General features: G+C 41.7%; 1 protein-coding gene and 2 long non-coding RNA genes across 7 annotated transcripts; 2 read left to right on the forward strand and 1 right to left on the reverse strand.

Moving 5' to 3' along the window:
* Positions 1–11,343: 11,343 nt before the first annotated feature.
* LOC111090501 lies at positions 11,344–99,109 on the reverse strand. Its single transcript, XR_005372116.1, has 3 exons — positions 98,518–99,109; positions 53,387–53,483; positions 11,344–13,931 (listed from the first exon to the last, which is right to left on the reverse strand). It is a non-coding gene; the product is annotated as an uncharacterized LOC111090501 (long non-coding RNA).
* On the forward strand, positions 15,365–40,262 carry LOC111090500. Of its 3 annotated transcripts, XR_005372114.1 has the most exons (6): positions 15,365–15,501; positions 18,073–18,179; positions 18,302–18,538; positions 22,366–22,438; positions 28,579–28,721; positions 29,704–30,939. It is a non-coding gene; the product is annotated as an uncharacterized LOC111090500 (long non-coding RNA). The 3 variants fall into 3 exon arrangements; XR_005372113.1 differs by lacking the exons at positions 28,579–28,721; positions 29,704–30,939 and adding an exon at positions 39,002–40,262; XR_005372115.1 differs by lacking the exons at positions 28,579–28,721; positions 29,704–30,939 and adding an exon at positions 24,360–27,469.
* A 17,796-nt stretch (positions 99,110–116,905) lies between the features above and the next one.
* On the forward strand, positions 116,906–125,106 carry LRATD1 (LRAT domain containing 1). 3 transcript variants are annotated; one of them, XM_038560811.1, is made up of 2 exons: positions 116,906–117,146; positions 118,035–125,106. In XM_038560811.1, exon 2 carries the CDS (start codon positions 118,071–118,073, stop codon positions 118,977–118,979), a length of 909 nt encoding a protein of 302 aa, XP_038416739.1. In that variant the 5' UTR covers positions 116,906–117,146; positions 118,035–118,070; the 3' UTR covers positions 118,980–125,106. The 3 variants fall into 3 exon arrangements, with proteins under 3 accessions (XP_038416739.1, XP_038416738.1, XP_038416740.1); XM_038560810.1 differs by having other exon boundaries at positions 116,908–117,076; XM_038560812.1 differs by lacking the exon at positions 116,906–117,146 and adding an exon at positions 117,304–117,568.
* The last annotated feature ends 19,073 nt before the right edge of the window (positions 125,107–144,179 follow it).

A 144,179-nucleotide genomic window follows, 5' to 3' on the forward strand; every position in this document is an offset into this window, starting at 1 on the left:
CAAAAATAACCGGATAAATATAAAAAGTAGAAGATAATTCTTCTTGGAAATTAAAAATGGAATCCTACATCTTAAAGTGTAAAAATCTCCAATTAATAGAGTAGTCATGTCTAAATACTGAATTTCTGAATTACGTAATTGAACAGAAGTACTCCTCAATAAAGCCAAAAATAAATGATGAGAGAAACAAAACGACACAAAAGAAAAATTTAGGAATTTAAATAGTCATCTAAAAGGAGAAGGAAATACAGGCAGGGAAAAATTAAATGAATTGCCAAAAGAGTCAAGTGATCAGATTGAAAAATTCTCACTGGTGTCAAGTGGGAAAAATAAAAATATAATTACAGTTAGGCATATGCTAGTTAGGCATATGATTTTTTTGAAACCTAAAGGATAAGTTAAAAAAAATAATCCCAAAAGTATCTGGAAAAAACTACAACGTACATAGCAAATAAAGAGTCTCATACTGACATCAGCTTTTTTATTTGCAAAATGCATCCTGAAAGACAATGCAGTAATATTTCAAACTTCTGAGAAAAAAAATGTTTTCAATCTGAAATTCTAAACCCGGAAAATCTATTATATCATCCCTATACCTACCATTTCCTACAAGTAGAAAAGCAAAATTAAATCAGTAAATTCAGACGTAATTATTACATAATTCTTACATGACTTTAAAATAGCAGGGGTGGGTGCAGGGGCAGCCCCCATGGTGCAGCAGTTTAGGGCCGCCTACAGCCCAGGGTGAGATCCTGGAGACCCCAGGATCTAGTCCCACGTCAGGCTCCCTGCATGGAGCCTGCTTCTCCCTCTGCCTCTCTCTCTCTGTCTGTCTCTCATGAATAAATAAATAAAAATCTTTAAAAAAAATTAAAAATAGCAGGGGGAATGCGGTGACTCGGTGACAGACCCTGAGGGGGGCACTTGACGGGATGAGCACTGGGTGTTATGCATATGTTGGCAAATCGAACTCCAATAAAAAAAAAATACCAAAAAAATTCCTAATAAAAGAATTACAATTTGGAAATATTACTGTAAAGTGTCCCTCTAAAATACCAGTAATATTTGGAAGGCAGCTTTTAATAGTTAACATTCTACATCTGATGATGTTCTAAGCAACTGGAATTCATTTAAATCTTAGAACAAAAAAAGAAAAAAACAAAACAAAAAAACAAAAAAACAAAAAACAAAAAAAATAAATCTTAGAACAACCATCTGAGATAAGCATCTTATCCTCCATGTCTTATAGAAGAGAAAAGGAGGGCACAGGGATCCTAGGTAACTTGTCCAGGGTCCTACAGCTCACAAGTGTTGGACTCACAATTCAAATTCAAGACAGTCACCAGACTCCCTGCTCTTCACCATTGTCCTATACATTGCTTAGATTTAGTGGTTAATTCACAAGATGTATGTAAAATTCTAAATCGAAACCTGTTAAGAATTCAAGGGGAATCAATGAAGAATCGATTAGGTCTCTCAAATTACCTGACATAAAAATAGGAACAAAGAATATATGATTAGTCCAGTAAGTATAATGAAAGGCAAACAAGCAGACAAAATAATCAAATATAAAAGTAATAAAACAGCAAAGTAATTTTCAGCATCAGTGATTATAATAAATATAAATGGCTACATTTACTTATAAAAAGTTCAAGATTTTCATTCAGAGAAAATTAAAATTCAGTTTTATGTAAGCTACAGATGACTTACCTAAAAATGCAAAAGAAAATTTGAAAATGGACAAATATACACAAAGTACACACAATACACAATCTCCAAATCTAAGTGTATTCATTGATAAATTTTACCAAGTACTTAAAAAAAGGTACTATCAAAATATTTCACAGAATCTTCCAGAAAGTTGAAAACAACTCATTCACAGTTATTTACAAACTTTGTTTATCCTTGATTAAAGCCTATGACCCTAAAAAAATAGAAAACTATAGCCCAAGCTCTTCTACAACTATAGGTGCAAAACTTCCACACTATTAAGTAAACAAAATTCTACTGGATTATGCAATAATAACAATGCACCACAGCTCATATAATAAAGATGCAAGGTTGGTATAAAACTAGAAAATCAATGTAATGTACCATATAAACAAAAGACAAAATCATATGAGTACCCAAGTGCTACAGAAATGCATTCAATAAAATCTAATGGCCATAATGAGAAAAATCGTTAATAAACTGAATATAAGGGATTGCCCTTATTCTGATAAAGAGTATCTCAAAAAAAGAAAGTGTAGCAAACATTAGACTTAGTGGTAAAACACTGATTTTTTTTCCCCAGGGATTGGTAGAGAAACAGTCATAATGTCAGTAATCATTTCTATTCAACATAGAATATATGGTACAATAAATCAAGAAAGGGAAGTATAATCTATAAGAACTTGAAAGGAAAAGAAAAATGTGGCAATAGATATTCACAAATTATATGACTGCATTACTGAAAATTCCAAAGAATTTAAAGAAAATAATGAGAATTAACAATTAAATTTAAGGAAATATCTAGACACAAGAGCAAAGGAAAAACAAAACAAAACAAAATAAACCACTTCAGGGATACTAGTCTTTGCAAGATAATTTTCACATAGTTTTGTCAAGCCAATTAATATGCTTGGATCTTATTTCTAAAGCTTACTTTAAGTCAATACTTCATAAATTAGAATATGTTTTCAATATTATTTGGAAAACTATATGAAGAAATCATGCTATGGGTTGGCAATAACAAAACTGAGTCCCAGCACACTCCATGTCCCAAATCCTAGGCAATAATGTGTCAGAAGATTGCATAGTTTTTGAAAGCTACATCTGGAATATAGAACCTCATCTTAAAACTGAGCTTTTATCTAATCTCTTAGCAGGAATATGAGCCATATTCCTTACAGAACAGGCAGTGGTTTAGCAGTAGAACCGCTTTCTAGTTTGACCTGGCAAATCTCATTTGATTTATGAAACTCACCTAAATTTCCTAAGCCTCAATTTCCTCCTGGTTCCTGATGAGGGAAATATATCCAAGGTTTATACTTGGAGCACAATTACTTTTGACATGGCACGGAGTCAACATATTTGAAATATTCAATTCTAGAATACAACCATAAGCTCATCTCCTTGAATTGTTCATCAGAGGACAGAAAAAAATAATTAAAGCAACAGAACAGCGAATATTCTAAGACAGCATATAAATACCAAAATTCCGTTTAAATTCTAATCTTTATTCTTTTATTTATTCACCGAGTACCGGTTTTGTGTCGCTTATAAGAAGACTCAATCCTTTCAGAGAATTCACAGTGAAAAATAAGAGTCACACTGGAAGTGCTTGGGGAGCACTTTTCCTGCATTTTCTCTACTCATGGTCATTGTTAGGACAGGGATTACAGATCATTGAGTACCTCAAAGTCATGAGTGACAAGTTACCCAGTGAAGAAGTACCCAACTTTGCACAGCAACTGACTAACCCTTGGTCCTCGGATACTGACTCAGTGGAAATCCTACCTCAGTCCAGTTCTCTGCACACCCTGTCCTGGGAAAGCTGTAGAGCATTGCATCCACTCATCTTCAACCCGGCCCTCAAAGTGTCCTTCAGCATCCCTCTAGTACCCATTGGGGACCACCCCTGGTTGTGCCAACCTCAGCTGAGTACTCTGCCCCCTGGGCTACCCTGAATTTAGTTTCTCAACTTAAAAAAAAATGCACTGATAACAATTGAAAGGGGAGGATCCTATGACCTACTGTCCACAGCACCATCTGATGTGTCTTCTCATTTCTTAAGAGAATAAATTCTTATCAGCAAATATTATTTTTTTCAGAAATCAAAGCCATCAAAGCCTGGCTTACTCTCCTATAAATAGGCCCCCAACAAGACCTCATACCACATTAAAAAGAATCTTAACTGAATATGTTTTAAAAATAGAGGAATTGGGATGAGACTCAAATCTTCTCTGATCATTTCCCACTTGCTCTTTGCTCCCCCAAGACACCCGCTGGAGCTACTACACTAACATGGCCATTCTCACATTTTGGTTCTGAGCCCACTGGGAGCTGAGAGGATCCTTCCCAAGTTCCCAGGCTCTGTGATCCAGTCCCAAAACATCAGCCCTTTGATGGGTAATTAAGGGTACATCGATGTACACACCCTCATTTTACTTCATTTTACTTAAAAATAAGTAAATTACAAATAATCTATTGAGTAAAAATATGGTATTTCCCAATCAAAAGTAATGTCTTTTAGAGTTTCGTGAGTATTTAGAGTTTCAAGTAGTCTATCAAGAAATCTGGCCAGCCTGCCTGGCAAAGTTGGACAGCTCCTGCAGCCCGAGTGTGCCTACCAATATTTGAGGTTCCTACATGTGTGGGGAAGGATACTCTGGCATACATAAAGCATCAAGGCCATTATGAAATTGCTCTGCTTTTCAATTGCAACTATTCTTGCTTTTTAATTAAAAATTGCTGTTAACTGTCCTCTGTTATTGCCACTTTGTTATGGTTTATTTGATCAAGTCTATAAGGTATGGTGATATACATTTAAATCAAGAATAATTTGGGGGCACCTGGAGGGCTCAGTCAGTTAAGCGTCTGACTCTTGGTTTCAGCTCAGGTCATGACCTTGTGGTCGTGGGATCGAGCTCCACGTGGGGCTCTATACTCAGTGTGGAGTCTGCTTCAGATTCTTTCTTCCTCTCACTCTGCCCCTCCCCACTGTACCCTCTCTGTGTCTCTCTCAAATAAACAAATATTTTTTTTTTCTTTTTTAAAAGAGAATACTTTAGACTTCACTTTGTCTGATGACTGGATTTTAAAACATTATTTTCACTGTGTTTCATTCAATCACATAACGTTTTTCCCAGCACTTGTTTGGGGCCAGGCCCTGCTCGGAGTATGAGAACACAGTACTGAGCAAAGCATTCCAAAGCCCCTGCCCCTTGTGGATCATGGGGGTCTCATCTATATCCTATGGTTAAAGTGAATATACAACAATCTTTCCTAAGGTTTGCTTTCATTTTCATTTCATTTTGATAACTGAGTTCTTTTTCAAGTGGAAAAAAAGAACGGTATAGGTGATGTCCAGGGAATTCTCTTCCTCAAGGTAAAATACAATCAAAACAGTTTGACACTTCGGCACTAGATGATGTCTGAGTTCCTGTGATACTCTTCTTCGGGGATGCTGCTCAAGGAACTGGGAAAATACTAAAACAGCATTCTTTACACAGTCTCAGCCTAAAGTCCACCAAACCCTGCTTTACTAACTGCCTAAACCTGCTACTTTAGACCCAAATTTCCCTTAATAAATTTAATTCAGCATAGCCATCATGTCAGCACTTACAAATCGGACTCCCCCTCAAGCCTGTGCCACCTCCCTCTCTCTATGACCGGTATGGGCTTTTATTTCCTGCTGGGCACTTGAGCTAAAGCCTCACTGCACGTCTTCTGGGCAGTGAATACAATTCCAATATAGGCAAGCCGGCTCAGTGAAAATTACTCATGGTTCAGTATGTGCGGGTTGCCTAGCAGAGGAATATAGGCTTTGTAATCATTCCATTCATTGGTCTGAGCTGAACTTCTGATGGGAAATTGTAATGAGGCTGAATTACCGCTACTCTCCAAATAACCAATACATCTTCCAGATGGGGTGAAGGGTGGGGTTTCCAAAACCACTCCATTGTTTTAGGTGTGTGTCTGTGCATTTTAATTTCCAGAATCCATTTTTATTAAGTCTCATCCTGGGGAAAGAACACAAGCTTTTTAGGCTGGTCCTCCCTGCTTTCTATCAAGTTCCCACCTCCTTCTGGCTGCTTGAAATGAGACATTCTTACCCTCTCTGCTTTGTCGTATGTAAAGTGGGAAATTTTTTTCACCTATGCTGTGGATTTTGAAATTAGAGATGAATTCAGTAAAATTTCCAGCAGTTGTCTGCACCTTCATTTCTGAATTTGAATAAGCTTTTGGTCTGCTCCATTTATAATGCAGCAGTATTTATTGATTTATTTTTATTTATTTATTTATTGAGCAATATTTAAATATGTCTTTTAATGTGTATATGTTGATGTCAAAAGCTCAAGTGAGAAATTAAAGGAGCTTCAGAGTGAAATAAGTCAATCGGAAAAGGACAAACATATGGACTCATTCATTTGGGGAATATAAAAATTAGTGAAAGGGAGTAAAGGGAAAGGAGAGAAAATGAGTGAGAGTATCAGTGAGGGTGACAAAACATGAAAGACACCTAACACTGGGAAATGAACAAGGGGTAGTGGAAGGGGAAGTGAGTGGGGGGTTGGGGTGACTGGGTGATGGGCAATGAGCGGGGCACTTGGCGGGATGAGCACTGGGTGTTATGCTATATGTTGGCAAATTGAACTCCAATAAAAAATATTTTAAAAAATAAATAAATAAAGGAGCTTCGCAGATTAGCTAATCTCATGGTTTAATTTTTTTCAATGTACCGGAGATTTTTTCTTTAAATAAAAGCTTCTTTGATATCCTGAAATGGATAGATGAAACATGAGTTTTGCTGGAAGAAACAGAAGAAGAAGCCTAAAAATGCATTTTGCCCCCCTCCCCTGGCCCCAAATTGAGCCAGAAGGACTTCACTGAACTTCTTTGACCCTATTAAATCTAATTTGAAAGCTACTAACCACACTTTCTATCATATAGATGAGGTAATTTAGAACCAGTATAGACAAAAAGACTTTTCCAAGATCACATAAACACTGGCTAGGATTAGAATCTCAGTGTGCCAATCTGGGGCCTAAGTTTTATATTCAGCTTAACTATATTATTCAGTCAATAAGTATTGAGGGAAGACGATTGTGCCAGGTTTTGGAAGGGTTAAATATGGTAAAGTCTCACCCCTGCTCTTGAGCAGGTGAACAAAACTGACCACACACCTCCAAGTAAGTTTGAGATGGAATAAGACAAATTCAGTTAGAGGGAGCACAATATATTCTTTCACCATGGAGAAGTGAAAAAAGAAATGATTTGTTCTGTTGTAATATGATGTTGGAAGCCAAGAGTAATTGCTTTTAAAGAGAGCCTTTAAAGGATGGAATAATCACCAGGCAGGAATACAGAAAGAACATGCCAAGAGTAAGACAGAGATTCACAAAGGCATAGAATCAGGAAAGCATCTTCTAGGAACAATGAATATTTCAAGTTTGCTGGACCATAATTACACATGGGAAGTGGCGAGAAATATGAATTTCATTTTAATTTTGTTCAATGTTGTGCAGGGTCTGAATGTCTGGCCAAGAAGCTTGGACTTGATCCTGCAGGCAGGGAAAAGCCATTGAGAGATTAGGAAGACTTGGAGGAATTATTCGGAGCTGTGTTTTAGGAAGATTGCTCTGATGCTAATTTCAAGCAAAACTTACACTTAACAACCTATTTTTTCGATATGGCATTATTAATAAAATAAAAATAGAAGTAAGTTATAATAAACCTTATTTTAGACAGTTTTTATTTACAGAAAAACTGTGAAAATAGCATAGTTTTATATTATCAATATATTCTGCACCTACCCCTATTATTAACATCTTTAATAATGTTAGTTATTTAATACTTTCTGGATATTTGACTCTTAACAAATGAATTAATTATATATGTTATCTCTCATTCTATGGGCTGTATGTTCTTTTTCTTCACAGTATCTTTCGGTGTGCAAAAATATTATTTTTGGAGAAGTCCAAATTATGATTTTTTCCCTTTCTTGTTGGTGCTTTTGATGTTATATGGAAAGAATCCATTGCCAAACCCAAACTCATAGAGATTTATTCCTATGCTTTCTTCTAAGATTTTTATAGTTTTAGCTCTTAAATTTAGACCTTTGATTCATTTTACATTAATTTTTGCATATATATGGTAAAGATCTAATTTCATTCTTTTGCATGTGGATATCTAGTTGTTTTAGCACCATTTGTTGCAGAGACCATTTTTCCCATACTAAATTCTCTTAGCATCCTTGTTGAAAACCAGTTGACCATAGATAAGTGGTTTATTTCTGGACTCTCACCTAGTTATCTACATATCTACCATTACTCCAGTACCACACTCTGGATCACTGTAGCTTTGTAAGTAAGGTTTAGTGAGTTTCGAAGTGTGGAATTGTGACTCCTATAAATTTATTCTTCTTCAGGATGGCTTTAATGTTCTGAGTCCCTTGTGATTCCATAAAAATTTTGGGATCCTCTTTTCTGAATGTGCATAAAGGACATTTGGGAGTTTGATAGGGATTACATTTAATCTTTCAATAACTAGGAAAAGTATAGCTTTCTTAATGATTTATTTAGGCCTTTATTTTTTTCCAGTAATGTTCTATAATTTCCAGCATATAAATCTTGCTCTTCCTTGGTTAAATATTTTCCTAAGTTTCTTAGTGTTTTAGATGCCATTCTAAATGGAATTGTTTTCATAATTTCCTTTTCAAGTTATTCATTGATAGTGTATTGAAATAAAACTTATTTTTGTATATTGATCATGTAATTCTCTGACTTTTCTGAATTTGTTTATTAATTCAAATAGTTTTATGGGGGTATTAGTTAGGACTTCCTATATACAAAATCATGTCATCTACCAATATAGATGTTTACTTTTTTCCCTCTATGGAACTTTTATTTCTTTTTCTTGCTTGACTCCTCTGGCTAAGACTTTTAATATAATGTTGAATAATAGTGGAGAAAGAGGGCATTCTTGCTTCATTCTTGATTTTAGGGAAAGCTTTTCGTCCTTCTAAGTATGATGTTAGTTGTGGATTCTTCATAAATATCTTTTGTCAGTCATCAAAATTAAGACTCTCTCACTATTTTAATACCCATATCTCAATGGTTAAATTCTCAGTGGTCCTACCTTCTGTTCTTTCCACAAACTAATCACTAAACATGCTTGATGGTTTTGTTTTTGTTTTTTTCCAAAATCTGGGGGAAAAGAGAAAAATACTATTAGTTATTGAGCATTTACTATCTAAAAAATATTAGTTATTCTATCATTTCTCAATATAGAGATTATAACCCTGATTTTCAAATAAGGAAACCAGTGATTAAATACCTTGTAGAAGTCACACAGTTAGTAAGAGATAAAGGTGAGAGGTCTGTGTGACTCTAAAATACATCTTCTGCCATGTGAGAATTTCTAGAACAGAGTAGGCAGTCAGAGTCACACTTGCACAAGTAGTACCTGAGAGTTGAGAATGACCTGGGGGCAGGGAACAGATTTTTCTCTTGATAAGGACATGTTTCTTTAACAGAGGTTAGCAGGATTACTCAAAAGTGCCAGTCACTTGAAGATTCACACCCTTCAAACCTGTTGAGTCTAAGACCTGGGAATATGTGCAAGGCCCTGAGGATAAGGAGGAAAATAAGTGGAGCCAAAGGCAGGGGAGGCTTGGGAACAAAACTGAGAAAACCTTTAGGGAAAGGCATGCAGGGAGACTAAAATTCATTGGTGAATGCTTTGGAAAAAAAATTTTTTTTTGATGTTACTTAAGTCTGAAACATGGGGTCTTCTGCTAACGTGGCCTGAGTCAGTCTGTTCAGGGAAAGGTTAATGCCTGTGTGCTGTGTGTGTGTGTGTGTGTGTGTGATGGGGGGGGCATGTCACTTGGGTTTAAATCCATGAAAAGATAAACATAAAAGCTCAGCATCCAAGGGAACCTGGGTAGTTCAGTCAGTTGAACATCCAGCTCTTGATTTTGGCTCAGGTCATGGTCTCAGGATTGTGGAATTGAACCTTGCATCATGCTCTGAGCTAGATGTGAAGCCTGCTTAAGATTGAGATCCTTCTCAATCAGAGACAGTTATCATTATGACCTCACTCATATTTGGAATTTAAGAAATAAAACTGGATCATATGGGAAGGGAAATAAAAATAAAACAAAACAAAATCTGAGAGGGAGACAAACCATAAGAGACTCTTAATTATACAAAACAAACTGAAGGTTGCTGGAGGGGAGGAGGCAGGGGGTGGGGTAACTGGGTGATGGGCATTAAGAAGGGCATGTGATATAATGAGCACTGAGTAGTATATTAGACTGATAAGTCACTGAACTCTATCTCTGAAACTAGTAATACATTATATGTTGATTAATTGAATTTAAATTTTAAAAAAATTTAAAAAAAGGATTCTCTCTCCCTCTTCACCTGCCCCTCCCATCTATCTCTCTCAAAAAAAAAAAAAAAAAGCTCATAATCCAGTACCACTTCTTTCTCATCTTGTCTCTCCTGCAAACAAAACTTCATCTATATAGATTATTCTTTTTTTAAGATTTTATTTATTTATTCATGAGACACACACACACAGAGGCAGAGACATAGACACAGGGAGAAGCAGGCTCCAAGCAGGAAGCTAGATGTGGGACTCGATCCTGGGACTCGGGGATAACACCCTGAGCCAAAGGCAGACGTTCAACCACTGAGCCACCCAGGCATCCCTATACAGATAATTTAGAACACTGAAATGTAAAATTTTTCTCCTCTTAAAGAATATTCTCAGTATTCCAGCATGGGATATTCATGAGATAAGAAACTATTTCGATTGCCTGAGTTCAAATAATAGCTTTCATACTTACTAGTTAGATGATTTAGGCTTAGTAATGAGATTCTTTTGTTTCCCCATCTGTAAAATAGGATGCTAAAAGTGTTTACCTCATAGAATAGAACTTTATACAGATATACACTTAAAACTGGCTGATGCATAATATGTGCTGTATATTTACTATTATTTTTTATTATTACCATTAATGATGAGATGATGATGTAGTCTAAAAGCCCACAACATGACTGCACAAGACAAGGTACTACATGGTATTTGTTGAGTGAATGAATGGGTTCATGAAAATTCTACCAAGGTAATTTCTACCAAATTAATTTCTGCCAGAAATTTAATTAATTTCTACCAGAGTAATTTCAAACCACAAAGATCTCATAACTGACTACTCACAGAAACAAAGCTAAGCATTTAATAAATCAGGATTCCCGGTATTCAAGATATAAGGTGGTTAGGAGTTATATTCTCCAGACCCTTTATAGAGCAATGAAATAAAAAATGATGTTTGAAGTAAGCTCCTCAAATAATGTCCGCTCTATACAACATCTGAAGATTTCTTCTGATGACCAAACAAAACAGAACTATTATTGCCTTAGCACTGTTAATTAGAAACAAAACCCTTAGAAACCTTTCTTTCTTTGATTTAGTTGTTCCAACTTATGAAATAAAATAAATACACCCACAAAAGAAAAACATTTTACGCACAAAGATGTTCACCATATTATTTATAATAGAAAAAAGATCTCAATTAGCTAAATAGCTAAATACAGCAAGATGAATAATCAAATTGGCAAATATACCATGAAATGAGTATTAGCCAGACTTTTTAAATGTGACATGCTAAGAATGTTGGTCATATTATATAAAGCTCTCTTAGAAGATATTTGTATCAGCATGTAGAAATGATTGCCACATTTCTGGGGAAAGAAAAAAAACTCACATATCTAGAACATGTTTTATTTAACCTAAGATTTATGATAAGGTCTAAAAGTTCTTTAAATAGTCTGAATTTTTTTTGTAAAATTCTGTTTAAATGGCTAGAGTCCAGATTTATAGTAAATACTATGTCTACATCTATGACTTCTCAATCATGTAAGCACTAATGCCTGGGAGCTCCTCTAAGTCCAGGTTGATGTACCACCAGGACATCAGTTATAAACCTATGTATTAAGACAAAATATATCGGATGCCAAACCTGCAGGCATGCCACTCAAAGACTCGTACAGGGTTAGGCAAACTATGGCCCATCAACCAGACCTGGCCCATGACTGTTTTTGTCTGGCCTATAAGCTAAGAATGAATGGCTTTTCATTTTTAAAGCGTTATGCAGGTAGGATAAGGAAGAAAAAGTGATGAGACAGAGACCATACGTGACATGCAATACCTAAATATTTATTTTGACCATTTGCAGAAAAGTTTGTCAACCTCTGCTATTAGAACAATGCCAAGATGCAGCAGGATTTCAACAGACAAACCTCATGTCTGCCCTTTTCTTTTGCACGCAAACTGAAATTTAATAATTTTCCCAAAATGGTTTGAACTTGTTAATTGGGGGATTTGTAAACAGAACTTCAGGAATGACATTAAAGGTTGCTAAACTGTCTGAAATTTAATTTTTCCAACATAAAGTCCACTGAACCTTAGATGGAGAAACAGAAGGGAGATAATAACGAGTATTAATTCTTTACACAAATACGAGTGTTTCTAATGTACAACCAAATTGAATCTTTGGTATAGACCTACGAGAAGCTTCTTCATTAGGTAACACTGTAAAAATGCTGAAAGCTAGTGATTGTATACATTTGAAAAAATCCAGAATGTTATTTAAATTTAAAGAGTGCATCATTCAGACTAATTTATCACTCAGCAAGGGATTTGAGCCTAACAAAATAATACTTGAGAGAACATTGGTGTGATAGTTCAATAGATTGCTATGCATGCCTCTTCACACTAACAAAGCCCATCCTGGTTTTTGGGTCAGTGTTTAGTTTGGCTGAAATATCTTATTTTGATAGGCCTTCACTGATTCACTCAAATTAATGAGGCCTTCCTGTATCTGGCTAATGAAAGGTCTTTGCAAAGCCTATGAGTTCTGCTCCACTTGTCAAATGTGACCAGAAGATTCCTAACAATGTCAAGAGGGAAAAGAACATCATTTGATGGTACAATTTGGAGAGTATTTCAGGAGAAGGCAGTCTAGCTGAGCACCATGGAAATTTTTGAGACTGCCACAGACTCACGGCTTTTCTGGGGTCTTTGCCCATTCATGGGTGAGCCAGCATAAAGACAAGTGTCCCAGAACAAACTCTGTATCTGTGTGAACTTGAGCTAAGCACTTTACTTCGTTGGGCCTCAATTTGCTTAAACATAAATCAAGGGTTGTTGGGGTGGGGTTAAATGATTTATCAATGTCTAAGGACTCAAAGGTCCTTTGCTGCTTAAATTCTGAGATTATCCTAAAATCACATAGGAAAGTAGGAGCAAAACCAGGACCAGAATCCTTTCTCTGGCCCCAGGGCCAGGTCTGAGTGCTACCTACTGTTCACTGCATATCAAGGATTCGCTCTACACATCCAAGCCGTGGTATTTCTCCAAGTCTCTCTCCTACACCAATCCTGGAGAATGTCACACTTGAGTGTACTCCCTGATGGCTCTCCCTACTGTACTCCAGCCCACATCCCTTCTCTGGTTAGACTTTTCCTGAGTTCCTTTATAGTTGTTAAAAATAGAATTGATCATTCATTATTCACTCATATATTCAATCTACTATTTTTGAAATACTAAATAATCAGTAGCATTTAACCAACATCCATTTTTGGCTCAATAGCTATGTTCCAGGCTTCTGAAGACTTGAGATCTGTCCTCAGGTGACCTCAGGATCAACAGAACCCAATTTACTCAGCGTCTGATTCCCTACCCACTTTGCCCCTAGCCAACCAGACCCACTGCACAGATAAAATTCCCCCACCTCACACTGAATTAACATTATATCAAAGTAACTTTATACCAGAATACTGTTCCAAACCTTGGGATTGCTCTCCCCTATGACATCATCCTAGTCCACTCCACATATCCTTGCTGCTTAAAGTCCAATACGCTTTCTTCACATTGTTCTGTACTTCCCTAAACCTCCTTCTTGGGTTCTTTCTGCTGTTTCACTTGAATCTGCATTTTTATAGTGAAACTTACCTACATATGTAATTACTTTGCTATGCATCTCCTCTGATCTAACCACAGTCTGGCTAGCCCCAAGAATTCCACTTCCCCTGTAGTCCCCTCCAACAAAGGACTATAAGATCAGCATCCTTCTTTCACCCACATTGCTCCAGATCTTCCTTCATATTTATGTAGAACTTTCTCCAATTGGAAATCAGGCATCTATGTCCAAACAGATCCTGTGAAATAACAAATAGAGTTTATTTGCATATTAACTGGAGAGTCACACTGGTTATCACAGTTTTACCACAAGCACAGATTAGGGACGCATGGGTAGCTCAGTGGTTGAGCGCCTGCCTTCAACTCAGGCCGTGATCCCAGAGTCCTGAGATTAAGTCCTGCATCAGATTCCCTGTAGGGAACCTGCTTCTCCCTCTGTCTGTCTCTGCCTCTATGTGTGTGTCTCTCATGAAGAAATAATAAAATCTTTTTTAAAATGCACATATAAATGATTGATTTAATATCCTTTTGTTAATACAAATACAGGAATATGAATCATTATATAAATAAAAAAGTTCACTTGGCAAAGCTCTAAAAACAAAGAAATTCATGGGGAAACAACAAAAAGGGCTCCTACTGGTGAAAATCTGGGAACAAGAAACTTCCACTTCAGCATATTTAACTACTCCAAGGCCACCTGAGTGTATAAAGCTCTATCTACCCACCTAGGCAGAATGCTTGAGCATTAGAAGGGCTGCCAAGAAGTTTGGACAGAAGCCAAGCAGGCAGCCAAGCTGAGATTCTAGGCCAGGAAAGATATCAATCAGGTCAAACCCACCTGGCTGGTTTATGACTTCTGGAAACCTCCAAGACTGATGGTCAACATGCAGACCCTCAGATACAACCACCATACCTTTCCTTGCCCAGAAATTTGAGAGTTAGTGAAACTGTAGTACTTATTTTAAGTGCTTATTTACAGATGAAGAATTTGATGCCTAAGGAGGAGAAATGATTTGTTCAATATCACAACATCAGTTTGTAGTAGAGGGGAACTAAAACTCAAGCTGCTTGTTTTATCATCTGTTTCTGTTATGCAATGTGGCGATGGGTAGAACAGGAATTTTAAACACACTACCACAAAAGAAACCAAAATAAATCACTTAATAAATCAGATAATGGTAAATATTATAGAGATACATATATCTATGTATCACATGTAAAAGATATTGGACATATATAATAATAAATACAATTATATGTAAGCAAAATAGTAAACTTACGAAAAAATAACAAAAACCCATTGCAAAGATAATTAAAAATATAGTGAAATAACTGGGTCTGAGATTATCCAGTAAAAGAAAAAAAAATCAGTTTCCTGTTAGTAGGTGCTCATCCTATACAGTGAGTAAACACTAAACTTTCACAACAGAAAATCATCCACATTAAATCCACATGTCCAACTGATTAATCATTGTAATAGAATCCCCTATTTTGCTTTTCTTTTGAAAATCTTTGAAATGCCTAGCTTCTTATTATACCATAGATGTTATAAGAGTTCTTAACCTATAATTCAACTGAGTTAAGTGTATCAAGATGCTGTATCAGGATCTAGAACTTAAGGAAACAGATTAAAAGCAAACAAAAGAGGAGCAACCATCCCTACTCTCGCAGGCTTCTCAGTCTGGCGTGGGTGAAAGAGACAAAACAGATCATTCCAGGGCAAGGCTGTCATTGCTGGGAGAGTGTTGCGTACAGGACCACAGGACATGAATCGCTCTGGTTGTACATGTGAGAACAGATAACATCAAGGTATTTTTTTTTTTAATGTATTTGTAACATGCCTTTCAGAATCTCAAAAGAGAAATATTGTGGGGGTGCCTGGGTGGCTCAGTTGGTTAAGGATCTGACTCATGATTTTGGCTCAGGTCGTGATCTCATGGGTCTTAAGGTCAAGCCCTCTCGAGGGCTCCACACTCAGTAGGGAGTCTGCTTGGGATTTTCTTTCTCCCTCTCCCTCTGTCCCCACCATGCACACGCTCTCTCTCTCTCTCTCTCTCTCTCTCTCTCTCTCAAAAAAAAAATCTTTGGTGGGGGATAAATAAAAGGGAAATGCTGTGAAGCACATCTTCCCCAGAGTACCTGAAAAGGAGAAAAGGTCTCCCGTGTGTCCTAGATCACGGGGATCACAACTGTGGAATTCACTAAGGAGATGACTTCATGAATCAACAAAAATCCTCTTCTTCCCACTGAGAGAATTCATTGCCCTCCATATTATGATTCCCTTTCCCAGCCTTTTGGGAAGAGTGGAGGTGGCTGCTTCAACTGTGTTCATGTGTCTGTGAGGAGGATGTGAGCTCTGTTATTGGCACTTGTGATGTGGGGGTTGAATCAGGACATGCAGTAACAGCTTATGATCTCCCAGCAGCCTGATGAAGTGGAAAGAACAGGAGATTTACAGCCAAGAGAAGTTCTACAAAAATAGTAGTCTTTTGACTTGAAGTACATTATCCTACGGCCCAAGCTTCAGTTTCTTCATCTTTAAAGGAAGAATGACAGTCCGGGCAGGAGCCCCAGAGGATAAAATAGGATCTGGCACCCTAGTGGCCCACTCTTTGGTTCTCATGCTCCCTGTTCTCACTGCTGTACCAATAAAATAACTTTCCCAACCGGACATCGTGTTCCCTGACCCACCATCACCCAGCACATCTTGTTCAACATGACTAGTACTCCTCCGTCAATGCTTTGAAACAGCCATTACCCTGATAACAAAAAAAAAAAAAAAAAAAGGAAAAAAAGAAAAGAAAAGAAAGACAATTTGTCAAAGCTGTTTTTGGTGTAGGACCACGTGCAAATGTTTATGAGAGCATTCAAGGCCCTGTCTAACCTGCCTTTCCAATCCCTTTCTCATTCTTTCCATGAAAAGCCTCAACTTCCTCCAAGACTACTTGGGAAGCCACATGGATGGGCGTGCAGTGGCCCTGTCACCTGGAATACCTTTTTCTCTCTAATGGCTTTAAATCTTAACAATTTCTCCAAAGTTCAGCCTAGCATCCCCCTTGTGATTTTGTCTCCTAGTGGCAGCACCCTCTTTGTATACATTATGGGGTGCATTGTTCATGCCATTACCTTAGCAGATTAACTCTTTGATAGCCAAATAATTTCCAGGTCCTTGCTGCGTTGGTTGGCCCACGGTGGAGGTGCTTTAAATAGCTCTGGAGCTTTCCACATGTGAAAGTCTCCTCTGCCCAACTAGAGGCCAGGTTTCTCAAGGGCAGAAGAAACCAGTTATCAAATGTGTTTAATATCACCCACAGGATGTATAAAGTGGTGTTGTCTAAAAGGAAAAAAAAAAAAAAAAACAGTATTCTCGCTGAAATGGCATTCACTTGGGTTTTGAGTACATCGGTCATATTTAATTAAAATGGCTTGTATGAATGAAGCAATAAATGCATGAATCTTCTCACCTCCAGTTTCTAGGGGATAATACATATGGGTCAATTAGAGAGGCTAAGAATATGTTATTTGATGGTTCCTTCTTTGCCTCCTCCCCTTCCAGGTGAGCGTGCCCGGCCTGAGAAGGAGGGTAAAAACCCAAATGGCAATTTACTTTCCTAAAGTTTTGACAAGTTGTTGTGCTTACCACCCTTGTCAATTCCCAGTACAGCAGTAAGGTCACCTGAGCAATGGACTTGAAACACAATTGAAATAAACAGAGTAGACGGTGAATTTCTAGCCTGACTGCTCATAAGCCTATTCTTTCCTGGCCTCACTTTGAAGTTCTGCAAAAATAAGGCTGATGAAGGGATTCTTTCATGCTTCAAGGCCTCATGAAACCTACCATAACACCTCCCACATTCTGTACCTTTTCAGAATCCGCCTAAGGAAAGCAAACACACACACATGCCCCCTAGAGTTCTCCACCACTGTGTGGGCCTTTCATTTCGCAGTCCTCTTGAAAGTGTTATTTGTGAGGCTTAAAATATTGTGAGTTTGCAGGGGGAGGAGACAAGTGCTCTGGAGAAAATAACACACTAGGATAAGCCACATCACATTGTTTCTTCTGGGACACATTTTGTTCTGGGAAAATGTCCTAATAGCCTCTGATTTCAAAGTTACTGTGTATCACAGCACTGTGCCTGGGAAAATACAATGACATTTTCCATGATGATATTGTAGTAAAATAATAGCTCTTCAGTCCCATAAGCAGCAGATTGACGTTCAACATCTATTAGAAATAGTGAGCGCTGAATATCTAATCTATCAAATAGCTCCGGGGACAGGACTGATTTCACGGTGGGAGCAGGGAAGGGGGGAAGATTTCATAAATGAAGGTATGATACACATTTTAGCACAACATCAGCTGCTTTTTTTGTTCCACAGTGAAAAACAGAGGCACAGCTTATTAGGGAGCTGGTAACCTACAGTGTACAAAGCACCGGCTTGGGTGACCATGACCTACACACTGGCGGAGGCACCATAATTTAAGTGTAAGTCACTCAGCTTCTCTGTTTCCATTTCCTATTTTTTTAAATAGATGTAATGAAACCTACTTCATACAAATTCTTAAATAAAATCTTTTAAAAAAATTATTTTCTTTCTTTTCTTGAAGACTAGAACCAATGTACAGCTCCTAAAATATACTAGTCATGCAATGGCTGTCACTATTGTCACTATCTGATGAAAATGTGAAATGTGAAGCCTCTCCTAGACCTCTGGCACAGCATCCCTTCCTCACCAGCCCTGAATCATCTACCCTCATGAACAGAGAGAGCAGCACTCCGACAAGCGCGTAGCATTTTCACCGAAGACACTCTGACCTTCCCTGAAGTCTGCTGATAGGCTAAAGGTAAAGGATGGGAAACATATAAGCTATTAGGATTTATGTACCTTGAGACTTCATGAGCTCCTCCAGAAACGCAGTTCCCTTCTTTAGAGGCAATTTTATTTTATTTTTATTTTTTAAAGATTTTATTTGTTTATTCATGAGGGACACAGAGACAGAGAGAGAGAGGCAGAGATATAAGCAGAGGGAAAAGCAGGCTCTTCACTGGGAGCCCGATGCAGGACTCAATCCCAAGACCCTGCGAGCATGTCCTGAGCCAAAGGCAGACATTCAACCACTGAGCCACCAAGTGTCCCAGCAATTTTGTTTTAACCACAAATCCAATGCTCTAGGACCAAAAATCTAGACACCTGGCCACCAGAAATTCAGTATCTTTCCTTTGTGTGTATATTAATTTTCTATTGTTGCTGTAACAAATACTACCAGCTTAGTGGCTTAAGACAAATTAATGATCATATAGTTCCGGGGATCCCTGGGTGGCTCCGTGGTTTAGTGCCACCTTCAGCCCAGGGTGTGATCCTGGAGTCCCGGGATGAGTCCCACGTCGGGCTTCCTGCATGGAGCCTGCTTCTCCCTCTGCCTGTGTCTCTGCCTCTCTCTTTCTCTGTGTCTCTCATGAATAAATAAATAAAATTTTTAGAAAAAAATGATCATATTGTTCTGTTACCCAGAAGCCTGACACCAGTCTCACTGAACTATAAACAAGGTATAGTAAGGACTGCATTCCTTCTGGAGGCTCTAAGGGTGAATCTACTTTGACGCCTTTTAAAGTATCCAGGAGCCACTCCTATCCCTTGGCTCATGGCCCCCCTTTTTCCACCTTCAAAACCAGCAACATTGCCTCTCTGCCCCCATTTCTGTTGTCACATTGCTTTCTCTGATCTTCTTCTTCTGCCCGCCCCCCTCCCACTTTTAGGAGCCTTTGTGATTATACTGAATCCACTCAGATACCCCAGGATAATCTATTTTAAAGTCCACTAACTAGCAGCCTTACTTATACCTGCTACCTTAATTTCCCTTTGCTAAGTAATCTAACATCTTCACAGGCTCTGGGAATCAGGACGTGGACATCTTCAGGGTAGCCATTATCCTGTCAAACACAATTGGATTTAAAATCTTTTCCACAGAAAGAAACCACCTTAACAAGCCAAGCTTTGCCATCAGCGAGAAGGCAGTCTAAACATCTATTGAGCACCAGTTATGTGTTAGTCACCGCACATTTGTTAACTCAAACCTCAGGACAACCCCCATAGGTGTGCTAGCAAAGGACCTTCTTGCCTCTCCCTCTGCATTACTATAACACTAGAGTGGAAGTTTATTGTATTTCATAGTAATCTTAAAATTCCAGAGAAAAATAACATTCTAAGAGAATAGAAATTAAAGAGTCTGTGATTGAGAGGCTTGAAAAGTATTTCTTAAATGAGATATATTACTTCTAATATCTATTGAGGAACTTATATTTAACATTCCCTAGGCTAAATGCTTCTGACTTATATTGTTACCATATTATTTTAATTCTTAATTCTTATCAAAACCCTAATAGGTGGGGCACGTGAGGGACTGAGTTAGTGTCCGACTCTTCATATTGGCTCAGGTCATGATCTCAGGGTTATGGGATTGAGTCCTGGAAAAGGCTCCCCACTCAGAGGAGTCTACTTGAGATTCTCTCTCTCTGTGCTTCCCTCCCCACTCTCTCTCTCTCTCTCTCTAAAATAAAATAAATCTTAAAAAAAAAAAAACTAATTGGCAACAGTTTGTATCTAAAAGAAAGAGAAAAGGGGATCCCTGGGTGGCTCAGTGGTTTAGCGCCTGCCTTTGGTCCTGGGTGTGATCCTGGAGACCCAGGATCAACTCCCACATCAGGCTCCCTGCATGGAGCCTGCTTCTCCCTCTGCCTGTGTCTCTGCCTCTCTCTCTTTCTCTATCTCTCATGAATAAATAAACAAAATCTTAGAAAAAAAAGAAAAGAAAAGAAAGAAAAAAGACTTCAATGATTTGGGAAATTGTTCAAAGACACATACTAGTAATTGGCAGAATTATCATTTGAGCCCAGTTTGGGTGACTTGAAATGCATGTGTAAAACCATTATACTAACTGGTTCTGATGTGTTTGGGTCACAGGGCATCTAGTAAAAACTGAAGCTTGAAAGGATTTTAACTTGAATTTAAAACAACATACTTTAAGCTATGTCAGAATCTGTGTTTAGCCTCCAAAGCTGATTTCTTTGATGGAGAAAATATTCCTTTGGAAAGGTGAGCATAGGCTATTCCCTTGGGGAAAAACAGGACCTTGGCCGGGCTCAAGGGGGACACAGGTATGCATTTGGGAAGAGGTGATGTCTGAACAAACAGGAGGAAGGAAAAGTGTTCCAAACAGAAGACAATAGGATAAAAACAGAGATTGTCAACCTCCACAGAACATGCAAGAAACTGTGATGTGAATACTAGTATAATATAAAATGTGAGAAAGGAAATGCAATGGGATAGGTAGACAAAGCAAAGCATTCAGGTCTTTGAATGCTATGCTAGAATTAGAAAGATTTCTAAGCAGAATTAGCATGACATTTGTAGTTAAAAAGAATGTAGAGCAACCACATTTGAGGGAGGATAGGACCTGTTAGGTTGGTGCCAGTGCCTGGAGAAGAAATGTTAAGTTTGAGTGAGGATTAGTTCGTAGTGATAGAGAGAAGGGACCCAACTGGGAAACACTCAGGGAAATTTGAATCCCAGTCCCTGAATCAAGCAAGCCTCCTCCTGAGACAGTTGGGCTGCTGTTCTTTGAGCAGTGGTGTGGCACACTGAGGTGACCTCAGAGGTCCCTTTCTTCTCTGAGACTGGAATTGAATTGCTTTGAGGTGCCAAACCTCTGAGGAGGCATAATGGAGAGCCTGTCTTAGCCCTTGCATCAGCTCTCAGCCTTTTTGGAGGAAGATTGTATCTTCCAGCTGAAGTCAGTAAGAGTTGTTTGGGTTTTTACGTCAGGTCCACGATAGAAACTCTGGGTAATGTTCTCATTCTCTCTCTGGACTACATACAATACACACTGTGTTTTATTTGTTTGTTCAGGGAGAAAACCATCCTTGGATTTCCCTGTTAGGAGAAGGGGTGGGGAAGGCACAACAAACATCAACCCAAGTACATTTTCACATTTCCTTACTAATGACTTGATGGTGCTTCAAAAATGGATAAAGATTTTACTAAAAACAAAAGGACAGGCTTCACCCTTCAGCTAAATAATGGTACAGACCTACCATTTTAACATTTCTCTGACTATACATTTATTTAATCACTACCTAGGATTTGCTGAATGACCCAGTCAGCAAACATATTTTGGACCCTTCTAGGAACCAAACTCCAGGGAAGTATTTAGCAGTTACAGGGCTGCACCACACATGTGACTCAGCTTCTCCAGGGTTTGGTTCTTCCTCCACAGAACGGAGGTAATAAGAACTCACGTAACAAACACAATGTCAAGTAGAGATGATCACGCAGTGATACGCCTAAGGCTGGGCAGCTAAAAGTTGGAAGTTGATTTAAATATAATCGCACAAGGGCACCTGGGTGGCTCAGCAGTTGAGCATCTGCCTTTGGCTCAGGGCGTGATTCTAGGGTCCTGGAATCGAGTCCTGCATGGGGCTCCCTGCAGGAAGCCTGCTTCTCCCTCTGCCTATGTCTCTGTCCCCCTCTCTCTGTGTCTCTCATGAAGAATAAATAAAATCTTAAAAAAAATAAATATAATTGCACAAGAAGGGTTTAGCATCAGTTTTCTACCTGGAGTTCACTTCTTTCTACAACAAGAATAACCCTTGCTCCCCACCCCCTGCCCCACAGGCATAGAACACATAGGCAGATCATAGCGCAGAGCATTCAAAGAAGAAACAGGAAGCTCTGGGACTTCACAAAGGTGAGATTTCATTCTTAAGTAATACGTAATGAGAGACAAGCATTTATAGTTGTTTTTGGATAGGAATAATAATGAGATTAGCAGTTTGCATATATCGAGAGCTTTCCATATGCCAGGCACCATGCTAAATGGTCTTCCTAGAACGATTTCATTTTTGGTCTTCACGATACTTTATCATTTGTTTCCCCATTTTACAGATAAGAAAACTGACACTGAGGGAGGTTGGCATGATTGTCAGATGGTACACAGTCAGTATGCTAACAGTCTACTTGGTGCTTGACAGTCCAACTCTAGAGCCTGTTGCTAACCATATTCTGTATCACAGAACCTTAGCCATATGCTCAACTAAGCTAAAAAGTCTAAACATTTTCTTAAATGGCCTCCGAAAAGTGGAAATAAGTATATACAGACCAAAGTGGAATAGAAACAACACGGAACACATGCAAGAGAAAGGGACTCAGTAGAACTGAGCATTAACAAAAATGAAGGGAAAGAATTTCTTAGAGTTTTCCTCCCCCCTTAGTGAGGAGCTTTTGTTAAATTGATGGCAAAATATCACTTCATAACTGATCTTGTGTATCTGAATAGTATGTGAATATGCCGCAAGATCAATTTTTAGAAATAGATGAAACCGGAGCTGATGGTAGAAGGCCTTCCCCCTTGAATATCGTGGAGGTCAGCATATGGACAATAAGAAAAGAAAAGGTCAACTTCTTATCTTTACATTGATGAAGACTTACAGGGAGGGAAGAAGAGATAAAAGGTCTCAAGTATGTGCTGGTTTTTCAGGCTGCAAAAAGGTAAGTGAAGAGGTAAATGGCCCTTTGCAGAGCATATTCACGAACTATTTAGCAAAGATGGAAAACTAAATTCTCTATGCTAAAAAAAGAAAAGAGAAAAAGGGACTAAGTGAGCTTCAAGGAGCTTTTTGAAGAGGTGTGGTGGGCCTGAGCATGGCGGGGCCCTCCTGGTGCTCTGGGAAAGACAGCAAGGGGAAGAGCTTTCAAGTGGTGAGATGTCAGGAAGATAAGTCTTGCACGTATGATGTATTACAGATAAAATATATGATACAGAGTGAAAGACGACCTTGATCTTATTCCACTTCTCTATTGTTTATGGTGAACTTTAGCTACTCTATTCTTCCTATAATTAAATTTATATATTTATTTTTGTGGCATGCCTAATATTTAATTTTATGTGATTTGCACTGCTACAAATTAAAAACCAATCACTGCCCCCAAAGTCTTAATAAAGTCAGTTTTATAGGCACAAAGTTCTCTTAAGAGAAATCACAGAGCACACGTTGCATCCCACTCCTGGATGAGTGATCACAGAATAAACACAGGCCATGGGACTTTGGTACAAGCAGAAACTTGCATCAGTTTCCCCAACGAACAGATGACCACAGCTAAGATCTGTCTTCCATACTAATTACACTAAAACAACTAAGTTAAATCTTCATAAGCACCAAGCAGTCCCTCTGTCACATTCTAAAAACATCCTAAACAGAAGGAAACTTCCAGAAATTATTTTATATACGCATGTATCTAAGGGAACTCACTTAGAGCAGTTAATGAGGAACTTTTGAAGTCAGATGGCCCAGGATTGGAACCTGAGCAAATGGAGCAAGTTACTGAAATCCTCTCAGCTTCAACTTGGTCTTTGGTAAAACTAGGTTACCAGGACTTCTCTAATGGATTTACCATGAGCGTTAAGTTACATAAGAATGTAAGTTACAGGGGCACCTGGGTGGCTCAGTGAGTAAGTGTCTGCCTTCAGCTCAGGTCATGACCCCAGGGTCCTGGGGTCGAGCCTGGCATCGGGCTCCCTGTTCAGTGGAGGGCCTGCTTCTCCCACTCCCCTGCTTGTGCACTCTCTCTGTCAAATAAATAAATAAAATCTTTTTTTTTTTTTTTTAAAGTAAGTTACTTACTTTAGAACCAGATATATTGAAGACATTCACCCCAGAGAAGAGCAGCAGGACAAAGTCTGGTACAGAGATTTGGGAAACTCAAATTACCTACCCTCAGAACAGAAACACCCTAAGCCAGCTGGGACACCGAAGTAAAACAATCATCCAAAAGCACTCAGAGGACATCATGTGTGAAAGCATTTTCCAACCTTAAAATACTGTCATTTTTAAAAAAAATATTTTATTTATTCATTCATGAGAGAGGCAGAGGGAGAAGCAGGCTCCATGCAGGAAGCCTGATGTGGAACTTGATCCCAAACTCCAGGATCATGCCCTGAGCCGAAGGCAGATGCTTAACTGCTAAGCCACCCAGGTGCCCCTAAAATACTGTAATTTTTAACGTCATTCTTTCCCCAAACAGTCCAGGGCTGTACTATAAATGCCTTGAGATCCAGAGTTATATGTGTGTTATTTACCATGAAATAGCCAGAATTATTAGCTACCCAGGAAGTATTTTTTAATTGAATAAAACAAAAAATGAAACATCTTCCATGGACACTGGTGGCTGAATTTAAAGCTTCTTCCTGGCACTCTAAAAGACCTGAACAGAAAAAAAAAAAAAAAATCATAAAGCATTTAGAGCACCATCAGCCTCACACAAGGGAAGAATATGGGAATGGGTTATCTGGAGGAATTGCCCTTCATTGCCAAGGATGATGAATGGCAAGGCTTTGGGAAGATCAGATAACCTGAACCAATATGTGAAGGTTCATTAACGAGCCCATGGTCCCACTGGCACAGCGTCACATGTCACGGGGGATGTCACAGGTCATGAAACATAGGCACTTGCAATTTCCCACTGGGGTGGTATTTATCTTGAATTATTTACCACCAGATTTCCTGACAGTGGGAATAGGCCAATAAAGTGGTTTTTCTAAGAGGGTGGGGGTCCTCAAGTTGTAATTAATCCATCTCTAAAAGATTGAATGGATCTTACAGAGCCACAGTCCATAAATTACCACAATTAGCCTCTTTATGGCATCATGCAAGTTTCATGGCATGAGAAACCACATTTCCAGAAAGAACAGTGAGTGGAAAACACTTTGGAATAGATTGCCTCTGATTCCTGTAAGGTGGCATTTCTTTCAGGCTACATTAGCTCCAATCATTAGGGTGAATACTATCCATTGGAGAAATGGATGACGGAATTTTAAAGAAGGCAAAAGTGAGATGGCTCTTCATCAAAAAGTACGTCCTAGCCCCAGAAACCATACATAGGGAAACCGGCTATGTGAGAAATAATTACAATTTGAATGGGTAGACTCAATAACTCATGACCTCTCAAAGATTGTCTCGTCACCTTTGGGATGGAGTCCAAACTCCTCAGCTTGATGGGGACTGTAGGCCTCTCATAAGCTGGCTCCCGGCTCCTTCTCCAGCTTTCTGTCTCAGGCTCCCCACTTAAATACTGCACCCTGGGTTATACAGAACTATCTGCAATTCTCAATACACACCATGTTTAATGGTAGCGAGCGCTTTCTCTTCCAGTTCCCTGTGCCCGGAATTCTTTCTTTCCCTTCCTGCTGGGCACAACTGAACCTATAATGATTCTGTTAGAATGCTGGCCCCCTGCCCCCCCATAGAACTTTTCCAGATGATCTCAGGCATGGCAGCTCGATCCCTGGCTCTTGCTACCAATTGTCTCAGTGCACCTGTCTTCTAATGCCAGGTCCCCTGCACTGCCACTGTGAGTGTCCTTATCTGTCTCCACAATCCAGCCATGAACTCTTTTATGACAAGGACACTGTCTCATTCCTCCCCACCCACCCACCCCCTTTTTTTTGAAGCCTGCCAGAGGGACAGGAACAGGATGGGCACTCTCACAATATGGTTTTGATAAAGACTGGGGATGCCACAGATCCCAGAAACTCTCAAATAATGCATATCAATAAAACAGATACAAATTCCAGATTGGATATGAACCCATAGGGCTATTTTGCCATATGACAGAATGATAAAAGCTGCCGTAGAAATATTGATCTCAAGGTTTGAGCTGGTCACTATAGCTGAGAAATGTACAAGGTATTACATACTGAAGTAGTTACATGTCTGTGGGTGACGTGGTCCTCCTGTCTGGAACCTTCCCCACCCCTAAGTGTCACGTTTCATCTGTAAGGCTATGGCCAGGTCACCCACCAGCAATTCTGTGAGGTTTTTGATGTTAGCTTCAAGAGGACCTCATCTCAGCTTTCTTTGAGTTTGTACAGCACTTTATTGTTTTTGTCTTATAGCATTTTTAACTATTTCCTGTATATTGTAATTATTTATGTAATTTTTTATTAATTCACATAAATTACTAAGACTGATGTTTTGTACTAAATTTGAACTTACTAAGGGAGGCATTCTATATACTCTGGATATGGATATCTAGTCTACCTGCTTCTGGATATCTATTACTACATAACAAATAACCCTCAAAATTGCTTAAAACAACAATTATTTATTCCTCATAGTTTCAGGGGGCCAGGGAACTGGGAACTGCTCAACTGAGCAGCTCTGACTTGGAGTTTCCCATACAGACACAGGCAAATAGTGGCCAGAGCTCGGACAAGAGGAAGCTAAGGCATCTGAGGGCTGACTGGGATCTCTTCTCTTCATGTACCCTTAGTATCTCGCCATATGTTTTATGCACGTGAGCCTGTTTGGGCTTCCTCACAAGATGGCAGCCTCAGACTTCTTAAATGTCAGGTCAATGTTTCCAAAGCAAGTGTTCTAAGAGGGCCAGAAGCTGCATTGCTTTTGTGACCTAGTCTTAGAAATCACAATATTAACTAATATTCTATTAGTTAATTTAGTCAGAAAAGTGTAAGTTTAAGAGGGAAGATATACACTCCACCTCTTGACAGGGGAGAAGGAAAGTTCTGGAAGTGTACACGGGACAGGAAATATGATAGTGGTCATTTTTAGAACATGCAACCTGTTTCATGCAAGCATAGTTTTTAAGAATATTTTGTTTATTTGTTAGAGAGAGTGAGAGAACAAGAAAGACAGAGAGAGAGAGAGCAAGAGAGAGAGCACAAGCAGGAGGAAGGCAGAGGGAGAAGGAGAAGCAGATGCCCTGCTGAGCAGGGAGCCTGATGTGGGACTCAGTCTCAGGACACTGGGATCATGACCTGAGCCAAAGACAGATACTTAACCGACTGAGCCACCCAGGTGTCCCCATGCATAATTTTTATTCTTCTTCCCTAACACTCATCCCAGATGCCTGGATGAGCCAACATACTTACCTAATCCTCAGCTATTAGCTGCTTATCCAAGAGAGAAAGTAAAGCGAAAGATGGATGTTTTATTAACCTTAATGATTAGCAAGAATTGGGTATATATTATTCCTCTCAAGCAAATTCAAGTCAGGCCAAGCAAATGCCAATTTCAATGATTTTAGTAGTTTAGGAGCTATTCAGAAGAAGTGTCTGACTGTTTTCCTCTGACTTTCCTAAAATATTTTTTATTACAATTCTATTATCTACCCAATTGATAAAGGTCCTAAGTATTTCAGTAATTTCTTCTATTATTTAAGGAGGGAATTTCTTTAGCCAGCTATTAATGTGTGTGTGTGTGTGTGTGTGTGTCTTAATTGTCAAGGCAGACATTTTTTTCCCTTTGGCAAGAGTAAAGATCATTGAGTTCAAGAATGTTTTGCACAGCTGTTCTATTTTGAAGCACAGATTTGTGTAGTGTGGTATGTGTATTTATGTGTAATTCTGAATTCAAATAAACATGTTAAAACACACAGCACACATATTTGAGCAAAAAATGTAGAGTAACAAACTCTCATATTGTTCTTTTACACTCCATCTGTTCAAAACTAGCAGTTTGAGGAACTTAGTACCTTTTACCAGAAATTACATTAAAATATTGTCTCCTCTCATAAATTGTCAGTTTCTTGAGTATAAGAATTATGTTGGATGCTTCACTATACCCTGAGCAGAGCCTCTATGTTTACTGAGCAAGTAAGCATGAATGTCCCACTTGGCAGTCAAAAGACAAAGATCACAAAATCCAGCCATGGGTACTGATGAGTTATAACAGACAAAGTCTTATTCAACAATTAGCTTTGGGACTAGAAGGTAAATGCAAATACAACATTGTATTTTTTCAATGTTTATCCTTACTGTAGGCTTTTTTTTTCCTGCTATGGACATCTTAAAAAGGGTCTATAAAATTTTAGGGAGCAAACATTCAGAACTACGCAATCTGTTCCCGGAGATTCTAGTTTCTTCTACAAGCAAGTAAAGAAGAAGCACTCTGCAGGATGCCACATTAAAGTTCTACCTTCAGACTGGTAAAACTATCTAGCATTTTCCACCTAAGGTAATTAAAAAGATGAAAATATATGGCATTTATAGGAGCACTTTAAATGTCAACAAGTATAATCCAAATGCAAAAGATTGCCCCAAGAGGGTATAATTTAAACTTGCCCTATACCAATTTTAGGCACCACTAGATAGCATTCAAGACCCTCCAAGATTAGACCCAAATCTACCTATTTTAATTTCCATTCTCTTCCAACTCAGTCTCTAACTCCAGTTAAGCAAAATGAATTAGTGTCTCCCTTATGAACCAAATCCATACCCAATCTCTGCCCCTTCCTCCCACCCCTCAGTTATTACTATCTGGGATTTTCTGCCTCTTTCCATAATTGATGGAAATGCTGTTAATTTTACCAATTTAAGTCTCAGCTTCAATTTCCTTTCCTCTCATGTATCTCTTATGGATTTTATAGTATAAGAATGATATAGTATAAAAATGATATAGTATAAATAGCAAGATGCCAGTATAAACAAGATGCCAGGATATCTGGAGTTAATTCCATTGGGATCATTTACAAGTTTTGAGTCCCTCCTCAAAACACGTGGCACCCTTATATAAAAAATAGGGCTAAGTAATATTCCTCACTGAGCCTCATCAAACCAGATCAGCCAGTCAGTGAATCAGGCAACCCCAGGAACTATACCAGGAACTGTGGGAAATAAAAAATGACTATGACAAATCTACTATCCTCAAAGAGAACAGAATCTCCTAGGAGAAACAGTCAACTAACAATAATACCATGGAGTCCTGGATATACCAGACTCTGGGAGTACAAAATGTCCTGCCAGATAATTTCAGCAAAAAATATTTTTCTTAATAATAAGCCAGATCTACACACCTGCCAGTAAGAATGTTTAGAAAAACATGGAAAGTCTGAGTTCATTTGCCATAGGTTGAATACTGGCAGGAGGAGAAATGTAACAGTGTACGAAAGTCTCTTCCCACTTGGTGTAACACACTGATGTGCTCTCCTTTGCCCCAGCCATTCCTTGAAGGCGGTGTGGATTCTGGAGGAAGAGGTGGAGATAGGCAAGATCGTGTGTCTTCTGGGTGATGGAGACAGAAATCATGTCCACTTTCATTTGGAGAAAGTGGAAACAAAGTGAATGATTCACCTGGTTTTAATGCAAGCAGATGGCAGGGTCATGGGAACTTGTTTAAAGCATTAGTGAACTGTCTCTTCAAATTAAGGACTTCTGAGAATTAAGAGTTCTGAGAAACCCCCATGACTCTCAAGGCTGCATGTTCTCCCTGAGTAATCAGGCATCTAACCCCCTGAACATTAAGCCACAGGGAATATATAGAGGCATGGCTGATTGCTTTCAGGAAGTGCAGGAATTCCCACTCAAGACAACATGCAATGGGAGATAACCAGGGATGGCAAGAGTGAGCCACCCTCCACTTAGTAGAGCTACAGGTTTTGAAGAATCACAGAGCAGTGGGGTAGAAATGAAGTAATGATGTCTGAAGAAGCTTTCAAATATGGATGGGTCTGAATCTTTTTTTTTCTTCTCAGAGACCCATTTTATTCAGATCTGTACATATGGGGACATCAGCCCAAGCCCAACCCATCTTAGCATGTATCACTCTGTGGAGAATAAAGCACCCTATGTACACAACCAAAAGCTGTACTGCCTGTGCCCCTGGAACCTGGGTCTGGCCCTCCTCAGCCCCTTGCCCCTCCAGGGTGTCCAAAAGGGACAAGTGGGGACCTGCCCATCATCAGCACAAACAACAAAATAAATAGGTGTTGGGGAAGCCATGCTTGGGGTACTGCTCCTGGTTTCCTCCTAGCTTTGGGAGCCAACAGCAGAGGAAAGCAGTCAGCCCCAGGGTGGTCCCTTCCATGTCTGTGATCCCAGGGCTGCTGCTCACCAAAGGGAGGGCACAAGGTAGAGTGTTTGTTCACCCCCATCTCTTGGTCCATCTGGGCCCTATATTCATCATCTAGTGTCCATAGCCTATGCTTTTCTCCTTTTGACCTTGTGGTGTCTTGGTCAGGCAGGGGGTAAAAGAAAATAATTCAACCCCATCAGCCTGTACACTGCTGGGGCCGGGGGTTTATTTGTGTCGTTGGGGGTTGGTTCCCCTCCAGCTACTCACTCCAGGGGCCAGTGGGGCAGCCCGGGTGGCCCAGCGGTTTAGCGCCTCCTTCAGCCCAGGGTGTGATCCTGGAGACCTGGGATCGAGTCCCACGTGAGGCTCCCTGTATGGAGCCTGCTTCTCCCTCTGCCTGTGTCTCTGCCTCTGTGTGTGTGTGTGTGTGTTTCTCAAGAATAAATAAAATCTTAAAAAAAAATTTCAGAGTTTCTTCGGCTTACATTCAGCAGTGCAATATCCTTATATATTGGAATGATTAAGCATCTACACTAAAAATACAACCTAATTTTATTTATTTATTTTTTTTTTTTCCTTACAACTTAATTTTAAAAGGAATTCATTAATCTAAAATCTCAGAAGACTTGTGTGCCTATTTATGTATGTGTATACACACACACACAGGCACATGATATATATGTGTGTATACATACGAATATATATATCAAGATATACAGGATATACAAGATATTTATACTAAGTCATTGTGCTTTGCATGTTTTATACAAGAAGTTTTTAGATTGGCAATTTGAGGTTAATATAAAAAAGAAAGTTAGACCTGAAAAGTCCATTGGCCATTAATTAATTCAAATCCCGCTTGTTAGAGTTGAGAAAAAAAAACAGGTCAGGTAAAAGGAAGTAATTCTCTTTAAGCTATGTAGCAGTGCTGACAGAAAATATACCAGAACTGAAGAACCTGAACTAGACTCGATTTCAAATCCAGGTCTAATAGTATCAAGCTCAAATTAGAAAATTGTCACTCTCAATTTCCACATCAGATAGGCATTTTCTATGAAATACATCTAAAAATACATAATCCACCTATTTAAATGAAAAAAAATCATGACTTACAAAGAGTACAAAATCTAAACTCAACTGGTTTTCTTTACTGAATACAGCAAACAAAAAATTAGTTTAATTTATTCAGAATCTAAAATAATCCTCTGAAAAATACCTCTGAAAAATATCAGAATTAAATTCTGATCTGATTCAAAAGATTTTTATCACCATCTTACTCTCTGGAAACTCATGTTCTCTAAAAGAAATTTTAGAGAGTTCTGTGGAAAATGCAGTGTTACTTTCTTAATCTACAAGCTGAAATTGATAGCATAATCTTATAACATCTTGGCAAAAAAACAAACACAACTCAATCTTAAACTCATGGCATGGGTTAAAATACTCCAGATTCTAGACCTGATCCCATCAAAGAAGTTAGGTATTTTCCATTTGTCATGAAAGCTTCCTTAATTAGGATCCAGAACTCCTGAAGGAGAAAGAGAATGTATCCTACCTTAGTAGGGTCTGTGCTCAGTGGATGTAGATGGAGGATGGAGCTAGAGAAGCTTGGTTGGCAGGAAGTCCAAGCAGACTATGAGAAGTACATGAAAATTTGAAGCATAAGTTTAAATGATAATCAAGGTCAGTGTTTTATTAGGCAGCGCCTGGCTACACAAAAACCTAAGTACATCAAGGCTATGAATTGTTTCCTCTTTCCCACTGGTCTGGGGACAGCTAAAGATCTGGACCTGGTGCTTCAGGAGAAGTCTCCATGAAGCCAGAAGTGTGTCTGGGCTCCAGTTAAGGAGCACGGGGACCAGAGTCAATCAGGACAAGGACAGGTTTCCCTCAGGAAAAATCAGGTCGTGCTCAAGGACAATTACAGATACACTAGAGGGGGAAAAAAATAGGCTCTCCCTCTTTTTGTGAAGTGACCAGTTTTGTTCAAAAGAGGGGAAAAGAGAGTGGGATATAAAAAATAAATAAATAAATAAAGCCAAAGAGGGAATACTAGGCAGTGGAGAAAGAAGGGAGAGGAAGATGTTAGGGCTGGGAAATAAAGGAAAGCAGGGATCTTAGGAATCCCAGTACTCCTCCAGCAGATACTGAAGGATTAGGAGGCTCCCAGGTTCTATGGGACTCACAGTTTCCACTCCAGATTCGAGCCTGGTGCAGTGGAGATAAGTTGAATTTGTCACCAGAGATGAAGTCCTTGCTCCGCCACTTACTACATTGGATATTATCGAGTGAATCACCTTATCTCTCTATGAACAGTTTTTTCTTCTGTAAAATTCAAAGAACAATGCTGCATTCACAGTCTTAACTGTGAACACTAAGAGGTGTACATGAAAGCATTCTGTAGACCATGAGTTATTATGCACACGCTATGATTATGCTACTTGCAGATCATATAATGTCCAGATGATGTTTTCCCTCAATGTACTTCCTTCTAGAGCATAGTGACCAAGAAGTAGTTATTTTTTTTTTAAGATTTTATTTATTTATTCATTTGACACAGAGAGAGAGTGAAAGAGGCACAGGCAGAGGGAGAAGTGGCTCCTTGTGAGGAGTCCAACGTGGGACTCGATCCCAGGTCCTCGAGATCACAACCTGAGCCAAAGGCAGATGCTCAACCACTGAGCCACCCAAGTGCCCCCACAAGAAGTGGTTATAAATGGACAGCCAAGAAACTGATATGAATCTTCACACATTTGCTACTGGCACTGGGGTTACCTTCCAATGCTCTCTTCAACTGCCCTGTCCTAAACTTTCCTACCCATAAAGTACACAGAGACCTTCCTACCATGGGCTCCTCAGGATCCAGGAATGCCCTAGAAGATATTCTCAAATCCTTGGCTTTCTGAAGTAAGTGGTAGAAGGATAGTAGCTGATTCTAAATTGTAGTAAAATATACTTTGAGCTTTTGGATGCTATGTAGTTCAAATTCTGGGTTTTGTGTCTCTAAGTACCAGCCAGTAAAATAGTAAAAAGGAGGAATGCATTTTTTAAATATTTGTTTCACTTTAAGTCAAGAGTTTAAAACCTGTTTCATTGAAAGAAACATTTTTTTAAAGTAAACCCTGTTTCATTGATTTGATTTTTTAAAAAATAGTTCAGAGATAGAAATATAACCTGGGAGATTGTTCGCTTTTCCTCACCTCTGAGTCTGTAAAAGCATAGCATTCAGAATCCCTAAGGCCCCTGTGAAATCTGGCCTTTGTCCTACATAAATGGAAAACTGGGTGGGGAGGTGACTTGCCCAAGGACACCAATGATTGGCGATCGGATTGGGCGAGGATCCAAATCTCAAGTGTTCATGGCACCAGACTTCACCTGCCGAGAGCTCTTCTGGAGCAGTGATAAATCCTCAGTCTTGGCTGCATACTACAACCACCTGGGAACTTTTTAAAATCCCAACACCCCAGCTACACCATGTACCCCATATACCAAGTAAATCGGAATGTCTGGGGGTGAGAACCAGGCATTACCTCTTCTTACAGCCCCTCAGCAGACAAATTTGAGGACTACTGTTCTAGAGTCATTTTTTCCATGCCTGAATGACAATATAAAAATTCTATATTAATGTAAATAATACTGGCTTGGTTTATGGAGCACTTGCTCTGCCCTAGGTACTGTGTCAAGCACTTTTCCTGCATTATTCATTGAGTTCCTCACTACAGCCTGACAAAGCCAATGCTACTAGTATTCCCATTTAATAGCAGAGCAACCGGATACCTATCCAAGTTAAACACGTTACTCAAAGTCATGTAACTCTAAAGTCTCAAGGTCCACTGTGGGCCCCAGGGCCCTTATGGACCAGACTAAAGTATACCCTTAATCTGACAGAGACATAGTAAGCAAGGAGGCCTTCTGTGGCTGAGGTGAGAGTTGTGAAGGCTTATCCAGTGACTCTTTCTTAATCTCTACCCACGTCCTGATAAAAGCTCATTATAGGTCAAGACACCCAGTCTTACGGTGTGAGCCCTCCATCAATCACATGAGTATCCTGAACTTAGAAATGATGCCAGATGGAGACCATTGGCTTTTGCATCGCATAGGGCCATCATTAAAAACTAGACTTTACACATAGTTTGCTTCAGGTTTTGTTCCACTTGGTTCTGTTGACTACCAGATGCCAAGACTTCATGGTACCTGTGCATCCCCAACATCCTGATCCAACTACTCATAGGATTTCCTAATGTCCAGCTTCTAGATGTTATGTGCTTGCTTCCTCCAAAGTCAAGCAAAGAGAGGTGGAGACTATGTAGGGTGGGCAATGGCTCCCTGTCATAGTGATTTTAAGATTATTTTCACAGACAGAATCAGAAGCCCAAGGGCAAATTCTCTGAGGTCTCAAAGCTTCCTACAGGACTTTTAAATTTCGCACATCATTGACAAACATTTAAAAATTAAAAATAGCATATTCTGAATTATCAGAATGACTGCTTTATTTCCAAACCCTTTCTCACAGTTCCAGTGTTCAAGTTTGTAATTATATTTACAAATGAGTTTTCACCAGTCAAATGGTGCCACTTTAATTGTCCCAGGCTAATGAGAAAAGAACAAAGGCAGATTTAGTAGGCAAATGATGAATTCCCGCCGCGTGAACTCCAAATGGCATCACTGTGAACTGCAGGCACGAAGGTTCTGAAGCAGCACAAAAAAAAAAAAAAAAAAAAATGGGGAAAAAATTGTTTTCAGGCTGACAGAGTAGGAACGGCACGTTAGAATGAAGGGAATTGTCCATACACAGCCCTGGTACGAGTGGCATTTAGTTTCAGCAAAATTAATTGCTCTTGAAAATTCAAATTATTTTTGCTTTTGTGATGTATTCAGTTTTAGCTTGTTAATTTGTTTTGACTTCAGACTAGTATGAATTAAAAGCATCAGGAGTTTAGACCTAGTTTTCTGTGTATGCATATTTAAGTAATGGGAGGATAAAATAGTCTAATTTCATATTGCAGGGTCTGTGAAAATATTTACCTTGGAAAGGATCCACACCTACCACAATTCTGACCAGGGTGGAAGCTTGGCTCCATATGGTTCTAAGTGGTTCCCCATAGGTCTCGTCCTGGGTTTCCAGAATCAGCTCCTCATAGACCAAGGATGGGAGATACATGACACCGAACACCACTTACAATTTCATTGGCATTTAAGAGATTTAACTTGTTAATCTAATTTTTTCTATTCTTAGACTCGTATTAATGTTCCAATTAAATTAGGAAATGAGGAAACGAAGAAAGGATGTGTTTTTAATAAACTGAATTTCCATTTGGGTTTTATTAAAATTGCTATGGAAATTATCATGAAAAAGTCTGTCTCAGAAAATAGTAATATCAATTGTTTCTATTCTGGTGACAAAAAAGGCAATATTAGGTGTGGCCCTGGTCCATGCGTAGACAAAATAGTAAGCAGTGCCACTTAATTGGGAGCCTTCCCACGGCAAGAATGATCTTGCTCCTCTATGAATTCCTCACACCCAAACCGGTCCTAACACATGACAGGTAAGTGCTTGTTAAGTTCACTGCCATACCTTGCTTGGCAAGCTGCCTCCCGGGACTCAGCTGGAATGTTCCCACAGCCTCAGCCCTGCCCCTTAGTTTAGGGTCCTGTGAAGCAATCCCAAGACAAAAATTCTACAGCTCAGCATCAAGTCAACCTAGATGTACATCCCGTTCTCTGCTCCTAGTGACTTGTGTCTCTGATTCAGAGCCTCTAGCTCAGGGAGAGGGGCCCTTGAACCTGATCTTTCCAGTTCTCCCAGAGGTTGTGTTTGGCCCCTGAATGTCACCACCCTGGGGCTCTCTCTCCTGTGTCAGGTCTTCTGGATACCAGCCATCTGCTTGCCTCCACCTCTGCCCATTTTGCTGCCAGATTATGCCATCACTCCTGGAGGAGGTGGTAGGCGTGGAGATTTTGGCTGTGAGACTGTGGGCTGAGGAGGCATGCAGTGTTGTTCAAGGATGGAATAGATGACATGCTGCTTTACACCTGTGTGGTTCTGGCCACATTAGTCACCACTCTATGGCTCAGAGTTTTCATCTATGAAATGGGCATAAAATATAATTTATAAGAGAGTTGTGAGGAATAAATGAATTCATTTGTATAAAGCATTGGATACCTAACTCACCATGAGCACTCAAAAATGCTGGCTGTTTTCTCTTGTTATAGAACATTATACCCATGCCAAATATCCCTGGTACTGATAATTGGCCGCCCTATAGGCTCCCCAGCCACTTCACTCTGGTTTTCTCACCAAATCTCTCCTATCTCCTTTGGTTAGCCCCTACATGCTTTTCTAGCAGAGGGCCCTCAGGTCAGCATTTGAATCATCAGACAACATCTAACTACTACTTCATAGTCTTTAATCCCTGCAAGGCCAATGTTCTGAACAAATGTCATTCTGGTACCCGTTGAGGTGTAGACGTGAGGGTTTCTCTATAACAGAATGCACCCACTCTGGTATTGTAGACCAAAACCATGGGGCCCCAAGTGTACATACTCCCTCACTGTCCGGTAAGCAACCCCCTAGAGGTGGGGATATAGTGACAGACGCTACACAGCCTTCCTATGAGACACAGGCATGGAGTAGGAGATCAGGCAGGTGAAGGTTTAGAGCAAAAGACAGGAGTAGCACAAGAGAAGTTCAAGAAAGCCACTAATGGCATGGCAACAGGAGCTCACCTTTGTCATTTTTCAGAGCTTTTCAGTTTGCAAGTACTACATTCTCTCATTTTATCCTTACAGAAACACAATGAAATGACAGAATGTGTTTGAATGACTAGGACAGTACTTAATACATTTTCACCAGATGTGAACCCTTTCAAAGGAGCTGATACACCCTCAAAATGAGGTTCAAGAGCAGCACAAAAAGGTGGCTGTAGCTTTAGCACTTTTGAGGTTAGCCTACTGTGTTCTTGCTGATGGTTGAATGTTCTATAACCTTCCCCATTGGTGATTTTTGAGAATTCAGTTCCTGCTTTTCTGGTTCTTTCAATTCAGCAGTCTGTATCTGGGAACTTGTCCAGACTGGACTTTGGCTTTCTTAGAACTCCATTTCTATAAAACCATAAAACCCTTTTGACGTGTATCACAACGGTCAAAATTTGAGATACTTCTCTTGTTTCCTACAATGTGAACTTTGTTTACACCTATAGTATCTGGTCCCCAAAGATGGCCACCCCCTAGTGTTCACACCCTGTATAAATACTTTCCCTCAGTGGGAGAGGTACCTCTGATTTGCTTCTAGTCAATATAATATGGCAAAGGTGAAGGCATTTTGCAGATGTAATCATTTTTACTTAATCAACAGTGAGTATATCCTAGGGCAGCTTGACTTAGGTGAAAATCCTTAAAAGAAAATAAGAGGATTGGATCCTCTGTGAGGTGGGAGCCTTGCTTTGATGGCTTAATGATGTGAGTGTCCATATTGAGAAAGCTCAAGTGCCAAGGAACCATGGATGACCCTAAAGACAAAGGATGGCTACCTCCTGCCTTTAAGAAGCTTAGGCCTTCCCTCAATAGCCACAGGAAATTAATTCTGCCCACAACCTGAATGAACTCGGAAAATGATTCTTCTCTAGTTGAGCCTTCAGATGAGAACACAGCCTGGCTGACACTTTAATTAAAATCTTGAGAGATCCTGAGCCAAGGGTTTAGCTAAGCTGTGCCTGGACTCCTGACCCACAGAAACAGCCACAGTCATATCAACTGATCAACTAGTCATACTTGTTTAGAAAAACTACAAAATTGTACCAAATTGAAACAACCAGGGTGATAAGCCTTATGGAGTGGGGGTGGGAGGATAAAAAAAACACCAAAATCCAAACCAAAAGCAGAATGGCCAGTTCAATAAAATCATATTGAATTTAACTTGAAGTTTGGAATGTGTGCTACCTTTTAGTTAGTATCCAAATTCCTTCCCAAAAGTGCATTATTATGCGCAGCCTTATTAAGGAAACCAATTGAAGCAGCCCTATATTGACAGGCAGATATTATTCACAACTCACAGGGTCCCAATGAGCATGTGTAAATCCAAGGGGGTACACAAAAGTACAAAGAATAAATGGGTGCATCCCTGCAGTGGTTGTCAAAAGAGCTAAGCAGCTTGATAGTCCCAAGTGGAGTCAAGAAAGGGAACGTTTGTGGACACGATAGGGCAATTCACTGGAGGAACAAACACATACATCACAAAACCTACAGAGCTCCTTTTTGCAGATTTCTCATGCTATAGAGAAGGGGCGTGAAATTAAGCAAATGTATGCTACTCTAACAAATGTCATATGTTAAAAAGTCTGAGTTCAGGGTTCATAAATTTTTTTAAGGTTGGAATTAAAAACTTCAAGACAAATTGACTTTAGGAACCCCCATCACTGGCCATTCTGACGCTACTCTTTGTGCTGCAGGATGGATAATGAGGAGTGGCAAAAGAAGCTGGATACTGGTCAGCAGTCATCTATCCACAGAAGAGCCAGGTAGATGCAGTCACCCACAGACACAGAATTCAGTACCAGGAGGAATCTTGTGTTCTTTACTCCAATATTCCATATGGGGCTGGAAAATTTACTCCACACTCCTTTGAAAGTTATCTGTTCTACTGTTGATCTTGTTTTTAGAACGTTCTTCCCTCTTATTTATTTGTTTAATCATGCTCATTCTATATTTATCTTCTGGAAGGATTTGGGACAATTCTTATCAACTTCCAGCAGCCTTTCTGAGGTGTACCTGGTTATCATTGTCCCTGACTATTCTCATGTCATCTTGGGAGCTCAGAGCTGTGAAGGGCAGAGAGGAAAACCATTTTCCAAGATCAGTATACTGTAATTAGGCTGTTTTTCAAATTTCTCCCTCTTCCTCATCCTGAGACTGATCCTGATGACCAATATCTTAAAGCTGATCCTAGTAGATCACTCAACTCAGGAAAACTCATGACCAAGTCCACTGATAATTCAAATCACACTCTGAAGAGAAGAGGGAGGGCATGGGTATGGTGTCTATTCAGAAATCAAAAGAGAAGCTCTGCTTTTATTTTATGTGTTCACATATTGAGCTGCTATGTAGCTCCTTTTTTTAATTTAAATTCAATTAGCCAACATATAGTACGTCGTTAGTTTTGGATGTAGTGTTCAATAATTCATCAGTTGCATGCAACACCAAGTACTCGTCACATCATGTGCCCTCCTTAATGCCCATCATCCAGTTACCCCACTCCCCACCCACTTCCCCTCCAGCAACCATCAATTTGCTTCCTATGATTAAGACACTCTTAAGGTTTTTCTTCCTCTCTGATGACTTCCCATAGAGTGCAGTTTCGTCTGAAGAAAGTACTGTCCTTTTTTTAAAGTTGGACAACTCTCACCCTAGCCCATTTCTAATTTCTTCATTCTTAAGTTTTATCTCAACCTTTCACAAACTTGACTCATAAACTTAAAGCCAGAAAATTTGCATTCCTGATTAGAACACTAAAATTTTGATATGCTGTAGATGTGGTTATAAAGGAGTCATGCCTAAAGTGAAATGAGCAGGAAATCTTGAAATGAAAACCAGGAATACTATCATAAATAAATAAAAATTAAAAAAAAAAGGGATCCCTGGGTGGCGCAGCGGTTTAGCGCCTGCTTTTGGCCCAGGGCACGATCCTAGAGACCCGGGATCGAATCCCACGTCGGGCTCCCGGTGCATGGAGCCTGCTTCTCCCTCTGCCTATGTCTCTGCCTCTCTCTCTCTCTCTCTCTGTGTGACTATCATAAATAAATAAAAATTAAAAAAAAAAGAAAACCAGGAATAGAGGTTAAAAAAAAAGTCCAAGTTTGAATATAAAGAACTGATTGATAGAATTCCATTCACTAAGCAGAAACGTATCTGATATTTTATTGCCTATGATTTTATTTACAATATTTATGAAAAAGAAAAAAATTAGTAGCAGAAAATAGATCAGTGGTAGCCCAAGGGAATTTGCTCTGTATCTTGGTTATGTAGTGGATACTTGATAATATATATTTGTCAAAATGTAAAGAAGTTTGCACTTAAAAAAGGTGAATTTTACTGCATGTCAATTATACCTGTCCGATGGCATTGTTTTGTTTACAGAAAATATATATTGATTTCATCAGAATTAAAACATTTGTGCTGTAAACAACACCATTCAGAAAGTGGAAGACAATACACCCACAAAATGAAAGAAAATACTTGTAAATAATCTGACATTGGACTATATCCTGAATACATAAGGAGCACAGACAACTGAATATTAAGGGAAAAAAACAAGGAGAAAGTACATGGTTAGACATTTCTACAAAGATACACGAATAGCTAATAAGCACATATAAAGATAATCACCGTCATTAGACATTGGAGAAATGCATGTAAAACCAATGAGACAGCACTTTATACCACTCGTACATCTACATTAAAAAAAAAAAAAAAAAAAAAAAAAAAGGAGAGAGAGAAAAAAAAAAAAACCCAGCATGTTTTAACAAGGATGTGGAGAAATTGTAACCTTCATACCTTGCCGGTAGGAACATAAAATGGTGTCTCCGATTCTTTGAAAAAAAGTTTCTCAATTCTCAAAATTTAAACACACAGTTTCCATATGATTCACTAATTTCCCTTCTGGGTTATATAGACAATATAAATAGAAATATATATACACATAAAACTTGGGCATAAATTTTTTTCTAATGTTTTATCGAGGCAAAATACAGATAAAACTTACCATCTTAGCCATTTTTAAATATATCCTTCCAGGGTATAAAATATATTCATAATGCTGTGTGACCATCACCATCATCCATCTCCAGAACTCTTATTAATTTTATGCAATTGGAACTCCATGCCTATTAAATAATACCATTTCCCCTCTCCCTAGTCCCTGGCAACCACATTCTGCTTTGTTTCTCTATGATTCTGACTACTCTAAGTATCTCATATAAGTAGAATTATACAGTATTTGTCTTTTTGTGACTGATCTCACTTAGCATGATATCCTAAAAATTTATTCATGTTGCAACATATGTCAGAATTTCTTTCCTTTTTAAGACTGAATGTTCCATTGTACATATATATCACATTTTGCTTATCCATTCATTCCTCAATGAGCACTTGGATTGCCTCCACATTTTGGTTGTTGTGAATAATGTTACTATAAACACTAGTGTACAAATATCTCTTTAGGACTCTGCTTTTAATTCTTTGGGGTATATATATATCTAAATGGATTTGCTGGATCATGTACATGAGTATTTATTGCAGTGTTATATAAATAAGCCAAAAGTGGAAACAATCTAAAAATTTATCAACTGATAAAAGAATAAAATATGGTATATCCATACAATGGAATACTACTCTACAATAAAAACAAATGAAGTACTGATTACATGCTACAACACGGATAAGCCTTGAAAATGTTATGCTAAGCTAAAGTAGTCACAAAAGACCACAGATTATATGATTCTATTGACAGGAAATATTCACAGCTGACAAATTGATAGAGACAAATTGATAGAGATTAACGCTTGCCAGGGACTGGGGTAGAGGAGGTAATGAGTGATTGCTAACAAGGACAAAGTTTCATTTTGGAGAGAGGAAAATGTGCTCAAATTAGCTTGTGGTGGTGATTGCACAAATTTGTGAATGTACTGAAATCTTTTCAATTGCACACTCTGAATGGTGAGTTGCATGGTATGTGAATTATATATCAATAAAGCTCTTAAAATAGTTATACCAAAAAAAAAATAGTTATACCTCAAATCTGACTCATAAGAGAAAGAAAATGTTACACTTCCACAGTCCAAAGAAAAGAGAGCAAAATACATAAGCAGAAAGTCTCTCTTAAAAGAGAATATGTATAAATGACCAATGACTGGGTGCCTGAGTGGCTCAGTCAGTTAAGTGTCTGCCTTTGGCTCAGGTCATGATCCCAGCATCCTGGGATGGAGACTCACATCAGGCTCCCTGCTTAGTGGGGAGTCTGCCTCTCCCTCTGCTCATGCTCTCTGTCTCTGTCTCTGTCTCGCAAATAAAAAAAAAAAGTGACCAATAACATACAAAGGGATGCTGTTTATCAATTATCAGACTAATGCAAATAAAACAAAAATCAGATATATTTTCTCCAATAAGACCCACAAAAATTAAAGATTGGCAATATCCAGCTTTGGTGAAGTTATAATTAAATAACTTCTCCAACCTCAACACTTACATATGCCTAGCTGAACAAATTTTCTAGAAATAACTTTTGCAGTATGTATCAAAATGTGTGATATGCATAACTTCTATCTAACTTTAAAGTCATGGTAGCATGAGATTTATAAACAAATATTCAAAACTGTTCCTACAGTGCATGACACAGAAGTGACCTGACACAGTGTCCTGGAGGGACCCCGATGAGCCAGGCATCCACCTTTGGCTCCAGGCTGCGAGGAAGGTCTGCAGGGTTCTGGGACAGAGACCTGGACAGCTAGGGGGCTGGGATTTGAGACACATTGTGGTCCTTACACATGTGTAGTACAGACTGGTCAGTTGTGTACAATTTGGTACAGATATTCTATGTCCCAACAATTGGTCTGGCCTCCTGTGAATATGGGCTGAAAGTTGGCCCTATGAAGACACAAGTGTTGAAAATGCCTGCAGTAGACATCATCAGAGTGTGTTTATAATGCCAAAAGAATAAGTGTTCAACGTTAGGGCATTAGTTAAGAAAATCAGGTATATTAAAAAAAATATGATAGTCTGTGGCCATACACATATGAAAACACATGCCTATTAAACATGCAGAAATATCTGTGATATAATACTGAATGAAAAAATTATTTGACAACATGGAGAATTAGAGTATAAAAATGTAAAAGTACTCATGCACATAAGCCTGTGTGCCTAAATAAAGAAATATCACCTGGGAGGCTCCCAGGTCACCTCTTCCATGAAGTTCTTGCCATCCAGACCAAGTTCTTGCCATCACATAGGTTGCGTCCCATTGTTGTAGAAAGCGGAGAGAGAAGGGTGAGTTTTGTGGCAAGGCAAGGAACAATAAAATGATAAATTCAGAAACTGAAAAGTTCTATGAATAAAATTTACAAGAGTGAGATATGAGAGGGAGGACTATTTAGCAAGAATCGTCAGGGTAGAACTCTGAGGAGGTGACATTTAAACAGAGGTCACCGTGATAAGAGCCAGAAATGTGAAAACTATGGAACAAAGAGTTCACGCAGGGAGAACAATAACTATACAAAGTTCCAGAGATGAAGATGTGTTTGAGGTACTCAAGCCCTAGAATGAAGGCCAAGGAAATAGGGATGCGATGAGCCAGAGAGAGGCGATAGAAGTTGCAGACAGAGACCAAACCTCACAGACCCATGGATGTCTTGTCAGGCATAGAAATTTGATTTTATTTTTTAAATGGGAAACCGTAAAAAAAGATGGGAAACCATTGCAGAGGAAGAAATGTCAAATTTACTTTACGATAGATTCCTAGGCTGCTGGTCAGTGAATTTACTGGAGGGCAGGGGTGGGCAGAGTAGAAGGAAGGAGAATAGCAGGTGCCATTACAGTAGCACAGGTGCCAGATGTTGGCGTACATGGCACTGGCAGCCATAGACACAATAAGGCAGTGAAAGGTGTTCAGATTCAAGGGATATTTTAGAAGTAGTGCTCACCAAACTGCTGATGGATGGGATGTGGGGGTGCAGGAAAGAGGAGAATCAAAGCTTAGGTCTTTGGATTGAATGACGATGTCACTGAGGGGAGGAACAGATCAGGGTATTGGAATTCAAGTGTTCTTTCCTGGAAACTAACTTTGGGATTCTAGTTAATTACTCACATGAAGCTGTTGAGAGGCTGTTTGATATTTGTACCCGAAACTCACAGGGGACAGGTCAGAATTGACCATCTCAGTTTCAAGTGTTCTCAGTAGGGAGGTGGTAGCTAAAGATGGGAGACCGGCTAAGATCACTTAAAGAATGTGGATGCAAAAGAGAAGATGAATAAGAGATTGAATTCTGGAGCCCTCCAAAGCTGGGAGGAGGAGAATAGAAAGTAGAACAGAGATGAGGAAACTTTTTTTCTATAAAAGGCCAGGCCATAGCCATTTTTACTTCTGAAGGCTATACCACACCCCACTTGTGGCTACTCAGCTCTGGCACTGTATCATGAAAGTAGCCACAGGAACACTTCAGGAAGACTGAAGATCGCCACCAAACAACCAGAAGCTAGGTGACAGGTCAGAACAGTCCCCAGAAGGAACCAATCCTGCCAACACTTTGATCTAGGACTTCTAGGCTCCAGTATATTAGCAAGTGGGCATGGCTGCATTCCATGAAAACTTCATTTACAAAAGGAGGCAGCAGGCAGACTGAGACCAGCAGCTGTGATTTGCCACCACTGGACTGGACAGACAGGGAGGAATAGTGATGGTGGTTGAAAGCAAGCAAATAGATCATAGTGTCATAGAAACCTGGAGAAAGTGCTTTAAGGTAGAAACAACAGTAGATCATGTCTAACAGAGTAAAAAGAAGCCGGAGCATAAAGCTTGCCAACCGTACAAGATTATGTGGTTTGCTGAAAGCAAGGTTGTCTTCTATAATCTCCTGGGGATACAGCTCCTTCTTTCTCCAGTGTTCTCCACCAAAAATCTCCTTTTAACAAATCCCCCCTCATCCTCTAGGTTTCTAATACTACCTGAACCCAGAAGCTCTGTGGGAAACAGAATAACAGACCCTCAAAGAGGTCTACATGCTAGTCCATGTAACTTGTAAATATATGACCTATTACTTTGCAGCTTTGACTGAATTAGGACTTTGTGATAGGGAAATTATCCTGAATTACCTGGATGGGCCTTATGTAATCACAAGGGTCCTGTCACAGGCTGAATTGTGTCTCTCAGAATTCATACGCTAAAATTCTAACCCCAAAGACCTCAGAATAGGACCTTACTTGGAACTAATGTGATTGCAGATATAACCAGTTAAACAAAGGTCATACTGAAGTATGGTGGCCCCTTAATCCCATATGACCTGTGCCCTTCAGGAAAGGGGAAATTTGTACATGAACAAGCATATACAGGGAGAGTGCCATGTGAGATGAAGGTCAGAGGTCATGTGAGAAGTCAGAGTGACAGTTCTGTAAGCCAAGGAACATTGAAGATCGCCACTAAACAACCAGAAGTTAGGTGACAGGTCAGAACAATACCCAGAAGGAAGCAACCCTGCTAACCTTTTGATCTAGGACTTCTAGCCTCCAGAACTGTCAAAAAAAAAAAAAAACACACAAAACATGTCTGCTGTTTCAGCCACCCAGTTTGTGGCTCTGGACTTTGTTCTTGCAGCCCTGGCAAATTAATACAGGTTCTTAAAAGTGAATACAGGAGGCAGGAGAGGATTGAATATGGAAAAAGGATTATGAACCAAGGAACAGGGACAGTCTCTGGAAGCTAGAAAAGACAAAGAAAAGCATTCTGCTCTGGAGCCTCCGAAAGAAATGCACCCCTGCCAATACCTTGCTTTTAGCCCAGGGAGACTCCTGTTGGCCATCTGACCTAGGGACCTTCATGACAATAAATTTGCATGGTTTTAAGTCACTAAGACGGTGGTGATTTGTCACAGCAGCCACAGAAAATGAAGACACTTCCCGAGCTTCAAATCCCTCACACACTTAGGCACAAGGTGAATTCCTGTTCTGTGGGCTGGACAAAGCTTAAGCCACAAAGCTTAGAGCCAAGTGCCAGAATTTCAGTGTAGTGCACCGCACATGCTCAGTAAATCAATGCAGGTTAATGTATGTTGAATGACTCTGCCTTTCACCATGCTCTTCACTGCCTTTTCTACCTGCCTATAAGCATACTCCAGGTTTAATTTTCTGGTCTTGCAGCTCATGCTCTTTACATTCCTTAATCATTTTTATTGCATTTTATTGGACTACTCTAAACTGTCCTAAGCTCTTCTGAAATTCAAGAACAAAAACAAAAGAAGACTTTGAAGACCCAGCAAGAAACAGGGCCCATTAGGAAAGTGTCTTTAGCAGAAGGTTGTAATGTGAAATCACTTGAGCTAATTTGCTGCAAATCACAGCTGAATCTATTGCAGCGGGCAGATCTGAATGGGCAATTTCATAGGAGGAGATGAGCTGACTTGATCCTTACCCAGCTGCAAATCCAGTGAGTCTTTTAGGGTGAAAAAAGTACCCATTATGGTTTATTGAAAACATCTTCTTAATGATTACAGATAGGTTTGTTAAATCATTGATTTTTTTTATATTGGAACTGCATGTCTAGCTATGCATGTCTTTGTGCTAAATATTCCAAAGCATGAATGAGAGTCTCCTAAACACTGAGTTAATGATGGAGTCTCCAGGATGTCCTTGATTGCAAGCTCAGTAGCAACTTTGGAGTTAAAATGTGTTATAATCTATCTCTGCAGCAGAGAACCCCTCATTTCAGACAATAGAGAGTCAGCTGATAGTTACAATTATGTCAAACCCAACCAGATCTAACCTCAGTTATAATAAGGGTTGAGCATATCCTTTGTGAGGCTGTAACTCAGACATTTTTTGAAAAGTAATCCATGTGTTGCACCTTTATATTTGACCTCATTTAATCATCCCCACAGGTATACGAGGTAGAGATTCTTAGTGCTAATTTGTAGATAAGGAACCTAAAGCTAAGGGTGTTCATCAGAAGTTTCCAAGGCCAGGCAGAAAGTTAAGGGCAGAGCTGAAACATGTACAGGAAACTTTGTGTGTCGAATGTCCTTTTCATGGTGCTATGTGCCCCCAATTCAGGTGGTAGAGCAAGGTTCCACCAGAAATGGTGAACTCATGCTCCTACTCCAAGATGACTGCAATCTAATTGAAACCATAGGCTCTTGCTTTTAATATTTGGAAAGGACATTTGATACACTCTCCTATGTCTTAGAAGGTGAGCTACTTTATGAGGAGGAGCCTTGGGACTTGTCATGGGTCAGTGAGGGGGAAACTGGAACCAGAATCCAAGATTTTGGTTGCCTCACTTTGCCTTCTTCAGCAGCACGCATGGATGGAAGGATCTGCAGGGAGTGAAAACAAAGGCATCACCCAGTACCAAACTGAAGAAATCACAGTATAAAGGTGTGCTCGGAGCTGATTAGGGTAGACTTAGGAAGAATTTCTGGAAATAGCAAACTCAAAAGCAAGCAAACCAAAACAAAAAAAAAAAAAAAAAAAAAAAGGAAGGAAGGAAAACCACAAAAGTAGAGGGCAGCATGTATTTGAGTTCTTACATATAATCATCACTAAAATATTTGTGCAGGGCTAGACATGCAGGTAAGTTTGGCCACTGTGCAGAGTCTGAAAAGGGGAACAGTGGAAATCAGAATGTGTAAAATAGAAGGAAGCTAGTATCAGCTCCAAATGTAAAACTAAGCCAAAAGTCATCTGGTATGCACACACGTCTGCTTCACCCCATTAGTTCCTCCAACCAACGCAACGCAGCATATTCTTCCCATGGGGCCAAGGGGGTGTGGTGGGAAAACCTTTGACAAAATCACTCATGCTAAGGTAGTGCACACTTAAAATACTCTCTCCCGTGAGCCCATTCCAATTTTAAAAGACCATAGGGGGGGGCGGGGGGAGGTGGTATGATTAACCCAAATGAATTCATCACTAATGGTGATATGTCAATCATTGAAGAGGGAGTGGTTTCTTGGGCTTTTCCCATTGCAGAAAGGAGGATCCCCAGACCTGCCATCTGTGAATAACTTGACAGAGGATATGGCGAACCACTGGGAGCTGGGGATTTGTGCACAGCATGATGATTCCTGGTGGGTGGTTAGTTCAGAACATGGAGCCATAAAACCCAGATTCCAGTCCCTGCTCCACTACCAATGTGTGGGTGATTATGTATAAGGCACTTCCCCTTGCTGGGCTTCTGTTTCTTTCCTCCCTTGGCAAGAAAGTTATGCATGGTCTCAAGGCCCCTTGTGATTTGACTATATGATTCTAGCTCTGCCCTCATCCTTCCCTTATTTGGGAAATGTCCCTTATTTGTAATATTAAAATAATAACTGTATCTCACTGATAGCCTCATAGTAAACAAGATAATCTTTATAAAAAGGGCTTAGATAGTTCCTGGCACACAGCAAGCACCATTGATGTTAAGTCTTCATCATTGTAAATAATGATAGATGATAAATTGGTAGTTTTTCCCCTCCCCTGACTTCTTCCATGAGGCACAACGTGCAGGCGCATCATGACCAAAGTGTATATTTCCACCAATTTGTAGTGTTTGGGGAAGAATGATCCCCTTAAGACTAATCAATCATATACGATCCCCTCCCTCCACACATGTTAAAAGTCTTCAATGGCTCTTGAAGATAGCTTTTGAGATAAAGTCCGCTCTCCCTGGTTGGTTTACGGTCTACTGCTTCGCTTTATACACAGAGGGTGACCCTAGCTCTTGAAACACACCATGCACTCTTAAACATGCATATATTTTTAAAAGCAGCTCCTTCTGCATGGAATGCATTTTTCCAGCCCATACCCCTTCTGCACACTGCTATCTCATATACCTTCAAGGCCCAAGCCAAAGGTCAGTTTCTTTGTGAGCCTCCATTACCTTCTCTTGGCAGAAAGTTTTCCTCCTTCTCCAAACTCATATGTCACTTGATTTGCTCCTCCAACAGAGCATGCATATCAATCTAACTCAACCTGCACTGATGGACTGGACAGGTGTGCTCTCCTCAAAGGATTCTTTTTTTTTTTTAAGATTTTATTTATTTATTCATGAGAGACACAGTGAGAGGCAGAGACACAAGCAGAGGGAGAAGCAGGCTCCATGCAGGGAGCCCGATGTGGGACTTGATCCCAGATCCCCAGGATCATGTCCTGGGCTGAAGGCAGGGGCTAAACCACTGAGCCACCCAGGGATCCCCTCCGCAAAGGATTCTTGAAGGCAGAGATTCTTATTCATGCCCTAGGATCATCTCATAGGCCAGGAAGAGAGAGGCTGAGAGATGACCTTGGGGACAGTGCTTAGGAAAAGTACCTGAGGATGTGGTGAAGCAGGAAGAGCATTAATAACAAAAATCCTTGGCCAACTAACCAAGCTGAAGAAAGAAGATAAAATTTAGAGCCAGGTGGGGGACACCCGGGTGGCTCAGTCAGTTGAGTGTCTGATTTCTGGTTTTGGCTTCAGTCATGACCTCAGGGTCCTGGGATGGAGCCATGCATCAGGCTCTGGGCTCAGCAGGAAATCTGCTTGAGATTCTCTCCCTCTCCCTCTGCCCCTTCCCCTACTTGTGTGTTCTCTCTCTCTCTCTCTCTCTCTCTCTCTTTCTCTGAAATAAATAAATCTTTTTTAAAAGTTGGAGCCAGCAGCGGTTTGGCGCCTGCCTTTGGCTCAGGACGCGATCCTGGAGTCCCGGGATCGAGTTCCACATCAGGCTCCTGGCATGGAGCCTGCTTCTCCCTCCTCCTGTGTCTCTGCCTTTCTCTCTCTCCCTCTCTCTCTCTCTCTCTCATAAATAAATAAATAAATAAATAAATAAATAAATAAATAAATAACTTTAAAAAAAAGTTGGAGCCAGGTGGAAAGCTGACCGAGAGCAGGTCTGCTGTCAGCTACAGGGAAGCTTAGGGCATAATCATTTTGGGGGCAGGGGACAGTCCTAGAAACACAAGGCTAGAGTGAGGCCAGGTGGCCCAGATCTAAACCCATAGAAAATGGGTAGATGGTGGCACTTCTTTGACATAGTTTCTGAGATATTTAGTTCAGAGTAGGAGCAAGGCAGATCTTTATGGGATCCATAAGGATCTAGATGCTCTGAATCCCCCGAAAGCCCAGCACATAGGAAACCTTCAGTATGTGCTACAGTACATTCGGTACATGGATGGCCTCAGCTTCTTCCTACTTCACTCTCCGCTGGCGCTCCCAACAGACACAGACACTGCCATCCAACTCTGCATGCATTTCTGATGCTTCCCCCATTCCAATCAGCTCATGCATACCAAGTCCACTTCCACCCCAAAGCCTTTATTACCTACAATGTTCTTAACCAGGTATCCTCATGGCTTGCTCCTGCCCTTCCTTTATTTTGGTCCCCAAATATCCCTAATCGATTAAAATGAAAACTAAATCTTCCCCATATCCACCCAAATTCTCTATCCCTCTAACCTTATTTTTCAACATAGTCATTTTCATGACCCGACTTCCTGCACATTTACTTGCTTAGCAATCCATTTCTGTCTCTGGCTCAGTAGTATGTAAGCTTCCAGAGGGCAGGGACTCCTCTCCTTTGTTCTCTTATATACATGAATGCCTATAGCAAGGCTTAGGTCACAGTTGGCATTAAATAAACATAAGCTGAGTGAAGAAACCAGGATTCTACTAGGATACTACTTCTAGCTACAAAAAGTCTTTATACAGAAAATAGATGCTGTCTGGCTCCATGTACATATGTTTCGCTAACACCATCTTGAATCTCCATGAAATTCACTGCCTATTTGAAGACAGCACATGTTCAAGTGTTGACATTTCAATGTGTCGGCCACTCCAAAAGTCCCAATTCTGATTGAATCATAGATCTTGCCTCCTGTCCTGTATTAATAAGCCCTGGGCATACCCTGTTGTTGTGCTCACCCAAGACATCACAATGGGCCTGGCCCTCAATACCTTTTGTTTTTTTCCAAAGGAATTGCAAGAACATAGCAGAACACACCAGTTGTAAACCTCTCAGAGCATCCCTGCTACCATTCCAGCTCATTTTGAATGGAAGCTGATAAAGATTGACTACCGTTATGTGGTAGCAATTCATCATACTTAGAGTCTCTCTTTTCAACATCAATCTTATAAATTCACCAGGAGACATAATAGTGTAAATATATTATTCATAAACTAGAGTGAATCCCCACTCACCACCATAACCATTTTGACAATAAATCATAACATGTAAATGGTTTTCTTCTTTGTTTTTGTGAGGGTTTTTTTTCCCTCTCATTTTGGAGACTCAAGATACATCTCTAAGCAGAACAGAGAGCAGCAGAAAGAATTCTCTGAGCTAGAGCAGAAACTCATAAAGAAGAACCCGGATCAAATGCACAAACGTGAGTTGAACTGAGATGACTTCACATTTACTAAACCATCATAGAATCTTTCTTATTGTATCGCAAATGAATGAATGAGTATATGCGGAATATGCCCTTTTCGGCCTTTAAGGCAGGCTGTGAGGCCGTTTAAGTGGAAATCCTCACTGTTTGGGACTGGGGAGGGAGACATTCACTGGCATGGGAAGGAAAGGAGCCCTCCCTGATGGAGCAGACATCAGTGTAGAGACAAAAAAGCCTGCAAAGAAAACGTGCATTCCTTTAGCATTGCATGCTCTGCGACAAGTGCATCACACACATTATCTCTTTCCATCTCACACAACCCCACAAGCAGGCAGGATGGCCTCCCTTTTATAAATGAAGGAAGCCAGACATGCAGTGATAAAGTAACTTGCCACTTACGCACAGCAGTGGAATGGTTGATCTTGGACTGGAATCAACCCATCTGTCTGATTCCAAGGCTCCTGCTTTTGAATACAATGCTGACTCCTATTGTCTGTGCTTTGCCTACCCCCTGGGGCTGGCGGAGAACAGCACAGCTTCTTAGACCAGAATGGCTGGTTTTACAGAAAGACTCCTAAAAGGGGAAAGTCACAGCTCTTTCTCACACTTACTTGGCTAATCCAGGAATGGAGACACTGAAGTGGTGGGTAAGGATACTGGCTCATACTCACCTCTTCTAGGCTGCAAGCTGTCAGCATTTATACTATGATTAGTTGGAGATTATAACTGTATTTAAAACCCTGGGTGTGACCTATTCAGGAGGATCAAAGGCCACCTTTGTGATTGAATGTTATTCCAAAGAGGCTAAGGGAGTGCCCCCTAATTAAGGAGTGAAACTCTAGGCACCCAAGAAAGAAGTAACTACCAATAATAATGAGACCTTTGAAGTTTATACAGCATTTTTCATGACTGGTCTCATTTGCTGTAAAAGAAGAAATCTCCATTTGTTGCCGACCTCCAGTGTTTCCGGAACAGTGACGGGTTACTTTACAGGTGGTATGATGTCTGCGGGGCAGAGTGGCAGGTCCATGGGGGTGTGCCTGTCTCACCAGCAGGGATGCCAAGGGTCAGAGAGCAGAGAGCCCCGTACCTGGCCTTCCTCCCCGTTCACTGCCCCCTGATGTGCCAGCTGCCAGAGCTGCCCACTCTTCCCCATCCCTCCCTCAAATCACTGCTAATTCTAGAACAAGATAAAAAATGCCAGTTGTCAGAATCTAAAAACTGAGCTTATGTCTCACAAGTCTGTTTTGTTTCAACATGATTGGAATTAGTCTGAAACTGAGAAATTACCTAAGAACAGTTGGACACATTTCATAGGCAAGATTCCAGTGTAGAAATTAAAGGCAAATGGTTGTCGTGAATTTGGGAAGCTATGCACAATCTGGGGGAAAAAAAATAACTGTGCTTCCATCCTAAGAGATGTAGGCCAGACACGAAGGCAAGGCGAGAGGAAGGGAAACACTCTTCACACTGGACAAAAATGTAAAAACTAAAATCACATACGACACATGGTGGCTATGAGAAACAAGGTATGGGGGAAGAGATTATAGCATAGAGCTGATTTTAGGGACACAGAAAATTATCCCCCATTCCCCCAAATGCCCTGCCATCCCTCTAGTTACCGAGACATTGCCATAATGGGAAGAACATACTTAGCGTTGCCCAAAGGAAAACTGAGCTCAAATGATATAGATCAATGTGCCAGCCCCAAATCTGTCTCTTACCAGTTGTGGGGATGTCTGGGATGAAGGAGCGTCATTCAGCCAATGGCTTCATCATCCGTAGCGATACCACCTGCATCGTGCCTCTTCCATGAGGTGGCTGTGACACGGAAGAAATGATGCACAATCACTAATCATCCAAATGAAAACGAAAAGCAGGTGACACTGTTCATTTTAACAAGCAGTTCACCGAGCTCTGCAACAAGCCCCAATTTAAAAAAGACTCGAATAATGGATGACAAAGTCAAACAAACCAATAGAACAGGGTCAATAAAGCTGAGGAGCTGTGGAAAAAAAATTTTTTTTTGAGAAAAAAAAATGTTTCTGGCCAAAGAATAAAGGATTTAAGTTTTGGAAGAAGATAAAAATAAAGAACGAATAGGCTGGCTTAGGCAGAGGGTATTGTGCTAAAAACTGAATAAGAGAAAGCAGAATGACACAGAGTCTGTATTGGCTCTTGTCACTGGAACTGTTAAAGAAATCTAGATGTTTCCCAATGAGAAATGTTGGAAAGAGAACTCCTGCATCATAAAGATGTGAAAGCTTCTCACTATTATGTTGTCCTCTAATTTTAATATTTGATGGAAAGCCACAAAGTCAGGTGGGATCAATTTCAAAATGCATTATCGGAGGCCCTGATACAGTTTAGAAAAAAATCAACTTCATGTTGAATGTACCAGTAGATTAATAACGTTCCTCATGATACCAAGAGATGGTCACTTACAGTCCAACACAAGAAATATGCAGGAAAGCCCATCGGTAACTGCTGTATGATCTCGGAGAGTTAACTTCATTAGACGTGGATACTCTCACCTGGAGGGAGTGGGGCTGGACCATTCAGGATCATCTGAAAGGTCGCTCTAGCTCTGATGATCTAAAATTCTATTATTCCACAAAGAAGAGGTGGCCAGAGAACAGAACCATGCCTCTGAAAGAAAAAATGTTCTTCAGGTATGGAAGAAAAGTCACCCACCCTAATTTCAGGCAACAAGGATTATCAAATCTTTCTCTGAAAACAACAGCAATGAGTTGGGCATACATGGAGAACAAAGGTGAGCTAAAGAGAAAAAGATCCTCATTTGTGGCTTTTGTGGCCTCAGAGCAAAAGCAGATCATGTTAACTATCGTTACTTGTAATGCAGCCTTCCAGATGACAAGACCCTTAACTACGACATGTGAACACAGTATTAACCATTTTATTTATCTTCATTTATTTATTGTTTTAGAGAGGGAGAGAGAAAGGGTGGGGGCGGGAATAGAGGGAGAGAGAGAGAGAGAGAATTTTAAGCAGGCTCCATGCCCAGCCAGAGCCCAACGTGAGGCTCAAGCTCCCAACCTGAGCCAAAAATCAAGAGTCGAATGCGCCACTGACTCAGACACCAGGTGCCCCAATGTGTTAAGCAATTTAAAGTCTTTATCAGAATGCCCATTTCAAAAAAGTGAAAGCATGTAAGCCATTTCACAAATACCCTAGAGCTGATGACCAGCTAAAACAAGACTGTCAGATCTTCTAGCCTCGCGTCCGATATTCTTTTCTTTCTGCCCTAGCTGTCTCTAAATTCAAGCATTAAAGGCAAAATTAATGTTTTGTGGTTGCCCAATGGAAGATGTAACCAACCTTCCACTCAAAATTGGTTCTGATATTGAGACTGATGATGTTATACTTGTACAAAGATGATAAGAAAAGATGTATTACTCACATAATAGAACTTTCTAGGGCAAGCAGGACAGGTACCCCCGCTGCTGAGGGAGAGCTCAAATGAAGGTAGGGGAAACGGCTTGGTTTATATCGTGGTGAGTGGCTGGGGTCAGGATGAAGGCCCTTGTGAACAAGGCCCAGGGGCTGCATGGTCTGAATATCACACTGGTGTACCAGGCTTTCTTTTCAGTTTGGCCAGATATGGAGCAAAGGATAGAGAGTAGAGCTTGAAAGCTCTCAGTGGGCATATATCAAACATGGAGTCAGAATCTTCTTTCCCCCCGCCCCCCCCCATGGTAAATGAGCTCAATGGGTAGGCAACATGGTCCGTGTCCAGATTTAGAGACATCCCCTAGGCAGTAGTGTTTGCCCTGGAACACTCATTCCCTGTGCCCAAGCCAGAGTGACAGGGCTGAGAAGCTGTGTATGATGCTGACACTCCAGAGAGCAGCACCTGTCTCATTCTCTATGCCTAATGAGTTCACTCAGATGAAAGCACAACACTCAATCGTAAACAATAATCAACCCCAATCCATCAGGAACCAAATTACATGTTTGCGTGCACTGAAAGGCCTAAAGCACCCTCAGCCCAGTGTGCAGGAGAACATCCCAGGAACTAGCCTCAGACCAAACCATGAACTCATAGTTACTGTGACCTTAATAGTGCACTTTCGATACACTAAATATTGTCAATCCGCCTCCATAACCTATACATGTGGTGGTAGGTCCAACCCACATTTTAGAGTTTAGTAGAGCACAAATGGGGCTGCTGCAGTGCACAGCTCTAGGAGGTAATATTATCATTGTGCTCTATTGGACAACATCCACTGAAGTTGGGCACTGTACAGCCAGTGGAGCTGTACCCAGGGGCCTTGTTCAAAAGATGAAGTAATCTGCTCTAAAGGAGACACTCAGGAAATAGCTGTCCTACAATCTGAACCCAAAGCTTTCTGACTCTAAAGTCCTTATATTAGATCTTCCATAAGACAGTAAAACTTTATCTTAAAAAGAACAGAAAGGAAGTTGGGGGGGGGGGCAATGGGGAATTTTTTGTGGTTGCTTTTCCTTATCTTCAAAGATCTCCAGAAGAAAATTAGCATTCAGTCGAGGACTCCCAAGTGGGGCAGTTGCCAAGCAGTCTACACAAGCCTGTGAATTTTAGGGAGGAATCAACCGGGCATTTCAGTGGCATATCAGCCTATTGTGTTTGGCATCCCTCAGTTCTGAGTTCAGGAGTCATTTTTGGTGAGGGATAACGGGGATGATGAAAAGAATCAGAAATGTTGATGAGAATTCTCTCATTTAGAAATACCAATCAGATATAGGGGAGAAGAAAGCCAGAAAGGGCATCTTAAAGCGTGTGTGTTCGGATCACTACCCTGCAAGGAAATAGGGAAAGTGACTCACATTATGTGAGAGTCTGAGAGGTCCTCCTGCTCTGTGCAGGGAGGCAGTACCACACACGGTTGTGAGTGTGCACTGTGCTATGTGCTGGGAGGTGCACTTCAAGGGGGTGACACCCCAAGATAGCCCTTGAGGAATTGATAACCTAGCCAAGAGTATAGAGAGGAACCCCAGGAGGGGACATGCAAAGAAGTGTCATGAGGAGAAGGCATGTGCACTGAGCCTCTGAGGCTCATTAGGTTTAGTCCCTAAGGTTATGATGGTGATCAATCTGGTGAGGGCCATGCTTCCAGGGTGGAGGACTCGGGGTCCTTACAAGTGGAAAGCACGGCAGGCGAGAGTGATAGAAAGATGAGAAGAAACTTAAGGAGCATGAGAAGAAACTTGGCCTCATACTGCCAGCTTTGAATATGGAGAGAGACCACAAGTCAAGGAATGTGATGGCCTCTAAAAGCTAGAAGGGAGGGGTGCCTGGGTGGCTCAGTCAGGGCTAATCATCTGCCTTTGGCTCAGGTCATGATCCCAGGGTCCTGGGATTGTCGGGCTCCCTGTTCAACGAGGAGTCTGGTTCTCCCTCTCCCTCTTCTGCTCCCCCTGCTTGTGTTTTCTTTCACTTTCTCTCTCCTCATCCCTGTCAAATAAATAAATAAAGTCAATAAAATAAAATAAAATAAAATAATATAAAATAAAATAAAATAAAATAAAATAAAATAAAATAAAATAAAATAATAAAAGCTAGAAGGGATAAGAAAACAGATTTTCCCCGGAGCCTCCAGAAAGCACACAGCCCTAGCCAAACCTCAATTTGAGTCCAATGAGACCCATTTCATGCTTCGGACCTACAGAATTGGATGGTAATAAATTTGCATTGTTTTATGTCACTAGGTTTATGGAAACATATTATAGCAGCAAGAGACCAATACACACAGAAACTCATGTTATCACAACTAGTGCAGGATAAAGTTCCAAAAGGAAGGAAGAGGAGGGCAAAGAGCCAACTACGTTGATGTCAACCTGCTGACTATGGAGAAATAAATGATGAGATAGTGCAGGGTGTAACTGAGAAGCAGCAGACGACACATGTGCCTTGATGAGGCTGTCCCCAAACTCAGAGCAGAAAGATGGTGAAGCGATGGGCATCCAGGGCCAAGGTGAGACATGGCGATGTCATTGTACATTCGGGGCCGAATGATATTCCAGGTACCTGGTGCTCATTGGAGCTTCCATTTGTCCTTTCCACTACCCTACCTTCTTTCTTCTTTTTTTTTTATTTTTTAAAAGATTTTATTTATTTATTCATGAGAGACACACAGAGAGAGAGAGGCAGAGAACAGAGGGAGAAGCAGGCTCCTGTGGGGAAGGGAGAGCCCAGATGAGAACCATAAGGGGAGCGTGGCACTTCCTTGGGCAAGTCCCTTCCCTCTGTCTCGTCTGTGAAATGGGAATAGCAGTCCTGCTCCTGCTTCCCTAGCAGATGGCCGAGGAGATGAAAGGAAGAGATGTAAGTGAAGGATCTTTGTAAGAGGACAGCACAGCCCTCATCAGCCCTCCCTACTCTGCAGGCTCCCAAAAGACAAAGAGGGAGTAGGTCTGTCTTCCGGAGGCCTCAGAGTTGTCTGGTTGCCAGTTTGATCATATATACACACATCACACATCCTTCCCTTCATTCCTCTTCCTCCTTACCTCCTAATTGTTTCTATTCCCCTTCTAATCAGCTGAACACTTTGATCACGATTTTGCCTTCCTGTCAAGCAAATCTCTGAAATTCATTTATTTGCAAACTGGTTTTACAACCCAAATTGCTCATGCATAATGTTAAGCATGTCAAAGGAAACCTGAGCATCCACCTGGGAAGTATCAACAGATAGCAAGACTCTCAAGCTCTTTAAAACTAGGAAGTTTTCCTGGAATAAATATTCATTGTGCATTTTATTCTCTATTTTGAGAAGGGGGGAAAGCATCAAAACATTATTATAAGGTCATTTCATTGGTGACATGTGAGTAATAATTTTACAATTAATCCAGATGATGACTATTCCTAAGATTATACATTCCAGGTAAGTTTCAAGGTTTTGACTTTTCTTGAGTTCTTCTCTTTACATGGTCTTGTTTTGAGATTTGAGTTGGCTATTTGTAGGCAATAAAAATATGCAGAGCTTCCACCACGAAACTGCTTCTGCCATCTACAAATGAGGAGCTTTCCTTTCAAACTGTGTGTCCTCTGTTTTCTGAACTGGCATCCTCAGTAGGTGCCATGTTGGCCTGTTCTGGGCAGAACCAAGCGTGTGAATTTTTTAAGAGAGGAAAAGAAAGAAAGCCAAAGCTTGTCAAGGAACCTGCCCACTTGGGCGAGACCACACAGAAAAAAATTAACTTACTGCAGAGCTGAACTCTGCAAGCACACCCAGGCAGGGAATGGGCACATAGAGGGGGGTTTACAATGACACGGGCCTCTACGCCTGATGCTAGACTACTTCAATGGATCGAGCTGAGCACTAGGCATCCAAAAAGAAGATGCCTGTTCATGGAACAACCAGCTATTCATGGTAGTTCTCCTGTCTTTGTCTGTTCTTCCCCACCATGCACACCCAGGTTCCCCTCAGATGCCCCACTGCCACCCTACTGCCTACCAAACGTTGCCCTTGGAAGATGAACAGTCATACCTCAAAGTTAAGCAGAATTCACAATCTCAGAAGAGTTTGGGTGATCATATGGTTTGATATTCTCATTTCCTATGCTCCAGAGAGCCCAGCTGGTTAGGGAGAGGGAAGGCCCCTGACTGCCCAGCACAGCCCATCATGGTATCTACTATGTTAAGTCTTTCTGGGGCTTGGTTTCCTGAATGTCATCTCATCCTCTGAAAGGGAAGGCTTTGTATCCCAGAATGGGAAAATTGAGAGACAAAAGTATGAAGCCTTTCATGGTACAACCCCCATCCCCACCAAAGGCAATTCCCCCGCACAGTTAAGTCAATCAATACAAATGGAATAGGTCACTTGAAACATTTTCAAACTTGCATTATTAAGCCAGGAAATGGTATCATTTCTCTGCATTCAGGACCTTAGAGGAAATCCTGAGAGGGCTCCTTTGCTAAATTGGTATGTGGTTTGCATCTCAGGTCTTTCTTTTATCTGTCACTCGTGATTTGGTCAGAGCGGCATGGTCCCAGCTGGTGAGAATTCAGTCGCAGAGCTTGGGGTCTAGGTTTGTTAAGGAGACATTCACTGCCTCAAGGAACCAATTTTTAGCACTTGCTTCTCCTTTCCTCATCCTACCTGGCTCTCCTCAGTTTCGAGTTATAGCCCAAATCTGCTCCTATCTAGTAAAGGCAGAGCCTGCAAAGGGGAAGAAATTAAACAAATACATCCCCCACCTTGCCTTGATTGCTCAAGCTGGCACTGGAAACCTTTCTTCAGCCCGCCACAGCATGTGGGGTATTGTCTCTTTTGATTGGCGTTGATCTGTGAGTTCCTTCCACACAGGAGCCTGGTCTTACTGATCATATAACAAATGACTCTACTAATAATCCTTATTAGTTATGAAGAAGCAAAAAAAAAAATGAAGAAGAGAGAAGAAAATTTAAAAAATGAAAGAAATCCAGGTGCCACCGGGTCTTAACCAGAGTGGAAGCAGGTGCCACCGGGTCTTAACCAGAGTGGAAGCAGGTGCCACCGGGTCTTAACCAGAGTGGAAGCAGCAAACAGAAAGACGGGCTGGTGAACAGTGTCAGAGACACAACAATTGGGCCCAAGTGGATTCCTTGCCATCATCATAGTGCATGGTGACTGATGGAACAGGGACTCTTCAGTGGTCTGGTTTTTTCATCATCTCGATGTCTGCTCTTTGGAGCAGAAATAATCTTTGGCCTTAGCCTAAGGACAGACAAGAAGATTGAAGCTAGTCTGCTGAACTGGACCCAGAGTACAGAGAGAGTTTAGTGGTCCAGCCCAGAAGTGGGCCATCAGCCCATCTCCAAATGCTCTCTGTACATCTGGGCTATGGACATGACAAGAGTCCAGTCCTCTCCTAAAGGTGTCAGGAAATACAGAAGATGGAAGGAAAGTTTCTAAAGCATCTTAGGATAAGGATCCTTCACCGAGAATCTGAGAGGAAGAGAGTTGAAGGCTTCCTACCCCTAAACTGTGCCAGAAGAGAGACCTCACATCCTCCATGTCTCCTCAGGAGTCAATGTGAGTCATTTCTTCTTGGAAAGCTCCTCTGCCATTTCACTGTGTGACCTATAACCCACCTGTGCACCTCACATCTTTCACTGGATTACCTCCATGCTGGATCTCTCTGCCAGAAGCTGTCCTTGCTTAAATATCCCCTAGGGGACAGTGAGAGATGACTCTGCAGGATTAGTACAGGTAGTGGTGCATACTTACTCACAGTTTCTAAGCTCTTTTATGTCTTCTATCTCATCTACATTTTCCAACAACTCAAACATGGAGCTTTTCCAAGCTCCAAGGGCTAATAAGACAGGAAAGCCTGACTCCAAATCCCACTCCTAAACCTGATCTGTTTCTGATGCTCTCTGAGAAAAGGCTAAGTTTTATGAGTGACCTGATCTAGAGGATGCATTCTGTCCTAAAGTTCAAGTGATGGGATCATTTGGAGACATGAAGAGCTCTGCTCTAAAGGTATCTAAAAGTTCATACTTTTTTAGCCTGGAAAGCTGCAGTAACTACTTAAACTAAAACAGCCTTTAAAAAAAAAAAAAAAAAAAAAAAAGCTAATAATCACTAGCTGCTATAAAAGCAGTTAATTGTAATTAATGATTCATTAATGTAAAATTAAGATCCCTGCTATCCCATAACTAGTCAATAGCTAGAGATAGATGAGAATATAGCTGATGAGCCTTTCCAAACCTCTAGGGTTCAGGATAAGGTACCTCTCTCTAAGACTTGTCAAAATGCTCCAAGAACATGGACCCTAATCTTTTCCAAAACCATAATGGAACCTCTTTCCCATGGATACAAAGCAATAGACACCTACCCGTCAACAATTCAGATAGAGCACTTCTGCTACTATAGACTTCAGGATAATGGAAAGCCCCAGATGGCTGCAGCCAGGGCTGGTCCTTAGACATCATCTTACTCATCAGGCTCACAGAGAAGTGTGTTGCCCAGAGTTACAGAAAGGAGTTAGCAGTGAAACTGGGACGCAGCTCCAAGCTCCACATTTCAGGGCTCATACCCTTTCTGCTCTACTCTGCTACCACTCAGAGATGAACTCTCTGAAATCAAGGCACTTGTAACTGAATAGATCTTAAATCAAGAATCTGGGAGCTGAACTCTTCATCTCTCTCGAGATCCTTACCCATGTCAAGATTTTCTCTGGAACCCGGGACAATCACAAAGCAGAATAAGGAGGCAGAAGTCTTGAGAGTTTGGGGCAGATAAATGCTGAACTTCATTCACATGTATTTTAAAATATAAATGGAATATAGTAAAAGTTGGCCTCCAAGGTCACAGTATCGTTAGGCAAATACAAGAGGGAAAGAAATCTCCCTAGAAGTTGATAAGATACCAAGAAGTAACAGGCAACTTCACAAGAGAACAGAACTCAAGAAATTTGCTGACAGTGCTAAAGTTGGGCCAGACAAAGAGAAAGGGCAAACCGCCAGTGCTGGAGAAATCCCAGCCTAACTGAAGCGGAGCCGTGCACAGCTTGGGGTAGGCCACTGATTTATTTATTCATGGAGCCACACTAGGCCTCTAATACTGTGGGTATCAACTTAGTTCTTGGCACTTACTGATCTGTTCAGCCCTCTGAGGGTCAGACAAGGCTACCGTGACTGTCCTCTCTGTTAAAGCAGCTTTGAGAAGGCGCAGGCTGTGATGGGAAACTCAGCTGGAAGCCTGGAGACACAATTGCCAAATGTTGGGGTTGGATCTGAGCTGGGTTCAGGGCAATTACTTAACTTCACCCCGTCAACTGCAACACTGCTGCTTCAAGACTCAAAGTGTAAGAGCACACAGTCATGACGGCATTCAGGAGAAATTAATGGTCGTCTTCCAGATAAACTGAATATGCTTGCAGAGAAAACTTCAAGATGCAAACACTTCTTAAGACACTGAAAAACAAATGATGTGTCTGATTTGGGGCATAACAAGAAAGGATGAGTCTGGAGACATTAAGTTTCTATTCCCCTCGAACCACTTCCTCCCTGAGTGGCTTTCTTTGAGCATGCCCCTTGACAACCTCACTTCCCCTACCTGAGCTACGTCCATTTTATTACAGAGATGCTCTGAGACACTGACTGAAAAGGATTTGTCAAATATTAGCGCATCGAAGCAAAATAAGGGATGACTTCTAATTTCCTGCGGCTCGTTTGCTGCACCTTGTATGTACCATCTGCAGAAATGGTAGGCATCACAGGAAAAATCTGTTCCTATCATCAACCTCCAAAATGTCTACTTTCTAGGCATCCTGGGAACACTTAGTACAGGCTAAAAGACTTAATTCCCCCATAGGTCCAGCTAATTTTGCCAGCTCCAGCTGTAGCATCCTGCGTTTTGTTGTATTGATAACACATTGTTCTATCTTATGTAAATGTGCATGCTCTTTGCAGACCAGCAGTAATTATAAGGCTAAAAAAACCACTGCAGTGGTCCTGTCTCCCTGGAGCACATCAACAGCAGGAGTTTGGTTAGTGACCTTTTCATTTGTCTGAACAAATAAAAAGAAAATTATTGACTTTTTTTTTTTAAAATATTTACTTGTCTCCCTTTCAAGATAAATGATATAAATAAAAATATCAGTCGCTTATTTTTACAGCACGCTTCGGAATTCCACCCGACTCAAGGCCATTCTCCTTCCTGGACTCCAGCTGTTTAACAGTTTTTCTGCCATCCGAGGATAAAATTTGTATTTAAGATGCTGTCTTCTGTAGGCTCAGTGCTGGAGAGTGAATCTACTTAAAATTACCATTGAAAGTAATTTCCCCCCTCATGAATTTCCTGCGATTCTCCTGTTGCGACTGGCTTAGTTTTAGTTACCTTCATTTTAAATGCTCTAATAATTTTTAAATAAATTTTCCTTCATATACACTGTAGTACCTGGATGGACCTTATCAATAAGCTGGAAATGCGTGTAACAAGGGTTATTAATCAATTGAGTCTGTTGTGATTCAATAATTAATAAAAGGAAAAGTACTTGACAAAAGGGATAGATTTTTAATTTTTAATGTCTATGAATGAGTGCATAGAATTTTAATGGGCTATTGGATTTGGCACAGAAGAGAAGCAGCTAGCCCATGCTTTCTGAGGTGGCACACAGAGCTAGGGTAGACCTGGCCTGGGAATCAGGGGATGTGGTTCCAATTAATGACCTAGAGCATGTCATCTACCACTTCTGGCCCTCAGCTCACCTGTCTTTATTCAGGAGACACCAGCAGTGGCTAACATCTCTTAGACTCCAATTGCTTGATACCACAGACTCTTTAAATTCCCTAACACACAACCAAAGGAGGATAGGGGGAAGCCAAGATGGGGTTGCCAATTTTTAGCTCTTCAAATAAAAACAAAAAATATCAATCTTAAAAACATGGATCAAAATATTAGGGAAAAAGTTCTTTAATGTCATATAACTGAGTTCATGAAAAAATGACTATTTTTCCATGTATTAAGAATTGATGAAAATTTCCTCATAAATCAGGACGAAAATAAGACTCCTAGGCTAGAACATCTCTAAATGTCATTCAAATACTGCAGTTCTTTGAAGTTTCATAGTAGTAGCAGATCTGAAAGATCCTTTTTTGCTCTAAAATTCTATGGAATTCTAGAATTTGAGATGCTGCAAACCTGTATTTTTTATAGTATCTTAATAATGGATTTCCTTAATTGAGGGTTCTGCTTACAGAAGGTTGATAAGATCAGCTTTGAATGGGAAGGTCACCTCATATTTTTACCATTTTACTCAAATGATCAACTCAGTAAAGCAATCTAAAAGTCTTCAGTACATTTTCACTGCATACTTGGCTATTGTGCCCCAAAGTTTTAGTTCTTACGAAAATGTACTTGATACAACAATATTCTCTTAAGTTTACTTATTTTAGTTTTTATTTTTCATGCGATATTTCTATGGAAATACAATGTACGATCAAACTATAAAATGTCACATATTTTCTAAAAGTCAAAAAAAGAAAATTACAAATGTTTGCCTTATATTAAAGTTCCATAGTCCCATGCTGTTCCCTGTAAAATAGGGATAAAAGTACTGTCCTCTCTGATTGCTTGAGGTGGCTGTGAGGCTCACAGGAGATGGTTATCTGAAATACTCCTGTGATCTAAAGAGTTTTAAATTATCTTCATTATGTAAAAAATGCTTAAAACCATAGGTAACTTTGATATCATTTTTTGAAAAGAGTGCATGTCACTATGATATTAAAATACCTTATAAATATTAACTGAATCGATTTTAAAAGAACTCATCAAAGGTTTTTGGAAGGACAAATGGGATTGTAGTTCTTCTATACTTAAATTTATAAAAACTACCTTTGTTACATGAGAGGAATACTCTGAAGATCACATTTATAGGACAATGCAGAATAATTCAAGAATAATTAAATCAAATTAGTCAAAGTAAAACAGGATATAAATGAACCCAATTATAGGCAAATGTGATAGAGAATTCATGCCACATGGATTTATTAAATAACCATTCTAATAATGTAGCTATTTCTTAGTGCCTACCTTAAATTAAGATGTCCTAGAAACAGGATGAAACCTAATTGAGAAGACTAAATCTGTTTTGACTCTTCTTGGAAAGTATGAGAAACAATAGTGGGTTTCTGTGTTTTACTTTCGTTAAAAAAAATAAATAAATAAAAAATAAGACCTAAGATCACAGAATATCATTACAGCATATAAAACATATATTAAAGAGATCCCTTGTGGAACTACCACATTGCCAATTCTTTAGAAACCATCCATTATAGCCTTTCCCCTTCAGAGTCCATTCCCACATCCATCTTTCTATCACACCTGTCCTATGTTAAACTTGTTCTCCTTCTCACTTCTTTTAAGTTGGCTATTTCATTGTATTTTTTTCTTCTGCTGGTTTGGAGATTACATACGCCATTGTAATTATTTTAGCCATTTTCTTAAAATTTACAATTTGCACATCTAAGTTACCAAAGTGTAAAATTAATCACCTCTCAGAGGTTCAAGCACCCCCCTGCCCTGTGTGCCATGAAATGGGTGTCTTATATTTGCAGGACACATTTTTCCATCCTTTCAACTTCAAGCCTACCTATACATTATGATTTTTTAAATATTTTATTAATTTATTTGGGAGAGAGAAAGAGAGAATGTGAGAGAGTGCACAAGCATGGGAGAGGGATAGAGGGAGAGGGAGAAGCAGACTTCCCCTTCCCATTGAGCAGGGAGCCCAATGTGGGACTCAACTCCAGGACCCCGGAATCATGACCTGAGCCGAAGGCAGATACTTAACTGACTGAGCCACCCAGGCGCCTTTTTATCCACTCTACCAATCTGTCTTTTAATCTGTATTTAGACCATTAATGTTTAAATTAAATATTGATTCATTAGGGCTTAAATGTGCCCTTTTATTTGCTTTCTGCTTATTCTGCTCTTCATTTCCATATATCCTTCTTCTTGCCTTCCAATGGGTTACTGACCTTGTTTAAGGTCACAGGTAGCAGGAGGCTGAGCCAGAACTTGAACCTAGCCTCTTGTGTCCATCCTTTCCTGCAAATGTGGGAGTAGCTGGTATGGCTATACCCCTTTAGACACACACATTCAAATACCTTGCTAATCTCACTTCATCATTTTTAAATATCACTTTTGAATAGTAATTTTCATGGTCAATCTAGGAATTACAATATACATATGTAACATATTAAACTGTCTATATGTCTCTACATGGACATTTTTTCACTCAAGCAAAATACAGAAATCTTAGCTCCACATAGGTCCCTTTACTCATCCTGCCTTTAAAATATAAATGACTTATTTCCTCTACATGCACTGAGCCCCAGATCAGATGTTAGAATTTTTGCTTCAACAGAACATAATTTTTAAAAATTCATGTACAGGAGGATAGCCTATTATATTATCTTTAGGTTTACACATTTTATTGTTCTTCCTTCTTCTATAGACCAGCCTCTTTCTCTTGTCATTTGCTCTTTGCAAAACTCCTTTCAGTCATTTTTCAAGGGTATTTCTGCAAGCAACACATTCTCTTAGTTTTCCTTCCTCTGGAAATGTTTGTATTTTCCCTTCATTCCTGAAGGATATTTTTGCTGCATATAAAATCCAGAATTGGAAGTTCTTTTCTTTTAGCACTTGAAATATTTTGTGCTACTTCTGCTGTCCTCCATGGTTTCAGATACGAAATCTGGGGCTGTTCAAACTGTCACTTCCTCTGGGTAATGCATCATTTCTCTCTAGTTTCTTCACAACTAACTGCAGTGACCTTGTTTACAAATAAAGTCACATTCTGAGTTACTGGTGACTAGGATTTCAACATTTGAATCTGGGGCAGGTACGATTCAACCCATAACATTTGCCATGTCGGCTCTTTGATATTTAAAGGTTTCCTTTAAAATATTTTATCCAAATTTTGTCATTATTTCCAATTGTATGGGTGGTTTGAATACCATTGTTTAAAAAATAAGCCCTGATTAGTGTTGAGGAATAATTAATTAATTTGATCATGTATTTTTTTTAAAGATTTTATTTATTTATTCATGAGAGACACAGAGAGAGAAAGAGAGAGAGAGAGAGAGAGAGAGGCAGAGACACAGGCAGAGGGAGAAGCAGACTCCATGCAGGGAGCCTGATGTGGGTCTTGAATCCAGGTCTCCAGGATCATGCCCTGGGCTGAAGGTGGCGCTAAACTGCTGAGCCACTCGGGCTGCCCCTCAATCATGTATTTAGTCAACCAAACTTGAGGTCCTATACTATGCCAGGCAGTGGTAACAAGACAAATTGTACATAGTGCCAGCATCCAAGAATTTACAGCCCAATTTGGGGGGGGGGGAAGGCATATAGGTGTCCAGCTGTAATGGAATTTCAAACAAGATCAGACCCATGAGGGTAGAAAAAAATGTGCTTTGGTGATTTGGAAAAGTGATATTATTTCCATACTGAAGTAAATAAAAAAATCAAGCTGTATGGAGAGAGTAGCATGAGATCAAAATCTAGAAGAATAGCTAGGATTTGAACCCACAAAAATGAGAAGAAAAGGAATTCCTCATTGTAGAAAGAGATTGAACAAAGGTGAAGAGATGGGGAGATGTGTGATGTGCACAAATAATGAAGGATTCTGCTTGCCACTTTTTTCATAAATGCTAATTGTGCTACCCAACAAAATTTCAACATTTTTTTCAGTGCACAGATAAAGTGATAGTTTGTCAGCCAGAATAAGCCAGACTTTAGAATTAATCAGACCTCAGTCTGAATCCTGGCTCCCGCACTTAATAGCCGTGCGCTCTTAACTTCTGGTCTGTTTCCTTATTACCTCCTTAACAGGTGATTTTAAGACTATGAGAAATGAAGGAAAAATACTCAGCATTCTGTTATTTCCCCAATGGGGGTAAAGGGCCTATATCTATCTAGCCATGGCGGTGATAGCCTCAGGCAAGACCACAGTGCATGAATGCACCATCCGTGTGCTTCACAAAGTTTCCCAGTAGATTGGCCGCAATCCATCCCTCTTCCCACCTGCCAAGCTTGTGTCTTGGCTCAGAGCTGCATCCAACTGGATGAAGGGGTACCTGCTTCTCCTCAGCAAAGCACTTCCTCTTGCCTGGCAGTGTATAAATATAGAGGGGGGTGCTTTTTTCTGATTCATATAACAGAGCAGTAAAGATTAGCCGTTATCTCTGGGCATAGGTTGGGTACGTTGTGGCCAAATAGATTATGGTTTCTAGTTGACTTCATAATAAAAGCTTCCATGATAAAGGCCAAGGTACCTAGTATCTTTTTCTGAATGTATTTTTTTCTCTAAATGAGAATATCATGAAATCTTGCCTTACATAATTTCTTTCTGGTTCAATAGTAGAATACGAGACAAGATACAAGAAGAAAAAGACAACTTTGAAAGCAAGCCTCAGCATTCTGTGGCTGCCACAAGGAAAATGAATAGAATAACATGTGTATATAAATACGAATGATGCTAACACATGCAATAGAGAAATGTGATCATTAAAACTGATTGTGTAGATAATTATAATCACTAATGTGATACAGGTCAGCTCAGCCCAGTATAAGGAAGTCCATGGTCAAAACCGTCGTATCATACCTGAAACGTTCAAGTGATGTAAGTGGGATAAAAACGTTAGCAGGAATTTTTACTCAGCTAAAGAGGGATGACTCCTAAGCAGCCTTCCTCCCCATCTCTCCAGCCTGGCTTAACCTGCCCCTTTAGAATCCTCAGGACAATGTCATATAGTGGAGAATTAAAATTACCTGGAGTTCAATCCTGACCCACAAGCAGTGCAAACACAAGCCAGTTCTTTGCTCTCAGCATCAATCACATCTCAGATTGGGCTGCCAGAAGGATTAAATGAGATAATGTATGTCATTCCCCTGAGTGAGAATGCCTAAAATAGGAGGATCCCTCAATAATTAGTAGCTATTAATATTACCTGACATGCTTTACTAATTTGCCCACTCATACCACCTGTTTGCACATCTGTGGTGATCTTAACCTCCTCTGCCATCTGGACCCCACTATTATTTCCAAAGCTATGGTAAAAACGTGGTCAGAATCATGAGGACTGGACCCTATTTTCAACTCTTGCCCTTGATCAGCCACAAAGGACTGAAGACAACTGCTTATAGCTGTTGCCTGCATAGTTTTTAACAGTAACAGAGACATACACGATAAATTAGAAAAGTCAGGAGATGTACTTCATGGAGCTGCTCTGAAGTTTGCACTGCTAAGTCACCGCCTCACAATAGGACTTAAAGGACAAATATATCCTTTTGATTTGAAAGCTAATATAGGGGATGCCTGGGTGGTTCAGCAGTTGAGCGTCTGCCTTCGGCTCAGGTCGTGATCCCAGGATTCTGGGATCGAGTCCTGTGTTGGGCTCCCTGCATGGAGCCTGCTTCTCCCTCTGCCTGTGTCTCTGCCTCTCTCTCTCTGTCTCTCATGAATAAATAAAATCTTTTTAAAAAATAAGAACTGATATACTTTGAATTTACCTGTTACAAAACCAAAGCAATTTTAATTTTCACTTTGAACTAGTTTCTTGGACCTGCAATCTAAGACAACTGTTTTTAAGGTAAACCTGCATGGACAGTGGTGAAGAAAGACCACAGCTTTAGGAGGATAGACCTGTTTTTTTTTAAAATCCTGGATCCACTATGTACTAATGATATAGAATGAAAATTATAATGCCATCCTGGTATATGGGTGGTTACGAGGATCGAATGAGATTCTGCGTGATTCACTCAGCATGGTGCCTGACATGCTGTAAGCAGCCAGCACCAGTAATGATTGTTCAGCCACCAAATATATCAGTTACAATGATAGAATTCAGATAAGTGGGGCTGAAGGCAACCTTAAACAGGAATATTAACAAAAATAAAAATACCAAGGCCATTGTTGAAGTACAAGCTCCAGGAGGGAGGGCTGTTTGCCTATTTGGTTCATTGTTTTATCTCCTGAACTGGAACAGTCTCTGACACAGAGCAAGTGCTTAATAAATATTGGTTGAATTAATTAATAACAATCTCTAGGAAATTACATTTCACAGAGGACCCTTCAGCACCGGGAAAACATTATGGTGTTCATTTCTCTCCTTCGTCCTCCCAGCATGCTCTCCGCTGAGGAACTGATGAGTTTGGTCATGGTTATGGAGTAAAAGTCAACATTGCAGCTTAAAGCTTTTCAAAAAGGAAAAAGAATTTCCTCTACAGTAAAAGCTTTCCAGTCAAGAATCTTTTCTGTTTCCTTAGTCACCCTAATGGAAACAATTTTAGTCCTTTTGGATACAAAGCAAAGTGAGTGCCAAGAGCAAAGGACTTGGAGCAAGGTTGTTTGGCTCTGGTCTCAGGTCTGCCATTCACTAGCTGTTGTGTCCTTGAGGTCTCTGCAGTAACCACCCACCAGTATAACACAAGGGCTTACGTGTGTTGTAAGTCAAAAATACATTCGACAAGAAAGGGAAATAAAATTAGGAAACATTCTGGTACGTTTCCTCCCCAGGAAATAGGAAATAAACCCTAATTTGTCAACACCACAAGAATCCTGAAAAAAATCAAACAGCACTTGAAAATGATCACTAGACAAAATATTTTTGCTTGTCCAGGAAAATACTTAATTCTCGACACAGTTTGCTATAAAAATTTTTTAATAACTGTTGAACAGAGATAAAAATACCTAGGCAACCAGTAAAGAAGCAGACTGAAGAAAGAAAAGAAGAAAGAAAGAAAGAAAGAAAGAAAGAAAGAAAGAAAGAAAGGAAGGAAGAAAGAAAGAAAGAAAAAGAAAGAAAAGCAAGCAAGTAGGCCCTGAAATAACAAAAAGTTTTTAAAATGTATTTCATTTCAGAATACTTCCAACAACTCAAAAAATGAGTTGTTGCAGCAGCTAACTTTTTGTAATTGGGCCCCAAAACAATATGCAAAAAAGTCTTTCTGCTCATTTTTTAACCTGTATTAAGAAGCAAAAAATAGTGATGGGAGGGAAGGAGGAAGTCAACTTATTCTGACTCAGCTTCATCTAGAAAAGAGATTATAGGCATAGGCTATTCCTATCACTCTGTCTCTTAAAAAAATAAGTAAATAAATGATTCACAGAGTTCAAAACATCTTGTGTTATCAAAAGAAAAAAAAACACCTGAAAAATATGTTGAATTCAGAAAATAACAAATACTCAGCAGATCAACAGAGTCGAGCCCAATTCCTTAGAATCTATCTTCAGAGCACACAGTGGCTCCTGCCTTCAAGGCTGCCTGGCCCAAGGGATGCAACAAAAGTATAACAAATGTTTCAGGATACTGAGATTTGCAATTTTGGAAGAGGGGCCGCAGGAAACAAAGCTTGGCTGATGCCTGAGGCCTTGGCTGATGTGTGGGGCTTTGGCTGGTGCATCAAGGAAAGACACCAACGTGGGAATTTCTGGGAGCTAATCCCACAGGCCCCAGAATGTCCACGGGGGAGAGGTTCGAGGACAGACATCTGAGTGGACAAGCTGGACTGTATCTAATAAAAGCATGTTCACTGCATTCTCAACAGCGTATTTTTCCTCCTGAGTGGTTGGGAATTGGAATACATTTGTGTATGTATTTGCTCTTCTGTATTTTCCAAATGTATAAGCAATCATAAGTTTTTGTAATAGGCAAATAGCAAATAGAGTAGATTTTAAAAATGTACCCCAATGACATTGATGGGATTTTAGAATAAAGGGCTCCATTTTTCAATATCAAAGACGCTCTATCTCCTTGGCCCACAGATTTACTTCTTAGAGGAACTGTTTGCTAAACACACCCCCTGCCCCTCCAACTCCCACTGTAGCTCCTCAAAGAATTGATTAGGCTGCCTGACTGTTTCTCCAGGAATTATTTAAATATTATCTAAATGTGTAGGCAACACTTTGCTGCCATCTGCTTCTAACAAAGATGATAATGATGAAGATCACAGCACTGTGGGTTAAGATTCCATAAAAATGCATATGTGTTTACAAAGCTGTGGATATTAATTTAGGTCACAGCTTTGGTCGGATGGGAGAAGTGTTGTAAAATCATCATTATGCTTCTGCTTTAAAGATCTCTATTTCCCTCCTAGATGTGCTGCAGGTTTGGGTGCCAAGGACTCTCCCTCTATCCCACCAGGTTTAACCCTTGAAGGTAATTTCAAAGAACTGACAGCCAATGGGAATCAATGCTGTTAGTTTTGAAATGCAACAGCAACAATGCTGTCAGAAATGCAACAGCTTTATTAGTGTTAGAAACTGATAAGAACCATCCATGTAGGGTTTCTTAATAAAGTTGATTGGAAAATGCTACATAAGCCTGAGGACAAATGGGACTCCTCCCCAACATACGTGCACACACACATGAACACACGCGTGAGCACGCGCGCGCACACACACACACACACACTCACTTCATGCTGATGAGGTGAAGATCATCAGTGCACAGAGAGATCCCCCTTCTGCCTAAGAGCACAGACCTACAACTCCTTCTATGACCAGGGCAGTCCACCTCTTGTCCCCAGAGGCCCTTGAAAAGAATCAGAATAGGACATGAGTTAAATCAGCATCACGACACGCTGCATCCTAAGCCAAAAATACATGGCCTGTTCTATGCCTCATTTCATGGTGTGTCCAGCCATATCATTCAAATATGATCTACAAGATACACAATGAATGGTAGCATACAAATGCCTCAAACATGAATTATGGCCCTCCTGATTGTTGCATTCCAAAGACAAGAAATAAAAAAAAAAAATACAATAATCTCTGCCTTGTCAGTTAAACTTTAGAGAACTGAACTCAAAGTTCCTTGGCTCCCTGTGTGAGGCAGATTATCCCACACATACTCTCAACATGTCCACATCCTAATCCCTGGACCTGTTGTGCATACATTACCTTACACAGCAAAGAAGTACTAGAATCATGGGTAAAATTAAGGTTGCTGGGACGCCTGGGTAGCTCAGTGGTTGACGTCTGCCTTTGGCTCAGGCCGTGATCTGGGGGCTCGGATTGAGTCCCAGCCTATGTCTCTGCCTCTCTCGCTGTGTCTCTCCTGAATAAATAAATATAATCTTTAAAAGTAAATAAATACATAAATACATACATACATACATAAAATAAAAAATAAATAAAATCTTTAAAAAATATTAAGGTGGGTGATCAGTTTATGTTAAGATGGGGATTGTCTAGATGGGTCCAATATAACAATAAGGGTCCATAAAAAGCGAAGAGGGAGAAGGAAGAGAAGGTTAGAACTAGAGAGGCAGCAGCACGACAGGGACTCAGCATAAAGTTACTGGCTGTGCTGGGGGAGGAAAGGGGCCTTATACCAAGGACTGTGAGCAGCTTCTTGAAGCTGCAACAGGTAAAGGAACAGACTCTCCTAGAACCCCAAGAAAGCAACGCAGGCCTGCCAGCACCTTCATTTCAGCCCAGTGAAGTTAACTGATTAACGTTCCTTTTGCACTTACAGAACCGTAAGACAATAAACGTGTGTCATTTTAAGCCACCGCATTTGTAATTTCTTTTTTTTTTTTAGAATTTTTTTTTTTGTATGTCTTATCCTAGTCTAGAAACTAGTAGGTCCCCTACTTCCCCACTGCGTTTCCCCTCAGCCAGATGTGTCTGACCCAGAGGCAGTTTGGGTTCTTTGGCAGAGGACGCAGCCCGGGCCACCCTCTGCTGGAACAGGTACACTGTTAGCACCTCCAAAACTGAGTGCAGCTCCAGGTATCTCGTGGGGGCATTGCTCTAATCGGCCAGAAGGACACACAAGAATGTCACGGCACCACACTCAGGCCGACAAAACGTACAGAGAGCACAAAACAAATGCCAGCCTGAGAGCGGCTGAGCCCTGTGGCTGGATCCCAGTACCCGCATCAGAGCCCCGCAGCCTCACGTGCTGTTTCCACCATGAACTGCAACAGGGGCCTCATGCTGGGAAAGGGAGAAAAGACTTGGGGTTTCGGTTGTGCCTGGATGCTGTTCTGTATCCCAAGGGTCCCAACGGAAAATCAGTAAGGAGAGATCCTCTATCGACAGGTTAACGGTGACCCTCTGATTTCTTGGAGGGGGGAAAAACTTCCATCACAGAGCCTCCCCCGTCCTAGAACTAACCTAACTTCTTAAAAGACTTATGCAATCACAGTTGGACACTCCCTCTTAGGATCTGGCCCCCCCCCTAAATCCCATCTCTCCTGAACAGCAGGTGCCTGGCCTCAACACTGAACCATGCCGGCTCTGTCTAGAGGTGTGGAGTCTTGGGACGTTTCCTGGCACTTGTGAGGTTTGTAACAGGCAGGTCACCAAAGCCACTTCTCGGCTGGCCTGGCTTTCCCTGAGCTGCTGTGCACCCCCAGCAAGAGGTCAAGGAATATCTCATTCCTGTGTATTAGTGGCTACTCCTTCGACCTCTTGCTCTTGAGTTACAAGGGGTTGGGAAACGTATCTCTTAGGGGTAGTCTGCTGGTTCTCTACCTTTGTCTCAGTTTAAAATGACCCTCAGCAGATTCATGAACTTCCAAAAATGCACGTGCACCGCTGGGGGCCAGAAAAAAAATCAATGTGCCCGTAGACCACACGCTCTCCCTGCAAATCTTCGCATCCCTCAACTTTTGAATTTTCCAGGCTTTGACTAACCTGTTCTATTTTCCTAGCAGTACAATTTCCTTCTTTCCTCATTTTTCTATCACATAAAGGTAAGTCTCTGAGTGCTCTGGTTCCTCTGTTTTCCTCCTCCTTCTCAGCGGGCCAAGTGAAGCTTAGAGAAATTCTAACCTACTTTCTAAGTTGATTCTCTTTCTTCTAACCCTGTGGAGCTAACCCCGTTTGCTGGATCATCGTGCTCTCCTTCCCTGTTCTTTGCTCCCTGCCCAAGCACACTTCCTTCGAGATTTTATCTTGTGCTGCCCCCGGCCTGAGAGGGAAGAACTCGGTCAGTTCCAGGCCTGCCGAAAGTAAAGGCAGCCCAGCACCCAGAAGATCTCTCCCCGGCTGTTTATAGGAAATCCAGGCCTAATTTCAGTCATGTTGGCCTCTCCGGCTGAAACTCTGTCATCTGTCCTAAATCCCTCTGCTCCACCGATGTCCTAGCCACGCTCCCCTCACAGCATACACCATACCTGTTGGCACAAGTTGTTGTGTTACCTTGAAAACTAAATAAATATGTTGTGTTGTGATTCTCTTAGCTGTCTGAGCAGATACCACATAACCACCCTCACCCTATGCTGTCCCAGGCTTTAGGGAGGCTCCCGTTTGCTCTTACGATTGACCCACCCCATTGCCATGCTGCCAAGAAGTCTCTCAACAATGCTTCTCTGGGAAACATTCTGGTCCACACAGAATGTACTGCTTAACGTGACTAAAATTTTAGGGGAGAAATGCAACCTCTGATGGGGCAACTACCAAACTACCCTTTCGCTTTTAGTTCTTCCTTTAAAAGCACTTAGATCTGGATGCGTGTTTCTCCCATTCACATCTGTGTTCTCTGAGTCAGTCCTAAGCCTCTGGGTTAAGAAAATGCCCTTCCTGCTCTTCTTCTATCTCAATGGGTGCATCTTCCTACAGTTTCTCCCTCACTTTTCAACTGCTCCTCTCTGACTTAACCACAAAAACTTGTTTTCTTAAGAACTAATTCTACTCCAACGTAACTGACCAAACCCCATTCCTAAAAGCCGTCTGTTCCAGACATAGGAGGTTTGAATGCTTTCTCCATTTCATATGCTTTCCTGTCTCCACCCACCAAGATGACACGCTGCTGATAGAGGAAATCTTACTCCTTTTCATCTGTTCATTGATTTAAAATGCACCATTTATCTGTAATTGATCTCAGCACTGGTCTCAGAAACCTACACCTGCTCTCAGGGCTTATGAAGGGAACAATCTAGAACCAACTTGAGAACCTGTAGATAGGAATCCACAACCTCTGGAAACTGAAGGAGGCCAAGGCTTTCCCTGGATGAAATACAAAATGAAACAGAGACAGAATTTGGGAGAGGTGACCTAGCACTCTCTGTCAAAGCCCTAGTGCTAACAATCTAAAGGCCAAACAGCACGTGCTAATGTTCTGGATGCTCAATTCAACTGTGTTTTGTAACTTGAGGTCCCAGTAATACAATGTCAGCCTGTCACTGCAGTGTCATTCACTGCAACCTTCTAGGTCAAAGCTTGGCACATGAGCTCATGTGAGCAAGTACTCAGATGCTCCAGAGGGTAGACTTCTTTCTAAGTGGCACAAGGAGTACACGGAGATGCTTGATGCCCAAATCCTACTCCTGGCCCTTCTTGTTCTCTTCCTGTCTAGAAAGCCCGAGAACAGAAGTATCAAATGATAAACATAAACTGGAGCTCCTACTTGTTGATCTGGGCTACTTGTAGTCTAACCTCACGTAAGTGAAGCAGCTGTGCCCTGAGGCAGGTCTTACATAGGTGGTCTTAGACTGAAAAGCTAGAGAGGGGCCTCCCACAATGAGAATAAAGGCAGAGCAAATGAATTTAATTCATTTAAAAAAGAAAAAAAAAAAAGCAAAGAATAACTCACTGACTCCTTAACCTGGAAGACACTGGGACAACATTGAATGCAGAGCTCAGGGGTCATGGTAGGCGCTACCAGGATGATCTGAACCCCTTTTCCCCTTCCCTATCCCAAGCCCAGAAGAGCTAGCGCCTCCTCAGACAGGCTGGACCTCCTGGAGGGTCATCACTTATGCCACAGGAATGAAGAACAGCCACAGTGGGTACAGTGCTCCCCATCCTCAAGCATAGGCCCAAGCCCATCTCTAAGCCAGGATCTGGTTTTAGAGCTGAACCTCTTCCCCCACAGCCCACAGAGTCCTTCAGCCCTGAGCAGAGCCCACCTTCCCCAGCCACAAACCAAAGGGCAGCAGCCCCAACCTCTGCCTCTCTCCTTCTCTATTGAATGAGATTATTTTATTTAAAAACTCAACAGAAAAACAAAACTTACTATTTCCTGAGACTGCCAGGGAAAGGAGTGGTCCTCCAAGTGGGATTCCTGCTTAGGCAGCATCAGCATCACCTGGAAATCTGCCAGAAGCTCAAGTTTATGGGCCCCAACCCAGACCCACCAAACCAGAAATTCCAGAGGGGGGTGGGGACGGGTGGGCAACAGTCTTTAGTTTCATATGCCCTCCAGGTAGCTCTGCTGCACACGAAAATCTGAGAACCACTGGACTAAATGAGGTCATAACTGCCCTAATCAGGCTAGCTACTTCTCCACAGGTAGAAAGGGCAAACAAGCAGAGAAAGAAGCCCCCTCCAAGCCTTTCTCTTCAGGGAGAGGGAGAAGCTTATACTATATAGATGATATCAGAAATTCCCTTTCCTCTTCAGTGATTTTGCAGCAATATAAATTGATGAGAAATAGTCACTAAGAACTAATTCTGAATTACTGAACTGGTCTTCTCACTGCTGCCTGGATTTCCCACTGCCACGAGAGTTAAAAACCAAGCCTCATGCTCTACTTTGCTCCAAGATGGTGGCCTGTTACCTAATTCCTGGGGAGTTAAGCCCCAACTACCAGGCACCGAAAACAAGGCCAGTCACAAACCTGCCTCCAACCATCTTTGCAGCCCATATTAAGTTCTATACATCAAATGCAGTAAGCAGCTTCGAATAAAGCAATTCAGAATTTGCCTCCTGTACAGCAGTCTTCTGGATTGGGAGCCCCCAGGAAGCAGGTGAGCCATGTCACATCCCCAGGATATCCAGCGGCCCCGAAACAGGGCCTGTACATCTGCATTTTGTCCAGGGTCTCCAGTGAGTCAGCTACCGGTGGCTGCAGATCACCTGAGAAACTGCCCACGTGTTGGAGAGCCTGCGCTCCCTGGCAGGTGCCCCAACTTGAAGCAGGTGCCTACTAACCCCTGAGTGGTGCTACCATGATGGCTCCACTTTATAAACTCCTCTAACCTCCCTGATCCAAACCATTCTAATATCTCACAGCAGGCAAACAGTATTTATTTTGCACATTTATTTATTTATTTATATGAGATTTTATTTATTTACTTGACAGAGAGAGAGAACATAAGCAGGGGGAGCGACAGAGGGAGAAGATGCAGGCCTCGATCGCAGGACCCTGAGATCATGACCTGAGCTGAAGGCAGACGTTTAATTGGCTGAGTCACCCAGGTGCCCCTATTTTGCGGAATGACTAGGTTCCACATCTTTTTGACTGAGATGTCTAATACTTAAATACCTGAAAGCTTGAAAGGCAGGGACACCAGAGCCACCATAGCGCTGGACGTAAGGAACAGTCGGTAGGTTTCCAGATGCGTCAATAGGTCTGCTCTCATTAAAGTCTTCATTCAGGCTCCTTTCCCAAGGAGGGTTTCCACATCTAACTTTAGATGTTGAAGGTTTCTGTGCCAAAGCGCAGCCGAGATCACTTGTTCCCTTAATTTTGCCATTAACTTTTTTTTTTCTTCTCTGCAACGTCTCAGAACAAATAGATTCTGTTTGCATGAATAATGCACCATGTTCCCAGGTACAAAGGAGAAGTCCAAGTCTGTACAGCTGCAAAAGGAAGCTTAACCAAGATCCATTTCCAGTGCTTTGCCTGCATCAAAAGACTTAGAGCCCATTGGGGATTTTTTTTTTTTTTTTTTTTTAGTTCATCTTCTTTTGAAATGCTATCCTTTCCACTCCCTGCATTTTAAATTCCACTTCATCAAACCTAGCATACACTTTTTGGTAATGGACTGGGAGTCCGAAGCTTGGATTCTCATGCTAGGTTTGCTACTAGCTGCTGCATGACTTTGGGTAAAACATTCAACCCCTCCAAGACTGTTTTCCTAGCAGCAAAATGGGCCACATGATGAGAGAATTGGGTAGCTCTCTAAGTGCCTTTGCTCTAAATAGTGGAGAAGGGGTCTAAGAAGTGCCACATCCACCTCCAGATCGCCTGAGACATGCTCTCATAATGAGGCTGGGCTGACTCCGAGATATTTCACTACTTTGACAACACTTTCAGGCGGAGATAGTCACTGATGAACAATTTAATCATTAAGGGAGAGAAGTGTCATAGAGTCAGCTGTTTAATAGCCTGAGCAAAGATTTTTAAGAATTGCCATTTCACATGTTGTGGGGGCGTGGGAGAGCACACAGTCCTCTGTTTGTCTCCTCCTCCTTTTGAGAGTGGAGATCGAGGCTTCTCCCAGAAACTATGTTAGGCTGGGATGAAAGTGTAGTCATGAATTAAAACACCCCAGAGTCAGTGGCCGCTGACCAAGTGTATGAATATTTGACTCTCGGTTTCTGCTGTTAATGGCAGATTGGAAGACTGTGTGGAAACGGTTTCATTTTACTTTACCAGGCTCAACTAATGTAGGTAATTAAGATTCACTGCCTAATTAACTGCAAATGGCTATACAGAGAGTAACATAATTCTGTTACTCTCTAAATATCAAGGTTTATCCATATAGTAAAAACAAAATTATATATAATCGAAGGCCTCGCTATTTGTTCATGTTATATCATTAATGATGCGCCATCCTTTTAGGATTACACAATATCCATGCAGTGCCCTCTGTTTACAAAGAGCGGACAAGAGGGTCCCAGAGTTTAATGACTGCGGCAGGTCTCACAGCTAGTTGGTGACAAAGACAGGTCTCGAAGAAGCTCTCATGGTAGATTAGTGCTCTTTCAAATTAGTCATTGAAAGGATTCATTTGTATTAAGAGAAATTATTTCTATTTCATCGTTCCTGGCTTATTAAGCAATTTGGGATCACAGGCATTTCTGACACTGGGCAGTGGGGGGTGAGGATGACAAAGAAGGAGATTTCTTGTTTTCCAGATTTATTCAAATGCAATTTATTTATGTCTCACAATCTGCCAACAGATCAAGCTAAGCCCCAACCTTGTCCCTCATGAAAAGATGATATAAAGCACACTTGAGAAATAAATTGAGTCAGGAAATGTATCGCCCAGGGTGTACTGGGCTCTGAACAATCTGTAACAGGACAAGGCACCGTAAGTATTGTCCCTTCTGTAATGCTGGGGGATGCCTGGCTGGCTCCAGAGTGAAGATCCAGGGCCCAGGGCTGTGTGCAGAGGAGCTGCCCAGAGACACCGGGCGTGCAAAGGGAGAAGGAATCAAGCATGAGCTGTGTCCTAGGGCTGCCCAGCACCAAGCCAGAGACACTTACTTCAGCCATGAACCCTGGTGTGTGCAGGGTGTGCTCTAGCCAGTAGTAGAAGACAAAGTCCAAAGGCAGGAAGCCAAGCCGATCCTCAGGAATGTGAGTGAGAAAATCAAGTTCATCACTGGGCCCATGAATAGAATATACAACCTCCTGGTCTTCGGGTTTGCCACATGAATGAATGGATAGAGGGATGATGGCAGATTACCTGTGAGAATTGTGTTCCTTTTTTTTTTTCTTTTTCACGAGCATACAACAAATTATGTCACAATATTGGTAGGAAGGGAATCACTGTGGAACCCGTGGGGTGACCTACCCAGAAGGGTGATCGTTAAACTCATCCTCCTAAGAAAGAATACCTGATGGGACGCTTTGTGCATTGACATTTTAGAAAGAAAAGCTCATCCCCAGGAAGGGAAAAGATCAAGGTTCCTGAAATACAGACGCCTGAACAGGTCTTAGCTCTAACATTTGGAAGGCAGCTACGTTTGGAAACTCTAAGTTACCTGGTAGTGCTAAAAGTGTTGGTGCTCTGACCTGATAGCACGACAGATGGGTGTGCAATAGCACTCTAGCCTGGGCCAGGCTTCGGCACCTTCCTCGCAGCACAAGCCTTCTATGGCAGACACCTGCTCACCACCCCGCACACTACCCAGCAGCCCTAACGTCCCATGGGAAGAAGTGGCAGCATCACCACTGGCCTGCCTCAACCAAATCTCCACTGAGTGACCTTTAAATCAAATGTCCCTGCCAGTTTGGCTGTCACTTCCCCTCTAAGCACAACACCGGGGAACAGGTAACCCCAAACTGAAGACTCGTTGTTGTAGGAAACGGGGATTGGCTGGTCTGCAGCCACTATAGCAGAAGACCTGGGCCAGTTACTGTGCCTGGATGCACCTCGCCAAGGTCACCTCCTGGGCAGCCGCCAGTGCTTCTTTGCCAAGGGGAAATGAATCCCCTACTGCCCCTCCCCTCCCCTCAAGACCCAGTAGAGGGAGGAGAAAGATACTACTAATTGTCAGAGCTTTAACTCATTACTGATGCGAGGTGGTGCAGGGGGTAGGGGGTGGGGGACGTTGAACATTTGTATTCTAGAGATAGAAGGGGCCCAGCAAGTGTGCTCCATTACCACGTAGGGGACATACCTGTTACAGAACGAACAAATTAATTAATGGATGAATGGTTTAATTATGTTTATAGGAGATTTGTCCTACTTTAAAGGCACTCTCAGGACACACTGACCTTTAACCACTCCTCTTTCCACAAGAAGTAACTTTAGCCCTCCTGGGTACTGTCAGCCTTAGCTACAACCTCAGAAAAGTTTGATCAGCCACCAGCTGATTTGATCTGAGCCATCCTCTAGGGAGGCAGAAGGCCAGGCCTGCAGCCCACTGTTCCTACAAGAGGCTCTCACAAGCTCATCCTGCATTACCAGAGCCTCAGTGCTGGAAGTTGACTTTGGCGACCATTTGGAAAGAGCATGTTGAATGGAGAACACATCCCGGTGAGCCAGCAGGAGACCCAGGCTCCAGAGCACAACCCCATTTACTACTCAACAGGAAAGTGGAAGACACTTGTCTTTTGAGTCTTCATTCTCAAAACGTAGCCTAGTGTAGGAGCTCAGCAAGGCAGAGAGGAGGGAAGAGAGAGCCAAGGATGGAGGGAAAGGCCTCCCTCATGAACTCACCATGGTAACCTCCAGGGAGAAGCAATGAAAATGCCTTGTGAACCACACACTACCGCATAAGTTTAAGAGTTCTGTAGAATAAGAGTTAGCTCCTAAGTGGCCCAATTTGAAGTTCAGTAAAAGAACCTGACAGTCTCTTCTGGAAGGATCTGCATGGGATTTTCCTGTATGGAAGAAGACCCAGTTTAAATGGCCCACCCCCTGGGTCACAGTCCCCCTTCCTTGGAACATCAGGGCATGATTTCTTTGGTTTTACTAAGAAGTAAACATCCTGGTTGCACAGCATGTTTGTTCACAGGTCCCCTGTTCACACTGTATTAGGAGTATCTAAGTTGGTGACACAGGTATGAGATCCAAGATGGGACTGTGCCTGGCTGGGAGGGAAGGGGAGGTGTATGCTGGCAGTGGGGTACCCCAGGAGGCCAGGGGCACTCATATCTTCGGTTGGTCTTTAAAGAGAAACATATCCTTAAGTGTTTGTTAGGCTTTAGGCTTTGTTTCTTTTGACTCTAGACCTAGACAGGTGACTTAGCTTCTTCAGGGACATGGGGATGATTACAGCACCTAACTTGCTTGCCAGTTTGTTGATAAGGTCCTGAGAATGGTAACAGCCACGTGCCAATTGTTTGCGCTCATGACTCCTTCCAGGGGTGCCCGGGTCAAACACCTGAATCAAAATCAGATGCTTGTCATGGAACAGGTGTGGGTCAAGTGAGAGGTATGTTTACAAGCACTGTCTCATTTAATCATATATGCTTCAATCTTTACAACAACATGGCAAGGAAGGAGTATTTTCTTTATAAAAGAGAGGAAAACTGAAGTCATAGCTGGTATTCAGGATGACACAATTGATAAGTCTCCAGGCGGGGTCGACCCAGACCTGCTGCTTGCAAAACATCCCAAGAGCTATGTTTGCTATCATGGATATATCCCATACCAGGAGGATCTATGCAGACAAAGCAGTGGTTTTCCAAGGGGGTCAGAGCTCAACTCCAACAGCATTGGGAAACAAAATGCTCGGTAGATGGACCTAGAACAGGCGGCCATAACCACAGAGGTATATAAAAAGGCTTCCGCCTTGGCCGCAAGCATATAAGCTACAGGCAGGGAGTTCTTAGGCAAAGGAATTTAAAATGCTGCTCCTAATCTTTGATGAAAGCTCAAAGCTCAAAGAGCCCCTATTTAAAAATGCCCTTCAGGTTTTGCCCAACTGAGTGGGGAAAAAATATCCAATTCAAAATTTTGGAAATATCTGGGGATGTCAGAATTTAGTATTTTTGCTGAAACCAAGTAATGAGGGACCAGGTCTCTAAGGAAGGTTTGGTGAAGACTATGAAGGCCAGGCTCACAGGAGCGGTGCCCAGGGAGGATACTCTCCTCTCCCTGGAGGGATGGCCAGACACAGCCTTGGGGAGTTTGGGAAAGGGGAAGTGCCCTGCAGCAGGGACTCATCCCTAACTCTTACTTTCTTCTCCACCCACGTGTCTAAGTGAAGCTCTCCACTGCCCTGAAGGGGAAAGAGGCTTTCTTTCCACATTATATAGACTTACTTGACTTGTGAAGAGCTGACGCAGGGAATACCATTCTCCTGCCTGCCAACACTGCTGGATAAGCTCAAATTATTATAGGCTTTATTCTCATTTAATAGGAGGAAGATTACTGCCAAAAATGTATATGAAAGTGCTTTGTAACAAACAAAAGTAAAGCATTATAGAAATGTGTGAGGAATGATAGTGATCATGGTCATAGAGATACATGTTATGCAGCAAAGGAAAACAGAACCTAGGGGCACTTGGGTGGCTCAGTGGTTGAGCCTTTGGCTCAGGTTGTGATCCCGGGATCCTGGCCCAGTCCCATACCAGGCTCCTTGCAGGGAGCCTGCTTCCCCCTCTGCCTAAGTCTCTGCCTCCCTGTGTGTGTCTCTCATGAATACATTAAAAAATTTAAAGAAGTCTTTGAAAAGAAAACAAAACCTAAATTTTAACAACAGAAAAACAGTTAAATAAACTATGGTTTATCTATACGATAGAAGGCTGGATGGCCACTAGAAGTCATTTTATGAAAAACTTTTGATGGTGAAAGAAAATGCGATTACTGCTATGTGAAAATCATTGTATGCCTGCAGGTAAGCTAGATGGATGGATGGACAGGTGGAGAGATGGAGACAGACAGGGAGAGGGAAGAAAATTATTGCAATATATAAATAGGATTTATCTCCGAGTGCCTATATCATGCTTGAATTTTATTTTCCCTTTCATTTTTATTTCTTTCGTTTCTACCCTGCCTTGTTCTAAAAACAATTTAAAGTTGTTTACAACACACATACAAGATAAAATTAAATTGGGAAAAACTTAAGCAAGTGAGGAATAAATATGAGAAAGATAAGGTATAGCCAGCAGAAGGGCTGGTATGTAGAACGTCTTCCGTGAAGCCCCACACATTAGATACAGATCGACAGCAAATTCACCCCTCAGCTTTCTGAGCACCAACATGGGAGAGAGACATGAAGTAGACCATGTGACCCATGGGCATGGGTCAAAGCACTAGCAGAAAAATAAAGCACAATGGTTCTGTTTAAGAAAACGGGAAAGACAGTTCTTCCCATGGTTCTCTGCTCAAAGGGACACCAATGTGGAAAGTGGTGGTGAGTGGGCAATGTTTGGTGCCCGCAGTGACCCAGTGAGTCACCTACAGGTGTTCCCAGGAGCCTCTGTGTAAGCTGAGGACAGAGTGCCAGAGCCCAAGAAGGAGTAACAGCCACCTATAGGGACGGTTACTAGTCCCAGGCTCTGCACAAAGTAGCTGCCATGCTATCTCCCTCATCTGATAGTCACACACCCCTACAAGGTATCTCCAACCCTTCCAGATCAGAAACCGGGTTAGAGCATAGCTCAAATTCAGTTAGCCGACAAAATGGCAGGGCTGCTTCTCTCACCACATGCCTGACTTGTTTCACCAGGTGGCTCTATTGCTTCCCAACCCCAGGAAAAAAATCCAATGCTTCATACAGGCCAGTGGCACAAGGCCAAAATGTAGTTCAGAGAAAACAGCTCTGGAGAAGGAAGAGGAGGAGGAGGAGGAGGAGGAGGAGGAGGAGGAGGAGGAGGAGGCCATTTTTCTCTTTCTACTTTTTAGTATTTCCGAGCTTTGGCCAAATATTATGTTTACTTTTACATTATTCACCCTCTTGGATTCCCTGCACCGTTCCCCAAGCCCACGCAGTTCACATTATTTTCAGTTGATTTTAAGAGTTCTTGAGGCAACTCCATGGAGCAGTGGCTCAGTTGGTTCAGCATTTGACTCCTGGTTTTGGCTCAGGTCATGATCTCGGGGATCATGAGATGGAGCCCCGTGCGGAGCTCCATGCTGAGCACAGAGTCTCCTTCAGATTTCCTGTCTCCCTCTGCCCCTGCCACTCCATGGTGTGATCACATGTGTGCATGCTCTCTTGTTCTCAAATAAATACATGATTTCTTAATAAATTTATTTTTTATTGGTGTTCAATTTGCCAACATACAGAATAACACCCAGTGCTCATCCTGTCAAGTGCCCCCCTCAGTGCCCGCCACCCAGTCACCCCCATCCCCCACCCACCTCCCCTTCCACCACCCCTATTTTGTTTCCCAGAGTTAGGAGTCTTTCATGTTATGTCTCCCTTTCTGATATTTCCCACTTATTTTTTCTCCTTAGTGATTTTTTTTTTTAAAAAGTTCCTGAGCACTTTTTTCTCCCCATGAGATAAGGGACCTCCCCAAGGATGCAGAACATGGTCTTGGTTTGTAAATAAGCTCACCCTGTTCCTGTAGCTTCTACAGTTCAAATGTAAAGCCCATCACTGAGCTATTCCTATGATGTTAGTTCCTAAAATGAACTTCAAGCCACTGTGAACCCATTCCTGAGCTTCTCATATGTAGTCCCTGCCTGTCTCACCTTTTTCCTTGAGTCTCCATCATATCCCTTTGGTGGATGTTCTATTTGACCCAACATGCAGGGGAAGATATCGAGCCTTGGGAACTTTAAATAATATTAAACTGACCAAGACAGCATTTACTAGAACTGGTAATGTTGATTGGAAATAAGTGCCCTCACACACACATATTTAGAATATAAATAAGAATAACCTTCATTCTTAAAAAAATAAAAAACAACCTTTATTATTGAAAACAATTTTACGAAGCATGCCAACAGTATTCTGAGCCTTTGACCTAGAAATTCCACTTGAGTAGGTTGTTTTAAGGAGACAAATATAAATGAGGGCAAAATTTAGCTACTAGGATGTTTCTTAGCATTGTTTATAGTAAGACTGGAAACTGTGCCAAAATAAGATTGTTTAAAAAAAATGAGATCTATCCTGCCAATGAAATAGCACGCATCCATGTAAAAGCTGCATTGTATCATGAACTATATTTAGTTACTTCAAATTATTTTTGTTTCCAATGTATTTAAAACAAGAAAATTGGGTTGTAAAACAATTGTGTAACACGATCTCACTTCTTGAATAAACATTGCAATATGTATATGTAAGAAAAAATGTAGAAGGATATAAGGATGTACCCCAAAATGTTAATGATAGTTATTCTAGGACTAAGGTACTACCAGGAGATTTTAATTTCTTCTTTCTGAATATATCTATTTTTTAAAACTTATCTATCGTGAAGATGTATTGCTCTGTGAAAAAGAAAAAGGAATTTTAAAAAATAGCAAAAACATATCAGTCTCAGTTTTGTATTTCTGTCTCTATGGAAGAAAAGAGCCAAAATATGGATAAAAAGGCTGATAAGCCAGGTCAGAACATTCTTCCGTGTTTGTGCCATTGCCATGGGCAGGGCTAAAGATTTAAAACTCCTTCACATCAGGTGGGGGTTGATGGAAGACATCCAGGTAAGTATGGAGCTGTCCCTTGAGGCATGCCAAGCTAGGACTGTCCATAAAAGTAACCCAAACCTTTTTCTCTCTAGTGCTTTCAAGTTCAAATTTAAAGTCATGGCTACCCAGAGAGATGGAAGCCAACCTAATTTTTATAGTGTTTATAAAAAAAAAAAAAAGCCCCTTTCACCCATGCCTTCCCCATTTTTGATTTCACAAGAGCACACCTGCCCCACTGGTCCCAGCAGCAGCTTATTATAGCTTCCATGCAAGCAGAAAGCACTTGGTAATCAAAGATAATTCTGCTCCCACGTGAATAAATGCAGTTCGGACTTGTCTATCACTAAAAGGCCTCAAAAGACTAGAAGACATAAATGGATATAAATTTAGTTCTAAACTGTTTTTAAAATACGTTCTAGCACATTTAATGGCAGAGCGAGCTAATGTATGTCAGTGCTGCTTTTTCTTGAAAGCTGCTTCCATGTGTGACTGAATAAAAAGATGGATGCTGGCCTTTCATTTAAAATAACATTCAATAAAGTGAATGTTTTCATTTGGCCCTTTTCCTATTTGGGGAAACTTTCATTCTCTAACAAAAATTTATTGAATATCTACTAGAAAACACAAATATGAACCTGTTCTGCTGCTGGGGCTTTCACATAAGTAGAAAGCCATGAGAAATTCCTTTTCCCTGTTTCAGCTAGACAAGCTACCAAGTAAATGCTGAGCTTCCATGTAAAATGTCAAGGAGTTGCAAGGCTTAAAATGTTAGAAAAGCCACAGTCCAAAATGCAGTAGGGATCCGAGGCCCCTCATGCCTCAGCCTCAGCTTTCTTCTCTCCATAATTCCTGCTGCTTACTTGGGTGATGTTCACATCCCAATATACACCTTGCTCTGCTTTCATGCCTCCTTCTTTCATTTCAGCCTTATCTACTGGAACCACCTTCTATCTTTGACTGCCTGGGAAGCGCTGACTCACCTGCTCAGACATCTCCCACTTTGTGAAGCATTCATTGAGCATAGTGCTTTCCACCTTCCCCAGTAAGGTTAACCAATCCATTGTCTACTCTACACAGAATCCTGTTATAGAGAATCCTGTTATTACATGAGTCACACTCCAGCTGAATAATTTGTCACATGTACATCCTCTACCAGAAAGCAAGGTTTCTGAGAGCAATGTCTAGACTGTAATTTCTCTTTGATTCCAGAATTAGCACTGTGCTCTTCTCAAACATAAGGACTCCTAAAACTTGGTTGACCTGGATGAAGAGGTTATCAGATTACCAGATTATAAGAAATAGTGGAGAAAAGGGGAAAGGTGAAGTAAGGGCGAGGAAGGGAAGATGGAAAGAGTAGGAGAACAATTCTGAAATGCTGAGTGTGATGGTTTCTGGATCTTAGACTCCGATGTTGTGGCCAAACTTTCCTTCTCGTTACATCTGTTGTCTAACTGATGTCTAAAATAGATGAGCAAATAGAACAACAATATGAAAATTGTGTTTCTAGGAGAAAGTGCAACACTGGGGAATCTGTAAGGCTAATATTGGGACAGCAAGTCACTCTTAAAAGTACAGTGAAAAGAGAAAATATTATTAGATATCTATATATCTTTCATATATTTTTGTCACTAGGTCTCCAGAATACTCTATGACAGCATTGTTTTTGGTTTTATTTTTAGAGAGAGCTTGGGTGGGGGGAAGCAGAGGGAGAGGGAGAGGGAGAGAGAGAATCTTAAGCAAGCTTCACACTCATCACAGAGCATGATCTGAGCCTAAATTAAGACGCATAACCAGCTGAGCCACCCAGGCGCCCCTATGACAACATTTCTTTAAGCTTGTTCCATCAAATTAGTAATGGGAGAAAAAAACATCAAATGATTCCCTGCCCTCCCCCAAAAAATTTAGGAAGAATTAGGTTTAAAAAAAACAACAACAAAAACGCCTTTCTGCAATACTAACTAGGCTTTTAAAATTCTGTTACATATTTTGAGTGTCTAAGAGTAAATGCAGAATTTCCCTAACTCAGTGGACCAGAGAATCCCAAGGCATCCCCTGTGACTAGGTTCCTTCAAATACATCTTAGAAAGTGAAGTCCTGCTCATTATGTATGTAGACATCATCCCTTCCCTGTGTATAAAGAAGGGCACTGATGCTGAAGATATGATATTTCCAAGGGCATATGGTGCATAAGAGTGAGGATTTCAAAGCCAAGTACCAGAGATATTTGCTCATTGGGATTCCTCATTGCCTTGAATATAATTCAACTTGGATCATGGAAATGTTTACTATGGCCTGAATCAAGTTCATCCTTCAGGATAGGGTGTGGGACTTTTAAACCCCCAAGGCTTTATCTATAGAGCCCCTTACCTAGAGTGTATCTAGATTGTTCAAGTGGTCCTGAAACAGACTGGCCCAGAACGAAGTCCTCAGGTTGGATTGCACGACTAGACAATTACCCACAGATGGAAAAGGACATGCCCATGTGCTGACATGACTTATTCCTCACATAAGAGCTCTTGTTAAAATGCACATTTTAATAGATTTAAATGGAAAAACATAATTTTCTAGAACCTAGATGTTAGCATAGATGATATTATTAAAGTAATAAACAAAATAGATCTGAAAGAAGAAAGATACATTGCAATTTAGATGAACTCCATTTTATCCATCAATATCACTGGAAATGGGGGCAGCTGGGTAGCTGTTGGTTAAGCATCTGCTTTTGGCTCAGGTCATGATCCCAGAGTTCTGGGATGGAGCCCCACATCGGGCTCCCCACTCAGTGAGGATTCTGTTTCTCCCTCTGCCTCTGCTCCTTCCCCCATTCATGCATATGCATGTGCTGTCTCTCTCTCTCTTTCAAATAAATGAATAAAATCTTTTAAAAAAATCACTGAAAATCAAATCATCTGTTTACAATATTCCTCATATAACAGTAATTCCATAAAACAGAAGTTACTTGGAGATATAATCTCCTTCTTAGCATTATGCTTACTTTTTCACCACCACATCACTATAGATTCATACAATCTGTTTTCTAACTCATTCAAGGCCATCCTAAGCACCATCAGTGTCAGAAACAGGCAGTATTTCAGAAAGGCACTAGAGCAGAGATCAGGAGACTTGGCTCTGTTGTCAACTACTTGTACAACCTTAGGCAAGTCATTTGCTCTCCTAAACTTTGTTGTTCTCATCCTGTGCTGTCCCCTACAGTAGACATTGGCCTTCGGTGGCTATTGAGCACTTGAAATGCACCTAGACTGGTTTGAAGTATGCTACTAAGTGTAAAATACATACAGAATTTCAGATATTTAAAATGAGAATAAGAGTATGAATATCTCATTAAGAAATTTTATAGTGAGTTCATATCGAAATGATAGTATTTCAGGTGTAGGAGGCTGGTAAAATATATTATTAATTTCACCTCTTTCTTTTAACTTTATTGTGTTAATGTAGCTACTAGTAAATTTAACATTACATATGGGAATCGATTTGTATTTCTATCAAAAGCACAGGTCTAATGTGTCAAATGAACTGGTGGTTTCAGATTACTTCAGAGTGGCCTTCTACTCCTAAACTTTTAAGATAAAGCCTTTTGATGGAAAATAAAGCTGGGGAGGGTCTAAGGCATAAACACTGACGGAAAGAACCAGGCAGGATGAGGTCTCAGACAGGACTCTGAGCACTAAATATCACACTGGTGGAGAAGAATGCAAGGGGTCAAGGATACTATGGGGGAGAGAAGAGACTTTGGGAGCTTTGGGGATGGGGGACTGTATCAACTTAAACTTGAAGTCTAAATCAATTTTTTAAAATTTATTCATGAGAGACACACACAGAGAGGCAGAGACACAGGCAGGCAGAGGGAGAAGCAGGCTCCCTGCAGGGAGTCCGATGTGGGACTTGATCCCAGGATACCCGGATCACTCCGTGAGCCAAAGGCAGATGCTCAAACAGTGAGTCACCCAGGTGCCCCTCTAAATCAATCTTGGCTTAGCTTTGGATGAATGAAGCTTTGTTCAATCTTGACTCCTAGTTAGAATAGCCTCAAAGTCTCTGAAGTGGATCCTGCCGTACATAGAATAAAAGATAATGATGCAGATTTTCTATATTAGGACTGCACTATGACAGTTTTACTAAGTTAGAGATGTTCTGGATAATGGATAAGCCTGGGGCAAGAGGGAAGCATTATACTCACTGATCCAAAATTTCTGAAGAGTAACTGTGGTTTTACAAATTGATTTATTGAGGAATGTATTGAGGAGAAAAAAAGTGGGAATCTCAAATCTCATGTCATTAAGAGAATCAAAGAAAAAGACAAGTTAGCCATCATTCAATCCAACCCCTTCATTTTGGGGATCAGCACACAGGGGCTCAGACAGGGAAAGTGAAATTGCCTTTCTTCACAAAATGATGCTAACCATCTGTAGCAAAGTCGAACTGTATTATGGTTCGGAATTGGGTCTTATAAAGGAAACAGAAAAGTAAGAAAGACTCTTTTCCTTCAAGAAGTTTTTAGCAGCTTAATTTTTCTCCCTTTGTCTCTTTTGGAGACAGTTATTTAAAAACTGATAAGATAGGTTGTATTTAGTGCCCAGTCTTTTCCTATTAAGAAATGAAGCAGGGAAGACATTTGAGTCTTTCTAATGTGGAGATTGGTAACTTCTCTGCCACTGGATCCAGTAAGCTGTTCAATACTATATAAAGAATGTTATACATTGTTTGTTGATTGAGAAATGTCCAGTTAGCTGCACAGTAACTGGTTGTAAAATCTTGACACCTCTACTCAAAGTTATTTTCTGGTTGGTTGGTTGGTTGGTTGGTTCTGCCAACTTTCTAATAATGGTTTTGAGGTAATAATGTTGGCTTTCGGGCAGCCCGGGTGGCTCAGCAGTTTAGTGCCACCTTCAGCCCAGGGTGTGATCCCAGAAACCCGGGATCGAGTCCCACATCAGACTCCCTGCATGGAGCCTGCTTGTCCCTCTACCTGTGTATGTATCTCTCATGAATAAATAAATAAAATATTTTTAAAATAATAATAATGTTGGCTTTCCACTTCCGGTAAATTGGACAATACTATTTTGAGAACTTCTGCTTCTGAGGAAGAGGGAGATCTTCAAGGCACAGCAATTATTCTCTCCCCCAAAAAAAATGATCAGAAAAGCAAGATAAATTAAAACAATCAGGTATACATTGCAAAGACTCAGAGAAGATAAATTGAAACAAGCAAATACACATTTCAAGACAAGAAATAAGACTTTAAAACTCCAGACAAGGAAGCTCCTTGCAGAGGTGCACTGAGGACTTCCTGCTTTTCAGGAAGCATCTGCCAATCATGAGTGAGAGCTGAAGTCAGAGAACTAGGCTGAGAGACAGAACCCAGCAGAGCTGATCCCCATGCAAAAGGCCACAGTGGCAAAACTAGGTATCTCACAGCCTCAAAGAGTCCATGTCACCATCAAAAGATGTACTAATTTCTAAAGAAGCACAAAGCAAGGAGCTAAAGCATTAAGTGGATTCTTCTAGAAAGCAGAGGCTTCCAGGACTAAGGAAACAAAACCCACTGGGAGAAGAGTGATGAGAACTACAGATGGGAATTGAAAGCTCTCATGGAGGGGACTGGTCACTGAGGGATCCACCCCTTTTCAGGGGCTACTAGCCTCTGGGAAGAGTTGGACACTGAGGATCCAGGCCTAGCCCCCAGCAGGAGGCTGCTGTCTGGATCCAAAGAAACCTTTATACTCCTTGAATACCAACTCCCAATTTCCCGCTCCCCAGCCTCAGGTATGTACCATTCTGCTCTCTGCTTCTATGAGCTTGACTATTTTAGATTCCTAATGTAAGTGCAATCCTGTGGTGTCTGTCCTGTGACTGGCTTAATTCACTTGGTGTAATGCCCTCGAGATCCACCCATGTTGTTTCAAATGATAGGATTTCCTTCTTGTTCTAAAGCTGAATAATATTCGTGTGTGTGCGCGCCACATTTTATTTATTTATTTATTTATTTATTTATTTATTTATTTATTTATTCATTCATTCATTCATGAGAGACACACAGAGAGAGGCAGAAACATAAACAGAGGGAGAAGCGGGTTCCCTGTGGGGACCCTGATGCAGGATTCAATCCCAGGACCCTGGGATCATGACCTGGGCCAAAGGCAGATGCTCAACCACTGAGCCACCCAGGTGACCCTATGCCAGATTTTATTTATCCATTCTTCAGTCAATAGACAAGTTCTAGAGATCTGCTCTACAGCACAGGGTCCACAGTCAATAACAATACTGTATCATGCACTTAAAATTGTGTTAAGAGGATAGATCTCATATAGAATGTTCTTATCATAATTAAAACCAGAACAAAAATTAATAGAAGGAAGGAAGGAAGGAAGGAAGGAAGGAAGGAAGGAAGGAAGGAAGGAAGGAAGGAAAAGTATAGATCTTAAAACAATGCCTAGCCCATAGTAAGCCCCAGTCAATGGCAACATTTATAATCCATCTCCTACCCCAAAAAGGAAGAAACCAGCAAAGGTTTTCGTAGTTGCTGGGGAAGCAAATAACAAAATAAGAGACCTGAAGGACCTAAAAAATGAAGCAGAGCTCTGCCTGAAGCCATAAACCCCCAACAGGGTACGCTTCAAACCTCTTCCCATAGTCCTTGCTTTTCTAAGTCTTCTAATCTCCTTATTTTGGCTCTTCTGTCCACACTCCCAAAGAAGATGTCCTACCTCTGAAACTCAAGGAACAAAGAACAATCAGCCGTTCTCTCATCATCCTGACTGTCAAAATAATCATTTCAGGTTAATAGCTGCTGTTCTTCCATCGCTAATTACATAGACAAAGTGATGTCTTTAAAAAATAACCTGTAGCCTCATGATGGCCAAAGATTAAAGCTTCACTGGGGCAGGTGCAGGCTGTGGAGCTGAAGCAGAGCATGGAGGCAGGTACTGGGGGGAGATTAGAAAGGGAAAAGAGAAAAGATAATCTGGAACCAATGCCCTGAAGATCAGCACAGACCTCCTTATAGCCTCCCCCCCGCCCTATTTTGTACAAAGCATGCACTGTCTCATAATTGTTCAGTTCCCATGGGTCTGTGTCTCATTCCTCAAACTCCAGGTCAATTGTGGACTTCTCAAAGGCGAGGTCTTGAACATCCCACAGCAACTGACTCCACCATGAAGACAGGCAAAGGTCACAGAAAGAGAACAAACATCAGTAAGAAGGTGGTAGTTGAAGGAAGGAAGGGAGAAGGGTGGGAATCAAAAGTGGAACAATACAAAAATATATTGAGGCATTCTCTCATCAGTGAGCATCGGCCAAGGCCAGTTAAAGATCCAGTGTGTCCACCTCATAGATGACCTCCCTGGGTCCAGCCTTGAGTTCTCCTTTGATGGCCTGCTCAAAAATCAGCTAAAAGGCACTTCATTGAGTGCCAGTGGGTTCCCAGCTCCACACTCTCTGTGCTACTTTTGTTTAGGACCACACAGCTGGCCCCCACCCTTGTGGAAAGGCAGTAAGACCACTGGGAAGACTGCTACACCTGAACAAGAAAAGAAATGGAAAGGACCAATGTGGTATAAAATACAAAGTTCTTATTTATTCATATGCATTTGTTGTTTTTCATTCTCCTTGTGTATTTGTCACATTGTCTCCTAAACTAATTACCTAATTACAGAGGGTGAAAGCATTTAAAGGATTACAGAGAGATCCCTCACATGTACTATGGAGGTAGAGATGTTTATTAATTGCTCCATCTAAAAATGTTCCAACCCTTTCACAGCCGCTGAATTATTCATTAATCTGCCCCCTCCACCCATGTGTTTAACCAGCATTAATCCCTCCAAGGTACCACTAAATACCACCGGTCATTTATACTAAGCCCTTTAATTAATCACATCAGTGGTCATGTGTTGACCCTCTTCTCTCCCACATGCCATTCGCACAACTTCCTGGGGAAAGAACCAACTAGAACACACACTTCTAGCAATGGCTGCAAGGCATTCTGCAACCAATTATTCCTTCAAATTGAAGTCACCAACATTTCAGACAAGAGAGGTCAAAATGTGGCTATTTTTATTTTGACATACAGATGTGGCTGACATTTTTATTCTGCTCTATGTAGAGGAGGACAACAAGAGGTATACACACGGAAGAAGCTTGCTCAAAGCTATTGATTCCACAAATCAGAGATCCATGGAAATCAGCATGCCCCTCTTGTCAGGACAGTGCCCTTGGGAGATGTGTTAGTTGATGCATTAGTATTTCCTGCAGGATACATTGCAAGAGAAACAACTCCCAAAACCATGATGGACCACAAAGGTTGATGTGTCCATTCATGCAGATTCTAGTACAGGTGTCACTCAACAGTGCAGTCTGCGTCAACTGTGTGACTCCATTATCTCAACATGAAGCCTCCTGCCTGATAGGGAAAGAGAAATGTAGGCTGGAGAATTACAAGTGGGTTTTCTACTGTGTCAGCCCAGGGTGACAACTGTCACTTCCAGGACTAGTCATCCAGTCCCATTCAACTGCAAGGAGACAAAGACATACAGTCTTTTATGTGTCCAGAAGAGAAAGGGAAGCAGATAATAACAAATAATACTATTACTGTCTTGTCTGTCAAAGAAGATTAAGTGCATTGGCCTTTGCTTCCACTACTTATTGGTTATTTGTAATCATACCCTGATCTGATAGGGTGAATGCTAATTTACAAAGAATTTTCCACTGACTTCTCTCATTTGTCTTTATTCTATCTTGTTTGATGTCTATAGCATTCTATCATGTTTTCTTCTATCATGTCACTCAGAGGCAAAACCCCCAGTGAGTAGGAATTTAGTTGGGAAGTGCCTCAACTCTCCCACATGTGCAGTTCCATTATGTCAATTCTCACAAGGTTTCTTAATCTGGATGCCATGATTCAGAGACTATAGGCCCTTCTAAGGTAATGTGTATGTGCCATTTTTCCTACGAAGAGGGGCCATACTTTTCAGCAGATGCTGTTTTCCCTCTACTGGTCTCTTGAATCTTTAGAGGCTGAGACTATCTGAATAATCCTTTGATCTTTCAGACCATCTATCAAATGCCTGGTACAGCCAAGTGGACAGAACAGATTGCTGATGAAGGAATTTTGGAAAAGAAGTTGGGAGGGAGTGGGGAGTGTCCTGCTAGAGAAAATGGATCAATGGGGGTCAGCAATTGGAGGAATGGGATCTGGCCTGCTGGATCAGGTCCAGCAGGAGGACATTAATGACTTGGAGAGAAGGAGCCAGGAAGCAGAATGAGGCACAAAAGGAGAATGAGACAACCTAGATGGCAACCATTTGTGTCCTTTGCAAAGGGTTGGGAAAAATCACTTTGCCCACCCCTAGATAAGGTTTGGCCACTAGAGCTTGTTCAACACTGAGTTCCTGATGAGAAGAGGCCTGGCTGTGTGCATCCAGACACGTTAATTGAATTTTCTGGAACAAGGGATTAGCATATACACCAAAGGTTTTTAAATCAGTCCTGTGATTTATTTAGCACATCAGCTCACATATTAACTTTAAAGAAATCATCCCCTACAGTCTCATTGCGTGAAAGGTAGAGGTGCCCTTCATGGGCAGGAAGATGAAAGGTTGAACCTCTAAGGCAGAAAGAACTGACAATGCACCTAGCAAACGAAATAAAACATTTAAAAAAGAAATTATGTTAAAACAAAATGCTACCCTACAAAAGGTAGAAGTCCACAACTAATTACTGATACTACAGCATACTTCAATGTTTTGGGGAAGTTAAAATAGTTTTGCTTCTTGTATTCTAAAAATGAAAAAGTAGGTTCATTCTGAAATCCCAAGAGGTTCTTTATAAAGTGACAGGGTCAAGTAGGGTTTCAGAGAGACATGGTGGCCCTGAGCAGGCGAGCACAGCACACCTCTTCCCACACAGACTAGTATTTCCCTGGCAGCTTGGCCTAAGCACTGGCCTTTCCTCTGCCTTCCAGGGAAAAAGGAATCATTCTGCCTGAATTGCAAAAACCATGTTTGAAATACCCTCTCAGCTTTGTTTTGTCAACTGACATCACATCTGTCCTTAAGAAGCCAGCTTAGAGATCCTGAGCCCCACAGACTTGCCAGCGGGGGACCCACCAACAGTGTTCTTTTATGACAGCAATGACAAGTTAACCAACAGCTACCATTTCCAAGAATGGGCACCTTCAGACCTACGGATGAGGAAACTGAAGCCCAATCCTTCGAAAAGATTACTGGTACTGATTTGTTACCTGTGGTACCCATGTTACCCATGGTAGGCTTCTAATCTCTCAAAAGTGGGGAGGCCCCCACCATGTCATCTTTGGTTTTATGCCCAATGGTGTTGGCCAAACAGCAAGGACCTGAAAATGTCAGTTAAAGAGAGCAAGAGAAAGAATGAATGAAGCTCAGATAAAAACAAATTGTCTGGGGCCACCTGGGTAGCTCTGCCTTTGGCTCAGGTGGTGATCCTGGGATCCTGGGATCCTGGGATCGAGTCCCGCATCAGGTTCCCCACAGGGAGCCTGCTTCTCCCTCTGCCTATGTCTCTGCCCCTCTCACTGTATCTCTCATATATAAATAAATAAAATCTAGGAAGGAAGGAAGGAAGGAAGGAAGGAAGGAAGGAAGGAAGGAAGGAAGGAAGGAAAGAAGGAAAGAAGAAAGAAAGAAAGAAAGAAAGAAAGAAAGAAAGAAGAAAGAAAAAGAAAGAAAGAAAGAAGAAAGAAAAAGAAAGAAAGAAAGAGAAAAGGAAAAGAAAAGAAGAGAAAAGAAAAGAAAAGAAAAAAGAAAAGAAAAGAAAAAAAGAAAAGAAGCGAAGCAAAGCGAAACGAAGCGCAACGAAACTGTCCATACTGCTAGGGATCAGGGATAGGGTTAGAACTGTTGGTCTGACCACAAAGCTACTTGTGAAGGCACCTCTTTGCACCTGTGAGCTCCACTAGCCCATGGGGTCTGATTGTGAGATGAAGGATAGTGGTCCTGAGTAGCTTCAGGCAGTTGGGGACAGCTATCCCAATAAACACAAAATACTTTCTTTTGCCATGTGTTTTACATGCTTTGCAATGCCCCACCTAATATCTTTTTAATGTGAAAATTGTAGAGTCATTATGGACACAGAAAAGTGCATAAAACATAAATGGTCAATAGATTTTCAGAAAGTGAGTGATCTGTCGCATACACGCCACCCACATGAAATGTAAAGCAGGCTCTCAGAACCAGAACCAGAGAGAAGCATGTCCCTTTCCTTGCACCTATCACGTAGAAATCACTGTGCTGTCATTATGATAATATTCTGGTTTTGCTTCCAGTTTTACCTTCATGCATTATGCATGAAGTCATGCATTATCTTATCTAATTATTGAAGTTCCTTAGCTCGTAAGGCATGTAATGACCATCTCTGTCCTAGGGACAGGGCATCAAGAGTACAGGGCTCAGTACCATGGGTCCTATCTGCATGTGGAGGAGAGGCAGAGCGGCCTTCCCCAGAGCCCTAGGAGGTGCCTTCTCACTCCTCAGCTCATTGGGACCTGACCATAGTCTTCTGAACCCAGAGCCTTCTGATCCCTAGCTGCTGAAGAGCTCATGTGCAAGATCTCTGAACTGGTGCCACCTAACAGGGAGCACGGTAGGACTCATGCTTACCTCCAGCAACAGGTCCGTATTCCCATCAAACCCACTGGATTCAGCTAGGGGACAAAACAGAAAAAGGGAAAAGTCAGTATGAGGCTGTCTGGTGCACCCCCGACCGCCCTGCCAGCACAGCCACTTGTTAGCTGGAAGCACACTTACACTAGAGGGTCCCTGATGCTGTTTTATATGTGAACAAATTCTTCATTCAAACACCTGGTTAAATCCAGAGTTTGGGCAGAGTCCAGAAATCTCCCTGTCAAACCCTCTAAAATTTGAAAGAGCAGGAAACCCAGACTCAGGGAAGGAAATGACTCGTTCAAGGCCGTACCCCGTGATAAGGCCCAAGGCTGGTAATAAGGGCAGGTAAATAAAGCAGCCAGTGGGGGTGAGGTCTTAATGGCATTTAGTTCCCATTCTGAGCTGGCCAACCCAGTTGCTTCGTACTCCATGTTGATGAGATTCTGGGAAACAAGCCAGCTAACTCGAGGGATTTAGATAAAACCAACTGAAATAGTTTCCTTTTTGTCCCTGAGTCCAACTTTGAGGCCAGGATTGAGTGATCCAGGCAAGGGGAGTTGGTTACTCTCCCTGCAGCCACACAAAAGACCAGAGGTCACTGGCATAGTCATTAAGAATCCCCTCCTGCCTGCAGGACACCTTGTGGAGCCTCGTAGGATTTATAGAATGCTCTCACACGTTATGGAACTCGACCTTCATGTGAGCCCCTCAGAAGGGACAAGGCTGAGCACTGTATTCCAAATTTTCAAGGAAGAAACTTGAGCTTTTATCCAAGATGGTAAAACTAGTGGAGCCGAGGTGACTGATTCCTATTCCATCATGGCCCTTGGCGATAAGAGAGAGCCTGAGAGAGGGTGACACATGCTTCATGCTTTGCTCCATCATCATGTGACACTGAAACTCTCACAATAGCTCCACCCCCTCTCAGTTCTGCTCTCTGTGGTTTAAGTGTGATCGGTCGATGCAGTTTGGAAGCAGATGATGTAGCATTAGAAGGTCAACAGTAGCCTAACCCTAGGTCACCTGCCTAGATCACTCAGCCCATTTCACCTTATGATGTGGGTACTTTTTCATCTCCCACCACTACAAGAAGAAGGGTGAGTACAGTACAGTAAGATATTTTGTGAGAGAGCACACATTCACATAACCTCTATGACAGTATGCTGTTGCAACTGTTCCATTTTATTATCAATTATTCATCTCTTACTGCATGCAGCTGATAAATTAAATTTTATCATAGGTACATATGTGTAGGGAAAACCATAGTAGACACAGGGTTCGGTCCTATGTGTGGTTTCAGGCAACCCCTGGGGGTCTGGAACATTCCCCATGGGTAAGTCCCCATGTCCCCACTGGACAAACAACTCCAATTTCTAACTGTCGATCATCTCAGTCATCTTTATATCTACCCAACATTGAAGGACCCGGGGGAATAATCTAATTTAAACCCAATTTTACCTATAAAAATCTTTGGGAATCAGGAAAATCAGTAAAATATGCCATTATCCTAAAACCATTCAACCTGTGTTTATTCTCGAATATGTCATCCCTATACATGGGAGTCAGTACAGTTGAGCTAATAAGCAATTTTACAAATAACCTGGCCCAATTCTCTCATTCTGTGGAGGGAAGAAATTGAGGCCAAGCAAAAGAATTAACCTTCCCCAGCTGACATAACACATTTATGGGTGAGCCAGGAGAAACCCCAGATTCCATGTCCACCCACCAACCTGCCCCAAGCCCCCTGTCTTCCATTAGAGTGCTCCCCACCTTATGTGTTCTTAAGCCATTGTATTTAGCATTTTGTCAGGACTGACGAGTCTGTCTGGTTTATTGTAACATCATCTCACCAAGACCATCTCCATCAGTAACCTCCTTCCTGACACCTTCCCTCTCTGAGCCTGAGGTCCTCAACCCCAAAATACAAATTACCCCTGTGCCTCCTAGCTCACACTGTTGTGAACAATAAACTGATATGCAAACAGGAGAGGCTAATTATCAGTAGTTATTCTTGGATTTGCATCCCATGCTATATGAATAAGCACTAGACATCTCTGTGTCTTACCTTTTCCATCTGTCAAGGGGAGATACCGATCTCCAGGATCTAGTTTGAAACAACACTAGAAAGACAGGTGCAGGTATTAACATAACCTAATCTCTTCCAAATGAAATGCATTCTAGTTACCAACGTCCTCACCGATTCATCGTCACTATTCCATTGATCTAAGTTTATTTATTCATTTATTTATTCAACTCCATTCATGCGGCACCTACTGTGTGCCCAGTAAATGAGGAGCGGAAGTACCCGAAGAAGCAGCAGACCCAGTCCCCATTTCAAAAAGCAGACAGTTCCCAGACAAAATGCCAGAGATGTGAATAAAATAGAATGATTCTAAAAGGGTTCATGCAAGCTTTCCAGGAAGGTCAAGAAAGTAATGTCTTGTTCTTAGTCCATTAGGAGGAAGGCCAGGTCATGTAAGGGGGGTGGTCAGGACAGATGTTTTACCTTACCCCAGAGCAGCTGGGAAACTGCAGTGGTCGGTGGAAGGGGGTAAGAAAAGAAACTATTTAAAAACAAACGTCATCGCTGCAAACAGATGCACACATACACACCATAAAACAAATATAGTGATACAGATGGAGAAGGAGATGAGCCTCAGGTTTTAGGCTGCCCTGCCCTGCTGGGTTCCATTTCTGTAGGCATCCAGCCACTGAGGGTCTCTCAGTCCCCACTGCAAGACTCCCATTTACCACCAAAACTTTCCTAAGGCCTACATCTACAGGATGCCGACTTATGAGTCCATGCCAACTTGGTCTCCTGAAGAGCTCCTTAAAACTACCCGTGTCTTACCTCCTGCCATGTTCTGATTCAGTAGTTCTGAAGATAAGGAATGTGGGGGTATTTTTTTTAAGATTTTATTTATTTGAGAGAGCGAGAGAGCGCCAGTAGGGGTAGAGGGAGAAGCAGGCTCCCCACTGAGCCAGGAGCCCAAGGCAGGACTCCATCCCAGGACTCCGGGATCATGACACAGCTGAAAACAAATGCTGAACTGACTGAGCCACCCAGGTGTCCCAGGAATGATGTGGGTTTTAAGGATGTTCTCGGATTGTTCTCAGGTGTACTCCTGGTTGAGACCCATAATGGAGTCAGAGCCTACATGATTCATAAACTAGAGAGCCATCCCATAAGAAGGCACATGCTAATTCAAAGCCACCCAGAGATGGCATCGCTAGCAAAGGACCCAAGTTTCCAGATTTCCAATGCAGGTCCAAGTTCGCCTGGTTAGCACTAAAGAGTGGACAAAAGGAAGAAAAGTACCTCTCCTAGTCATTCTCTCTTCATTCCAGAAAGAGGGCTCTGTGGGGGGGAAAAAAAGAATATTTCAAAGCATTGAAAGCATACACCTTCCATAATCAAAAGAGAGAATTCTGATGAGTGGTAACTAGACTTTGGGGGATGATGACTTTGCAGTGTATACAGATGTTGAAATATAATATATATAATATATATATATAAATATAATGGTGTACACCTGAAATTTATATGATAAAAAAAGAATTTTTACATTGAGGTGTAAGTATACTGTACTACATATGCTTTGAGAAACATATAAATATTTCCATTATGTCCAAAAATATGGTTAATTTAAAAAGTATTTTATGGGTTCTAGAAAAGAATGCACATCTTCTATTTGGGAGGTGAAAAGTTTGATCTGGGTGTTAATCTATAGTTATACAAATAAAATAAATCTATAAATAATATATAAATAGAAAAATACTAACAAATACTAATAAGTATATATTTAGAAATGCTACACATTTTCTATTTTGTTTACTAGATTTTAAAAATTATTTTACTTATTCATTCATAAGTAACACAGAGTGAGAGAGAGAGGCAGAGATATAGGCAAAGGGAGAAGCAGGCTCCCTGTGCGGAGACCGATGCAGGACTCAATCTGAGGACGCCAGGATCACAACCTGAGCCAAAGACAGATGCTCAACCACTGAGCCACCCAGGTGTCCTTATTTACTAGATTTTTTTTTCTTTAAAAAAAAAAAAGATTTTATTTATTTATTCATGAGAGACATAGAGAGAGGCCGAGACACATGCAGAGGGAGAAGCAGGCTCCTCACAGGGGGCCCCCCCACAGGGACCCCGGGATCATGCTCTGGGCTGAAGGCAATTCGCTTAACCACTGAGCCACCCAAGTGTCCCATTTACTAGATTTTTCATGACCTTGTTGATATAAATTATTATCTGCTTTCTATTATTTTTTGTGTATCTCCTACATATCATTATATATGTATTATGATACTTTGTTGCATAAAGATTAGAGTTATAATCTCATTGTGTGTTCCCCTTGCTTCATTAACACCTTTTGACTCCTATTAAACTTTCTTTCAAATAAAAAAGAAAGGATTTAGTTTCAACATGCAACTTGCATTTAAAAACAAGTAAACATAAGGAAAAGAGAAATAGCTGTGTTTCAAATTTTCTATTGAAACCAGCCCTGTGAATTAGTTGAGAGAGAGATTCCACTAGTATCTGAACCTGGGAGACGATGACCTGAGGATTTCATAAATAGCTACTGTCATCCAGATGGAATTTCTCCTTTGCTTGTCTATCATGTATTATTTTTGTAATGTTTCTAAAATCACTTTTGAGATAATAAACTTGAAAAATCAAAGTCTCATGGATGCACAGGGTTTTTGTGACAAAATAAATAGCAGGGCAGGAGGAAATTGTTAGTGTCTCATTTTAGTTAAAACATCTCATTCTGATGAAGGTTCTCAAGGGCAGAAGGCAATATATACACATTTCAAATTGGTGGCATTACATCAAAACAGAGATATTAAGGAAAAATGCAGTAAAAGATTGTGTTATATACAAGTGGGGATAGGAGGACCAGTCTCGTTGGTATCACAGCAACACTTAACTGGCTGAGGTCAGCATTCCTGTGTCCCTCAAAATAAATAAATAAATAAATAAATAAATAAATAAATAAATAAATAAATAAATAATAATAATAATACAAGTACATGCTTACTTCTACCAAAGAATGTTAATACTCAGAAGGACAAGTTTTGTTCCCTTTTTCTCTTTTTCACCCATGAATGCAAAGAATGATTCAGTAGAACACAACTAAGAGAGATTCTCAATTTCTGGCCAATGAACATTGCTTACTCTGTGACCTGAGGAAACAGATCAGATAGGCAGGACAAGTCTTTAATTGAAAGGAGGCAGATATAGGAAGGAGGAGAAGAGAAGAGAAGAGAAGAAGAGAAGAGAAGAGAAGAGGAGAGGAGAGGAGAGGAGAGGAGAAGGAATAGGAGAGGAGAGGAGTGAGATGAGAGGAGAGAGAAATTATAGGACTAGGCTCGTTCCAGCTGCGCTTCGCTCTTCTCGTTTCTTCTCTTCTCTCTTACTGTCGTCTGCTGCTTCTCTTCTCTTATCCTCTGTCCTTCGTCTCTTCTCTTCTCTCTCCTCCTTCCGCTCCTCCCCGAAGAGCGAAAGCCAAAAGAGAAGCGTGAAAATAAAAGTAGACAGAGCTGTTGCCACCGGGTTATCACTTCCCCTATAGGAGAAAAAAAATCTTTTTTTGTTAAGTTACGAAAAATCTTTCAATTCCATTCAAATAACATTTATTAAGAACCAAGAGAAGCACAGAGTGACATTTAAAAAAAAAATCCCAGATTTTGTTCCTGCACCGTAAGAGACACCAATACTAGTGGTCGTATTAGTCAGGATAGACCATGCTTCACCATGTTAATAAATTAGTCCCCAAATCGTGGTAGTTCACAAGGAAGCTTCTGCTGCTGCTGGTCTTGATCACTCATACAAAATCAAACTGAAAGTTAGTTTTTGCTCTTTGGCAGCTCCCATCCCTGGCTCCTTCTGTTTTCAACCCCACCACGTTAGAGCCCCTCCTTCAAAACGCACGGACAGAAGAGGTGAAATCTGGAGAGTTCTCAACCCTGCTCCCTGCCTCGGCCAGAGGGGACACATCACATTAGCTCCCACTCCCACGGGCAAGGAGTAGTGCACGTGAGGTTAAAATTCTACGAACCACGGGGAAGCTGGAGAGAATCTTCCTGTGTCCCTAGGAAGAGAGATGGTGATGAGAACATAGCATTGCATCTGCCCCTGAAAAACAATGAAATCTATTAAAGAATCAGACAGAACAGAGAGCAGCACCATTCTGAGTGGCTGGGAGTTTTTGGAGGTAAGGTTAGAGTCACCTCCAAGGATAGATTAGGTGGGGAATATGGAGCACATGCGATGTGGAAGGAACATTGTGAGCAAAGCTCTAAAGGCAAGAAGTAATGTTGTGTGTTTGAAGACCAGTAAGAAAACAAGCCCCGCTGAATGATTGGTAACAATGGAAGACAGCTATTCAGAAGCAGCTGGGGGTGGCTCATATTTGGCAGAGCTATGAACTGTAGGACAAGGAGTAAAAATACTCTTTTCTTTTTTCTTTTTTTTATATACATTTATTTTTTATTGGTGTTCAATTTGCCAACATATAGAATAACACCCAGTGCTCATTCCGTCAAGTACCCACCTTAAAAATACTTTTTTCATAAAGCAACTGGTGGTCTGTGAAGCCAGTCTGCCCAGGTAATCCCAGGCACCATTCAGATGTCCAATCCAGGGAGTGGGAAAGTCACCCAACTCATCCCATTATCCCAATTATGCAGATAGTCACTAATCCCTATCGATCTGCTTCCTGTGGATATCCCAAAGCCACGTGTTCCTCTATGTTCCCACTACCTCTGCCTTATTCCAGGCCCTCAGGATTGTTTACCCACTGCCACAGACTGAATGTCTGTGTCACCCCAGAATCCATGTTGAAATCCTAATCCGCAGTGTGATGGTATTTTGAGAGGGAGCCTGGGGGAAGTGAAACCCTCGTGATAGCATTAGTGCCTTTAATAGGAAGGTGCAGGAGAGCTCTCTCCTGTCGGTCTGTCTGTCTCTCTTCCTCTATGCAATAGCACAGCAAGGAGGCAACCTGTCTGCAAGACCGGAAGAGGTTCTCACCAGAACCCAACCATGCTGGCACCTTGATCTTGGACTTTGAGCCTCCAGAACTATGAGATATAAATTTCTTTTGTTGAAGCCAGTCAGTCTATGGTATTTGTTATAGCGGCCTGAGGGGCTACAGACACCATCTCTGGCCACAGCCTCATCAGTGGTCTCCTCACCTCCGGCCCTTTTCCCCTTCTGTATAAACCTGACACTACGGACCAGGATGGACTTCCTAACAGCCATTTCTAAAACGGTATCACTTAAGGGCCACTTCCCGACCTGCTCATGTCTATTTCACATTCTCACCAACGCCAAACCACTTTGAGGTTTTCTGGAAACATCACATTTGTCATGGCTCTTGAGCATTTACATATGCTGCTCCTTTTGACTGAAAGGCCTCAGTCTTGCCTGCTCAGAAAAATCATTCCATTCTACAACAGCTTCTTCTTGATCCCTCCCTTGGTTAATAATTCCTTCCTCTGTGCTGACTTTTACATGCTTCTAAAATCTTTTATTGCCTCCATTTGTTTGCATTCACTTATATCCTAGTCAGCTCTCCAAGGCCAATGTGAGCACGACTGCGAACAGGGAATGTGTCCTCTTCACCTTGACTCCCCAGGCCCAAGCCCTGTATCTGGTTCAGAGCACAAATTCAATAAATACGTTTAAGGGGTGCCTGGGTGGCTCAATTGGTTAGGCATGCGACTCTTGATTAGGGCTCAGGTCATGATCTCAGGGGCTCTGTGCTAGGCAGGGAGCCTGCTTCAAATTCTCTCCCTCTTTCTTGCCCCTCCCCCCCACTTGCACACTCTCTCTCAAGTAAATAAATAAAATCTTTTAAAAAATAAATGCTTTTAAATCAAATGTCAAGTTAGTATTATGGACAGTATCTAAGATACATCCTGGGTCTAATATTCAGGCTTAACACTATGATCTTTAGTAGAATAATAATCAGAATAATAGAATAATACAAAGGTTTATAAAGGAGGAATGTGGAGAAATAAAGTACTTTGGACTCAGGAGGGCAGAGTTCTTTAATCATACCTAATAGTTATTAAGACGTTAGAGTGCCTGGGTGGCTCAGTTGGTTAAGCATCTGCCTTCGGCTCAGGTCACAATCCTGGAGTATTGGGATCGAGCCCTATGTGGGGCCCCCTGCTTGGCAGGGGAGGCTGCCTCTCCCTCTGCTCCTCACCCTGCTCATACTCGCTCTCAATCTCTCTCAAATAAATAAAATCTTAAACAAACAAACAAAAATACCTTTCTCTGGGCCAGACACTATGCTAAGTGTTTTAATATATAATCTCACTTAATACTCACCAAAACCCTTTAAGGAAAAATACTATTATTATTCGTATTTTAAACATGAGTAGGGGATCCCTGGGTGGCGCAGCAGTTTGGCGCTCGCCTTTGGCCCAGGGCGCGATCCTGGAGACCCGGGATTGAATCCCACGTCGGGCTCCCGGTGCATGGAGCCTGCTTCTCCCTCTGCCTATGTCTCTGCCTCTCTCTCTCTCTCTCTCTGTGTGACTATAATAAATAAACAAATAAATAATTTAAAAAATAAATAAATAAACATGAGTAAACTGAGGCATATGGGCAATAGGCATCTCACCCAGGGCCCCACAGGTAATAAGAGTGGAGTCAGGATCTGAATCCAGGCACTCTAAGACAGAATCCATACATGAAAACTGCTTGGCCATGGTAAGAGGACAAGCTCAGATAATATGATCGAAGGCAGTGTCATGGGACCCATGAGGACAACATCAGAGCCAGAAGGGTGATGGCCTGGGAACATGGCAATATGCACACATTACACTCCTTACCTTTAGTAATTTAGAAATAGGCTGAGTGTGTGTTAGTAGGAGTGGTATCTTAAGTATGCGTTTTTAAATAGAAACCGTACTTTATTAACTATGTGCAGTGTCTGTGGCTAGATCCAAACTTCTGACAACTAGAAAATAAATAAACAAATACCTCATCATATATATATATATATAATTACTGGGCAAGGATAACATAATGAATCAGCCTTGGTAGTTACAACAATGTGCCAAGACACCAGAAGGCAACGCCTAGAACAAGTGAAATGTAAATCTAAGTGGCTACTTTACTCTTTACTGATTTAAAATAAGCACTTTCCCCCTTTTATTAAATTCTAAAGTGTCTTTATCAGTTACCAACGTATTTATGACAAGTTTACCAGAGATGCCCTGCCCTATGAGATGATAGGTTGTATGGGCAATTTAAGTGGGAGGGGAAGATAGGGTAATGGAAGGAGAGAGGGACGGACACACAGACAGGGAGTTCCTCTGACTCACAGGTGCTACCACTATCAGTGCAGATCTAGTTAACAAATATGCATTCAGCTTCCACCTGGGAGCAAGGAAGGAGCTTAGTGATGGGGATTCAGGTGGGGGCGGGGGGGGGGGTGAGGGTGGGGGTGGGGGTGGAGGGACATCACAGATATAGTCCAGGCTCCTAATGAGCTCACAGCCTTGCAGTGCTTACAGACAAGGAACGAGGCAATGTCAACGCCAACAGGAGAGAACAAGGTGCGGTGGCAGTGCTGTGCAGATATCCACGGCAGATGTGGTAAGTCCCAGAAGGCTGCCAGGAGGAAGGGAAACTACACTGAGATCTGAAGAACAAACCCTTTTCCAGGAGTAAGATTGTAGGAAAGAGTCTTCACAGAGAGAACAAAATCAGTAACATGAGAAAGAACTAAGCACAGAAACAAGTGAAAACACATCTCCTGACTCAGGAGGAAGCAAGAAGCAAGAGGGAAGTTAGCAGAAGATGGGGCTGAGCAGTGCAGGGCTGCCTCCTGGAGCCCACGAGGCCTTTGGATGTTCCCCCTACATCGATGGAGAGTGACCGAGGACCATGTGGAGGGCAGGACAGGGAGAGGACCTGGAGAAATGCACGCTTTACAGATCTCTCTGGTTACAGAATGGGAGATGATGTATAGAACAGCACTGGGGTCTGGGAAATAAGTAGGTTGCTACAAGCAGTTCTGATGGGAGTGCAGGTGACTGGGGCCCAGGGGGGCAGCACGGGGATGGATGAATGTGGAAAAATGAGAAAGACACACAGGAGAGAGAAAGCCCTGGAGTAGGACATGGTGATCCAGGGGCCTGAGGGTGAGGGAATGTGATGCCACCTAGGCATTGCCTTGAGAAATGGAGAGGGCAATGGTGCCTGTTCCCAAGAAGACAGACCAACGGGGAAAAGGTAGGTTTCCAGAAGCACTCAGCATGGGACATCCTGCCCTGTGGGTGTCTTGGAACCACCACAGGACACGCCTTCTAGGCTGTTGGATGTTTGGGTCCATAGTCCAGGAGAGAGATGGAGTCTGCAGATTTCCATTAGGGAATCATCACACAGAAATATGATGCAAGTCAAAGAAGCAGACAAGATTATGCTATGAGAGCACATGGAGAAGAGAACCCGAGAACAGAATCCCGAAGGCAACCAATCCTGAAAGGACAAGCTGAAGGAGAGGATCCACAAGACATCCTAAGAACAGCCAAAGAGGTTGAAAGGAAACCAGGAGGGTGAAGTACTATGGAAGGTGAAGAAAAATCTTTTCTCCATTAGGAGGAAGTAGCCTGCTGTGCCACATGCTTTGAGAAGGCAAGTAAGATAAGGACCCTGGAGCACCCATCAGATTCGGTACCAGTGGATCACTGGTCCCCTGGGAGGAGCCATGCAGTGCAGTGATGGCACAGGCGGGGTGGGCTGAGATATAATGTGTACTGACAACTCTTTCAAGACAGGTGTGTATCTAAGAGGAGATGTATAGTCAGGAGATGTTTTCAAGATGCAAGAGACTTAAAAACATTTACATGCAATTGAGAAGGAGCTAGGAGAATAAGTAGGATTATAAATGCTGATGAAGAGGGAGGCCCTCCAGGAGGCACAAAGAGAAGGCATTCAGTGCACGGGGAGATGGACTGGTCTTTGGCTGAAACGGGCCCAGAAAAAGAACTGTGCGAACAGGAAATTCAGAAGCAATACGAATGGCAGAGAAGCTGTGCTTTGCAGAGACAACCCCAGGACTTCCATCATTAGTCAATCAACAGCCAGACAGGGTATTAACTATCTGGGAGCAGAGATTCCTTGTTGACTCAAGTCTCTGCTCTGACCACAGCCTGTTAGGAAAGTGGATGGGGTAGGAGTGGGGGCGCCTGGGTGGCTCAGTCTGACTCTTGATTTTGGCTCAGGTCATGATCTCAGGGTCATGAGATCGCTCTGCCTCTGGCTCTGCAGCACTGTGCATGGAGCCTGCTTGGGATTCTCTCTCTCCCTCTGCCCCTCCTCACATCCCCCCATGCTCCGCTGGTGTGCGTGCATATGCTCTCTCTCTCTCTCTCTCTCTCTCAAAAATAAAAGTGAGAGAAAAGTGGACTGGGACATGGGAGTTTAAACAACAGAAGAGAGAAATCCTCAGCTCTGCCACACAGCTATAAGACTTTTTAAAAACCACTTAACTTCAGACACCTTTGAATGCAAATGGATATGTTTACCAGTTTAGCACAGGCAAGTCTAAAATGAGCCTTGCTTCTGTTAGAGATGGACCACAGAATGTCTAGAGAATATAATTCCAAGTATTTATTAAGTGCTTACTCTTCTAGGGCTTCACTGTACCCAAGAGAATAATTTCTTACACTTGAGAAGCGTTTGACCGGTGATGGAGATGCTGCTCCTAGAATTCTTGGGGAGCCTGTTTAAAATGCAGATTCCCAGAGCACATCCTGACATTAAGTTGCACTAAATCTGGGGTAGAGCCTGGGAAGCTGGACTCCTACCAGGCTCCTGATGATGCCAGAGGACCATCTGGAAACTCGACACTGCTTATCACATAGCAAGCCTTCTCACACACCATGTAATTCAGAGCATGAGCAAGGTGTTGGGGCTCTCTGATAGGTGAAAGCTGAAACAGAAACAAACACTGACAGCTCAGTAAATAAAATGGTGACCATGGTTCATGCATGCACGGAGTCAGGCAAGGTGTATCCATGGAGGTTGTGCTATGCACCAAACCCCAGGCTCAACAAAGGGATTATAAGTTTGAACTGGATTTGGAGCTTTTCCTCAAACAATTCTTAGTTTATTAAGGAAGAAAAAGTATCAACCAATGATACTAGTTCAATCTGGTAAATGTTTTGACACATTTGCCACATCTCATGACCAGTATAATGGACATGCTCTCATGTCCTATGAGACCATAAAGGATAGTCTCCATTACAATGGGCAAGGGGACCGACACATGTGAGGGCTTGATGCTTGAACAGGTTATAAATTTTGATTAGTAGTTACATTAGGATGGCAGGGAAGGATATTCCAAACAGAAGAAAAAGCCAGCAGCATGTGTGTGACAGTGACGCAGGCCTACCCAGAGCTCTCCCATCACCATCATATGGAAGTGGCCCCACGTAAAAGGCATGCAGTCTCCTAAAATCTGAAAAGAACACAAAGAAATGATTAATCCTGGGCTGAGACACCTTTGTATAATTCACATCCAAGGACAGATTAAATGCACAAGTGCTGACAGTTTTGTCCGGGGAACGTTTATGAGTCTTTAAAGGCAAAGGCAAAATGATAAGAAGCCACTAAAAACAAACAAAACAAAACAAAACAAAACAAAAAAAAAAAGAAAAAAACAACAAAAAGTTTTTTGGTTAAGAATGTCCAGTTATGGGAAAGAACTAGGAAAATTTGACAACATGGAATCTCAACTTAGAAGAGGGCACCTAAGAAGAACTAGAAATTTAGAGCATGAGTATGTGCAGAGGGGTTAAGGGGGAGTGGGATTCTCTTTAGTCCTAGCTGCAAGGAGGTGATCCTGCCATTTTGGTGGTTAGCAAAAAAAAGTAGAAGGCAGGTAAGTTAGTCACATGCAGGTGAGTTTAGAGAAAAAAAAATAGGGACATGCATTCATTGCTGATTGCTTTAAATTCTGAGTGTTGGAACACGCTGGGACACGGCAGGACTACATCAATGGAAAGTTGATCTCCACAGTGAGAACAGACACTAAGGGAAAAATGGGAGGGAGATAGACTATTTGTCCTTCTAAGAGAATTTGAAAATAACAAAGAGTATACCCATCAGGACAGGTTCCTACTCCAACAAATAGTCACAAAACTTTGGGTGGCTTCACTCAGAAAGACTTTGTTTCCCCCTCACATCACAGTTTGATGCAGATTGTTTGGGAGTCGTTTGACGGCTCTGTTCGGGCAAGGGTAGTCACTGACCAGGAGACTGGGTCCCCAAAGGGTTTGCCTCTGTAGACTTCAACAGTGAGGAAGATGCCAAAGCTGCCAAGCAGGCCATGGAAGATGGTGAAATAGATGGAAACAAAATTACTTTGGACTGGGCCAAACCTAAGGGCGAAGGCGGCTTTGGAGGCCGTGGTGGAGGCCGGGGTGGCTTTGGAGGCCGAGGTGGTGGCAGAAGAGGCCAAGGTGGATTTGGTGGCAGAGGCTGGAGAGGCTTTGGAGGGCGAGGAGGCTTCCAAGGTGGCAGAGAAGGAGGGAGAGACCACAAGCCACAAGGAAAGAAGACGAAGTTTGAGAAGTTTGAGTAGTTTCTTCCATCCCTCTGTCTTTCCCTCTTCTGTTTGAAAGAAAGGGACTCTGGGGTTTTTACTCTATTACCTGATCAATTACAGAGCCTTCTGAGGACATTCCAAGACGGTATGCAGTCCTGTGGTCTACTTGGAAATTTGTATAGATAACATTTCAAGGGAGAAACCCTGTTGGTTTTGACTGGATATTCATATAAACTTTTTAAAGAGGTGAGTGATAGAGCTAATCCTTATCTGTAAGTTTTGAATTTATATGGTTTCTTCCCATGTACAAAACCATTTTTTTCCTACAAATAGTTTTTGTTTTTGTTTTTTTTTGCGTTGGGGGGTGTAAAAGAAAGCAGAATGTTTTATCATGATTTTTGCTTCAGCAACTTTGGGACAAATTAAAAGTCCTAAACTCTGGGAAAAAAAAATTCTCCTGCTTGGGAGGAGAAATCTCCTGCTCTACTCATATTCAGGAACCCCTGCCTCCTTCCATCTAGTGGCTCTGTCATCTTTTAAATGCTTAGGACTCTACCAGGATCCTCCGCATAGGACCAAATAGGATAAAACAAGCGCACGGAAGATCATGTTAATGATTTCATTTTCAGGGGCCAAGCTTTCTAAACTTCCACTCTCATTCCACTGGTCAGACTCATTCAGATGGTGCCCGTGGAACTGGATTCTAGGCAGGGGCATGTCATTCAGCTGTGTGCCCAGAGGAAAGGCAATGGGGTTGGGGAAGCCATGGTACTGTCTCTGCCCCGGACAGGTACAGAATGCTCTTTAGCTGAGATCTGGGTGAGTATGTTGGGGGCCTAGGGAGGTCAAGGACAGGGAAAGGAACAGTTTATGAAAGCCTAAATGTTCAAGTACGATATTATAAACAGAAAAAAACAATATTTAGCAAACTGTCAGAAAATAAACATTCCTTCCGTTCTTGGGCCCATTTTAAAGGGTAACACTTTGACTCAAGGACCTGATCAGTAAAATTTGGGGAAAAGCCTTTCATGTAGTGCTAAAGAAGGCAAGAGGAAAAAGAGGAAGATGATACACCAGATGGCACCAATGGAAAATGCAATATATATATATATATATATATTATATATATGCAAAAGAATGATATATATATCATATATATGATGACCCTAATCATTCCTCTGCCAACCGTCTTCTGTATATATTCCTCACAAAAGAAAATATTCATGTAAAAATAATTCAAAATACTGCAGGACACAGGTTGTGATCAGCCTCAGGGCTTTAGACATTGAACTAGTCTCCGGCTAGACAGGGCTCTTGCCACCTCAACAAAGAAGCAGTCCCACACCCCAGCCAGGGACAGCATCGGATGATCCATCCCAGGTTAGCTTTCTCCTAGGGCAGTGGACACGCAGAACTGGACAGCTGTCATAACAGGTAGGACGTGGGACCCACTCCCCTCTTCCACTAATAACATTAATAATAGGTAGCATTTACTGAAAGACCACTGTGTGCCAGGCACTGTGTGCACGCAAGGTCTCACACACTATAACGAGACAGATGCTATCGTATCACATTTTACAGATAAGAAACTGACTGCCCAGAAAGGTTGAGTGACACACTCAAAGTTACCCATATAGAAAACGTTGAAGGAAAATTCAAACTAATTGGCTTCCAGAGTTTGTACTTTTGATGACTGTATTTTTTTTCCTGGAAAATGGTATTTCCTCAGTATAAAAAGGCAGGATGGGGTGAGGAATAATAGACAAAACAATTAGCAAACAATATTTTGTGATGAGAATAAAAGTTGGGTTTTCTGATGTTGGAACCCATTGAGTTGACTGGCCTATTCCTTACTTTATTATCTTTGTCATTGCCAAGAGGCTACAAAGAGTAGATGCATTTTCCTTATTTTACTTGAATTCCTCTTCCATTCCTCAGTCAGTGTGTTCTCTGCTTTATATTTCTACGTGGGCTCTCAGGCTATTTATTCTCCCTTGAGATTCCTAAAGCTGTAAGCTTTTTTACCCTGGCAGGGGGAGGGGATGGAAAGAAAATTCGAAGAGTCATGTATTGATGTTTTAGACTTTTGGCACTATATTTTGAAGCTCCAACAATATTTTTTGTTCACTGTCCTTTAGAATGTTGGGGTGCTGATAAGCAAAGAGGAAGAAGCCGCTTACTCTGTAGTCTGGAACAGTAGATGACAGGACAAGTAAGACAAAACACGGCATCCCAGCAAATATGTTGTACATATTTGTGCATAAGACTTGATCTTGGATCCCTGGGTGGCGCAGCGGTTTAGCGCCTGCCTTTGGCCCAGGGCGTGATCCTGGAGACCCAGGATCGAATCCCACGTCGGGCTCCTGGTGCATGGAGCCTGCTTCTCCCTCTGCCTGTGTCTCTGCCTCTCTCTCTCTCACTGTGTGCCTATCATAAATAAATAAAAATTAAAAAAAAAGACTTGATCTTAGGTTGGACAGAAGACTGAGAGAGAGGGAGAGGGAGAGAGAGAGACTTAGAGAGAGGGAGACAGAGAGGTGGCACCTCAACACCAAGCACTGGGCTACTTTCAAGGGGTCCCTCTCTCAGACACCAATAATGAACTCTTCAGATACTCCCTCCCAGAGATCACTAAGTCCAGTTTACAACCTGACCAATGACTCACTTCTTGATTTCTGAAGCCAGCTGTTCAATTCCCTTGACTTCGGGGCCCAAAAGAATCGTTTATTATTTATAAAGAGTATTAAAAAAAGATCATCACAACCTTTGGCTGGTTCCAAGGCTGGTAACTTGTATTTTTATAACTTCCACGTGGCCGAATTTCTGTAAAGATCTATGTATGTCAAATGTACACAGATGGTAATTTTTTGGGTTTTTTTAAAGATTTTATTTATTTATTCATGAGAGAGAGAGAGAGAGAGAGAGAGAGGCAGAGGAAGAAGCAGGCTCCATGTGGGGAGCCGGACGTGGGTCTCCAGGATCACTCCCTGGGCCGAAGGCGGCACTAAACCGCTGGGCCACCTGGGCTGCCCAGGATGGTCATTTTAAAACCATTTCTTTCAGCAATATTTATTAGACATTTTGATAAGTCACTGCATTTGGAGGCTATGGGATATATAGAGACATTAAGAAGGCAGTTCAACAATACTTAGGCAGAATTGTCTACCAAAAAAGAAATAGTAATAATAAAAATGTGCCATCAGTCTTCAGGTAGCTCCTCTGGGACATCAGTTTTCCCATTTTATGAAGCAAGATTTTATTAACTCAATGAACAGTGTAGCCAGGGTAAAGGCTGGCTCTGGAGGCCCATAGGCCCTAGAGAGAGAGAGATAGCTGGCACTGGTATCTGGGCCTGGCTTCCTCATCTGTGGCAGTGGGCGGTATTAGAGAATCCTCTCCAGAGGCATGAAGATGAAATCACCCACTTAAACCCCTTAGCCCGGCGCCTCCCCACTGACAAGTGGTCAGGCTGTTTTCCTTCCATCTCTGTCATTGCTGATGGAACCCGTGGTACAGCCGGCATTGCGAAAGAGGTCCAGAATTTAAAGTTGTGGAGAGCACCTGCCAATCCTCCAACTGTTCACTTTGTAAAGAGCAAGAAAGTCAACACAGGTTTGTAATTTAAAAGAGAGAGAGAGAGAGTTCTGAGAGTTCGTGCCAGCTGCCAAGGGGACACAAAGAGGAGCACCCAATTCTCCCCGGGGAAAGGGCATAATAAGCTTCACCATAAAGCCCCAGGTGCCGTCTTGAAAGTAGAACCAAGTGTCTGAGGACGCTTCAAAGCTTAGTGTTACAAGCTCTTTTAAACTATTGATCTAGACAGGATGCCTTATGTATGAAAGTCTGCTTTCAACATCCAATATCCAGAACCCATTCATTCATTTACTTTCCATCCAGAAATGCAATCGTTAAGTACGCCTGGGCCGGACACCCCTCTGCCACAAAACCAGACAAAAACCCCTAAGCAAAGGCAGCTCTGGGGCTTGGCTGTAGGCATTTGTGACGCACTCTTCCCCAGAACATTGCAGCCCCAAAGTCTAGGCCCAGTTAGGGGGAGGGCTGGTCCAGGCTGGGATTTTTCAGTCGCGGTTGTCAAAGATGCTCCTTTGAAAGCGGGCGCAGCGCTCGGTCAGCAGCAGCCGGATCAGAGAGGAACCGGACGTCGGAGGCACCGTCTGGAAGGCATGGGTGCTGGCGTGCCGAGGAGGAGCAGCCCGGGGCCCCCGGGAAGCGAGACTCCCCCGGGCGCCTCGCGGAGCGGGGGAGGATGGGGGGGGCAGGGGCCCGCCCCCGACAACGTCGCTCCCCGCCCCGGGCCGCCCTCTCGGTGCCGGGGCGCCCTGGGGCTCCCCTGCACCCGCAGACTCAGCATCGTGGCTGGAGTCGGCACTCGATGGGCTCGGGAAAGCTGCGGAGGGCGCGGGGGGCGAGGGTGCACGCGCGCAGCGGCGGGGCCCTGCAGCAGCGCCGCGCCCCGGGCGCGCTCCCCGCGGGGGCTCCCACCGCCGCTCCGGGGGCCGCGCGCGCTCGGGGGCGCGGGGGCGCGGGGACCCGGCGGGCCCGGGGCGGAGCGCGCGCCGCAGCCCCGCCCCCGCTCCCCTCCCCCTCCCGCGGAGATTGACGGGGCCCGGGCGCCCGCCCCAACCAATGAGCGCGTCCCGGGGCGGGCCCTGGAAGCAGCTGCTCGGGCTACTTAGAGTCCTCGGCTCGGCTGGAGGGAAGCAGAGCGCAGTCGGGACTGGCCAGGTGCAGCGGGCGCCCCAGCCAGCGCCGAGCGGCAGGCGCACGGGCACCGCGCCGGGCACCGCACCGGGCACCGCACCGGGCACCGCACCGTTCCGCGCGGAGCAGAGCGGAGCCGCCACCCCCCGCGCCGCCCAGGACCCGCTCGCCACCGCCGCCTCCGCAGCACCCATGGGGACCAGGAGACTTTAAAGGAGTTTGGGGTTTCGGGAGCAGGGAAATCACGGGTACGGAGAGGCGGCTTTCTTTGCCTTGGAAGCGGGTTTTCTTCGTCCGACTGTTTGGACCCTGTGCCGGGTAGGAGGGAAAGGGGTCTCGCGGCTGAAAGCGGACCTCCCTTCACGACCCACGCCCGCCCCCGCACACCTCCACCGCACTGGCTCCCCCCCCCCCCATCTTTCCCTTTCCTCTTTGTTAGGTGATTTTTAGACAGAACGGCCTCGCCCTGGCGCAGCCCGAGCGGCTCCGCTGGGGAGGCGGCGAGAGAAGTCGGGGCAGAGTGCACCTGCTGGCGCGGGCAGGTGTGCCCCGGTGCGTGGGTGTCCGTGCCCTGGCGAGCGTGCAAGCGTGGGGGGGGAGCCCTGTGTACGAATGTGGGGGTCTGACTGTGTCGTCGCGAAGGTTTGTCATTGTGTGTATGTGACACTATCACACGAGTGTATCAGCCAGCCTGTCAGTGCCTGGACTCCTCCAAGTGAACAAGATCGTGCTGGTGTCAAGTGAGTGTCTGCGAATGTGTCCGGTTGTCATTGTGCGAGGCGCTGTCAGGGGCGGAGAGCGACCTAGCGCAAAGCTGAGAGGTGGGCTGGCGAGGGTGGGGACAGAAAGGGGAGCGCAGCCTGCTGCACGCTCTCCGAGGCCTCGGGCGCCCCTTCTTCCTTCCAGCCTACCCCTGGGTCCTTCCCGGGGGGGGTCTGTCCCCCCACGGGGACCCCGCACGCCTTCCAGCCGCCTGCCTTTTCTCTTGTGGGAGTTGGACCGGCTCCCCGGACGGGGTCTGCTGTCGGCCCAAGGACTGGGGGGCGGGGGGGGGGGGCTTCTGCACCTGTCCTGCCGCGGGGGAGGACCGCGCGACCCCAGCAGCGGCGCGGGGGCGGGCGGGCAGGTCCCGGGGGGCACCGCACGCCCTGGAGGGGGGCAGCCCGACTCTGACCCTGTCTCTGCCTCCCGTCTGTGCTTCCGCAGATCCCCGCTCCTGGCCCTCGCCTCGCCGCGTCATTGATGGGCAACCAACTGGACCGCATCACCCACCTCAACTACAGCGAGTTGCCCACAGGGGACCCGTCGGGGATCGAGAAGGACGAGCTGCGGGTCGGGGTCGCCTACTTCTTCTCGGATGAGGAGGAGGACCTGGACGAACGCGGCCAGCCCGACAAGTTCGGCGTGAAGGCCCCGCCGGGCTGCACTCCCTGCCCGGAGAGCCCCAGCCGCCACCACCACCATCACCACCACCACCACCACCACCACCTGCTGCACCAGCTGGTCCTCAACGAAACTCAGTTCTCCGCCTTCCGGGGCCAGGAATGCATCTTCTCCAAAGTGAGCGGCGGCCCTCAGGGCGCCGACCTGAGCGTCTACGCGGTCACGGCGCTGCCCGCGCTCTGCGAGCCCGGCGACCTGCTGGAGCTGCTGTGGCTGCAGCCGGCGCCCGAGCCGCCCGCCCCCGCCCCCGCCCCGCACTGGGCCGTGTACGTGGGTGGCGGGCAGATCATCCACCTGCACCAAGGCGAGATCCGCCAGGACAGCCTGTACGAGGCGGGCGCGGCCAACGTGGGCCGGGTGGTGAATAGCTGGTACCGCTACCGCCCGCTGGTGGCCGAGCTGGTGGTGCAGAACGCCTGCGGCCACCTGGGCCTCAAGAGCGAGGAGATCTGCTGGACGAACTCGGAGAGCTTCGCCGCCTGGTGCCGCTTTGGCAAGCGGGAGTTCAAGGCCGGAGGGGAGGTGCCGGCCGGCACGCAGCCGCCGCAGCAGCAGTACTATCTCAAGGTGCACCTGGGCGACAACAAGGTGCACACGGCCAGGTTTCACAGCCTGGAAGACCTCATCCGCGAGAAGCGCCGCATCGACGCCAGCGGCCGCCTGCGCGTGCTCCAGGAGCTCGCCGACCTCGTGGACGACAAGGAGTAGCCGCGCGGCCGGCCGCCTGCCCCGCCCGTCTCCCCGCGCCCCGCGCCCCGCGCCCCTCCCCGCTCCCGGGCCGCGCCCCCGCCCCCCGCCCCCTCGAGCGCCCTCCTGCGGCCGCCCGCGCGCCCAGGCTGCGCCCTCGCACCCCTCCGGCGGGCGGCGGGAAGTCTCCGGAGCCGGCACCAAAGGGCGCGGGGCCGAGGGCCCCTCCCCTCCCCCCAGCCGTGGCGACGGTGCCGGGAACCCCTGCGTGCGCCTGCCCCGGCGTTGTAACGGGGGAGGGGGGGGAGGAGAAAGGGGCCGAGGGCAGCAGGGATGCACCGGTCCGTGCCTGCCGCCCGCGCGACTCTAACGGGAACCATCACCGCCCCCAGACGCGCGCGCGCACCGGCCGGAGGTGAGGCCCCTGCGTGGAATGTGTCCCCACGTCGCAGGGCTTCCAAGGAATCGAGCCCGTCCCTTAGGCACTCGAGAACGACTTCCACAAGCCAGCCCCCCGGGACTCCGGGTCCCCCCGAGGCTGCCCGGCACTTTCCCAGCTCCCCGGCTCCGAGTCTCCTCTGACATCGCATGCCAGGCTCCGGGCAGAGCGATGGGGTTTGCTTCCAGTCCTTTCCACCGAGGGAAGCGAACGCCTCCCCTTCACCCCCCACCCCACCCCCACCCCACCCCCACCCCACCCCCACCCCGATTGCCCGGGAGCCTCCCTCGCTGGCAGCAGGAAGCCTTCCCGGCCCCGAGATGGACGTGGCGCAGCCACCTTGGGGAGGAGCGCGGGCCCCGCCCCCCGGCGAGCAGAAGGTTCACCTGGCGTCTGGGAACTTGAATTTGTGCAGAAGGTCGCTGCTTATTCTTAACCCTAGATTGCTCCCTCCGTGGGCTGCATTTCAAAAATAGTCCTATTTTTTAAAGGGTTGGAGGAGAGGGAGGGGGAAGACGTGGCAACATTCCAGAAAACCAGCATTATTACAGCACCATAGCCAGTATGTTTAGTTTGGCTTTTCCTAACATAGAAATCTTAGAAGGCGGGGAAGTGGAAATAAAGTTTGAGAAGTGGGAGAGCAGGTTTCCAGCTGTGTCAACAAAGCCTATCGTGTTGATGTTTTTATTGACCATTTTAGCAACATGCTAATAAAATTTCAAATTGAAATTTTTATTTTCATGGCTTTAATCCATGATAGTTTAAATACTGGGGGCCATTAAGAGTGGATTTAGCTAAGAGCTTAGCTAACATTGCCTTTTCACTCTATTTTTCTCAAATCTTATGAGAATTTCTGTTTTTGAATATTAATTTTATTTTTATTTTTTGGCTTGAAACGGCAGCCCTAGTAATGGTGAAGTTGTTAATCTGTATATTGTACTGAATTTCTGTCAGTTAAGGGGTTTACTGCTTTAGTGGAAATTGCTAGCAGGTTCCATGAGGTTTCTTTTCTCCATGTTGTATACCATTACCATTTCATATCTGTATTTCTGTTTTTCTTCCTGTCCCCTTGCTGTCCTTAAGAAAGGAATCTAGAATCGGTGGCTTTACCCCCCCACCCCCTTTAGCCAATCCCAGAATCCATTCCTGAAAACCAGAAAGGACTTGCAGGATCAGGGCAAATGTGTCTTTTTCAAAAAAAAATTACGGCTGTTTGAAACCCCTTCCTTGGGCAAGGACATACCAACTTCTCTCCTTGTGCTGCAGCCCCAGCTTGACTGTTACTTGATTCAGTGTTAGACACCTAGAGCATCAATGTCCCTTTCCAGGGAATTTGTTAAATAATGGTGTTTAGCTAATTGTTGCAAGCAATTGCATATTGACAGCTGTGATTTAGTTGGATGGCAAATATGGCCAAAGCCAGTTTCTTGGCATTTCAAAAATAACGCAATAAAAACTAGTCGAGGTTAGCTGAGACTGGAAATGCCTTTTTCATGGTGAAATGATTCATTTCTGTTTTGTTTTTATTTTATTTTATTATTTTATTTTTTTGGTTTCCATCTTGGATTCATTCCCTGATCTTGAATCAAAAGGTCAGATCAATGAAATATGAACTAGAGTATTTTTCTTAAGCCTATTGAGTGATTTATTTTTTAAAAAATGTTTAAATGCATATGCTTTTCTTTCAGCACATACAACAGCAAAAGTTTTGTAATAACTGACTTACCTTTGCATGTATGGAGAACTGAAAGTCACTTATTTCCCTAACTTACTCCTCTTTCAGATAGCAGATGGCAGATCATAAACCGAAATTCTTTATTGTATCTACCCTCTCCACATTCTTTACTGTGTCCTCCTACTGTATCTTGGCTCTCTGCTGTATTAAACACCATCCTAAACACTTGTTCCAGCAGGACTCCTTCTTGACATTTTGTCCTCCACCTGTCACTCAGAGGGCGGAACTTGAGCAAAAGAAATGATTCGGTCGATCACACCTAATACTAACATTTATTTCCTCTGATGGCACATAATCTGATTTTTCTCTAACCGAGAGGGTCACTATCACAGTACTGGCTTAGCAGCTTTATACTTGCTGAGACTAGACTGGCAGTAAAAATGAAAGTTGGGCACCCTAAGAAGTATTTATTCCTGTACTGGTCTGTTAAAGACTGGGCTGATGATAACACTGCTACAAATTAACAATAGAAAAACACTTGCTACAAGGGGAATTCCTGGTCCAGGTTAGTAACCGCCAATGGCAAAGTAATTCAAATCCTAGTGCATTACGGAGAAGATATTTTCAAGATATTATCTAATAGCTTTATCCGGAAAAAGTGTATATTTTAGGGTATTATTAGGAATGTCAGTGAAACCAAAAGGTGGAAATTACCTTGGAAGATGGCATGGACAGACTTGATTTTTATTTTGTGTGAATAGAATACCTCCGGATTTTATCAGAGTTCTAAAAATTAAAGCCAGCAGCCTCCTAACATTTTCATAGAGGTCAGGAATTTCGTTTTGGTTGTAGTTATCCTCAAGAGAGCAGAGCTTTGTAGGACCTTTCATGATACTGAGTGTGGCTCAGCTGGAGGGCAGACTGTAGGCTCTCTGGTATAGAGGAAGAGACCCTGATGCCTCCATTCTTTCTCCACCTTCAGAGGCAGGCTCTGAAAAGGAAACTACTTAAAAAACTAGATAAAATAAAAACTATGGAGGAGGAGAGAGGATGAGCATATTTTAAACAAAACCAGGTCTGAAATGCTGTTACTCCCAAAGTGTATTACTTCATTAAAAAAAAAAAAAGAAGAAATGACCTATATTAAATTTATTTAAAAAAAATAAAATCTATCCTGAGCCAAATAGAGAACATATAAGTTCCTGAATATTTAAACTGCTAAATCCCTGTCACGACTGCATTTTATGAAAAGAAAGACTAATAGTATTCACTTACAGTTAACACTTGTGCCAGATTAGAACAAACACAAAAGCACCTGAAAGTCTAATGATGTTACATGATTTTACTACCTTTTTTTTTTTTTCTTCGAGTGGGAGAAGGAGAGAGAACGTGTGAGAGTGGGGATGGTGAGAGGGGTAGAGATAGATAATCCTATTCCACACCTATCATGGAGCTGGACTCAGGGCTTGATCTCACAACCCTGAGATCATTACGGGGCCAAAAATCAAAAGCTGCTTAACCAACTGAGCCACCCAGGTGGCCCGATTTTTCTACCTTAAAAAAAAATTTTTTTTTGATGTTTCTGTTTGTGTCATGTTTCTATAGTGAACACTTTTGTTACAATAATGATTTTTTTCAGAAAAGCATGCTATTGGTGTTCATAAAAATAATGAGTTATCTGAATAATCAGTACATCCTAACAGTCTTCAAACATCATACCTTATTGATTAATTATGTTTCATGTGTGCTTTCAACATCTCTCAAAGTTCAATGTCTTAGTTATCTAATAAATGGAGCAGGGTGAAATTAACACTAACCACACAAACATAATAGAGCAACCCAGTTTCCTTTTATCCATATGCATACCCTCGAAGCCTTCTGCTTTCTCATTTTTAAACAGATGAAGAGAATCTTGTTAGGATTGGCTTTCAGAGATGATTTGCCACAGGCATAAAAGGTCTGCAGGTGAAGAGTACAGGCTTTCAAGTTTCTTGAAACATTAAGAACTGTTTTTAGAAAGTGGTTGTCTGACACCTAACTTGACTTGTTTTGTTGGCAATTGCTAGCTATTGGAAGAGTGTGTGTGTGTGTGTGTGTGTGTGTGTATACACACATATATATACACACACGTATGCATTTAACATATACACACACACATTTGCATATATATACATGTGTCTCTGTGTCCATATATACATTCCTACCTATGGTTAGTGATGTTCTCATTCAGAGACAGATACAGATGCGTGCACACATGTGGACTATTGAGACTTACAGAAACAGGAGACTCTTTCAGGTCCCAACAGCTAGTGAGCAACCCAATAGCAAGGCATCCATGCCCCAAAATGAGCATAAACAAAAAGAGGAAAATGTGAGAGTTGCAGTTAGTTTTTGTCTCAATTTTAGAAGGATCTGTTCCTTCTTTCTCTAACTAGAAAGACCTAAGATTCAGAGGAAAGCTGTGATGATAAGGAGGTGATTACAAAATAAGATGCAAGATGAAGTGGGAAAGTTAGAACGTGATAAAATAAATGAATAAGCTTTGCAATGGGGGACACGTGTTCTCTGACCAAAGCCAGGAAAGCCAGGATTTTATTCCCAACTGTTTAATAATTTATAAAATCTCCTTGATTTCATCACCGCCTGTTGTATGTTTACCTCATTTGAACTTGAAATATAAGAGAATTAGGTATTTGAATATGCTGGGAAAAAGGAAAAATAGTCTCCCCTGCCTTTGTTGCTGTGAGTTTGTGATTATTGCATTCATTGGCGCCCCCCACCCCACCCCCCGGGGGAATAGTCCCTGGTGCTGTGGGGTGCAATCAATCTGGTTGACAGGGCCAGGCATGAAGTAGGTGCTCAGTAAATCTAAGGCTAACCCATCTCTCTACCTCAGGTGTCCTCAGTAATACCTGATCAGTGTGCCTGATTTTCTGGGAAAACCCAGAAAATCCCACCATTTGGCTTCCCTACAAAAGAACCTAAATTTCTCTAAGTGAAATTGGCAAGCTTTCCCCTAGTTAGAACACCCATAAAAGTATAATTTATGAGGCTTAAGACTGATACCAGCTAAAAGGTGTTCTGAATAGTCTGCTAATAGGGGTAAAAAAATAAAACTATCAAAGAATCCAAAGATAAAATGTTCTCTTGTCATCTGCTCAGAAAGGGAAAGCAAACCAATAACTCTGACTATACCTTCTCACAACTTCATCTCTCATTTACATCAAGGGGAGATTTTTCTTGCATGAAATCACAATATTATGCCTTCAGAAAGAAGATTATTATTAAAGCTCTTGCTAAGAATTTTCTTCAGTTATGTAGGGAAAAACCTACCAGAATATGAACTTAACTCTCTGGGAAAATTAGATGTGATAGAGTTTGGTCATGTATATTTTTCTGAATAAACATTATTCATTTATATATGAAAATATCCAAATAATGGCTATGCCCATTGGCTCTTATAATCCAATTACTTTTTTTATGTGAACATGAGTTCTGAACTTAATTTTGTCCAAAGGGGAGATGCTTGTAAAATATTAGGTGTGAACAGAGCCTATGTCCTAAATTTCAAGCACAAAATAAATGCCTCAAAAGTTAATCTGAATTATATTCAGTGTTCCAAGAAACAGAAGATCATATAAGGCTACTGCTTATGTGCTTTCCAAGAAAATTCTTGCCATCAATCTACGATATAGACATTAATGTTCTGTTCATGCCATAATGGGAAACTTGAGGGCTTCTGTTATGAGTATACTGATATTTGCTTTAACAAATACATTATTATTCTAAATTCAATCATTTTCCCCTCCAACAGTTCTGCGACATGCCAGCTCTTTGCTCACTGCCAAACCCCTTGTTTTCAGATTCTCCTGGGGAATGAGCAAATCTGGGGGGATTGAATTGACAGTGATTCTGTAAAACATCTCCCAGCTCTCGGCACATGCTTTGTTTTGTCCTGCCTTCCTCTTCTCAGCGGAACTGTCTGCCCAAGGTCTGAGCCAGAGAAAGGCAAGACTCAAGGATAGGGTGCCCAATTTGGCAAATAAAAATACAGGCCAATCAATTACATTTCAATTTCAGATAAACAAAGAATAACCATTTCAGTATAGGTGTATCCCATGCAATATTTGGGATATACTTATACTAAAAATGATATTTTTATTTGAAATTCAAATGTAACTGCATGTCCGGGACATTACCTGACTGCCCTACTCAGGGAAGACCTTCTATCTCTGAGAAGCCAGAGGCCACTGATTTTCTAGGACTGGCAAATTAAGGATGCATCCTCCATCCACAGCATGGAAGTGTATTATCAGATTGCTCATGCATCTTTTAAGACCAAAGCCAGATTCAGGTCTAGGAACAAGGACATAGTCCAGGAGAAGCCTCATTAGGAAGAGTTCACATGCTCCCTAACCATTGAGAGTGTTGGTTGTATGTTTGTGTGGATGGGTGTTTCATGTGTTTCTATTCTTATACTCTTTTGATTATATTTTGTAGGACATACCATCTTTTATCTGAGGGTATGATGAATGCTTGCCCAGATACAGTCAGAAATACTCTGCATGTCAGTGTTTAATCTCACCTGCTACTTATCCTGATCCAGGGCCTCACACCTGGCTATTTCATAGCACCTCTCCTCTCTTTATCCTTCGATTGTTTCTGTTGAAACACAGGTGGTCATAGTGACCTTTTTCAATATACACCCACGCTGACAAGATGAAGGCCAAGCTCCTTATGGCACAGTCAGGGTCCTCCACGGTCTGGCCCCTCTCTACCACCCGCTTATACTAAGGCCACGCAAAACAGTATGCAGGACTTGTTTTCATTCATTCTTTCATGACTTTCTACATTGTCCCGTTTACCTGACTGCCCTTCTTGGTTCCTCAGTAGAAAACCCTTATTCTCATTCACCCTTCATAGTAGTGCCATGCTACCCCAGCATGGTTTTTAGTGGTTTTCTTCTGCATGTTCTCACTGAATTTGTTTACGCCTCCCCCAGACTCTCCTCTGCTATAAATGTTTACATCTCTCTCTCTCTAGACTGAGCTCTACTGGGAAAGGCTCTGTGACTTACTCATTGTTGCACCTACAAAGTCTAGCACTTGCAGTAGATTCTCAGTTAGAGTCTACTGAATGAATGGAAGAAGTGCCGAAGGGGGAAGAGTTGGCTTCTCCATAAGTATGTGGGACATACTGTGCATGGTTTTTCTCTTAGCCACCATAAGAATGGACGAAAAGTATCTGTCAACATCTATATGACTCTCCCTGAGAATCATACTGTAGAAAATTAGTTTCTGTTTAGAAAATAAGCTGGAGTTTTGAAAATCTATATAACACTACAGATGATGGGAGATTAGCCATATGTAGTTGAAAAGGCTTCTCTGCCCTTGTTATACTGGTGCAAGCATTTCTTCATGAAGGAACTTTATGAGTTTATGATGGAAATGCAGATTTCTTTCCTCTTAGAAATTCAATTTCCACCTAGGTGAAATAGCTCTGAGAGCTACACATTTGGAAGGCAGCCGTGGATTGACTTGCAAGAAGTAAAGATGAGACATTTCCCATATAGGCTACTTTAGTCCACGAGCTCTCCATGACCAGAGATGTTCCATCAGTACAGAAAAGATCTATTAAAAATCTAGTCCTTTTCACATTTGGGAAAGTAAAATCTCTCCTGACCTTACTAATAAGCAAATATACCTATATTATCTGTGGAAGGAAAACAATCCCCTTGCCTGACACTCCAGCAGGGGGAGAGGGGGCAGGGAAAAAACAAGCCTCATTTGACTGATGACATTTGGACCTCCAGGCTGGTTGAACAGCTAGAAAAATATGAAATAATTGGAAGTGCAAATGAGCACTAAAAATGTACCTAGATGAATGTCTTATAAAATATATATACTCTTATATTTGATATTTTCCCTGGAACTCTTAGGAGGCGCACCCTGTGTTTTTCCAGCAAAATATTATTCTCTGAGCACCTCTGGGCATTTAATATAGTTTAATCTGGTCTTGGTCATGGTTATGGTCATTTGTACTTAAGTAAAGCTACTTTAATTTGAGATTTTAAACCATAATATCCTGCTGAGAAAAAAAAAGTGTCAAAACTCAAGAATGGAGTACTTCTTTAGAATGAAATATCACTAATGTGCGATTAGAAACCGAGGTAGATATGGGTTATAGTAAAACTGCTTTTACCCAGAGAGCAATTTCAAGAGGAGACAGAAGACGAGATGTTTCATTATGCAGCCTCACCATTCTCATTTCAGAAATCAGTGCCCCTTGTGTATATCTGCTTTATTTGTGTATAATTTTATGAGACAGGATCTACACAAGGAAATGGGAGCAGAGGTAGTTACTCTGTCCTCTACAGACCAACAAAATAAGGGCTTGACAGCCCAGACCGGTTCTGCCCATGATACTTCCTTAAAGCCTTTTAGGGTTTAACTTGCCAGATAAAATCCAAACTATGGCATCATTCAAGCTATGCCCCTTTCTGTCCCCTGTGCCCCAAACTCTGAAGCTTCATCCCGACTCCTCTCAGTTCATTCTCCCTATGAGTCGTCTGTATGGAACCACTTACCTTTATCCTAAAGCCACATCATGAGATGCCTTTACTCATGCTGTTTGATCTGCATAGAACATTCTTCTCTCTACCTTAGCCACATGTCAAAATCCTCCTCATCCTTTAGGATTCAGTTCACTTATTGGCTATTCTGAGAAGCCTCTCTTTCTCCTACAATACCTCTACTTCAGTGACAATAAGCCAAATGAACCCTTTCTCACTGAGCTCCTATAGCTCTTTACCTGAGCACTTAACATTGACTCTACCCACTTAATATTCCAATTTTCAGCCCCTAAACTACGTCAAACATAATTTATTTAAGTTAATGGGAACCAGATTGCCTGATGAATTGGCTTTTAATCTTGAGGTAGGGATCTTGGCATTTTGATCTTTGGTTCCTTGGTAGCTAATATCTGGTCATGTTAGATCTCAACCAATGCTGACTTAATTTGATTCAGTTAACTTAATTAAAAGGCAGCAACCCTGCTACAAGAACAGTAAGTGCTTTTTTAAAATTAACGTTCCTCATGGAAGATCGACTCCCTAAACATTTGTTGGGTCCTTCTAAAGGCAAGCCTTTGTTTAACGTCATGAAGATACAAAACATGATCTAGACATCAAGAACTCCATCTGGTAAAGGAGACGGGGTATACAATTAGCCACAGTCCACTACAGCCTGGAATGTAGGTCATTACCAAGGTACAATTAAAAGATATACCGTAGAAGGTCAAAGGAAGAAGCATTTGGCAAAAGACATCAACTTCAAGAAATGAGTCATTGACTGGCATAGAAGACCCAAATGATGTTTTTAAGACAACTACACATTTTTGTTTAATCTTTATTAACAGATGGGAAAAGAGACAATTTTGCATGGTATTTAAACCTAATAGACTTTCTTTTGTCATATTTCTGCAAAATGCTATTTTTAGAGTAAGTTCAGTTCTACAAATTCTATACATGTGAGATTTAAATATATTGAATCAAAGCCATTTTGCTGTGGAACTACTGAGATTGGCAGGTTATTAGCATTTAATTTACCAATTAATTCACCTTCCAGTGCATCTTTGCAGGCAAGATTTTTGATTGATAGGTGGACTGGTTGCCTAAGATTTAGCTCACAGTGTTAGGACAAATTCTCTAGTGAAAAACTGTGCAAATTAGGGACTTCTTGAAGTGGGGCTGGGTCCAGTGCAATGATGATCTTAGGCCATCTGAGAAGGTGCTCTCGGTCAGAGAGAGAGGTTAAGGCAACAGACAAGAAGATAGGACGTAGGTCAATTTCTAAGGGGCAAGGTAAGCTATAGAGAAAAAAATAATCAAAATGTCAGGAGCCCTGAGGACACTGCTCAAATGCAGTGTGCAAAATGTGTCAAGATGAAGACCATTTTGCCAGGCAAAATTAGTAGTTGAGGTGGAAATATGGCTGAAAGGAAACTGACGACTCTGGGAACTGATACTGGCTCATAGTCTATGCAAACATTTCCATTTTAAAATATATTGTGTTTAATTTAAAAATGGCTCTTTGAAGAAAACAGGAAATCTATTAACTTTAACAACATTCCTTCAATGCAAATAACAGAATTCCTTTGAAGATAAACAAATGTAAGCCTCTTGTCTAAGGATACCCTGAATTTGCTCAGGTGTTTCCATTGGCCTTGGGGTGCAGAGCATTGGCTTTCTGCATTCTTCTAATAAATTTAATAAATATCTCCATGAAATTTAGCATATAATAGAAGCAAATTCTTCCTTCTCGTGTGGAATTCTCATTTGTTTAAAAAAGGAGAAGTCCCAGAGTATAGGCAGACTGCGAAATAGTCAAAATATCAGGTGTATATGTGCCAGTGACTGGAGTGCAGTTCTTTACATGTTGAACCTCATGTTAATGAATTCCAAAGAAAAACAGCTGACTTTATGCATTTATTTTAATAAGGCCGTGAAAACAGTTCATTTACAGTATAAAAACCCCTTGTCTTTTAAAAATGCTAGACAGAATATTTTAATAAATTAAATTTGTCTGCCTGTCAAATCTGTCAAATTGACAAGAACCCTCAAGTAGTACTGCTGATGTTGTAGTTCTAGTCTTCCAATAGGATTACATTTGGAATTTAATATAGGCTGCTTAGCAGAAGAATCCATCCATCAGAGTAATTTTAAGTAACAAATACTAACAGAATATCCTAAGTCTCCAACCTTTTAGGGCCAGGGTGATTTTATTTCCTTGGCAAACTATTTTATTACCTACAGTAGTGTCCTGAATATTAGATTTGTCTACAGCGATGAAATAATCAAAGGAGGCAAATAATTCCGTATCATCATCAGAGTAACTATTGGCATTTACCCAGAGATGTCCAGCCTGTGGTCAGTTGTCATCCTTACAACTGACCTGTGTCATCAGAACTCACTGTCCCCTTTGTACAAATGGGGCCCCTGAGGCCTGTCAGGGGCAAACACCCAGCTCAATGTACCACATCTTGCATTTAGTAGAACCAGCACTTTCATTCAGGTGTTCTGATCGGAAGCCATTATGTTTCTCTTTCTCTCACAAGATTTTCCTGAATAATCAAATGTCTCCTCCCACCCTTTTCTCATAGGGAAACCACATTTAATGTTTCCAGCTAACATGTGGGAGTATTTATGCCTTTGATAGCAGTTAACCAAAGAACTCCTCTTAATTTTTCAAACTAATGTACCTAAGAGAGGTAGGTATTAGGTATTCAAAAACACAAACACAATCCAATCCCGGACCAACTGTTTAACACATATGCTAATCACCTGCACTTGGTATTTTGTCTCCTGGCATGGAATTCTCAAATGCACGTCTAAGAGTCAAAATGTTGAGGTTCTTCTGTTTTTCATTCTGAACTTCAGAAACAGAGATGTACCTGTTAGGTAATCTTTAAGGAGTCTCTGTCTGTCTACCACCAGGGGTCCAAAGCAACCCTCGGAGTCATTTATTGGTCAGGAAATATTATGCTGCTTATAGTACCAGGAGGAAATGCCTCTCAAAAATAAACAGAAGGGAAAAATAATCAATACATACTCTGCCTCTAACTCTTAAAGAAGTCTACAATTCTGGATTGAAAAAATGTATATAAGATCTCACATTTTTCTGGCAACAGTCTGCAATGGTTGTACAAAATAATGCCTGTTTTAGTGGCTGGCCAGTCCTAAGAGCAGGGTGAGAGCATGAGTCAGGCCCTGCACAGATCTGGATATAGGACATATGTATATATAAAGAGGCCTCTATAACGTATCTAGGAGAGCAGTACCATGAGATGCTGCAGTGAATCAATGTTTACCCATGGCCAGTCTCATAAAAAAATATCTTATGACTCAACCTATGGCATTTCCATTTCCGAATGAGATTAGTTATTCCTCATGAACCACGAACTCACTAGAGATAGAAATAGACTGGAATAAATAAAATAAAGTAAGTAAATCATCTAGCAGAGGGTGGCATAATGGAAAGGATGCTGGATTTTGGAAATGACATGGCTACAAATCTGACTCCTCACTTTCTGGCTGTGTGATCCTGGGCAAATCACTGCCCTGTGCTCCTGTCCCTTTGCCTTTGAGAAGATCATAAACTCTAACTCACAGGGTTATGATGAATTTAAAGTCTTTAATAGTGGTAAAATTTCCACCCTACAGTGCTTTGTAAATAAAAAGTATTCAGTTGAATAAGATGAATCTAAATTATTAAGTGGATTTTCTTTTAGCACTGAGATGACAGGTTTCCTAATTCCTGAATTAGGAAATTAGGTTTGCTTTGTCTCCACTTAGATGGTAAATCTTTGGAGAGAATGGATCTTCTCTTACTCACTTTCTGTTCTCCTTAGTGGAACTTCAAGTAGGTAATAGTTGTTCAAGCCATTTTGATAAAAATCAAAGAGCTACTGAAATTTCATCCAGATAGAGGTGCTCTGAGGAAGAGGCAAATGAATGTCTTTTAAATGAAAGCAGGAACTACTCCATTAGGGGAAGGGCAAATATCCCCTCCCCTCAGTGATTGTGTCCAAGCTGCGTTGGAACCCTACAAAGACTACCTGTGGTTCTGTTTCTGTGCCCAGAGTTCTCCAGGCTTTATGCCCCCCTTCACTGAGAACTCTTCTATTCTTACTTGCATTCCCTGCTTCTAATGGGCCCGAAACTTAAAGTTACCTTCTCTACCCTTGGACCTGAAAACTCTGTGACATGGTTTACTTCTGGTGCATAGTGGGTGGGAATCTTACACAAATGACTGTTATAAAACTGTTTTCATTTGGGTGTTCACTCAGATTTCTAAATGTAAGTGGAAACTTTTAGACATATTGTATTCCTCTGTAAGCAGATGTAGAGGCATCTGCTTCTTAGACTTTCCCCTTTGGAATACCTGCCTAATTCATTAGTACAGTGGTTTTCAACTTTCCTGGTCTTTGCATTCCTGTAAATGACTGGGGAGACCAATAGAGCTTTTGTTGATGTAAGCTATGCCTGCCAATATTTGCTATGATAGACTTAATAATGACATTTAGAAAAAAAATATTTATGTTTTTAAAATACCGATAACAATCACATTTCATGTAACATAAACAACGATCTTAATAAAAATAACAATATTTTCCAAAAACAAAAAGCAAGAGTGGTATTGTTTTATGTTTTTGCAGATTTAATGCCTGGCTAAATAGCAGACATTGCATGGATTCTCCTGTCTGCTTTTGTATTCAATCTGTTCCTTCATATGTCATGTAACCTCTGCAGAACTCTGCAAAATATTCACGAAAGAATTGAGTAAAAGAACCAAAGTCTTAGGATTATGAAAATAGTTTTGGCCTTTACATCCGCTGAAAGGATCTTTTGGATCCCACAGAGTCCAGGGCCCCACTTTGAGAACCACTACAACTGGATCTTGCCTTGGTCTTCCAAGTAGCTACCATCCAGCTGCTTCTAGTAGTCACACTCAAGAAAGCCATCTGCCAAATTGCCAAACTGTCAGTGGAATACACATGTAATTGGCATCACGTCATAAAATCAAAACATCTTTTTTAAAATCTTATATGTACTCATGAAGTATAGTTTCTCCCCTGTCACTGGATAAAGTGAGGCAGGTCCCTGAACTTTTCTCTTCTCTCTTAGATAACAGAAATCCTACTGTCATGCTAAGCTCAAAACAAAGTCTCAGTATTTGGAAAACCCAGACCCTTGAAAGAGCCAATTTCCAACTTTATTACAGGCTACAGTGCTTGTCTCTCCCAAATGTGAACAGTTGGAGACAGCCTGCCCTGTTTACTCTTTTTTTCTTCCTTGATAACTATAGATCCCAATTCCTTTGGAGCACTTGCGCGTATGTATGAGTGTGTGTGTGTGTGTGTGTGTGTGTGTGTGTGTGTGTTGGAGACATATTTACACATGGACAGGATGGTGTATGTGGAGAGAAAGGTGGAGAAACTGGTAAAGAGATCAGGAAATGTATGAGATCTGGTGCAAGGAAGACATTCAAGTGTCTTTATTCTGGACAAACCTTGGAAGTAGGCCAGTTCTGGGAAGGAATCTTAACCCTAAGTGCATGGAGCTCTCCAATGGTTCCCTAAAGCCCTTCTTGCTAGGCTTGAGGTAAACCAGCACTGTTCCACCCCATCTCTTGGTGGTGATGTGAATGGTGGGGGGTGGGGGGCACTTAGAGTGCACCAGCATCCCCTCAAAGTTCCTCTCTTTGTACTTCCTCGGTGTGGGATTCAGAGTTACCTAAACGAATTCTCCACCATCTACAGTGGATTTTTTCTACTTCTCACTATGGTGTCCAACCTCTTTTTCTAGCTGTGACTTAATCAAAGCATCTAGTTTAACATCCAGTTATTCACTTTAAAGAAACCAGAGCTGTTCTCTAGCTCTAGGAGCTCAGGTGGCCTCATAATTTGTTGTTTCCTTGTGCTCAGGAAAAGTACTGACAGCTCATAATTGGTCATATTTCTTAGGAAATTTGCATTTAAACTGGGAACAATGCTTGCTCTTTTTTCGGTATAATTTGTCCTACATTTTTGAAAGTAGTAACTATTCATTAAATTACATTTGAAAAATGCAGGAAAAAAGAAAAACATTGTCTGTAGTCCTACCACTCGTTTAAAGCCATGATTCATTTATATGTATTTTTCTCCTGATAATATTTCAATGCGTGTCTCCATTTTACCTGTATTTATATCAAATTTTATATCAGATATTTTACTTCTTGGTATGCTATAAGCAATACGAAGTTCGTCAATACGAACTCCATGTAAACATCAGTTTAATGCTTGCAAAATATTTTATTAAATGGATATGCTATGGCTTATTTAGTCATTATCTTTATTGCTAATGTTTACATTGTTTATGCTGTTTAATACTGAAAATCATGCTGCAATGAGTATCTTTGGGTAAACATGTTTTTCTCTATTTTGAGTTATTTCTTAAAATATATTTCTGGAGATGGACTTATTAGTGATATCATTATTAAATGATATGAACAATTTCAGGATATATACACATACACTCATATATACACACATACACAATTACACTAAAGGACAAAATAATTAAGAGTGCTCAGCTGTGGAGGATGAGTGTTTCATATCCCTATGTTCATGGCATATCATTGTCACCGATCCACAGAACTTCTCATTCTTTATTGATTGATTAATTTCCTTTTATTTCCAGCTTCATTCATTTTACCCCTTCTCTCACCATAGAAGACCAATCCAATATGCTTGATACATATTCCTTTATTTGCACGTGGTTGTACAAGCATGCATTTTTATTTTGTATGCACATATGTTAAGTGCACCCAAATGACATTGTGCAATGCACCTCATCTGGTTTCTTACTTTTCTCAGCCAACACTGTTTTTTAAGATCTATCTATCCATATTGTTCTGTGTAGATCTAGTCTGTGACTCCTGCGTGTTGCATATGTCAGAACTAGGTTCTTTCAAACATGGATGGCAAATAGATCACAGGACAGCTGCCGCCCTCCCCTTCCTGTCCAGGAAAGACAGATAGCATGGCTATCTACCCCTGCACTTCTCACTGGGCTAGTACAGCCTCAGAATCCTTCTGAACCCAATATTCCAGTAAACTAGTGATAGTTTACTGCGTGTTGCATGGCCTTCTGTTTTGTGCATCATGCTGTTATACTTTTCTATTTTCTAACTAGTAGATTCCCAGAGGCTGCTTCTAGTTCTGTAACACAACCATGCAGGGAGGAACTTCTCTGTTTATGCCCCTCGTGGATCTGTGGGAGATACACACTCAGAGAGAGACTGTTGGGTCTCAAGGCAGACACCTCAAGGCAGGACTAAAGCACCGTCTGGTTGTTTCTCGGAGTTACTGCTCTGGTCTGTACTCTCTACAGTAGAGCACACAAGTTCCTGTATCCACACTTCCCACCAACACTTTGCATTATCCAACTTTCTAATATTCCCACTCTGACAGTGGCAAAGTGCTATCTCATGGTTGTTTTCTTTGGCATTTCCCTAAACATGGATGAGTTTGAGCCTCTCTCTTTTTCTAAAAAAGATGTTATTTATTTATTTTAGAGAGAGCACACACATGAGCGGGGGGGAGGAGCAGAAGGGAAGAAAATCTCAAGCAAACTCCCTGCTGAGCAGAGTCTATATTACCCCATTTAAAAACAGGCAAACTAGGGGCACCTGGGTGGCTCAGTCAGTTAAGCGGCTGCCTTTGGCTCAGGTCATGATCCCAGGGTCCCAGGATTGAGCCCCAAGCAGGGAGCCTGCTTCTTCGTCTCCCTCTGCACCTCTCCCCACCTCATGCTCTCTCTCTCTCTCTCTCAAATAAATAAAAATAAATAAATAAATCTTTTTAAAAATAAAAAATAAATTTTTAAAAAACACCAGGCTAACTGGGATGCCTGGGTGGCTTAGTGGTTGAGCATCTGCCTTTGGCTCGGGGCATGATCCTGGGATCCCAGGATCAAGTCCCACATCGGGCTCCCCTTGAGGAGCCTGCTTCTCCCTCTGCCTATGTCTCTGTCTCTCTTTCTTGTCTTTCATGAATGCATGAATAGAATCTTTTAAAAAAATAGGCAAACTAAATTATAGTGTGCTATATAAGGACAGTGGATACTTTTTGGTGAAGATTAGTGAATAGCAGGAGCAGTAGGAAGACCTCTGAGGGTCTGATGGCCTTCTGCTTCTTAATCCAGGTGGTAATTGTAGGGTTGTGTTTTTCTCTACTTAAATAATTTTGTTTTTAGTGTTTAAGCCTGCTTAATGAATGGCTAAATAAACAATGAATGAAATTTAGTGTAAATTAAACTGGAAAAGGCACTTGCTTGTATTGGAAATGAGGAGATTTGTTTTGTTTTGGTTTTGCCCTAGCTCTGCCTCTAATGAGCTATGAGATTTTTTTTTTCAGGAGGTCATTTCTCCACTTTGAACTTCCATTCCTAATTTCTAAAAACAGGAGACCGAATTAAGTGATCTTTACATACTCTCCTAGTTCTATGATGACATACGAGAGGTTCCAGGAAATCACCTGAATTTCTTTTCTTTTTTTCTTTTCTTTTTTTTTTTTTTTTTGGATGAACTTATACTGAATGTGAATAATAGCTCATCCCTTTTGTTGTTCTTTATACTCAACCAGCACTGTCCCAATTATCCTTTGGCTTTCCTACTAGCTTCCCAGATGATCATAACACAAACTGCCGGGGCCAATCAATAGTTATTTTCCTCATTCTAAATTACATTCTTTATCTGATTTATATATCAAACATCTGAGAGTCTGCTTGGCATAAATCTGTGCCTGTAATATTTCTGGACCTATAAAACTGAGCAATAGTTTCTAGTGATTCCACTTAAATGACCAGTTGGTTGTCTTAGAAACCACTGCTACATCACACCCACTGGTCCATAAGGGAAATCAATGAGAAGAGTTTCAAACAATCCACTGATGGCTCCTTATTTAGGGATGGCACCGCAGACTCTGGAAGAAATCCCTCCTCCCTCCTCTCTTCCTGTAACAGAAACTGTTCACTGTAAGCCCATAACCATTCTCACTTTCTGTAGCAAGAGAAACTCTCATACTTAGATGTTTATGTGGCTTCCAAGAATAAACACCATGTGCCAAAGCCTTCCTTGTGCCTATATGTATTCAAGTGACTGAATTCTATCAAATGAGATACGAGCAGAAATGACGTGTCCAATGGCCTATCTGTGCTCTTGAAGAACATCACTGCCTCCTTCCATCTCTGTTTTTTCTTTCCTGCTGGCTGTAATATAGATGAAGCAGTGAGCAACTTGGCTTTATAGACAGAGACAAATCCCTGGAAATGTTAAAGATGTGTTAGAGAAGGTCAGTTAACAGAGGCCTGGGATCCCGAGAGATTTATGGCTCCCAGCTGCCTCAAAAGCTCACACTTTTAGGAAAAAGTAAAATAAGTTCTCTTGTGTAAACCACTGTAATTTTGGACTTTTGTCTCAAGGTACAGAGATGATATCCTAACTAATTTACTCCTTAAATGTGTTACTGGAGCCACACACCATGACAGGAGCACGTCCATGATATGGAGCGTGAACAGGATAACTGTGCTTTACTAAGATTTTTAAGTTTAATGTTAACGTTCAAGACAGAACTGCTTTTCTTCTCTTTTGAATTTGGCTCTGCGTCTTGCAGGAGGCCCAACAACGAAGGAGAGAAAATAAAGCACCAGAGCTGCTACTCAAACTGATCTTGAGATCTGGGCAAATCAGCCAAGTTACCGTAGTATGGGCTGCTTGGTGTCTGTTTCCAGAGAACCCAGAGGAAATGCTTGAAAAAAGGAGCAATTTAAAATGTAGGGGTTAATCATCTGAAATCACTGAAACCATCCATTAAGGAAATAAAGAAGGTGGCTCTTTAGAGTGGATAGTTAAATGTGGTTTGAAAATCTCTCTTGTTGGACAAACACGAAATGTTTCTAATGGTAAAGACCAGAAAAGGGAGAGCTGGAGAAGAAGTATAGCAGTTAGAAAGGATGCAAGTAATTATAAAGGATTAGAGAAGCAGAATATAACAACACTCTGATATTTACAAAATTGATCGGCCTTAAACATAGTAAATTCTTTAAGGACATGAGTGTCTTTTCTCATACTTGCTGTCTGCTCTTACTGCCATGAGAGGAGAAGACAGAGAGGGTCCTGCACTCAGAATTGGTTGTTGACTCAACGTGAAGCATGTACTGGGTATTCTTTGGCTGCCTGGGTGAGCAGAACAAAGTCTCTGCCCTCACAGAGCTCACGTGGGGGAGACAGACACTAAGTGAACAAACATATACAAGATGATGCCAAATGCCCTGTAAGTGCAACAAACAATGGTAAAGCATGAGAAAGGTATAGTGAGTGATGAGGGTGGGAAATGCGCTACTTTTGAATGAATGGTGGGACATGACTCTCTGATGAGTTGATATTTAAACAGAGTTTTGAATAAAGTGACAGAAAGGGTTTCTTGAGGAAGACCTTTCCAAACAGAGGGAAGAGCAACTCCAGAAGCCCTGAGGATGGACAGAACTAGATTATTTCAAACATGGATGGCAAATAGATCACAGGACAGCTGCCGCCCTCCCCTTCCTGTCCAGGAAAGACAGATAGCATGGCTATCTATCCCTGCACTTCTCACTGGGCTAGTACAGCCTCAGAATCCTTCTGAACCCAATATTCCAGTAAACTAGTGATAGGTAAGAGTAAGTGCAGGGATCAAAGCCATTTGTTATCACTGCCTTAGAGTTTAGGCTTCTGAATTCTAGTCCATAATCCTGTCTTTGACTTGTGTGATTTTCCAGAGTCACTGATACTACCTCCTGCCGTGTATGGTTGGAAGAAGCATAAGGTCCAGGAAAACATTATCGAGGAGGACACCTTTACTAAATATTTACTGTTAAAGTTAAAATATTTACAAATAAATGTATTCAAGTATTTACTATTAAAATATTTACTATTTATTATTAAAATTAAAATATTTACAACTTATTAGGTATTTATGAAAATATTTGTTAAAATATTTACTATTTGGTATTGCTATGGGCACTGCTAAGTCTTAAGGATCTAGGAATAAAATATTTCATGGCCTCATAAATCAGAAAGGTATGAAAGACAAATCATTTATAATATGGTAAAATAGAAACTGTAAGAACTCTGGGGATAGTATTCCTAATATGACAAGTCATGGGACATCATTCAGAAAGGAATCGTGGTGACCTAATAAGGCAAAGGTTTTAGTAGCAAATGGACGTGTGCTTTTTTCTCAATTGCCATGTTTTAGCTGCCTGTGTGACCTTTGTGGAATTGAGTTACCCTCTGTGAGCCTTGACAAAACCCACTTATCAAGTGGTCATAAAATATCAAAGACACAAAGCAAAGCACAGTGTAGGCATAGAGCCTAGCACATAGTAGGGACTTAATAAATAGTAGGTTTTTGTTAAGGAAAATTTGAAGCAGGAAATGTATTTGTGAGCATTACTGGGAGTTCAGATCATTAGTTGTGTAAAATAGGGAAAAAGAAGCAAGACAGAGAATTCTATGTGCTTAACCAAAGAGGCATGAAAGAATTGTAACATCTATGGGGATTACACTATTACTGTAGGTACCACTAGGACAAAGACAGCGTGCAAATTAGTTACATAATTTCACTGATCATAAAACACATCCCAATATTAGAGATGTTGAAATATGAGAAATATACACTTTAGAATCAATGATATTGGTACTTAAATTTTTTGGTTTTATAGCTGGAACTCAAGGTCCAGAAGAGAATGAAACAAGGGAGTTTGGATAAGGAAGCAAGAATGGGTCGTGAAGCGTGTGTGTGTGCATTGTGTGTGTGTGTTTCAAATTAAAACACCAGGACATTATCCTGTGGCCAAACTAGAGCCCTTAAAGATTTTAGGTCAGGAAGAGATAGGAGCAGTTTGGAGGTAAAGGTAGGAAGGATTAGAAAAATGGCCTGACACCAGTCAGTTAGGAACATGTGCCATCCTTTTGACTATAAATTAACACCTTGACCATGCACTACAATCACCTATGAAGGTTTTTCAAGGGATATTTCCAGTTTGATAAGTTGTTTTCTTCATTGGCATCAAGTTTTTATAATGTATACCTACTGTCCATGAATGTCTGTAGACTCTGTAGTGATGCGCCCCCTTTCACTCCTGATAATTTGTGTTTATTGATTTAGAAGGATGTTCTTTAGTTTTCAAATATTCTTGAGATATTTTATTGTTTCTGATTTCTAGCTTAATTACAGTGTAGAAAGGGAATTTATTCTGCATGATCTGAATCCTGTGAAATCTACTAAAGCAATGTATGAGCAATAGAGTGTACGTCAGTGAATGTCATATGCGCATCATGTTTACAGTTGACTAATAGTTGAGCATCACCCTCAATGGGAAATTGGGACTCAATGTACCAGTCCAAGTCGAGAAGTTTAGAGTTTCATATTGGTTTCCTTTTCTCTCAACTGTAACAACTATTTAAAATATTTACTATTAAACTATCTATCCTAAAATCTTGTACATGAAAGCAAAGGAACTTATTTTTACTCCCTACTTTGGCAATATTTCTCATTATTTCCTATTTTTACTCTTTCCACGTTAGGTTTTATACAACTCTACTCATAATGGGCATATTATCTTTGACTTATGTGAGGCAATTTTTCTTATTTCTAATGAAACTGCAATCTCTTTATTTTACAATACTTATCTGTATATAAGTGTTCTGAATAGTTGCATTTTGAGACTTTTCTCCTCATATTTTAAAATTGTAACTATTAGTTATTATTATTATAAATACCTGCTATCAGTAGCTTTGCACATCTTGGGTTTTTTCCTTCTTCTTCTTTTGCATTATTTCCCTGAAATACTCTTCTAAGAATGATACTATTGGGTAAAAGGATTGGGGTTCATTTTGGATGTGCCTATTTGGCTCAGCAGCCCTCCAAGAGGCTCTACCACTACTATCAATCTACTGCAGTAAGTCTCCTTTCTTGCCTTTCTACCATTGCTCTTGACATTTCTACTTATCGACATTCCTGTCCTCTTCGTGAACCCCTTTTTTTTATACTCTGGATGGACTTCTGCTCTATATCCAAACTGAGATGTCATCTATAAAACGCTGCAGAATTCCCCGGGCAGACTTGGTCACCATCCTCCTCCATTCTGATAACACTCTGCCCCTCTCAACCATACCACTAATTGCACTAAAGATCCCCCTGTTCTCTCCTCTCTAATATGTTGTCAATCATCTTATGAAAATCCTTAATGCCCACAGTGAGTGACACACAGAAGATATTTGCCGAACTTCTGTTGACCGAACTTACATTTCCCTAGCAATAATGAACAGATTCTTTTCTGCACAGTTGGGCTGACTGTAAATTAGTTTTATCATTTTATTTGCCTCTTTCTTGTTTAATGGCTTATATTTATGTTTACTCAGTAAAAACCTAGATAAACACCAATCTGGGCTAGCTACTGTGATTTGTGACATATAAGAAATTTACTATAGTAAGAAGCAGCTGAGGTTAGCCAGAGATATTTTTCCTAGGTTCTTTTTTTTTTTTTTTTTTTTTTTTTTTAAGGCACTTAAGAAAGCAAGGTTAAGTCACCTGTAAGCGATTGTTATCCTATTTAAACCTCTATACTGGGCAATCTCCAGATAAATATCCAGCTGCAACCTCTCCCCTAGGACAGCCAATACAGTCCTTCAGAAAGGCTATTAAAAGTGCTAAATGAGAACTTGAAGCTCCCTGGCTGCTGCCTGCACTCACCATTTAATTTAGCCCATTCACCATCTCTTCAAAATTCATTTTGATTTCTACAGAGAATTAACCATTATAAAATGATCTGTATTAAGTGGAGCTACAGTGAAGAACAAAAAAGTTACAGAAGTGCCTGTTCCTTTTTTTCCCCTCCCTTTAAGGACAACCCATATTTTGATCAAAATTTGGAGAAAATGAAAATTGCTAAAGCAATGACTTAAAAATCTACAGATTCATATGTGAGAAGGGAAAAATATTCCTTCCTTGGAGCAATGGGAAACATAGAAAAATATTTGAGGGGAATGGTAATCACCTAAAAAGCTTAAGAAGAAGCTACAAAAACTACAGTTAAAGAAATAACCTTTTAAAAAAAATGAATTAATGAGACACACAGAAAGAGGCAGACATAGGCAGAGGGAGAAGCTCCCTCTGGGGAGCCTGATGTGGAACTCGATCCCAGGACCCTGAGATCACGACCTGAGCTGAAGGCAGATCTCAACCACTGTGCCACCCAGGTGCCCCAAGAAATTACCTTTTTAAAAGTGATCAACAAGAGACAGGGCAAAAGTGATTCAGTCACACAATAGTATTAAAGAAGAAAACACTACTTAGCACACAAGAGGTTTCTATGATTCTGCTTGTTTGGAAAGTAATATATTAACTTCTGCATTTGGCATAAATTACTCAACTTCAGATCAAGAGTAAGAGCTGTTCAAACATTCCTTGCCTAGGAGGAAGAGGATGAAGAGGTATGCAAAGGGAGTCAGCCTGCTGGGTGGCCGGCCATGGAGGAGGAAGTTGTGTCTGTGGCTGTGAGAAAGGGAGGGGGGTCCTTCTGTGATTAAGGGGGCGGACAGTGGGCCACTGGAGCAGGTGGGGCTTAGGATTGGGTGAGAGTCAAATCTAACTTAAAAACTGGAGAAGTCTGAACGGTTTGGTCTATCTGCGGGTGTGAAAGCTCTTGGATCCACCATTGATGCTGGAAGCTGGGAAGGCTGCCGAGAGCCCCAGTTAGGAGAGTCCATGAAGGGCTTCCGGGGAGTGCCTGAAAAACATTTTGGTTTTGAGCTGTAGTCTATGTACTAGCCACAGCTGGAAGCATGATTGAGTGGCCTGCTTTTAAAGCAGAAGTAGGATGCATAAAGCCTTGGTAAATATTACCAAATTGTGTCCAGAATAATTTTACCAGTATATATTCCCACTAACAGAGAATGAGTGTACTTCCTCACTACGTCCTTGCCAGGATAGGATAAATCCTTTTTTAAAAAAAATTTTTTTTGCTTCTTTGCCAACTTGGCAAAGAAGAAAAAGGACACCTTGCTTTAATTTGCTCTTTTAAGTTACCAATAAACACATTTTATATATTGTATTTATCTTGATAGAAATTATTTGATAATGTCTTTTAATTGTAATTTAAATCCAATTAATTAACATATAATGTATTATTAGTTTCAGAGATAGAGGTCAGTGATCCTTCAGTCTTATATAACTCCCAGTGCTCATTACATCACGTGCCCTCCTTAACATCCCATCCCCCAGTTATCCCATCCCCTCACCCCCTCCCCACCAGCGACCCTCCGTTTGTTTCCTATGATGAAGAGTCTCTTAGGGTTTGTCTCTCTGATTTCATTTTGTTCTATTTTTTCCTCTTTTCCCTATGACCGTTTGTTTTGTTTCTTACATTCTACATATGATAATTGTCTTTCTCTGATATGACTCTTTTCACTCAGCATAATACCCTCTAGTTCCATCCACATTGTTGCAAACGGCAAGATTTCATTTTTTGACAGCTGAATAGTATCCATTGTATATATACCACATCTTCTTTATCCATTCATCTGTCGATGGACATTGGAGCTCTTTCCATAGTTTGGCTATTCCTGGACATTGCTGCTATAAATATTGAGGTGCAGGTGCCCTTTCAGATCACAACATTTGTATCTTTGGGGTAAATACCCAGTAGTGCAATTGCTAGATCATAGAGTAGTTCTATTTTCAACATTTTGAGGAACCTCCATACTGTTTTCCAGAGGGGCTGCACCAGTTTGCACTCCCACCAACAGTGTAAGAGGGCTCCCCTTTCTTCACACCCTCACCAACATCTATCCTTTCCTGACTTGTTCATTTTAGCCATTCTGACTGGGGTGAGGTGGTATCTCATTGTGGCTTTGATTTGTATTTCCCTGATGCTGAGTGATGTTGTGCATTTTTTCATGTGTCTATTGGCCATTTCTGTGTCTTCTTTGGAGAAATATATGTTCATGTCTTCTGCCTATTTCTTGATTGGTTTATTCGTTCTTTGGGGGTTGCGTTTCATAAGTTCTTTATATATTTTGGATACTAGCCCTTTATTTGATAAGACATTTGCAAATATCTTCTCCCATTCTGTCAGTTCTCTTTTGGTTTTGTTGACTGTTTCCTTCCTTTGCTGTGCAAAAGCTTTTTGTCTGGATGAAGTCCCAATAGTTCATTTTTGCCTTTGTTTCCCTTGCCTTTGGAGACGTGTCTAGTAAGAAGTTGCTGCAGCCGAGGTCACAGAAGTTGCTGCTTGTGTTCTCCTCTAGGATTTTGAAGGATTCCTATCTCATATTTAAGTCTTTCATCCACTTCGAGTCTATTTTTGTGTATGGTGTAAGAAAATGGTCCAGTTTCATTCTTCTGCATGTGGCTGTCCAGTTTTTCCAACACCATTTGTTGAAGAAGACTCTTTTTTCCACTGGATATTTTTTCCTGCTTTGTCGAAAATTAGTTGACCATAGAGTTGAGGGTCCATTTCTGGACT

Source organism: Canis lupus, chromosome 17 (genome assembly GCF_011100685.1).
Source record: "Canis lupus familiaris isolate Mischka breed German Shepherd chromosome 17, alternate assembly UU_Cfam_GSD_1.0, whole genome shotgun sequence".
NCBI classification, from domain to species: Eukaryota; Metazoa; Chordata; class Mammalia; order Carnivora; family Canidae; genus Canis; species Canis lupus.

Coding starts and splice junctions, on each gene's coding strand:
- LRATD1 (XM_038560811.1), top strand. CDS start 118,071: ATGGGCAACCAACTGGACCGCATCACCCACCTCAACTACAGCGAGTTG.